This window comes from Ictidomys tridecemlineatus, unplaced genomic scaffold (assembly GCF_052094955.1).
Source record: "Ictidomys tridecemlineatus isolate mIctTri1 unplaced genomic scaffold, mIctTri1.hap1 Scaffold_261, whole genome shotgun sequence".
Taxonomy (NCBI): Eukaryota; Metazoa; Chordata; class Mammalia; order Rodentia; family Sciuridae; genus Ictidomys; species Ictidomys tridecemlineatus.
The window spans coordinates 292,164-436,342 of NW_027522274.1; the positions used below are offsets into that span (position 1 = coordinate 292,164).

Genomic DNA, 144,179 nt, shown 5'->3' on the forward strand with positions numbered 1-144,179 from the left:
GATTCCTGACGGTGCTGGCGCCATGAGTCCTGATGCTCCGGCTGGGGGTCTTCTGGCTGTCCATGGGTCTGTCTCACGTGGGCATGTTCCCTGGAACCACTCTGTTGTGGAACCTATGGGGTCTGTGTCCTTCGCCCTTTGGAGCCGCTCTGTTGCGGAAGATGGGCCCACAGAAGCACAGCAGGCAGCAGCACAGTTGTTGCAGGAAGGTGGCCATCGGTCTGGTGACCTCCCCCCCTTCAGCCCCTGCTTCTCTCACCAGGCTGCTCTGTGGAGCCACCCTGGGAGGCCAGAGGGTCCTTCTGGGAGGCTGGCTTGGAAGGGGGTGTCTTCACGTGGAGAAGGTGGAGAGGACAGATAGGCATGCTGGCACATGTGGTGCCTTTCTACCCGGAGGGCGTGGCTTTGTCAGGCGACTGCTGCTCACAGGGCAAGGCAAGGGCAGGCTCACTGGGGCACTTGTTGGGGTGGATGCTGGAAGGATCCGTCCCAGGGACCTGGCGATGCCCAGCCATCCCATTATGCACAGCCTTGGCCCAGAGCGCACTGGCCGGCCCCTGGATTCTCTGGTGCTGGAGGAGGAGGTAGGTAGCCATGGCCCCATCGAATTGAAGATTTGCCAGGGACAATCAGACTTTGTACGGGTTGTAACCCATGTTGAGCATTAAGGTCATGATGCTGGGGGGTCTGGCCGCTTGGGGAGTGGCTGGCTGGGAGAGCTAGGAAGGTTGGATGAGGAGTCCTCGCCCTGGATCAGCCACGGGGTGCCCCATTACCTGCTCTAGGGTGGGCTTCTCCATGGGGTCCACCACCAGGATTTGCTGGATGAGGCTGCGCTCTCCTTATTGGTGAGCACCCTGAATGGTCTTTTTTTCTGTCAACATAAAATAAAGAGTGACGTCCAGGCTCCAGACATCTGCTGGGGGACCCTCGAATTCCTTCCCCTGGATGGCAGAGTGTCCCTGAACTCATCCATCTTCTGCCCAGGCGTGAAGCTGGTGCTCAGGCCAAAGTCAATGAGCTTGGGGTGGCGCACCCTGGAATCCACCATGAAGTTCTCAGGTTTCAAGTCAAGGTGCACCACGCCCTTCTGGTGGCAATATTGCAGGACGCTCACCATCTCTCTGAACAGCCTGTGGACCTTCACCTCCCTTATGCCACAAGTCAGGGGGATGTGACTCAGGAGCTCTCTTCCATTTGCACGCTCCAGGACAAGGTACATGTTGTCCATGGTCTCCATGACCTGGAAGAGATGGATCACGCTTGGGTGTTCCAGGACCTTCAACGAATCCCTTTCGCATAGCAGGGACTTGTCTTCCTCCTTGTTCCACAGAACGTTCACCGCCACCTCGACCCGAGTCAGGAGATGGCAGGGCCAATTTTCTCTGATGGGCTGCCTCACCTTGGGCTCAGAACAATGGAGCTGGCCATGTGTGCTCTCAGACCTCTGACCCATGATCCCCAGGTACACTTTTCCTCCTCTATGTTGTTCTTGTTGGATGTCTTGGCCACAGCAGTGGAGAAACTCATTAAAACACCACCATATGCCACTGCTCCCAGCTTGACAAAAGTACTTGTGTGTGTGTGTGTGTGTGTGTGTGTGTGTGTGTGTGTGTGTTGGGGATGTGCTTGGAAGTGAACCAGGTCCTTGCACATGCTGGAGAAGCACTCTTAGGGGACACTCCCATCCTATGGGTGGAGCCCATGGCCTAACCGCCTCCTCCAGGCCCACCTCTCAATGCTGTCATGTTGAGGCTGAAGGGTCAACAGGAATTTTGGACAGACACACACATTCCAACCACAGCACCAGACAGACAAGAGCCCAGGGAATTGGTCCCCACCAGATGTCCCCTGTCAGAGAGGGTCTTTCAGGTTGACCCGAAGGACACCAGATTTAAAACTCAGATCTCCAAGAAGACAGAAACATCTCTGGTAAAGCAAATTCATGACAATTAAAACTAGAGCCACTTTTGTTTTCTACAAGATGTAAGAGGTTCGTGTAGCAGAAAACGCCAACTGTGTTCTATGGTACTGAACACACAGTGTCTACACAGGTAACCATTGTGACATCAGCAGCTGAGGCTGTGGGATGGAGAGGTACAGCAGCAGCAGTCTCTACACTACTGAATTTGCCCTGCTGCAGATTCACACCAGGGTCATGTGGTTCTCATGTTAAATGGAACCACAAAGAAAGGGAGCTACAGAGAAATATCTAGAGGACAGACCCCAGTGAGAGGTGCAAATACTAAAGTGTTTCGCCACAAACATCAACTAAACAGGACAGAAGATGATCACAGAACAGCTTAAGTTATACTGAATCAAAACTTGCCCTGCTCTCTTTGTAAGGAAGAGGCCACACCGAATCAAGAGTCTACCCTGCTCTCCTTGTAAGGACACAAGCCGGGCTGAAGCAAGAGTGTACCCTTAGACCCTTATGACCCCATCATAAGTAATTACATCATAATAATGCCACTTCAGAAAAAAAAGAGCTCGTCCTTAGGTGTGGAGTTTTGAACCTACACATGTCTTTGGGGGATATGATTTATTCCATAACATTCTCTGGTCCTACCTGTCAGAGTTCTTATCATTGGGGGTTGAATTTTGCTGCATCATTATTCTAATCAATCCATTCCATCATATGTCTTCCTCAGGTTGTCCACAAAGTGCCTTGTGTAGGGACATGTGTATCTACATTCACGATGGAATTGGGTCTGTAAATTTTGGTTTCTTTCATGGTTTTATCCTGGCACCGTCTTTTCTGGGTTCATGGCCAGGTAATGAAAGGTTAATAATCTTGAGAACTGTTTGCTAATCTTGTTCCCAGAATGTGCTGTCCCCCAACTGCCAAACTGCAGAATGTACTCGCTTACCCGGTTGCAGGCAAACTGCCCACTCACCCTGACCTGTCAATGATCTTCCCTCCCTGCCCTCTCCAAGGAAAGTATATAAGCTCTGCTTCAGCTGTTCTCAGGGCTCTTTGCTCTATTCAAGTGAGCTCTGAGCCCCAGCATCCTGGACCCCCAATAAACCCCTTGCTGTTGCATGAGACAGTCTCTTGGTGGTCTCTTCCTCCGACGCTCGCCCGACCTTTACAGTAATACCAGCTTCATGAAATACACTGTGAATCATCCCCTCTGCTTCTACTTCCTAGAAATGTTCATATACAGCTCGTATTAACCCTTCTTCAAAGGTGTGGTAGAATTCTAAGTGATGTGGTCTACACCTGAAGACCTTTGTGGAGCTTTTCCTTTTAGGAACTTCAGTTCCCTGATGGTCACCCAACCATCTAAATGTTCTTGAGGTAGCTCCTACTTCTCCAGAAATCTTCCACTTCATCCACATTGTACGGGTTTGTACAGTGTCATTGAAGTTATTCTTCGTGTTTATTTTTTTCCTTGTGCTGGTTTTGGGTTTATTTTCATCACTTTTTCTGTTTCTGAAAGTGGTCGTTTAGATTATTGATTTGAGAACTTCTACTTGCCTAATGTAAGTATTTGGTGCTATGAATCTCTAAGCAATGTTTTCATTGCATGCGCAAACTTTGATACGACATATTTTAGTTTTTGTTTGGTTCCAGATATTTTTCTTAATTTTCCCTTTAATAGTGAAAACATATCTTAAAGAGCTTAAAAAGATCTTCTATTTACCTGTATATTTGTTATTTGTTTATTTTTCTCTTTATCCCTGATGCCCAAGTTTCCTTCCAGTATGATTTTCTGTCTGTCTGAAGGACCAATGATTATTTTAGCTAACAAGTCTGCTGGCTCTTAGCTTTACTTTATAGGAAGATATATTTATTTTTCCTTCCTATCTGAAGAACACTTTTGGTATACGGGATTTTGGTTTTCCTTTGTTTTTTTCTTTGGGCACTTTAAAAATGTCACTTCACTGCCTTCTGTCCTACCTAATTTCTGATAAAAATTCCCTAACCACTTAAATGGTTCCCTGTCTGACATTAAGGTATCATTTTCTTCCAGTTGACTTCAAGTGTTTTCCTTTATCCTTGGTTTCTAAGTGTTCTCAATGTGTCTGGGCATGGACTTCTTTGGGTTTATCCTACCAAGGTTTGCTGAGCTGTTTAAGTCTACACAATAATGTCTTTCATCACATTTGGAAAATGGAGCCCTAATTTCTTTCTGGGCCATACTCTACCCTCTCATTTTGGATCCCTGATGACATTAACCATAGACCAAGTCACAGGTCCTGAAGCTCTATTTAGTAAAAGTCACAGCAGCAGCTTCAAACTTTCTTCTCTCCATTCTTTGCTTGGAGCAAACTCTCTTGATCCTTCAAGTTCACCTACATGGGGCTTCCTGGGTGCCCACACAGGGCAGCTCTCAGGGCTATGGTCTTGTTCTCACTGATCACTGAGGCCTGCTTCTGTTCAGAGTCTGTGAAGATGGTTGTTACTTCTGGCTTTTGGGACTGCTAACCCTAAGCTCCTCTGAGTTGTGGACTTGCACTGACCCAAACATCCTTCCCACTCTCCCCATGACAAGGTGCCTTGTTGCTATGTCCTCACATATTGGGAGGGGCTCAGTGTTGAACACATTCACTCAAGCCCTGCTTTTGTTTGTTTCATTTTATGTTTTGTGTTTTTTGGACAAACTGTCCATTGACACCAGGGCCTCTGTGTTTCAGAAAAGTCCTCTACAACTAAGGTACTTTCCCAGCACTTTTAATTTTTATTTTTTAAGCAGGTCTCACTCTGTTACTCGGGTGGGCTTCCATATGTGATTCTGGCCTCCTCTCCACCTCGGCTAACACTGTCCCTGCTCAGAACCTATAACTAACACTACTCCTTCCATCAATCAGCAATGGATCTTGGGGACAGTATAACAGTGGCAGATTGGAAAGACACCTTTGGGGTGAATATCAGGTCTGAGGAAAGCATGAGGCATGCTCTGGAGCCTCTCTTAATTCTGAATTAATAACTTGGTTCAAATTTCTTTTATAACTTTGCCACTGCATTAAGAAATAAGGCCCAACTGTGCACAAAATTTTAAATTAAGGGTCACATCAAATGAGAAAATAGAGGTTGTTAAAATGTGCTTTTTAGGAACTAAAATGTCAACGTAATGAGGAATATTGAATGAGACAAGACTAAATGGGCTATAATTGTCAGCTAAGCAAGTCATTAATTGTCACTTCATGGGCATTTTTAAAAAGCCATAGCACATTTGAGGACAGGCAGAGGAGTCAGCAGAGGGAAAACTCTTTTGTGTGGAAACTGGTTTGTTCTTTCTTTAAAGCTAGTGTCGGTCAATTATCTCACAACCTAACCATCTCAGAGTGAAAAAATCAATATGCACCAAGGCAATTATATACTGTACATCTTGGTACTGAAATGGCAATGAGTTTTCATGGCCCAATTAGCTTTTAACTTAAATCAATAACAGTTTCTATTTTCTTCTGGAATATTTATTTACAACAAAAAATGCAAACTATTTTGAATTGTTTTGGGGAATCCTCAAAGGATGGGCAGAGAGTCAAATATCAGTGACATGATATTAAAATGTTACTCTGATATTTATTCTTGGGACACAGTTTTCAGAAAGAAAAACTATGTACCTGAAGATAACCACAGGCATCAAAAAACAAATTACAGTCCTGTAAAAAGGGGAACAATTATATATCTTCTCCACCCAGGCTCACACTCCTTGCTGTTCCCATGTGCCATGAGCTTCACATTGCTAAATGCAGCCCTTACCTATCACCAGGATTTGACACAGCTGGTAGCTCTCCCTCCAAAATGGTCAACACCACCCTCCATCCCAGACCAGGAGCTCACAGTAAAACAAACTCACTGTTTCTTCTAAGTACTTTGAGTTTCTTTTCTTACATTTAAATCTTTAACCCATTTTGAGTTGAAGTGGGGCCAGTAATAGGTCCTGAAGCTCTGTTCATTAAAATCACAGCAGCAGCAGCAACAACAACAACAACAACAAACATTCTTCTCTCCATTCTTTGCTTGGAGCAAACTCTCTTGATCCTTCAGGTTCACCTACATGGGGCTTCCTGGGTGCCCACACAGGGCAGCTCTCAGGGCTGCAGTCTTGTTCTCACTGATCACTGAGGCCTGCTTCTGTTCAAAGTCTGTGAAGATGATTGTTACTTCTGGCTTTTTGGACTGCTAACCCTAAGCTCCTCTGAGTTGTGCACTTGCACTGATCCAAACATTCATCCCACTCTCCTCATGACTGACATGAGGGTTTCTAACTCTTTATTTGGGTGAACTTTCCTTTACACAATTCAGAGTCCCAGAACCTAAATAAAAGAGTGGTTGCACATGGGTGCCCTTGGCCATTAGGTTAGTTATCGATCCTGAGCCAGTTTAACATCTTCAGTTCCTAAAGCCCATGTGCTCGCTCCCTGGGACCTCTAGCAGCCATCAGGAGGAGATTCTGGATACAGAGGCTTCATGGCAGGTGGTGAAGCACCCAGCCACTGCTGGTAGCAGGCCCGCCCCTGCCCACTGACCCACCTTTCATTTCCCTGCACACAGGATGGGGCACAGGATGGGGATAAGGCTACAGAACACTCTGGAATTTCCAATGCCTTGACACATGTGTCTTCTCTAACAGCTGCCACCCACCCTGACACCTCAGGAGGGGCCTGAAGACTGGGAAAGGGAATTGTTTCTAGCTAAAGCTGTTGGTTCAAATGGAATCAAGTCTTCAGTGGCTCAAGGGGAGAATCTCAGCGTACACTAGGTCAAGGGGAGCAGGTCTCTGTCTACATTGGCTCTAGGACCCATCTACCCTGACTCAAGGTGCATGACTATCAACCCTGAACCGGAGAGGGAGGCATAGTGCTCCAGACCTTGGACTGGGCTCCTTGCCCTTCCTCAGATGCCTTTCTCTCTTTTTTTCCCTTCCTCTTTTTCTAAACCTGACCCACCCTCCCTTCCTTCCTTCCTTCCTTCCTTCCTTCCTTCCTTCCTCCCTCCCTCCCTCCCTCCCTTCCTTCCTTCCTTCCTTCTTTCCTTCCCCTTTGGAACATCAATTTTGTCATACTGTAAAAATTTCTTTAAAAACAGAAATGTATTAAGAACCATCTCTGCTATGGCAGAGAAGAGCAGGGCAGGGGGAAGTGTCTGAGAGAAACAAGCCTGTAATGTCTCTGGCCTGGTGTATCCGGATGTGCTCCTGGCTGGGGTCTGCTTGGAAGAGCCTGAGCCAGTGCAGGACATTTACCATCTGCCTGAATACTCTGTGGATCTTCTGGATGCCACCAGCCTCCGGGACATGCCACTGAAGCTGTCCCCCACCTGCAAGCTCCATGATGAGGTACATGTTGTGGATGGTCTCAATGACCTGGAAGAGCTGGATCATGTTTCAGTGTTCCAGCTATCCTTTTTGGGTTGGACCGGATGTCCAGCAGACCTTCACTGCCACTCATCCCCATTGAGGAGATGGTGAGGAAGATTGTAGAAGGAGGTTGAGGGGTACCTCAAAGGGCACTTTTCTGAATTTTCCATGCTGGGAAAGGCTGGCCTGGCAGGTGCAGAGTTACTGCCCTCTCCGTTTCTTTCTCTCCACCTGGGCATCTCAGAGCCCTCTCTAAGCTTCATATTTCTTGTTTGAAACAGGGCTGCCTGTTTGAGAGGGGGCCCCCAAGGATTCGAGGAGTTGCTGGAGGCTCAGACCTTTTTAAACAGCATTCTGAGCACAGCGAGGCCCCGTGTCTGGACTACCTCCTCCTTCAGAGTGTCACCTTCTTCTCTAATTGTATCAATCAAATGACAAAAGTCTTCCAGACAGAGTCAGTGTGCAGGTGGCAGGTGTCCCCCTCGGCAGGGGTGGCAGGCGTCAGGCCGCCTCTGATGTTCTTTCCTGCTGGGGGTGCTCTGTGCACAGAGGCATGGGGGATGGAGGAGAGAGGCAGAAAGGGGACATCTGATGAGGACTTGGGCCACTTCCACAGAGCCCTGTGTCCATTTGACCACAGACTATCTTTGGCTGGCCCCTCCTTCTGCCAGACTCCTTTTCCTGCATGATGTGGAGAGGAGGGGACTCTGTGTGGCCTCTGATCCCCTTTTGTTCTGATCATCTGGGGTTCTGACCCAGAGGAATGAAGGTTGGCTTCTCTGAGGCCCTAAGCTAGGAGCGGAGAGAGTCATGCCTCCTCCCCCAGCAGCAGGGAAAGAGGCTCTGCCTTGGTCCTACCTTTACTTCTCCACCTGGACAGGTATGCCTGACCATGCCCTGGGCTCCTTCACCTGTGATTCTCTTGGCATTTATCTCCCTGTGCGCACCGCCCATCCTTCCATGTCTTTCTGGGCTTGTTCTTAGGTTCCTGCTTCATCCCACTTGGATGTGATACTTTACCGCAAACCCCCCCTCTTCCCTCAGCATACACTCCTAATAGGACCTCTTTTGGTCTTGAATAGAGATATTTGGGATCTGTTCTGATTTCTGCCTCAGACTGAGACCCTTGAGGTATAGGGGCTATCTCTGGTTTTCTCTCGGTAAGGACCTGGCCCTGAGCAGATGCTCGGTGTGTATATTCCAAAGGAACACTAGTGGAATGGGACAAGTTTTAGGACTTCCAGAGTGTGGATGGATTTAACAGCCTTTGTGGGCCTCCTGGTCAGTCTCTGGCGGCACTCTCTCCAGAGCACAAAGAGACTCCATGCTTTCCCAGGGTACTTCATCTCCTGCAGGTACACCCTTCTGAAGACCAGATGGAGGGAAAAGGCAGTCTCCTTAAATCAAGAAGGGGTGAAGTCCAGAGATGCTGTCTGCAGACAGCCAAAGGCCCACCCTGTTGAGAGCCACAGCAGAAGGGGCCTCAACAAACTTCTAGCTGCCAGCAAACTTCCAGCTGCCGGCTGATGATTGGCTCACAGCGGCCCCAGCAACATCTAGCTGATTGGCTCCTCTGTGGTGATGCTCATTGGGCTGTTTCCCTGCCCTTTCAGACCATGGAGCTGCTCATTGGGGGACTTCTTTGGCTCCGCCCACGCGAACAGGCCAATCGGCCTCAAGAGCAGGAGGATTGTGGGAGTGGGGGAGGTTTTTTTTTTTTGGTGAGAGAGGCTTGTGGGAAGCTGGTGGTGACAGTTGGGCTCTGAGGGTTTTTCCTGAGGAGCTGTTTTGTTTGGCGTGTGTGGTTCTAAAAATAAAGGTAGTTTCTTTTGACAAGTGGCTCCTGAATTGTGCTCAGCCAGACTGCGGCACCACCGCATTAAGCAGCCATGCTTGTTGGTCCCCAACATTTGTGTTCCCCTCTTCCACAGATTAGTTAGGACATTATTGGCTTGAGACAAGCACTCTGAGTTCAGGACAGCCTGGAGTCACACAAGGTCATAGCAACCAGCTGTCTGTAGTAAACTTGGGGTCTGGGCCAGCTGTACCTCCAAGCACCAGGTCTTGGCCAAAGCCTAGCTACTATGGGAAGGACACTTCTGAAGGTGAAAGAAAAGATATGAAGTAGACATGCATCCAGGCCCTTGTCTTTGTCCCTTTTAAACAGAAGGGGCTAAAACCATCTCCCCACTCCATAAAGATCTACCCTGCCAGGAAGGCAGAGAACACTAGAAACCCCCTGTGGCTTGGATGGCAGCTGTGGGTTTCCTGTAACCTAAACACACATCTCTGAACCTTGAAAGTCAATATTACAGCACTTTCCAGATTAGAAATAAAATGATCAATTTTTTGGTCCAATTAAGGAAGGCTCTCTAGGAATGCGGTGAGGATGGCATCCTCTCTGCTTCTCTTTTAAAGGGTGAAGCCAGCTCCTTCCCTTCAATCCTGGCTGGCTCAAGGTTCACCTCACCAGGTATGTCTGCCTAGGGCCTCTGAACCACTCCCTGGCCCACCTGTCCCTGCTCAGCCTCACCAAACTTCCTTTCCCAGATCTGCTGTTGCTAAGAGGCTCTAAAGACTTCACTTCAGGGGAACCAAAGCCTGCTCCCATAGCCTCGTCTCTCATGCTGGCAGGAGACTCAGGGACTCTGCTGAGGACTTTCTCTGTGACTAAAATCCTAGATTTTTCCTAATTCCCTTTTTTTTAACATCTTAACTTTTTATTGAGAATATTTTGATGCCTAAGAAACAGTGAAACACATGTTTAGTTTTGATTGACATCTGCTATATATACAGAATAGTGTAACCAAGCAGGCAGCTGGAAACATCTGCACAAACCAAACACACCCGTGGAACATATGGCCTTTTAAAAAGTCCCAGTGAATCAAAATAAGATACCAGCCTAACTGTGGGTAATAAATTAGAGCCTGCATTGGGCTCAGCTATCCTTTTGTGAGTTGGAAGGTAGCTTTAGCTGGCTCCCTGAAGCAGAAGAGGAAACACAGCTGAGGAAAGTGTGGCTACCTGGCTCCTAGGTCAGAAGTGACTGGACCCAAGCCACCTGCCCCCCTGCCTGTCCTCTAGCACAGCTGACTGTATTGTAGAACCTTCTCTCTGGCCTCCTCAGAGCTGATAAGCCCAGAGTATCATAGCTCTGGGGATAGTGGATGGATGACAGACAGACAAACAGGTGATTAGATGGATGGGTGGGCATGGGGGTAGCAAGCATAGCAAGTCTGTACTTTCCTTCACCTGCAGCTGTCCTTTGAAGGCCTTGCACTGCCCAGTTGAGGACCCTCATTCATGTAGCTTCCTGGGATCAGGCAGCAGACACCACCTCCCTTCCTTGATGAGAACTTCCCCAGTCCACTGGGAGACCAGAGTTCCATCCACCAATTCTCAGGTGATTGGCACACTCACCAGGCTTCTGCTGTCGCTATCCATCACTGGCCTTGAGCTGCTCCATCACTCAGACATCTAACAATGGTAAGGTAAGGACACTAAATCAGAATGACACAAGTTGCTGGGCTGTAGCTGAGTACTAGAGGCCCTGCAATGCCAGGCATTACCCTTATGTGGCTGGACGGTAGGACACCTGGCGGAGATGTTGGGCCCAGCAGGGGGTGGGGGTGGAGGGGGCAGGATCCTCTGGGGCTTAGGCCATAACTGTACAGAGGTACTATTGTCCCTCAGGATCCATGGGGATTGGTTCTAGTATTCCCAAGGATCCCCAAATCTGTAGCTACTCAAGACCTTTACAAAAAATGGTGAAATATTTGGATATAATCCATATAAAATCTCCCATACAGCTTAAATAAACTCTAGGTGACTTATAATACCTAATACAATATAAATGTTATATAAATAGTAGTTGTACTGTGTTGGCCAGGAAAAATAACTAGGAAAAAAATCTATAGATGAGCAGTATACACAATTTTTTTTTCCCCTCAAAGGTATGTGATTCACAGTTGGTTGAAACTATGGATACAGAACCTGCAGATATGGACAGACAACTCTACTTCAAAACTTCAACATCAGCCTGGACACCCCAGAGCATCTTGACTGACTGCCAGAGATTTGGGGAAAAAGGTCTATCTCTTGTCCCAGGGAGCTTACAGCCCAGCAGATGAGACAGGCTAAGTGCTACGTTGGAGAAGAGTCAATGCTTGGTCTTCATAGGTCAGTCCCTTTGTTCATCTGTCCATGCATGTGTACCAATGGCCAGCTGCCTGTCAGGCCCTAGAAGATGGGTGCAGATGGCTGTGCCCTTAGGATCCCAGCCATAGCTCAGCATTCCCTTTCCTATGGGTTGAGGTGCTGGGTTTGAGATGACTTTTGTCGCAATGATAGTCTTACAAGATCATCTTTTCTAATTTTTCATCTTTTCATGTTTCAGATGAGAAGGCCAAAGTTCACACCAAGGGAAGGGCACCCTTCAGGCCAGAGACACATTTTGGATGGTCTTCAGCAGCCTCCATAGTTCTCTGTGGAACTCCTAGCTCCTGATAGGATCTGATAAGGGTTTTTTCAGGACCTTTGCAGGGATCTTCTTAAGAAGTTACATAAGAAATCTTGTGGCCTGTTCTGTTCTAAAGGCCCAGTCACATTGCTGCTAAGTCATGGATTTACCTACCCAAGTTGAAGTGATCTTCTTTCCTTACTACAACCAAGACATTAACTTAAAGGAAAAATGAGATTTTGACATGTCTCTGTGATTGTTCTATGCTTCTGGACACAGAAGACCCTAAGCCTGCTTAAAAGGAGAGGATCAAGAACTTATCAGGTTCTCTGAGCAGCTGTGGGTCCTTCCCATCCTGAGAGGCACTCCACTCTCCCAGTGTCCTGGGGCACTAACATGCCCCTACCCTGGGCCTTTTCTGCCACATTTGTGTCTATAGGGAAATTCCAAGCTTCTCTGGAGACCATTTTAACTGCTTGGAATCCTGCCCTTTAACCTGTCTGGGCTGGCTCCATCCTGGGAGAAAAGTAAAGTAAGAAAATCTAAATTTGTTTGGTCAGAGGCAGAACATTTATCTTTCAACAGGAAACTGTGAGGAAGAACAGCAAAGGGGTTTGGAGTGAGAGTGTGGGTTAGCATTGGTCTGGCCCACCAGATGCAGGATGCCACCTGGCTGTGAGGGGCATGGTGGTCGTGCTGGGCCAGGGCTCTGCTAAGCCCCAGCACTGCATGGGCACCCCTGGGCCCTGTCCTTCTCCCCCAGGACCTCCAAGGCTGTATTGCCCTCTGGACCAGCAAGGGCAACTGATGGCCTTGGCCAGCCTCTCTGGGGCTTGCTAAGTAGAAGAGGAAATGGTCTTCGCCACTGAGGCCAGCAAGCTGGCCACCCTCCAGGAAGCTCAGGTTTTTCTCAGGGCTTCCAAGTGGTGTGGGGGTGGCAGTGTGTGGGGGTTACCAAACTCAGGTGTTCCTATGGTATGTCACCTGACCTTTCACGATCCCAAAAGAGAAAGGATCTGGGCCTTGGACATCCCCTTCCTGGGTCACTTGCTGCACCCTTCAAGTCTTTGTCCTTGTCCTGCTTTGACTTTTTGGATTCTGAAGAGTGGTAAGGGTCAGAGGAATCTTTTCCTAAAGCTCAGAGAAACCAGGGGTTCTGGCAAAACCCACTTGCTCATCAGCTGGTGAAAAGGCATGGGTTTCTCTCTGCAGTTCCACACAGGATGTCCACCCTGGCAGGCCCAAGGGCCTCTGAAGCTCTCCCACAGAAAACTGACTGCAAATGCCGTCTTTCCTCCTCCTGCTTCACCCCTCCCTCTCTGGCTGCCTGAGCACTTGGAGTCATTCCACATCTCGCCTATCTTAGTGTGCTCAGCTGCTATAACAAGATACCCCAGGCTGGGAATGTTTGCTCACAGATGCAGTGTCTGGATGTCCAAGATCAAAGTGTCAGTAGACACACTGTCTGGTGAGCCCAGCCTCTGATTCATAAATGGCACCTTCCTGTGATATCTTCATGTGCTGGGAGGGTGAACACACTCCGGTGGGCCTCTTTTACAAGGGCACAAACCTGTCCTTGTGGCTTAATGGCCTTCCAAGGACTCCACTTGTTTGTATGACAAAAATAGGAATTAGATTTCCACAAAGGAATTTTAGAGCAACGCGATATTCAAACCATGGCCTCCTCTTGACATTAAATTAGAATCCAGGTGTATTCGTTAGCTTTCTGACCCTGTAATAAAATTCCAGGGGCAATTAACTATAAAGAGAACAAAGTTATTTTGGATCATGGTTTGGGAGATTCTAATCCACAGTCAAGTGGCCCCATTGTTCTGCGCCTCCGGTGAGGGCACTGAACGGCAAAGACAGGCTGCGCAAAAGCTCAGGAGCCCAGAAGCAAAGAAGAAGACTAGAAGAGGAAGAGACTGGGGTCCTAATGTCCCCTTCTAGGGCATATCCCCAAAGACCTACCACCTCCCACTGGGCCGTACCTCCTCTAGTTTCCATCACCTCTCAATAGTGCCAAACTGGGGATCAGTCCTTTAACACATGGGTATTTGGGGGCCACTCATTCAAATTACAGCACCAGGCACTAATCTGATGTCCCACAGACTCTCTTTGAGATCAACCTGTTTTACTTGATTTACTTATATTGATTTCTCTTCATTCATTTCAGGTACTTTGGAAGTGCTGGGCTCTGTGTGCAAGTTAGGTCACAGAGGGAGGAAGGACTCAGGTTGTGGCTACAGGCTCAGTTGCTGTGTGACTGGCACTCCTGCCAGTGGGAGGAGGGGCACCGGAAGGGAGCTCTCACTGTCTGGACATCAGGCCCACACCTTGCCTCATGGGTCAGAATGTGGACAGTTGCAACAGGAAACATGGGCCTCAAAATCATTGTCAGTAGAAATAGCATGAAGCTGAGATGTGGGAAAATAGGATACAATGAGCTCTGTGGGCGCCAGATAGTTTTTAGAAAACGAAGTTCATTCAGGAAGCTTGAAGGGTAACTGAATTAGGTCAACTGGGGAGAAATCAAACAGCAGCAGCCCTGTGGCCAGACCCTGTGCTGAATGCACCACATACATCAAATGAAATCCTCAGAAACCCAATTTGCAGATAAGGAAAGAACATCTCAGGCTTTATGTGTTTTGCCCACGTCACAGAGCTCGGAGCCAGGATTCAAACTCGTGTGCATCTGGCTTCCATGTTTCTGCCAATCATTGCATGGGAAGGAGTCCTTGTCTCTGCCAGCTTCCTTTTAATCAAGGAAGATCAGGCCTTGAATCTAGCCTTCAAACACAGTGATATTTATTTAGCACTTACCGAGTAGGATAAGCCATTACATTTTGGTTGGTATTCTGGAAACTGTTGGCTATTCCCAGCCAATCTTATCTCATATACTCGTTGAAATCTCAGCCAATATTTGCCTTGCTCACATAATGGTTCTGGAATTGGAGGGAACTGGAAGTCACATGATCGATGTTGTAATTCTGATCTTGTAGAGGATTAGCAGCATGACCTTGGAGGAGTCATTTTTCTCTGTACGAGAAGAAAAGTACCCAGGCATCAGGAGCATACCCAAGGATGCTCACAGCAGCTCTGAATGAGAGCATGAACAACTGAAGACCACCCAGGATAACAGCAATGAACCATGGTGACCTGTGTGGTAGCCAGCCTCCAAGTTGGTGCTCAGCCACCTCCACCTCTGGTATTCCCCCAGGTGGTAAACCAGGGCCAATCTAAATAATCAATAGCACATGGCAAAAGGAATGGCAGGTCACATTGTCAGGACAATGGCTTCCATCCTGGGATTTTTTTTTCTCCTCCTTTCTCTCTAATCACTTGCTCTGGGGAAGCTGCCTTGTCCTGAGCAGTCCTGGAGAGAGCCCATGTGGACAGAGCAGAGTCCACCTGCCACCAGCTATGGGAGGGAGCTGCACCAGGAGTCAAAGTTCTACACAAGCCTCCCAGTGACTGGAGCCTCTTCAGAGGACTCCAGCCCCAGCCCACAGCTCAGCTGCAACCTCACCCAAGGCCCTGATCTACAACCACTGGGACAAGCTGCTCTAGGATTATGGACTCAGAAATGGTGTGAGATAATACACTTTTGTTGTTTTAAGCTGCCAACTTTTTGAGGGGTGATTGGTTACACAGTAATAGATCACTAATATGCCCCATGCTGTAGAGCATTATGTAAAAGTGAAAACAGTGGGCTAGGTCTGGTGTGCTGATAGGGACAGATTTCTAAGATGTTTGGTTAAGAGACAGTAATAATTGCAGAAAAACACATTTAGCCATCTCTCTAATGTCAAATAGCATCACCACTCGCTATGTTTTCTATTTACTTATATATGCATATATATCTAGTTAATAACTCATTATGATATACTAACTATGAACATTAGTTTATCTCAGTAAGGAAGTTGGAGGAGGAAAGGGCAAAAGGAGATTTTTGTTTTCATTCAACATATATTGTCATACCTATATCATAATCACACATCATTGATCACATATCAATTTAAGTGAAGGAGTATAATAAATATAAAAATAATTTTTATATTCAAAAATTCTATAAACTAAAGGTTTTGACTATATGATTATTGATGTGTCTCAACTCAATGTCTTATAGTCCTTTTGGAAGAGTCATTTGAATACAAATTAAAAGAATGAGGTAACACCTCACCTCTTTGTGGGCAAACATTAAAAGTTTGGTAAGTCAAGTATTGGTAAAGATGTAGCTAAATGAGTACCCTCATATCCTGCTGCTGGGAGAATCAATTAAAAATCAATTGAGAAAACTGGTTTGGATGAGACTAAGGCAATATCAACTACAACTCAAAATATAGACTCTGTACCTTGAGGTCTAGTAGTTCCACTGGCATGTATTTATTTTTCTACATAGACACATGCTCTAAATAAGAAAAGTCATCCTTATTTTGAACTGCTAAATTGTGTGTGTGGGGTAATTTGTAAAGATAGAGATGTGTTTATATAGATGCTATATCATAAGTAACATTCTGTGACATATTCAAGGATGGACATGGCCCTGAGCTTACAAGTACAAAATTAGAAATACTCAAAATGTCCATAAATAAATAAGTCAGCATATTCTCATACCAGAAATACTATTAAGGTATAAAATAAATGAATTAGACTTATATGTCATAATGCAGAGAAGGCTTTTAAGATTTTTAAGGGCAAACTGCACTGCAGACAGAATGTTACATATGGCATGATCCCCACAGCATCTCATTTCCTAATGCTTCTTTGAAAAATGATAGCAAAAAGGCTGCAAGGGTACAGGCCAAAGACAGAAAGGTGAGTTTCTCCAGAGAAGAGGAGAGAATATAATTGAGGGGTTAATTAAAAAGGACTTAACTTTGAGCTGTAATGTTCTAATTTGATTAAATAGAGATAAAGCACCAGTGAGCATTATGTGAGGAATGTTTTGAAGATTCATGTGTCATTAAAAGTTAATTTAGAAATAGCCACTTGTCCACATCAAGAGCTTGGCAGGATGGATATACTCTGGCATTTTGAGATCAGTGTAGCTCAGCTCTCACTGGTTGTGCACCAGAATTACCAGAGCTTTAGGGGGGAAAAATGGTGCTAGTCCTGCCTCCAGCAGGGACTCTGATGTGACTGGTGTTGTGGCCCTGGACTTGGTGCCTTCAAAAGCTCCCCAGGTGATTCCAGCAAACAGCTGGGGCTGAGACCCATGCCGGGACTGGAAAAATGGTTGTGATGGTCAAAATGCAGGTGGCAGAAGGTTGTGCTACCCTGGGCTGGACGCTGGAATAGAAGAGGGCCACAGTGAAATCTGATAAAGTCAACGAGTGGCTAACAGCCCATCTCAGCAGTTGCATCTAGGTTTGGGAAGTGTGTGATCAGGGAAGATGTGAGGGTTGTGACAGCTGGTGAACAACACAGGGACCTCTGACCTGTTGCCACACCTTTCTTGTAGATCTAGTTATTTCCAGATGAGATGCTTCAAAGTTCTACACAGTTGGGGCAATTTTCCAGGTTGTATCTTAACTATTTTTAAACAGACTTTAGAAAATCTTTTGAATTTTGTATTTTAAGATGTGGGGAGTAGGAGGCTGGTCTTTATTGGGCAACCTCCTGTGCCAGAAGGAGCTGGAATTCAGCGGGGTGGGAGGTGCTAGGTGGAGATGAACCCTCTTCAGGGTCTCAGGCTGGGGATAAGTACAATGAACGAAGCTCAAACTCTACAGAAAGCCTTCGCTTCAGGCTCAGGGGTGAGAACTGGCTGAAAAGCTTGCTGTTGGGTCTGGAACCAGAGATCAGGAGAGAGGGCCTGCCCCTGGGGAAAAGTCACTCGCCCTTGGAGCTGAGGAAATCACAGGTCTGGTGCACTCATTGCACAGAGTGGGGGAAAAGAGGCCAGGGAGATGGGAGGCCAGGTTGGCCTTCACGCCCAGCTCTCTTGATCCCCGAATGGAGGACCCTTGCTACTATTTTGCTATATCCCTGTACTCACCGAACAGATGCCTGTGTTGGCGGAAACTTGTCTCTGGACTTCGGAGAGCCCAGAACTGGAATCATGGCTTCTTGGATCTCCCTTTGGTTTTGCTGGGGAAGATTTCTCATTTTCCATTAGTTAAAAGCTCCCTGCGAGGGCTTGCTCCAGTTTGCCAGCTGCTCACACTTCACGATTCCAAATCATTCTGTTAAATGTATGAATTCTGAACTGGCTTCTACCCCTGAGGCTGGTGCCCAGAACTGCCTCATTTATTGGATGTTGGTGGCCATCTCCTGCTCCTTGGGAAGGGAAGGTGGGGGCCGCTCTCACCTGACTAGGGTGTCCAGCTGAGATGAATGGGCTTTATTGCCAGGAAACTTACCGGGAGTTGGTGCCACACCCCCATTCTGATGTCAGACCCTGCTGGGAACTAAGGATTGGCCTGTCCAGCCCTGTACATCTAATCATCTTGGGTTGGTCTTGGGAACAATGGCCTGCAGAAAAATGATCATGTGTAAAATCATTCACAATAAAATGCTCTTGAGTCATCTTGCTCAGGGAGAGAAATAAATGCTGGGGGAGAGAAATAAATGCTGGGGGAGAGAAATAAATGCTCCTGGCCTAAGATTCTGAGCAGGAGTGACAGGGGCAGCTTGGAGAATTGAAATCACCTGTTCTCCCCGCATCTGATTTCATTGAGTTGGGGCTCAGGCATGGGTAATTTTTGAAAGCGCCTCATATGACTTTATTAAATAGTCCAGCTGAGAAACTAGGGACTGGGGAAGGAAACAGGAAGGGATCATTGTGGTCAGTGGATGGAATTAATTATGTTTGCTCAGTTAAGAAGCTCTGTAGAGAGGGAAGTGACTTGCTCACAGTTTTGCATATTGTTGGCCAACTAAATTCAAGTTTCAGTTTAATGAAGACCCACGGACCACCTGCCCTGTGCTGAGTATGGATGGAAACTGGGATGTTCGGGCTGTCACTGCAGCCATTCACTAGGGCTAACTCCAATCAAGAGCCAAAGAGAGAAGCAGAAGTCCCTCCCACAGCTCCTGTGGGCCTAGCTCCTACCAGGGCCTCCTCACCTTGCTTCTCCTGCACAGGGCTGCAGACCTGAAGTGTTGGGTGACTGCCTCCTTTGACCATCCTCTCCTCTGAGAAGCAGGAGAATATGAGAGCAGATTGCATGGGCCTCTGGAAACAGATTGCCAGGTTTGCTCCAGTGCTTCTTGCTGTGTGACCTGGGCATATTACATAATCTCTCTGTGCTTCAACTTCCTCATCTATAAAATTGGGCTAAATATAGATCACAGGGTTGTGAGGGCTAAGCAAGTGTGCAGTGTGTGCAGGAAGTGCTTAATGCAGAGTCTGGCACAAAATATGCACCAGTGAGATTTCAGCTGTTGTCCCTGAGCTTGCGTGCCTTCTGGTTGAAAGGAAGGAAAGTTTCTCTGCAAACTCTCTGTGTCCTAGACTAAGGTAACTAAATCCTGTTATTTGGCACGAACAGTCTGTCCAGCCAGTGGGGCACACGCTGCCTCACTCTTGTCCTTTCCGCCACCTGCTCTCAATGCATCTGGGCTCAGTTCTGCATCTGTGAAGATCTGTGCTCAGCTCTCAGCTACAAACAGATTCCATCTGCGGCCTTTTGTCTGCCTGAGCCCACAGATTCACCTGTCGCCACCTTGAGTTTGTGTTCCAGAAGCATCTTTTTTTTCTTCTTCTTTTTAAAAAATTTGTTCTAATCAGTCAGAAGCATCCTAATCAAGGGCCTCTAAAGAGGTTAAAAAGAGGCTGATAGGATGGGCCCTAATCCAATGTGAAGGGCCCTGATAAGAAGAGGAAACACAACCTAGGGAGAAGGCAGCCCATCTAAAGCTGAGGATAGGCCTCAGGTCCCTTGACCTCAGACTTCCACCCTTCAGAACTGTGAGAAAAGAAAATCCCCTCATTTGTTCAGCCCTGTCTGATTATCTGTTAAGCTTCTGTGGTTTAATAAACCCCTCTGGTGGCATTTTGTTATGGCAACTGGAGCTGGGACACTTCCCCAGATGGATGCTTTCTAAGGCCCTGTCACTTGATGTCCTTCAATTTCTTTTGTGTCCTCTCAGTTAATTATTGAAAATTGTTTCTGGACATTAGGGAACTCTGCAAGGGGGTGGCGGGTGCTGGAGTTGGGGGTCCACCTCTCCCAGGCTCAGGGACTGGGAAGAATGGGGAAGTAGCTGCTTTTCCAGAAGTGGTGTTGAGTTCGCCCCTTCATCTCAGAGCTGCCCTGCTGAGCTGCCTTCCAAGCTAAAAAGAAATGCTTCACAGCCTATAGCAGGCAGAGAGGGGATGCAGCCAGGTCACCCAGGCAGGCCCTGCTTCCCACCCATGGGTAAAGGGTCAGACCAGCCTCTGTGATTACCAACCAGCTTCTCCGTGTAGGTGGTTCTTCAAGTCCACTCAGCAGCACACCAGGGGCATGCTGGGCCCTGTGCTGGCCATGAGCTTGCCCAGAGGCCAGCCCCACCATCCTTCCCCACAGCCCACCTACTTGTTGGCAGGACCCTTGCAATTGCAAGTCATAGAAAAATCAAACTAGCGTGGCCAATGAGGAAGGGGTCTACCAATTCACATAACTAGTGAGTTGATAACTAGCTGACTCCTGTAACTAGAAAGTCTGGAAGGGTGCAACTGGTTGAAGACTTGATTGGATTCAAGGGTCCAAAGGACACCATCAACAACCCATTTGTTTATCCTCGTCTCCTCCTCACCTGCTTTCCCCTTCTGTGATTTTATCCTCCAGTAGCTTTCCCTGTGTGATGGCAAAGGGGCTAACAGGAGCTCTAGGCTGATATCTGAATAAGCTCAATGAGAAGATTTGGTGAAGACAGTTTAGCTCTGCTTGGATCATGTGTCAACTTATAAACATTAGTAATATTTGTAATATTTAGAATTATGCTATTATAAGAATGGCAGGGAAGGTACTCTGGCTGCGCCAGAGTCCAGAGTTGCCATGTGCCTTATAGGAGGAAGGAAGGCGCTAACCATATGGAATGGACTCCCACTTTCAAGGAAGGATTTCTGTAGCAGGAGGACAAAATTAAAAAAAAAAAAGTGTGGTGGTAGGAAGGATTTGGTCTAGCAAAACCTCAGGCTGTTTGTGGTTTTGGTGTTAAGTTCTTTGAGTTCTTTATATATCCTGGAGATTAGTGATATATCTGATGTGTGTGTGGCAAAAATTTGCTCCCAATATGTAGGCTTTCTCTTTACCTCGTTGATTGTTTCTTTTGCTGAGAAGAAGTTTTTAGTTTAAGTCCATTCCATTTATTAATTCTTGATTTTATTTCTTGTACTTTAGGAGTCTTTTTAAGAAAATCAGGGCCTAATCCAACATGATGGAGATTGGGGCCTACATTTTCCTCTATTAGGTGCAGGGTTTCTGGTCTAATTCCCAAGTCCTTGACGCACTTTGATTTTGTGCATGGTGAGAGAGAGGGCTTTATTTTCATTTCGTTGCATATGGATTTCCAGTTCTCCCAGCACCATTTGTTGAAGAGGCTATCTTTTCTCCAATGTATGTTTTTTTGCACCTTTGTCTAGTATGAGGATAACTGTATTTATATGGGTTTGTTTCTGTGTTTTTTATTCTGTACCATTGGTCTACATGTCTATTTTGGTGCCAATACCATGCCATTTTTTTTTACTATAGCTTTGCAGTATAGTTTAATATCTGGTATTGTGATTCCTCCTGTTTCACTCTTCTTGCTAAGGATTGCTATGGCTATTCTGGGTCTCTTATTTTTCCAAATGAATTTCAAGATTGCTTTTTATTTCTATAAGAATGATGATGAGATTTTAATTGGAATCACATTGAATCTGTATAGCACTTTGGGTAGTATGGCAATTTTGACATTAATAATTTTGCCTATCCAAGAGCATGGGAGATCTTTCCATCTTCTAAAGTCTTATTCAGTTTCTTTTTTAGTATTCCATAGTTTGTATTGTAGAGGTCTTTCATCTCTTTTGTTAAATTGATTCCCAAGTATTTTATTTTTTGAGGCTATTGTGAATGGGGTAGTTTTCCTAATTTCTTTTTCAGATGATTCATCATTGAGGTATATAAATGCATTTGATTTATATACATTCGGTCAACAAATATATGAAAAAAAAAGGTCAACATCTCTAGTAATTAGATAAACACAAATTAAAACTACTCTAAGATTCCATCTCACTCTAGTCAGAATGGCAGTTATCAAGAAAACAGACCAAAATAAATGTCGGTGAGGATGTGGGGGAAAAGGTACACTCATACACTGCTGGTAGGACTGCAAGTTGGTGAAAACAATCTGGAAAGTAGTATGGAGATTCTTTAGAAAACTTGAACTAGAACCACCATTTGACTCAGCTATCCCTCTCCTACCTAGGTCTATACCCAAAGGACTTAAAATCAGCATATTACAGAGACACAACCACATCAATGTTTATAGCAGTTCATTTCACAATAGTTAAACTGTGGAAACAACCTGGATGCCCGTCAATAGATGAATGGATAGAGAAACTGTGGTATATATACCTAATAGAATATTACTCAGCATTAAAAGAGAATAAAATTATGTGCAGGTAAATGAATGGAGTTAGAGAATATCATGCTAAGTGAAGTAAGCCAATCCCCAAAAACCAAAGGCTGAATGTTCTCTCTGATAAGGAAAAATGGAGGAACTTTGATGGGGCAAAGGGAGGCAGAGGTGAGGAAGGGGCATGAGGATAGGAAAGATGGTGGAATGAGATGGACATCATTAACCTAGGTACATGTATGAATGCACATATGGTGTGACGCTACATTGAATACAACCATGGAAATGTAAAGTTGTGCTACAGTTGTGTACAATGAAACAAACTGCATTGTGCTGTCATATTTACCTAATTTAAAAAACAAAACAAAAAAAGAAAACCTAAGGCTAGCATGGTCTGCTCCAAACTCAATAGACCCGTTGTTATGATTCTTGTACCACTCGTGACCTTTTTCCATGACCAATGCATGTCATCCCTTCTTCTTGTGCTACAACTGAAATTGACATAAAATTTGATGGTAGACCGTGAGCCAAACATCACTGCATTCTCAGTAGAAACACAACTGCCCAAGAGAAATCTGAAAAAAATTTTCAACATTATTAATCCTTAGAGAAATGCAAATTAGAATCATAATGAGATACCCTCTCACACCTATTAGAATGGCTATTGTCAAAAAGACAAAACAACCAGTGGCACATTCCTTCATCCCAGTAACTCAGGAGGCTGAGGCGGGAGGATTATAAATTCAAGGTAAACCTCAGCAACTTAGTGAGAACTGATCTCAAAATAAAAAGTAAAAGGTCTCCGGATGGATATCAGGGCTAAAGTACCCCTGGGTTCAACCCCCAGTATAAATAAAAGAAAAAGAAAGAAAGACAAAAGATATTAAGTACTGGTCTAGATGTGGACAAACTAGAATTATTGTACAATGTTTTGGGGAATGTAAGCTAGTACAGTCATTATGGAAATAAGTATGGGAAGTTTCTTTTAAAATTAAAAATAGAGCTCAGTTGGTAGAGTGCTTGCCTTGCATGGAAAGGCCCTGGGTTCAATCCCCAGAAACAAGCAAACAAACAAAAAAATTTCCTATGGTCCAACCATCCCACTACTTGGTATATATCCAAAGGAAACGACATCAGTGTGTTTATAGACATCTGCACCCCATGTTCATTGCAGCAATAGTCTCAGAACCTAGAAATGGGAAAAGCTGTGCCTATCAGTGGGTGAGTTGATACAGAAAATGTGGTTTAGAAATATAAGGGGTCACTATTTAGTCTTTAAAAAAAAATTAGGAAGTCCTGTCCTTTGTGACATTGAATGAGGCCAAAGGACATTTTACTGGGGGAAATAAGCCAGGCATAGGACAACATGTGGAATCTATAAAAGTTGAACTCATAGAAACAGCAGAATGGTGACTGCCAGGGGCCCAGGAGTGGCTGGGCAGTGGATGGGGGAGATTCTGGTCCCAGGAGGCCAAATTACACTTTGATGAGAGGGATGAGTTTAAGGGATCTATTGTACAATAAGATGACTACAGTTAATAATAACATATAATAGAATGAGTACAGTTGATAATGTTATATGCACTTGAAAATGACTCAGAAAGTAGATTTTAAGGGTTCTCACCACCAAAAAGAATATGAAATAACGTATATGTATACATGTTTCAAAATATGTTTTATGCCATAAATATGTACAAATTATTATCATTATGTTATCATCATCATCATCATCAGGGATTGTACCAAGGGTTGCTTAACTATTGAGTCACATTCCCAGCCCATTCTATGTTTTATGTTGAGACAGAAGTATGTCATAAAGCCCACCCTGGAAGTGAGGGAAACTGGGAAGATATTTAGTTGGTAGATTGCTACCTCCTCCCCAAACTGGAGCTCTGTTACAACAAAAAGGAAGAAGTGGAGCTAGGAAAAGTGAGGAGCACTGCCTACTTCCATTAGCACTGGGCCTGAAAGGGGGATAACTAACCATCACCAAACTTCTCCCCATAAACCATATGACATGGTCTCTGTATTAGCTGCTTTCTGTTGCTCTAACAAAATACACAAGAATGGGTACTTTATAAGAGATGAGGTTTATTTAGCACAGAATCCAACATTTGGCAGCCCCTGAGACTGATCTTTGGTGAGAGTGATCACAACATGGTGAATGGCATCATGGTAAGAGGACATGCAAGGGGTAGAGACTGAATGGCCAGAAACTGGGGAGGATGAATCTTGTTCTCTTTATGACACCCCCTCTCACAGGAACTAACAGGGACCCATGAGAAGTTTATTACTCCCTTCCAAGGGCCTCATCCCCAGTGGCCAAATTACCTCCCACTAGGCCCCACTTCTTGCAGGTTCTACCCCCTCAACACTGCCGCACCCAGGACCTAGCCTCCAGCCTATGAACCTTTGGGGGATAAACTACATGCATCCTCACAAGCTCCAACAAAGCCACATTGTAAGAGCAAGATGTCCCCGTCCAGAAGTGTGTATGTGAGGCCAGGGGAAGGTTGATATCAGTGGGCACAGGAAGCAGCCAGAGCCCCCATTCCGGAACTCTCTGATGTCACACTTGTAGTCATGGTACTCTGGGTGCCAAGCCAGGAGAAGGAGGGGTTGGCTCTCATTTGTTTGAGAGCAGGCATCGCAGCATGACTGTACCAAACGATTTATTGTCCCCACTCCGACCCCCAGCCAGATCCTGGCTATTCTCAAGCCTCTGGGCTTGTTTCACTGTGGCAGCCCTTGTGTCTCTAAGTGCTGTCTTCTTTACATTTCCATGAGTCTCTGGGCCAGCTGTCGGGTTCTCACCAAGAGACAGAAGGAAAGTGCAGAGGCAGGGAGGTGGAGGGAGGCCAGGAGGGGAAGGAGGATATTTAGTGGGAAGCACAGAGATGTGGGGAGCCTGAAAATTTGGGGGGACTATGGGAGGCTGGTAATGCTGGTGACATTTAGTGGAGGGAATGGGGTCTGTCTCTAGCCTGGATATTCAGATCTGTCCTTAAGGTGTATGGGTCTGACCTCAGGTGAGCCGGTCCTCATGGGGGCTCCGGGTTGCCCCCGACTAGAACTGAGTCTGGCTCTGGTTTCAGAGGCCGAGCACTGGTGCAAGATGGAGAGTGGGCCTACCCAGTGGTCTCCGGACTTCTCTTTCTCCTGAGTTTGTACAGCCTCATTGGCATGAATTTTTCGGACCCAGGAATCTTACACAGAGGTAAGGCCTCAGACTCCTGGGAGAGGGAGGTGGCACCCCAAGGCTGGTGCCTACAGGGGTCATTTGTAAAGGGCTGACCCACCTGTGGCCTCAGGATCCCTTCTTACCCTGTCACTGTTACTTGGGCCCTGGCATTTCATTTCCCAAACCACTGAAGTGTGAAAAACAGAATCCTGGAGGTTTTCCAGTTGCTTTAGAAGGGAGGACAGGGCAAGAGAGGCAGCAGGCTCTTCCAACCACGTAGTTCCCCCTTCCTCCTTCCCATTTCACACTCGACTCCAAGCACTGATCACTATTCCACAGGGAGAGCTCCATGTGAAGCTCCTGTGCTGGACAGCCCTTCTCTCTGACTGCTGCCCATCTGAGTGGTCAGCTTGCTCAACAGGGACCGGGGTTCCCCTGCCCTCCTCCTCCCCACCTTCTTGATGCCCAGTGATGCTATGGGGCTGCCCGAGCATCACAGTGATACAAGGGCCTCCTCCACTGCCCACACCTCTCCTCCTGCCAGGCGCCTTCGAGCAGTACCCTGAGACTATATACAATGCACGAGTGAATGGCAGGTTGTACCACATGCCGTGGTGTCCCACGTGTTATTTTCACCGCCCTCCCCGAACCTTCCACTGCAAAAGGTGTGACATCTGTGTGGAGGTGAGTGCTCCTCCTGCCTGTCCACTCACCAACCTATCTCCGTGCACCTGGCCAGGACCAGGAACCTCACATCATGAGTGGGCCAAGTGGGGGTATCAGACCATGTTCCCAGAGTGCTTCAAGTGGCTATCAGCCACTGTTGGTCACTTATATATGTCATCACCTCTGTGTCTACACCTGTCCAGGGAGGCTGGCCTTGCTTGCACAGGTGCTGACATACAACGGGCATCCCCTCTGTGCGGAGCCTGGTGGAGTCGGGGGAGGAAAGGCAGTGACTGTCCCCTCCCCTGGCTTGCTGATACTAGATCCCCAGCCCTTTAGGCTGACTGCTGCCCTGTCCTGGGGATCTTTGCCCATCTTGGTCTGGTGTCCCAGTTGGAAAGTTTCCTGGGTTCTGAGTGTGTTTCTCTGATGTGCCCACCCTGCTCTGGTTCACAAGTGCAGACAGCCGGTAGTGGAAGGGCATTTTTTCATCCTTTTCTAGTACTTGAGGAAATGGAGGCCCAGAGTTTTCATGTCCTGGTCCACGTGACACCAGGCAGGTCTTGTCTCTAAAGACCTCACTCAGGATAGGTGACTTGATGAGCCATGGGGTCCTAACTGTGCTCTCACCATGGAAATGCCAGGTTCTCGCTGACATGGGAACACTCATGTAAGGTCAAGAGCAGGCGGCCTAGACGGCTGTGTTAGGGGAGGTCTCAGGATTAGGGGGTGATGGAGGCCAATCCAGAAGGACCCTCAGACCTGTCTCCTCTCCCCTAGGAGTTCGACCACCATTGCAGGTGGGTGAATACCTGCGTGGGGCACCGAAACATCCGGCTCTACCTGCTACTCCTCATGTCCCTGTGCCTCTATCTGGGTACCGTCCTGGCCACCTGCGTGGTTTTCATCATACAGAGGAGGAACATGGTGTTTTTGGACAAAATCATGACGTATCCACACAGTCCCAAGGGCCCACACTGGGAAGAGCTGGTGTGGTGGGGAGGGAGGGGCAAACAGCCCAGTAGGGTCAGGGTGGCAGGGGAGGGGCTGACGTGAGCGGGCCTAGAGGGAGAAGTCACTTGGCAAGACCTGTGAAGGACAGGTGGAAGGCCAGTGGTGTTAGGGACATGGGCCGGATAGGATGCCTGTGGAGTTAAGAATCTAGGGGCCCACAGAGTAGGGTAATGAAAGTTGAAAAGGGACAGGTGGGAGGACAGTGTGGTGGAGGGAGGTTTCCCTTGGTTGTACTGGACTAACTGTCCAGTCCAGGGAGGGAGAGCCATGAGGGGTGCTACCTGGGGCGGGAGGGAAGGAGGGAGCAGTGGGGTCCAAAGCGGGGCCAGGGAGGAGCTCTTCCGTGGCTTCCCTTCTTAGCCTGTGCACAGCATCCTAGTGGCTGTACCCGCTGGGGCCCTCCTGGTCCCGCTCATCCTGCAATTGTTCATCAAGGCAGTGGCAGTGAGCACTGCCAGGCGACCCTATGAGGAGAAGGTAAGTGGTGAGTGCGTGTGCCCTTGGCTGTGTGGAGGCATCTTGCACCTCTTCAATTAGACACTTTGTGCACTTTATCCACTGCCCTTGGCCCTGATGGTACCTCATGAGTCCTTCCAGACCCACCTCTGAAGATGTAGCTCAGATATTTCTATACCCTGGAGCTTGGGTCCATTCTGCCTCCTCAGTGCATTGCATTGAAAGCCTACTGTGTGCTGGGTGTGCTAGGTGGCGGTTATTTGAGGGATGGGTGTAGGGGTGAGTAAGTACATCATGCACTTGTATTGGTAAGCAACCTGCCATCAGAATAACACCCGGAGACACCAGGGACACTCTGAGCAAGGGGTCAGTCCTGAGTGATGTAGCCGACTGGAAGAGACTGGGAGTTTGGCGAAGCCCACACTGTAGAGGAGAACATGCCACTATCTGTGTCCTAGGTGTGCTTTTGGAGAGGCAGACACGAGGGCATTGACTGTGCGAGGTACAATTTTGAAAAAAGGCACAGAAATCTGAAAGTAGGGTGTTAACAGAATGATGAAGAAGTGGATCCTAGTTCAAGCATAAGGTGACATGGGCAATGAGGTTGACCCCATGGGAGTCAAGATTAGAAAGGCCCAGAAAGCCAAGCATGGAATTTTGTTTGGAAGAACTGGAAACCTGGGAGCCATGAAAAATTCTGTGAAAATGTCATTCATTGAGGGGTAATTAGAAACAGTAAATTCACCCTTTTTCATCTATAGTTAGGGATTTTGACAAATGACATTGTGTACTCTCCATCAAGATCAAGGTTAACCAGTTTCACTATCCCAGAAAATCCTTTCATTTCTTGTTGTCATTTTCTCTCCCTGAGTCCTTGTGGTTTTTCTCTTTCCGGAATCATGCATCAATGGTGCTTTGGGCTTTCTAGTCTGGCTTCATTCACTGAGCAGGATGCATTTGAGATTCATCTATGTAGTTGCTCACATCAGTAGTTTATTGTCTTTTGTTTATGTGTAGTATTGTATTTCCCTACAGACTATTTGTACATTCACCAATTGAAGGATTTTTACTTTGCATCTAGGTTTCGGCAGAATTTTTGTTTTGTTTTTGTACCAGGGATTGAACCCAGAGGTGATTAACCACTGAGAGACAATCCCAGCCTCACCCACCCCCACCCCCAGCACCCTTATGTTTTCTTTTTGAAAAATTTTTAAAATTTTGAGAAAGGGTCTTACTAAGTTGCTTAAGGCCTTCCTAAGTTACTGAGGCTTTGAACTTGTCACCCACTTGCCTTAGCCTCCCAAGCCATTAAAGTCATGGGGAACTGTGCCCAGCCAGTTTCAGGCAGTTATAAATAAAGCTGCTACAACAACCATTGATGCATAGACATGTGGACATAAGTTTTCATTTCTGTTGGGTAAATTGTTAAGGGTGGCATTGCTGAGTCATAAGATAAACATATGGGATGCTTTAGAAAACAACTCTACTGTTTCTATTTTGTACCAGCAATGAATGAGAATTCCAGTTGCTTCACATCCTCACTAGCATTTGACACTGTCATTGGTCACTATTCTTTTTTGTTTTCAAATTTTAGCCTGTCTAATAAATGAGTAGTGGTATATCACTAGGGCTCCACTCTGTATTTTCCTAATGACTAATGATGTTGAGCATATTTTCGTGTCTTATAAGCCATGGGTATATTGATGGTGAAGTGTTTGCTCCAAACTTTTCCCCATTTTTAAAAAAAACTGTGTCATTTTTTATTGAGTTTTAGGAGTTCTGTATACTGGATTCAGATCTATGTGTTGCAAATCTTTTCTTGCAATTCATGGCTTGATATTTCATTTTCTTCATCACATCTTCCAAAGAGCAGGAGTCCTTAGTGTTGATGTTTTTCCAGCTCTGAAGATCGAACCAGGGGTGCTCGACCACTGAGCTTCTTCCCCAGCATTTGTTGTTGTTCACTCTGAATGGAACTTCATGTCCTGTGGAGCAGTTTCATTGCTTTCTTCCCCATCTATCTTTATTGCTTTTTCTTTGAGCATCCACTAGGAATCATAGGAGTGGGCATCTTTGCTCTGGGATTCCTTTAGTGTGGCAATCACTTGACTAAAGGCTCTTTCAGGAAGATTGGTGGGCAGCATCAGTGGGGGAGGGGAAGCTGAAGAACCAGATAGCAGAACAGACAGAGGAGCCTGTCTGCTCATCACCTCTCATCCTTTTAGTCACCACCCCACCACTGCCATATTTGGTTCCCTCCCAGCTGTGACTCCTGTGCTTGGCCCTTATTCCTCAGCCCTGTGGTCTGCCTGTCTTCTCCTCTCTCCAGCTTCTGGTATCATCATTGAGTTTGCCTGGCAGCCTGTTCCCTTCCTCTATCCTGTAGTTTTTCCATCCCTAGGTCAGGCCATAGTCCATTGCTCTTCCTCCTCTGCTCAGAGTGAGGCCTTCCAAGTCCAGGATCCCCAAGTCTCAAGGGACCTAAATGTGGTTTGCATTCTAAGATTCACCAGACAGCGCTCCTTTCTATTAATGGCAGCACTAATTTCAGGCACTGATCCCATGTTCCAACTTTCACTCCCACCATTCTCCATTCCTTGTCTGCAACTCCTTCTAGACTCACTTGCTTGGTGGTTGGTGGCAAAGACTCTGGTGAAGACCACATAAGTTCAAATCGCAGCTCTAGAACTGAGCAGCAGGGAGACCTGGGGTATGCTACTCAGCCCCTGGTCACTCAATTTCCCTATCTGTAAAACAGGGAATTGTGGGTTAATTCATGTAAACCTCATAGAACAGTGGCTGGTACCAGAGAGTGCCATGTGTGCTGCTGTTACATCACTACCATTCCTTCCCATGGTCATCTTCACATGTTTGTGCTCAGCTTAAATGTCACACAAGTCCCAGCCTTATCATCCCAGGCCTCCACTCCACCTGTTGTACCTTCTGGGCCTTATTTCCTGAAAGAGTTGACCTTGTTCACTAGCTCCCCCTTCACTTCCTGGCCCAAGTCAGCCCAGCCCCTGCTGTCAGGATGATGCTCTCATTAATGGCCAAATTCAGCAGACATCTTCAGACTACTCTTTCTGGTCTAGACACAGCCTCTGAAACCAGAAGTCGCTGTCTCAGCACTTAACTCTCTGGGCTTCTCCTCTGCATGTACCTGGGTGGTGTGAGCTGGGTTGCCTACATGGTTCCCATGATACTCTCTCTCTGCTCTTCCCTTTCCACTCCCCTTGGTGCACAGGGGCTCAGGTTGCAGCAGCTGCCCTCACCCACTGAAAGTAGGTTGGCCATGCTGTTTGCAGGGTGCTTTCCATCCCCAGTGCAGTGACGGGGCTTTGTTTCTTTGCTACTCGGTATTAAACCCAGGGGCACTTTACCACTGAGCTACATTCCCAGTCCCTGCTACTTTTTATTATGAATCAGGATCTCACTAAGTTGCTGAGGCTGGTCTCAAACCTGCCTTAGTTTCCCAAGTCACTGGGATTACAGGTGTGTGCCACCATGCCTGATTGGACAGAAGCATTTTTGATGCCCTGAAATATTTCTGATGGGGGTGCATCTCAGTGGTAGAGTGTGTGCTTAGCATGTGCAAGGCCCTGAATTCTTCAATCCCCAGCACACAGAGAAAAGACAACTGAATCAATGAGTGAACCATCAATCAGAAGAACCAAAATTTGGGGATAGAAGGAAAGAGGAAAGGAACTGAGAGAAGCCTGGTGCCCTGACCCCCCAGGATAAGGGGAAGAAGGAGAGGCAGCAGGAAGTTGGGCAGAAAATGGGGCAAGAAGAAGATGCCGCTGGATTTTGGTCCTGTGGAGTGTGAGGGTTTTTGAGACACAGAATTGGAGCAGAAGCCCTAAGAGTGGAGCCAGTGAGAGAGGCTGGTCTGGGTGCCTCAGAGCTGTTGGATTCCAGTTGTGTGTGATAGGGTTGCATGTGGGGGGAGGATGGTATTCACATTTACTGCTCAGTTCTTAGAAATTTACTATCATTCCTTAAACATTTTCTATACTTTGTGTACAATCAATATTTTCTACACATGATATATATCTAATCAAATATTCTTTCTCAAAGTTTAAAGATTCTGTAATTTTTTAATGCTCTGCTATTAATTAATTTATTTCTTCTGGTACTAGGGATTGAACCCACAGGTGCTTTACCACCAAAGCTGCATCCCTAATCCTTGCTCTATTTTGTTTTGAGATAGGGTGTCACTAAATTGTTGAGGGCCTTGCTAAGTTGTTGAGACTGGCCTTGAACTTGTGATCCTCCAGCCTCAAAATCCCAATTCCCTGGGGTTACAGGTGTGTGCCACTGTACCTGGTGGTATACTCATTTCTTAAGTACTGTGAACACCTTAAAGGAGGCAGAACCCCATAGAGGACATTGATTTGAGTTGCGTTTTGGACATATTCCAGAGCTGTTCTGATGTGGAATCGTATTTCCTTGGGGGGAGAAGAGTGTTGAAGATGAAAGTCTTCTTGTGTAGGCCATTGGAGACTTGGGGTGGATGGAGGTGCTGCTGGGCCACTTTCCATTATAACAGAGTATTTGCTACTTAAAGCTCATGAAGTTGGGGTGAAACTCAACCTGTTCTGAAAGGAGGAGTGGTCAAGACTGATGGATGGACTCAGGGGAAAGAGAAAGTAGATTAAGGGCGAGGAGAAGCCAGTCAGAGTCCTGGGAAGGACATGACCTTTGAGCTTGACCTTTCCTGCTTTGTGTACTGAAGGTCTTCAGCTCAGATTTTTTGGAAAATCTGATTTTTGACTAGGGAAATATGTCTGGGCATCCCCTGCTGCCACTGGTCTCCCAGATAGTGAAACTCAATGAAGGTAGATTTTTAGAAAAATTGAGAGGTAAGAGAGTCAAGTGGGAGTGGGGTGGTGACACGATCTTTGGATCAGTTGAGCAGAACAGCACGAGACAGACCTTAAAAGGTACCTGGAAGGATGAGGTTAGAGGACAGGTGAGGCCAATGGAGACAGAGCAAGGATCCTGCAAAGGGAAGCGCTAGGGGATGAGGAGCCCTGAGAAGGCAGGAGAGGTGGGTGCTGGGTCAGCACTGTCTGGGGACAGCTGCTCACAAGTGAGTCCAGGGAGGTCACGCTTCCTGGGAGCCTGGGAAGGCAGGAGGCCCTGGGTCACTCTTGGGCACCCCTGTACCTAGAGCCTGGCCACAGGCCCAGGTTGAGCCCTGGATTGACTGACCAACTTAGCCAGGGTCCCTGGGAGATGGCCGTGCCCAGTACTGCTGATTCTGAGCTCCTCTTCCCCTCCTCATCTCCCTCCAGTATGACAAGGCATTCAATGTGGGCTGCCCAAGAAATTGTTACATCGCACTCTGTGCACCCTTGGGACCTAAGTAAGTTGGTAAAACAAGGGCTCAAGTGGTGGACCCTGGGGCTGGTGGTGGGTGGGTAAAGCTGGGTCTATTTCCCTGGTCCCTGTCCCCAGCTCCCAGCCTTAACACTCCTGTTCCTTTCTTTTGGGGTTTTCCCCAGGGAACTCTGGAAGTTTCTGGGAATTTCACTCTTCCTTGGTGTTGTAGGTTCTTGCCCCAAGAAATGTGCTCGAGGGGAATGGCAGCCTAGATAAGGCTCCTGGACGAGAGCCCTGGGCTCTGTGCTTTCCCAGCTGAGGGTGAGAGTGGTCAGGGAGACCAGGCCAAGGTGGGTGGTGACTCCTTGCATTTGGCCTGTTGCTTCCCAGGTACATGTCCGAGGTGGTCTGCATTCAGGTGGAACAGGGGACCAACTGGGGGCCAAAAGAACTCCTTAAAGACCTCCTTTGGCCCAGGTGTGCCACTCAGGCCCCCCCAAGGAGTGGCAAGGCTGCACCTGTACAGAAGGTAAGGAGTATCGGGTGTGCTTTGAACCATGAGGGTCTGTGGTTGCACATGTGTTGGGAGAAGCCCCGGATGTATGGCTAGCCCTAAAGCTGAAGCACTTGGAGCATAAGGAGTGGGATTATGGACCTGGAGGGTGCAGGGTCCAGGTCACAGGGCTTCAGAGCACACCCAGGTGTCCCTGGATAGAGAAAGAGAAAAGACTAAAACACACTTTCTGGTTGGCTTTGTGCCAGTCCTTACTTTTTTGGTCCCCAGTTTCCTCATCTATTAATGAGGACTGAGACTAGTCCAGTAGTTTATGTTTTAAAGAAAATTCTGTTTCTTTTATATGTGTGTGTGTATGTGTGTTGTTTGTGTGTATGTGTGTATGTATGTACATGTATAAATAACAGTTGTAGATGGACACATATATTTATTTTATTTGTTTATTTTTATGTGGTGCCATGGATTGAACCTAGTTCCTCATGCATGCTAGGCAAGCACTCTACCCCAGAGCCACAACCCCAGCACTCCAGATTCTTTATTTATGGAAATTTTTGACATACAATGTGAAACATTTGTGTGGAGCATTAGGTGTACAGTGGGGTGGGTAACCCACAGTGCCCCCCATGGTCCCTTGCTGTGATGTGGTGCCAGCTCTCTCCCTTGTCCTGCCTCTAGGCATCCAGGGACTTGACTGTGAGCTGTGGGGTGGAGGATAGGGAGATCCCTCATGTACTGACTCTGATTTTAGCTTTTCATCAGCCCGGTGGTGCATTGGGAGGCTTCCAAGGGAGGATTGGCCTTTTATTCTCCCTTCACACCCAGCAATGCCAGGACAAGCAGCAGAAGTTCATCCCCTGACCCCCATGTGGGGGTCTCTTGTTCCTGAGTCCTCACTCCCCTGTTGAGAGTGCCAAGACCCCCATGTCTGTTGTATACACATATTTTGTGCTGCTTCCTATGGCAGCTGTGCCTATGTGTCCTAGGTTCAGGGAAGTGTGGGTGGAGGCTCTGAGGGGCTGGGACAGAGCCCTGCTGGAAGGGGAAGATCCTTGCTCTCTGGAGACTCAAGCTCATGAGCCAACACTGCCTGACTCTTTCCCTTGGGCAAGACATTCAGCATGTCTCTCATCCTTAAATAAGGCAACAGTAATAATCACAGTGACTGACCTGGCTGGCTTCCTGGCAAGGGCTGCAGATGGACAATACCCACCAGCATGGGTAATACCAAGTGCACCAGAAAGGATTCCATATAATAGGAAGGGAACTTGTTTATTATGAGTCCTAATAGGGTAGTAGATTACTCAGAAATTACAAAGTTTCAGTTAAACATGAGTAAGTTTTGGAGATATAATGGTCAATAAGGTTGTTCCAGTTAATTTACTGCACACTTGAAAAGTGATAAAACAGTTGGGTACAGGGGTGCCCATCTATAAGCTCAGCTACTCAAGAAACTGAGGCAGGAGGATCACAAGTCAAGGATCAGTAACTTAAAGAGAATTATTTTCTCTATCAAAAAAAGTTTTGGGGATGTATGTCAATGGTAACACACCCCTGAATTCAATCCTAAAATGTGGAAAAGGAAAGAAAAATTGACCATCAGTTTTGTGGGTTTTCTGTTTGTTTGAGGTGGAGTTCCCCATATGTTGGCCAGGCCAGTCTTGAACTTCTGAGGTCAAGCAAACCTCCTATGTCAGTGTGCTGAGTCCTGGAAGGCAGGTGTGCACCACTGGACTGGCTAGAAAAGGGATTGTAAACTGGATTTGGTGGCACATGACTAATTCCAGCAACTCAGGAACTGAGGCACCTTTAGGCCAGCCTCTACAATTAGCAAGACTGTATCTCAAAATAAGAAGAGCTAGGGAAAAAGCCAAGTGGTAGGTTGTCCTTAGGCTCAACCCCCCAGTGCTGGGGGAAAATGTGTGTATACACACATACACACACACACACACACACACACACACATACACTCTCTGTCTCTCTCTCTCACACACACACACACACACATAGATATAAAGATATATATATATATATATATATATATATATATATATATATATATATTTCATTATATAGGAGGATTAGGAGATTTTAGATTTCTGCTTTGGGGCTAGTATGAATAAGCATGAAAACTCATGTCCTTGAGCATTCTAGGCAAGAGCTCTACCATTGAGCCACACCAGAGACCTTACATTTAAATTTGGGTTATTTTCTCACTGTTAGTTATTAGAGTACCCCACTTTTATCTCTTTTTTTTTTTCATTTTTTTTGGGCGTGAGGGGGCTTCCTCTGATGCTCAGACTGGTCTCAAATTTATGGGCTGCAGTGACTCTCCTGCTCCTGATTTCTGAGCAGGGGGGATTACAGGTGCATGCCACCACACTTGGCTGTACAATCTCTTATTGATAAGACATTTTACATGTGATAGGAATCCTAGAATAAAAAAGAGCAATTTAAGAGGACTGGGCATAGTGACGTCTGCCTATCATCCCAGTAGCTCAGGAGGCTGAGGCAGAAGGATCATAAGTTTGAGACCAGCCTGGGCAGTTTTAGCAAGACCCTATCTCAAAGTAAAAAGGGCTGGGAATGTAGCTCAGTGGTATAATGCTCCTGGCTTCAATACCTAGTGCTTCCAAAAAACAATTTAAAGAATAAAAACATTAGGGCTAGGGATGTGGCTCACTGTTACAGTGCTTTCCCAGCAGGCATGAAGCCCTGGGTTAGAGCCTTAGCACTATATAAAAATAAATAAAATAAAGGTATTGTGTCCATCTACAACTAATATATATTTTTTAAATAAACATGAAAGCTGGGCTTTGTGGCACATACCTGTATTTCCAGCTACTCTGCAGACTGATACATAAAGATCACTTGAGTCCATGAGTTTGAGATAAGCCTGGGGAAAATGGTGAGACTGTAAATCCCAAATAATAATAGTATTAATGATCATAATAATAATGATAATAACTTGTGTAGCCAAGCACCTTGGTTCACCCCTGTAATCCCAGAGGCTCCACGTAGTGGTAGGATGATCACAGGTTTGATGCACGTGTTGGGGTCTTAACAAGACTCTTGTCCCAAATTTGCAAAAGGGTAGAGGACTGGGGATGAAGCTCAGTGTTAAAGCATCCTTGGATTCAGTCCCCAGTCCAGCAGATGGGGGAGGAAAAAAGCCAATTTGACTCCATAACATTAAGACCTTGGAACTAAAGGTAACTTGTGGTAATGTTTAGCAGGTGCTTACCAGCTTGATGCCCTGGGTTTAATCCCAAATACCAAACAGCAAAAAATAAAAAATAAAAATAAAATAAAATAAAAATAAATAAAATAAAAACCCTTTATGTGTATATCCCAAATCACAAATGAATATCTTACTTTTTCAAATACATACATTTTGACTCAGAAATGTAATATTTAGCATGTGTGTCCTTGGGGAACCAGAGAACAGCACATATTATGGGTTTTGTCCCATTATTTAGCTAGCAAAATGTTTTAAAAAATCAACTCAAATATCATTAGTAGTAAATTGGTTAAAAATATGGCATGACCATGTAATGTACTACAAGATTATTTGAAATGAATTTAGGGGAAAAAACTGTAATGTTTTCCTGGGTTCAGTGGAGCATGATTGTAATCCCAGCAGCTTGTGAGACTGATTTAGGAGGTTTGCAAGTCCAAAGCCAGACTCAGCAACTAATCAAGGAACTAAGCAATTTAGTGAGACCCTGTCTCAAAAAATAAAAAGGCTGAGGGTATGGCTGAGTGGTTGAGTGCCCCTGAATTTAATCCCTGGTACTCCTCCTCCTCCCCACCAAAAAAGATCTTAAACAGTAATCACTGTATAAAGTGGGTTCTTGGTTTCAAAACCCTACATTAGTATTCCCTGAATTGCTGAGGTTGGAATGAGCCTGCCATCCTGTGTTCTCTGTCTAAAGCCTAGAGAAGAACCAGACATAAGAAAGGATCCTTCTTTCTTTCTGCTGTCCCTGACTATTGCTCTTGGCTTAAGCCTTTTCCATTAGGAGCTACTCTGATAGGTGAAGAACAACGGGAAATACAGGTTTGCCACTTCTGTCCCTTTCCTGTTCATTTGCAAGATAAATATGGAAAAGTAGAGTATTAGAAAACGAGACCATTTAGATTTTAGTCAAATCTAAAATTATGTGTATGGGTTTGTTTTATGTATGTTGATGTTTATGTCTGAAAATGGATAGTATTAAGAGCAATTCAAACCACAACTCATGTCTGAATTCCTCTTTGTTAGGGCATGCCAGAGCAGGGGGCTCAGTTGCCACAAACCTTCGGGGTCCTCAAAGGAAGGCCAACGGAGCATCCTCTAGCTGTGCGGGGTGTCAACAAGTATTATAACGCCAGCACCTTGAAGAAGAAAATTCTCAGATTTCCTTCTCCTGATGAGACCTCAGACAGTGGTAAAAGACTGAATCCCATGGAAACTTGTGAAGCACTGAGAGATAAAAAGATCATTTCTGGAAAAATAAAAGGATAAACTTTATTGTTCCTATTTCTCCTACATAGATACTGCTTTTTGTCAACTGTCTGGATGTCTCTTGAACATCATCTGGAGATTGAGGATTTCATTGATCTCATAATTTTGTTAGAAATGGAATTGGATCTGTTACATTTTCCCCCATATTTCTTATACATTATAATTCAACATGTTAGTGGGATTCACACTTGTTCCATGTTGTTACATTTACTTGGGTTTTTTTTTTTCCTCCTCACGGGTTTAAATGTTTTTTAGTTGAGAAGGAAAAATTGTTGATTTCTAGACATGTTTATGCTAGAGATATGTTTATTGTCAGTGGCCTAGAAGGAATTTCTGCTTTATAATTGCATAGACCTTGAAATAAAAAGTATTTTCTATTCAAAAATTATAAAATTAAACATCTTACCTCAAAAAATTTATTCTTCAGAATTAGAATCTAAGTGGGTAAGAAGTAAAATATACTGGATTTTTAACAACAGTTTGTGTAAGGCAGCATTGGAATGAAGTCCACAAGGTGCAGTTGGTTGACTGATCCCTGGTATGTCTTTGGAGATTTAGTTAGACTCCCCTTCTCCTCCCTGGTTCTACTGCTTTCTCTTCTTTGCACTGAACTTTAAAAGATGCAACATCATTTCTCTCATTTCTCTCTGTGCAGATTTTGCCCATTACAACCCCAAGATACATAATTTTTATTTAATATGCTTTCCATCTCTAAAGTCATTATATAGTTTTAAAAATAATCTAAGTATGCAAAAATTATATGTGGTTGGATTAATTATATTTAATATGTTTACATCATCACAGAAAGAAAAGCTATGTTCAAAAAAGAAATAGACTTCTTTGCAAGTAATAATGATCTTGACGTTTTCTATAAATAACTTATCTGGTATCCTTAGGAAAAGCTCGTACTTTTACCTAGAACTTCTGAGTCAACTAGTAGGTTGCATTTTACAAAGAAACAAACCATGTGAAAAAGAATTCTTTTCCCAGTTGCCATGTTTGGTGGCTTTATATCCCCTTGCTCCTTGATACTCAAGAATATTTATCATATCACCTTTACTGCTTAAGAAAGTATCTTAAACAAGGAATGTATTATTTTAATACAGCTTGGGTGGGTATGGGTTTCATTACACTTTGGTGGGGGCAGGGTACCGGGGGTTGAACCCAGGGGCACTCAACCCCTAAACCACATCCCCAGCTCTGTTTTGTGTGTTATGTAGAGGCAGGGTCGCATTGAATTTCTAAGCACCTAGCTAAATTGCTGAGGCTGGCTTTGAACTCAAGATCCTCCTGTCTTTGCCACTTAGGCCGATTGGATTGCAGGCATGGAAATACCAGGCCAGGGCTCCATTACATTTAAATAACTTCATTGAAGTATAAATTACATACCATGAAATCCAATCATTTGAAAGATCAATTCAGGTTTTACAAAATGTATTTTTAAGGTTTCCTTAAGATTATAGAGTTAGTAGCTGAGTCTTATTAAATTATTATTTTTGTTACTATTACTGTCATATTTCTAGAGAAGTAATTCTACTTAAAATGAAATCGGTTTTAACACATTTCAGATGCTCCTCATTTATATTATTTATTATATAATAGAAAAGTTTTCTGTGGTACATTGTTAACTTTCCTTTCCCTTTCACTTTCAGAGAAGGATTGCTTCCCTTCTGGAACACCAGCAGTAAGTTGATGATGAATTTCTTATAGTTCTTGCTCTAATTAATGTTATGAAAACAAATCTGTTTTTCATTTTTTTTTAATTTCTAAAATAAGAGGTAGGGCTGGGGTTGTGGCTCAGTGGTAGTGTACTTGCCTGACATGCATGAGGCACTGGGTTCCATTCACAGCACCACATACAAATAAATAAAATAAGGGTTCATCAACAACTTAAAAAATGTTTAAAAATATAAAATAAGAGGTAAAGAAATGATTAATGTTTCTAAATAGCACTCCAGAATATTTATCATAATGTTTATTTACTTTTCCATATTTCAGAAAATCATCTTTAATTTTAATTGAATATATTGGAACCAGTGAGGATTAATCATTTTAAAATTAGCTATGGAAAAAATAACTTCTTAAAGTTTGTTTAAAAAAAAGAGACCTGGTCACCTTTTAATCTTTGACTTTTCCTGGCTTGTCTTCCTTTGCTCCTGAACACAGCTGAACACCAATGTACCGGAAACATCAGCAATAGTAATAGAGGCAGATGATGGTGATGGAGAGGTGCAGCCTTTCACTGCCCCACAACATGGCCATACAAGACCAGTGAGTGACTAATGACCTGGTGTGCACATCTGTACATGTGTGTTTGAAAAGCAGCTGTTTGCATTTCACTTTCAGAGATAATTTCAAAAAGCCTTCAACTTTAACATATTTTTCTATGAGAAGATTAATTTAAGATTAGAGTTTTTACCTAAAGAGTACTCATCAAAAACCACTTTTTTAAAAAATAAAATCAATGGCTTCTTTAAAAGTTAGAATACTTAACTCACTGAATTTTTTCTTTCCATGTTTTATCCCCTTTTCCAGAGAGATCATCTATTGCTGTGTTTTTTCTCTGTTTCATAATGTGGGTAACTCTTCTACCTAAAACTTAAATGTTTCTTCTTCCCCATCTTATGTACTTTATTTCTCCTTTTGACATTTCTCTCAAAGCATTGATGGCATTCTAAAGACAGTTGAGAGTGGAATTCCTCACCTGCTGAGGGAGAATTTCAGCAGTAATGAGCTCAGGTGGAGCCAGGGAGAGAAGTACTAAGGGGGCTGGACTGTGATGTGGTGGCTCTGAGGACCAACATTGATTCCCATCTAATGACAGAAGGCTGTGTTTTCTATATTCCTTACAACTGGCTCTTTGAAGTGAAAGGGAGAGTATGCAATATATTTGTGTAAAATGTTATGAGACTGGATTAATGATAAGTTATTGTAGTGGAAACTACCACAGTGAAACATAAAGATAGAAATGAAAACAACTTTTAAATGCATAGCATCAGTGAGCTGTGAGACAGTTTCAAGGGTTTTCATGATGTGTAATGAAGTTCTGATAGAAAAAATCAACCCAAAAAATCTATCTCCCAAAAGCTATTAACCTCTTCTTCAAATAAAGTAAAGTCAAAAGCACCTCTACCAACCTGAATAAATAAATGTCTTGTCTCTTATAAAAGTATCTTTAAAAGATAAAACCATTTAACTAAAAATAATAACAGTAAAGGCAGGAGATATGCATATAAAATGACAATAAGAGCTTCCAGGCCAAGAACAACAACCCTAAGATTATTGTCCTGTGTGACATGGGGTGTCACATGATGGTGGAGGGTGATCATTCAAAGATGCAAACATTCAATAATAAGAGGGAGTCTTACCTAATCACTAAGCGGCTTAAGGCCCTGGGTTTAATCCAAAACAGCAAACACCAAAAAAAAAAAAAAAAAAAAAAAAACAAGAAGAAAAAAAAAATTGTTCAAAAATCCCATCATGTATGTATCCCAAATCACAAATGAATATGTTACTTTCACCTACATACCTTTTGACCCAAAAATGTAATTTTTAGCATGTGTGTCATAGGGAAACCATAGAACAGCATAGATTATGGATTGTGTCCCATTATTTTGATAGCAAAATGTAGCAAAAAGTCAACTCAAATATCATTAGTAGTAAATTAATTAAAAATATGGCATGACCATTTAATGTACTACTAGATTATTTCAAATGTATTTAAGGGGGAAAAAAAGCTGTAATGTATTGCTGGGTTCAGTGGAGCATGAATGTAATCGCAGAAGCTAGTGAGGCTGACTTAGGAGGTTTGCAAGTTCAAAGGCAGACTCAGCAATAAGCAAGGAACTAAGCAATTTAGTGAGACCCCTGTCTTAAAAAATAAAAAGGCAGAGGGTATGGCTGAGTGGTTGAGTGCCCCCTGAATTCAATCCCTGGTTCTCCTCCTCCCCGCCTAAAAAGATCTGAAACAGTAAACACTGTATAAAGTGGGTTCTTGGTTTCAAATCCCTACATTTGTATTCCCTGAAGTGCTGAAGTTGGAATGGGCCTGCCACCCTGTGTTCTCTATCTGTGTAAAGCCTAGAGCAGAACCAGATATAACCAAGCATCCTTCTTCCTGTTTGCTGTCCCCTGACTTATGCTCTTGGCTTAAGCCTTTTCCATTAGGAGCTACTCTGGTGGGTGATGAACAAGAGGAAATACAGGTTTGACACTTCTGTCCCTCTCCCCAAACAAACCCAGCACTCCCTTCCCATTCCGCTGTTTGGATCTTTCCTGTTCATTTGCAAGATAAATATGGAAAAGTAGAGTATTAGAAAAAGAGACCATTTAGAATTTAGTCAAATCTAAGATTATGTGTATGGGTTTGTTTTATGTATGTTGATGTTTATGTCTGAAAATGGATAGTATTAGAGCAATTCAAACCACAACTCATGTCTGAATTTCTCTTTGTTAGGGCATGCCAGAGCAGGGGGCTCAGATGCCACAAACCTTCAGGGTCCTCAAAGGAAAGCCAATGGAGCATCCTCTAGCTGTACGGGGTGTCAACAAGTATTATAATGCCAGCACCTTGAAGAAGAAAAATCTCAGATTTCCTCCTACTGGTGAGACCTCAGACAGTGGTAAAAGACTGAATCCCATGGAAACTTGTGAAGCACTGATAGATAAAAAGATCATTTCTGGAAAAATAAAAGGATAAACTGTATTGTTCCTACTTTCTCCTACATAGATACTGCTTTTTGTCAACTGTCCGGATGGCTCTTGAACATCATCTGGAGATTGAGGATTTCATTGATCTCATAATTTTGTTAGAAATGGAATTGGATCTGTTACATTTTCCCCCATATTTCTTATACATTATAATTCAACATGCTAATGGGATTCACACTTGTTCCATGTTGTTACATTTACTTGGGTATTTTTTTTCCTCCTCAAGGGTTTAAATGATTTTTAGTTGAGAAGGATAAATTGTGGATTTCTAGACATGTTTATGCTAGAGATATGTTTATTGTCAGTGGCCTAGAAGGAATTTTTGCTTTATACATGCATAGACCTTGAAATAAAAAGTATTTTCTATTCAAAAATTACATGCAAATACATAAAAATAAATACCTTACCTCAAAGGATTTATTCCTCAGAATTAGAATCTCAGTGGGTAAGAGTTGAAGTATACTGGATTTTTAAAAACAGTTTGTGTAAGGCAGCATCGGAATGAAGTCCACGTGGTGCAGTTGGTTGAGCGCTCCCTAGAATATCTTTGGAGATTTAGTTAGACTCTCCTTCCCCAAGCTGGTTCTCCTGCTTTCCCTTCATTGCACTGTACATTAAAAGATGCAACATCATTTCTCCCGTTTCTCTCTGGGTAGATTTTCCCCATTACAACCCCAAGATATATAATTTTTATTTAATATGTTTTCTGTCTCTAAGTCATATATATAGTTTTAAAAAATAATCTAAGTATGCAAAAATCATCTGTGGTTGGATTAATTGTATTTAATATGTTTACATCATCACAGAGAGAAAGGCTATGTTCAAAAAAGAAGTAGACTTCTTTGCAAGTAATAATGATTTTGACTTTTTCTATAAATAACTTACCTGGTATCCTTAGGAAAAGCTTGTACTTTCACCTAGAATGTCTGAGTCAACTAGTAAGTTGCATTTTACAAAGAAACAAACCATGTGAAAAGAATTCTTTTCCCAGTTGCCATGTTTGGTGGCTTTATATCCCCTTGCTCCTTGATACTCAAGAATATTTGTCATATCACCTTTAGTGCTTAAGAAAGTATCTTAAACAAGGAATGTTTTATTTTAATACAGCTTGGGTGGGTATGGTTTTCATTACACTTTGGTGGGGGCAGGGTACTGGGGATTGAACCCAGGGTCACTCAACCCCTGAAGCACATCCCCAGCTCTATTTTGTATCTTATGTAGAGGCAGGGTTGCATTGATTTTCTAAGCACATAGCTAAATTGCTTAGGCTGGCTTTGAACACAATATTCTCCTGTCTCTGCCTCTTGAGCCCTTTGGATTATAGGCATGGAATTACCAGGCTAGGACTCCATTATATTTTAATAACTTGATTGAAGTATACTTTACATACCATGAAATCCAGTCATTTGAATGATCAATTCAGGTTTTTCAAAATGTATTTTAAGGTTTCATTAAGATTAAAGAGTTAGTAGCTGAGTCTTATATAAATTTTATTTTTAAGTTACTATTACTATCATATATCTAGAGAAGTAATTCTACTTAAAATGAAATGGGTTTTAACACATTTCACTTGCTCTTCTTTTATATTATTTTTCTTTTTGTCATAGAAAAGTTTTCTGTGGTAAATTGTTAACATTCCTTTCCCTTTCATTTACAGAGAAGGATTGCTTCCCTTCTGGAACACCAGCAGTAAGTTGATGATGTATTTCTTATAGTTCTTGTTCTAATTAAGGTTATGAAAACAAATTTTTTTTTAATTTCTAAAATAAGAGGTAGGGCTGGGGTTGTGGCTCAGTGGTATTGTGCTTGCCTGGCATGCATGAGGCACTGGGTTCCAGTCTCAGCACCACATACAAATAAATAAAATAAGGGTTCATCAACAACTTTTAAAAAAATGTTTAAAAAATAAAATAAGAGGTAAAGAAATATTTAATGTTTCTAAATAGCACTCCAGAATATTTATCATATGTTTATTTACTTTTCCATATTTCAGAAAATCATCTTTATTTTTCAATTGAATATATTGTAACCAGTGAGGTTTAATCATTTAAAAATTAGCTATGAAAAAAATAACTTTTTAAAGTTTGTTGAATATAAGGAGACCTGGTCACATTTTAATCTTTGAATTTTCCTGGCTTTGTCTTCCTTTGCTCCTGAACACAGCTGAACACCAAGTGGCCGGAAAAATTAGCAATTGTAATGGAGGAAGAGGATGGTGATGGAGAGGAACAACCTTCCACTGCCCCACAACTTGGCCATACAAGACCAGTGAGTGACTAATGAGCTGGTGTGCACATCTGTGCATGTGTGTTTGAAAAACAGCTGTTTGCATTTGACTTTCAGAGATAATTTCAAAAAGCTTCAAGTTTAAAATATTTTACTATGAGAAGATTAATTTAAGATTAAATTAAAGTTTTTACCTAAAGAGTACTCATCAAAAACCACTTTTTTGAAAAATAAAAATCAATGGCTTCTTTAAAAGTTAGAATACTTAACTCACTGGGTTTTTTCTTTCCATGTTTTATCCCCTTTTCCAGAGAGATCATCTATTGCTGTGTTTTTTCTCTGTTTCATAATGTGGGTAACTCTTCTACCTAAAACTTAGATGTTTCTTCTTCCCCAGATTATGTACTTTATTTCTCCTTTTGACATTTCTCTCAAAGCCTTGATGACATTCTAAAGACAGTTGACGGGCTGGAGATGTGGCTCAAGTGGTAGCGGGCTCGCCTGGCATGCGTGTGACCTGGGTTAGATCCTCAGAACCACATACCAACAAAGATGTTGTGTCCGCCGAGAACTAAAAAATAAATATTAAAAATTCTCTCTCTCTATTCTCTCTCACTCTCTCTTTAAAAAAAAAAAAAGGACAGTTGAGAGTGAAATTCCTCACCAGCTGAGGGAGAATTTCAGCAGTAATGAGCTCAGGTGGAGCCAGGGAGAGAAGTACTAAGGGGGCTGGACTGTGATGTGGTGGCTCTGAGGACCAACATTGATTCCCATCTAATGACAGAAGGCTGTGTTTTCTATATTCCTTACAACTGGCTCTTTGAAGTGAAAGGGAGGATAGGCATTATATTTGTATAAAATGTTATGAGACTGGATTAATGATAGATTATTGTAGTGGAAACTACCACAGTGAAATATAAAGATCCCCAGCTCTTGCCACTCAAAATCCGGTGCCGGGTTGACCTGATCAGATTGCCCATCAGAATGTCGGAGCCCCTTCAGAGTGTGGTGAATCACATGGCCACCCGTCTCAGGGTGTCCCCAAGCAGAATTCTTTTGCTCTTTGGAGAGACAGAACTGTCCCCTACGGCCACCCCCAGGACTCTGAAGCTTGGAGTGGCTGACATCATTGACTGTGTGGTACTAGCAAGTTCTTCAGAGGCCACAGAGACATCCCAGCAGCTCCGTCTCAAGGTGCAGGGCAAAGAGAAACACCAGATGCTGGAGATCTCGTTGTCTCAGGATTCTCCTCTCAAGACCCTCATGTCACATTATGAGGAGGCCATGGGACTCTGGACACAAGCTGTCTTTCTTCTTCGATGGGACAAAGCTTTCAGGCAAGGAGCTGCCAGCTGATCTGGGCATGGAATCCAGGGACCTCATTGAGGTCTGGGGCTGAAACCCTGTTTGGAGGGCCCTCCAGGACTTGGGGACAAAGCTTTTTTGCCCTCTCAGGGTTAGCAGAAGCTGAGTTAGAACCTATCTTTAAGCTGAGGCAAAATCAAGGAATGAACTTTGACTCTATCTCCTATTGACTCTGGTCTCCAGCCTAGCTGCTTGGTTAGTTGTGTAGTGGTCGTGGCTGCCCTGGGGGGCCTGTGGCTGCATGACAAGTCCTGCTGAATTGTGCAGCCCCCAGGACACGGAGAAGATGTCTCCCCCCTCATCTCTCACCTTCATCTCCCGTCTCTTCCTCCAAATGTCTATTCTATGAACTGTTGCTCTTATTCAAAGAGTGACTTGAAGTAAATGAGGGTTGGGTTATGGGCTTCCAGGCCTGGGACACAGGGCCTTAGATCACATCAAGGACCAACAGTGGCCTTATCCTCATTTGGGGGCTGGGAATGCAGTTTGCTGGGGGCACGTTCTCCAGAGTGGTGTCTGGGCTGCAGCTTAAGCCCTGGAACACTCTCGAAGAACAAAGGTACTAGGGTCTCAGCCATGGCATCTCCTCTCCCAAGGACCCTTTAGAGCCCCCTTTCTGGCACACACTTCCTGGTGCACACATTTGAGGCAGAACTGAGCACAGCCATTTGGTTTTGGACTTTGGGATCACAGTCCCGTGCAAGGATCCTGGTTTTGTGGTGTTTCTGCCTTTCTTCCCACCATCCTTTCCCATCGGCACCCTGTTTGTTTATTCTATATCTTTGAATATCACTGTGTCCTTATAGGATAAGGTGTTCAGGAGTGAATATGCTTTTACTGTTGTGTGAGATTGTGGTGCAATAGGTTTCACTCAGTATGTGTGGAGCTGTAGCCTCTGCTCATTCTAGATCTGTCACGTGGTACCCCATAGGGGCATCGACGCATTTCACTCACACGTTGCCTTACGTATTGGACACCGGGGTGCCACCACCTCCTGGCACCACATTCCAGGCCACAATCAACATCCTTTTTGGTGTCCCTTCTGAGCTCGTGTGAAACTTCTCTGGCATACACACTCAGGATGGGGTTACGGGTCACACAGGCTAATCTCTCTGGCCTTCCACTGGAGGCTTCCTTCCTCCTCATCCTCCCTAGCACTTGGTACTGCCCAACTGTCTGGTTTTTGCCAGCCTGGTGGGCCCAAGGGGCACAGCATTTAATGTATTCCCATTGGATCACCAGTAATTTGGGGGATCTTGTCGCTTGCCCCTCGGCCCCGCTGGCTGCTCTAGGAATGAATGGCTCCTTTTCCCACAGGACTTCCTTTTTGTGTGTTGTATGTGTTTATTCTGAGGAGTTCCCTATATATTTCTGGGTAATTGCAAATAACTCAGAATGGCACTTTGTGAATCTAGGGATCCTTCACTGAATAGACATTCTTAATTTTAAGGTAGACACATTGTTTTGTTTTGAAGTTTGTTGCTTTTTGATTTATTTCAAGTTAGTTAAGATATTTTCATTTTCTTATGTTAGCTCATTTCTTTTCCTTTCACATTGAGTCTGCAGAGTTCGGCTTGGTCCAGCTAGGACACCCTGGGCAGTGCCCTGGTTGGCCACTGTTCTGAGCGATCCAGCACTGGTTCTCACTTGTTAATGCCAGGCTCTGCTGGTTGGAAAAGATTAAACATCACCTTTAAACTATTTGATATGTACCTTTGTGTGTGAGACCAAGTTTTATTTTTTATCATAGAATGAGCCATTTTTCTCAGTTTTGTCTACTAAAAAAAAGCTATTAATCTTTCACTGATATGTGGTATAATTTTTTCAAAATTATGTCAACTCCTTAAAAATGTTTTTGTTGGACTTCAGCATTCCTTTGAATTTTATAGCATGTAAATAATCCATGTATAGTCTAGCTCTCCATCTTTTTTTGCAGAATTTTTGTATCCATTAGTAAGTTGAGCACATAAAAATTATGTATTCAATCTCAACAGAATAAATAGGAGTAAACTTGTATATACTTAAGGATTTCCATCTTTCTGGTCCTCATGTGACCCCTCCACTAAGATACTTGTGACAGAATCCATTATTTATTCCCTCACATCCATTCTTCTCCCTTCCAAAGTAACAGAACTCATGGCTTTTAGTGAAATACAGAGAACCTCAATAAAGAGTCATCAGCTCTCAAAAAAAAAAAAAGAAATGAAAACAACTTTTAAATGCAATAGCATCAGTGAGCTGTGAGACAGTTTCAAGGGTTTTCATGATGTGTAATGAAGTTCTGATAGAAAAAAAAAAACAACCCAAAAATCTATCTCCCAAAAGCTATTAACCACTTCCTCAAATAAAGTAAAGTCAAAAGCACCTCTACCAACCTGAATAAATAAATGTCTTGTCTCTTATAAAAGTATCTTTAAAAGATAAAACCATTTAACTAAAAACAATAACAGTGAAGGCAGGAGATATGCTTACAAAATGACAATAAGAGCTTCCAGGCCAAGAACAAGAACCCTAAGATTATTGTCCTGTGTGACATGGGGTGTCACATGATGGTGGAGGGTGATCATTCAAAGATGCAAACATTCAATAATAAGAGGGAGTCTTACCTAATCACTAAGCAGCTTAAGGCCCTGGGTTTAATCCCAAACACCAAACACACACACACACACACACACACACACACACACACACACACACACAAAATTTGTTTAAAAATCCCTTCATGTATCTATCCCAAATCACAAATGAATATGTTACTTTCACCTACACACCTTTTGACCCAGAAATGCAATTTTTAGCATGTGTGTCCTAGGGAAACCATTGAACAGCATAGATTATGGATTGTGTCCCATTATTTTGATAGCAAAATGTAGCAAAAAGTCAACTCAAATATCATTAGTAGTAAATTAATTAAAAATATGGCATGACCATTTAATGTACTACTAGATTATTTCAAATGTATTTAAGGGGAAAAAAAGCTGTAATGTATTGCTGGGTTCAGTGGAGCATGAATGTAATCGCAGAAGCTAGTGAGGCTGACTTAGGAGGTTTGCAAGTTCAAAGGCAGACTCAGCAATAAGCGAGGAACTAAGCAATTTAGTGAGACCCCTGTCTCAAAAATTAAAAAGGGTGAGGGTATGGCTGAGTGGTTGAGTGCCCCTGAATTCAATCCCTGGTTCTCCTCCTCCTCCCCGCCTAAAAAGATCTGAAACAGTAAACACTGTATAAAGTGGGTTCTTGGTTTCAAATCCCTACATTTGTATTCCCTGAAGTGCTGAAGTTGGAATGGGCCAGCCGCCCTGTGTTCTCTATCTGTGTAAAGCCTAGAGCAGAACCAGACATAACCAAGCATTCTTCTTCCTGTTTGCTTTCCCTGACTTATGCTCTTGGCTTAAGCCTTTTCATTAGGAGCTACTCTGGTGGGTGATGAACAAGAGAAAATACAGGTTTGACACCTCTGTCCCTCTCCCCAAACAAACCCAGCACTCCCTTCCCATTCCGCTGTTTGGATCTTTCCTGTTCATTTGCAAAATAAATATGGAAAAGTAGAGTATTAGAAAATAAGACCATTTAGATTTTAGTCAAATCTAAAATTATGTCTATGGGTTTGTTTTATGAATGTTGATGTTTATCTCTGAAAATGGATAGTATTAGAGCAATTCAAACCACAACTCATGTCTGAATTTCTCTTTGTTAGGGCATGCCAGAGCAGGGGGCTCAGTTGCCACAAACCTTCAGGGTCCTCAAAGGAAAGCCAATGGAGCATCCTCTAGCTGTACGGGGTGTCAACAAGTATTATAACGCCAGCACCTTAAAGAAGAAAAATCTCAGATTTCCTCCTACTGGTGAGACCTCAGACAGTGGTAAAAGACTGAATCCCATGGAAACTTGTGAAGCACTGATAGATAAAAAGATCATTTCTGGAGAAATAAAAGGTAAACTGTATTGTTCCTACTTTCTCCTACATAGATACTGCTTTTTGTCAACTGTCCGGATGGCTCTTGAACATCATCTGGAGATTGAGGATTTCATTGATTTCATAATTTTGTTAGAAATGGAATTGGATCTGTTACATTTTCCCCCATATTTCTTATACATTATAATTCAACATGCTAGTGGGATTCACACTTGTTCCATGTTGTTACATTTACTTGGGTATTTTTCTTCCTCCTTATGGTTTTAAATAATTTTTAGTTGAGAAGGATAAATTCTGGATTTCTAGACATATTTATGCTAGAGATATGTTTATTGTTAGTGGCCTAGAAGGAATTCTTGCTTTATAAATGCATAGACCTTGAAATAAAAAGTATTTTCTATTCAAAAATTACATGCAAATACATAAAAATAAATACCTTACCTCAAAGGATTTATTCCTCAGAATTAGAATCTCAGTGGGTAAGAGTTGAAGTATACTGGATTTTTAAAAACAGTTTGTGTAAGGCAGCATCGGAATGAAATCCACGTGGTGCAGTTGGTTGAGCGATCCCTGGAATATCTTTGGAGATTTAGTTAGACTCTCCTTCCCCAAGATGGTTCTCCTGCTTTCTCTTCTTTGCACTGTACATTAAAAGATGCAAGATCATTTCTCTCATTTCTCTCTGGGTAGATTTTCCCTATTACAACCTCAAGATATATAATTTTTATTTAATATGTTTTTTGTCTCTAAAGTCATATATATATTTTTAAAAAATAATCTAAGTATGCAAAAATCATATGCGGTTGGATTAATTATATTTAATATGTTTACATCATCACAGAGAGAAAGGCTATGTTCAAAAAAGAAGTAGAGTTCTTTGCAAGTAATACTGATCTTGACTTTTTCTATAAATAACTTACCTGGTATCTTTAGGAAAAGCCCTTACTTTTACCTAGAACTTCTGTGTCAACTTGTAAGTTGCATTTTACAAAGAAACAAACATGTCAAAAAGAATTTTTTTCCCAGTTGCCATGTTCTGTGGCTTTATATCCTCTTGCTCCTTGGTACTCAAGAATATTTGTCATATCACCTTTAGTGCTTAAGAAAGTATCTTAAACAAGGAATGTTTTATTTTAATACAGCTTGGGTGGGTATGCTTTTCATTACACTTTGTTGGGGGCAGGGTACCGGGGATTGAACCCAGGGGCACTCAACCTCTGAACCACATCCCCAGCTCTATTTTGTATGTTATGTAGAGGCAGGGTTGCATTGAGTTTCTAAGCACCTAGCTAAATTGCTGAGGCTGGCTTGGAACACAAGATCCTTCTGTCTCTGCCTCTTGAGCCCCTTGGATTATAGGCATGGAATTACCAGGCTAGGACTCCATTATATTTTAATAACTTGATTGAAGTATAATTTACATACCATGAAATCCTGTCATTTGAATGATTAATTAAGGTTTTTCAAAATGTTTTTTTTAGGTTTCATTAAGATTAAAGAGTTAGTAGCTGAGTCTTATTTAAATTTTATTTAAGTTACTATTACTATCATATTTCTAGAGAAGTAATTCTACTTAAAATGAAATGGGTTTTAACACATTTCACTTGCTCTTCTTTTATATTATTTTTCTTTCTGTCATAGAAAAGTTTTCTGTGGTAAATTGTTAACATTCCTTTCCCTTTCATTTTTAGAGAAGGATTGCTTCCCTTCTGGAACACCAGCAGTAAGTTGATGATGTATTTCTCATAGTTCTTGTTCTAATTAATGTTATGAAAACAAATCATTTTTTAAAGTTGTTCATCAACAACTTTAAAAAATGTTTAAAAAAATAAAATAAGAGGTAAAGAAATATTTAATGTTTCTAAATAGCACTCCAGAATATTTATCATATATGTTTATTTACTTTTCTATATTTCAGAAATCATCTTTATATTTTAATTAAATATATTGTAACCAGTGAGGTTTAATCATTTAAAAATTAGCTATGGAAAAAATAACTTCTTAAAGTTTGTTTAGTAAAAGGAGACCTGGTCACATTTTAATCTGGCTTGTCTTCCTTTGCTCCTGAACACAGCTGAACACCAAGGGGCCGGAAACATCAGCAATTGTAATGGAGGAAGGTGATGGTGATGGAGACATGAAGCCTTTCACTGCCCCATGACATGGCCATACAAAACCAGTGAGTGACTAATGAGCTGGTGTGCACATCTGTGCATGTGTGTTTGAAAAACAGCTGTTTGCATTTGACTTTCAGAGATAATTTCAAAAAGCCTTCAAGTTTAAAATGTTTTACTATGAGAAGATTAATTTAAGATTAAATTAAAGTTTTTACCTAAAGAGTACTTATCAAAAACCACTTTTTTGAAAAATAAAAATCAATGGCTTCTTTAAAAGTTAGAATACTTAACTCACTGTTTTTTTCTTTCCATGTTTTGTCCCCTTTTCCAGAGAGATCATCCATTACTCTGTTTTTTCTCTGTTTCATAATGTGGGTAACTCTGCTACCTAAAATTTAGATCTTTCTTCTTCCCCAGATTATGTACTTTATTTCTCCTTTTGACATTTCTCTCAAAGCATTGATGGCATTCTAAAGACAGTTGAGAGTGAAATTCCTCCCCAGCTGAGGAGAATTTCAACAGTATTGAGCTCAGATGGAGCCAGGGAGAGAAGTACTAAGGGGGCTGGACTGTGATGTGGTGGCTCTGAGGACCGCCACTGGATTCCCATCTCATGACAGAAGGCTGTGTTTTCTATATTCCTTACACCTGGCTCTTTGAAGTGAAAGGGAGGGTAGGAATTATATTTGTGTAAAATGTTTTGAGACTGGATTAGTGATAGATTATTGTAGTGAAAACTATCACAGTGAAATATAAAGATAGAAATGAAAACAACTTTTAAATGCAATAGCATCAGTGAGTTGTGAGACAGTTTCAAGGGTTTTCATGATGTGTAATGAGGTTCTGATATAAAAAATCAACCCAGAAATCTATCTTCCAAACGCTAAATAACAGCTTCCTCAAATATAGTAAAGTCAAAAATAATTCTAGATGCCTGAATAAATAAATGTCTGTCCCTTATAAAAGTATCTTTCAAAGATAAAACCATTTAACTAAAATAATCACAGTGGAGGCAGGAGATATGCATATACAAAATGACAATGAGAGCATCGGGGCCAAGAACAACCACCCTAAGAATCTTGTCCTGTGTGACATGGTGTATCACGTGATGGTCAAGTGTGATCATTGAAAGATACAAACATTCAATAATAAGATGGAGTCTTACCTAATCACTAAGGAAAGAAAGAATAAAAAAGTGAAAAATGAGAGATGGAGCAACAGGAATGCTCCTGCATTGCTAGTGGGAGGCTCCACTCCAGATTAGGGTTTTTTCAGTTTCCCACAAAATAAAACATGACCTTACCACCTATCCCAGCAATGTGTTTCCAGGTATTTGCCCCCATGCATTGAGATGTGTCCACACAAAAACCTGTGCAAAATTTTTATAGCATCTTTATTCATATTTGCTAAATCTATAACAAGATGTGTTTCAAAAAGTGAATGTGAGGACTGTGTGAAGCTCAGTGGTAGAGCACATGCCTAGCTTGCTGAGGCCCTGGATTTTATCCCCAGCACCACAATATAAACAAAAGAAATCCAATATATGTGCTACATCCATACAATAGAAATAGGATTCATGGATAAAAACTGAGATATAATAACACCAAAAGGCATGAAAGAATTTTGTCTTATCTATTTATTTATGACAGGAAAATAACTTGTATAATTGACTACATGCCTATGGCATGGGCATATTAATCTCTGAAAGATCTTTTAGAGCATAGTGCTTAGTGGTGCCCTTCCATCTAAAGGGGCTAGATGCTCTTCAATTGCAAGTGTAGCATGTGGGCTAGAAGTGTTCATCCATGCTAGGGCAGTGTCTAGCATGAATGTTTAGGACATCTCAAGTTTGAGGAGTTTTATAAAATCATTGATTGCAGGGATTCAGAGGTGTGAAGAGGATGAGTAGTAGGTTTTTAGGGCAGTGAATTTATTCAGTATGATATTATAATGGTAGATACACAGGACAATATTCATTTTTCAAATCCCATAGAATTATATAATCCAATACAAAGAGTGAACTCTAATGTCTAAAGTGTCAGCTTTGGATTTTTTTTTATTGATTGTTCAAAGCATTACAGAGCTCATGATATATCATCTTTCATACATTTGACTCAATTGGGTTTTGAGCTCCCATTTTTACCCCAAATACAGATTGCAGAATCACATCTGTTACATACTCACATTTTTACATAATGGCATATTAGTGACTGTTGTATTCTGCTACCTTTCCTATCCCCTACTATCCCCCCTCTCCTCCCCTCCCCTCCCATCTTCCCTCTCTTCCTCCTCTGCTGTTGTTCAATTCTTTCCCTTTTTTTCCCTCCCCCTTGCCCCTCATAACCTCTTATAATTTTGTGTATCATTGAAGGTCTCCTACCATTTCCATATGCTTTCTCTTCTCTCTCCCTTTCTCTCCCCCCATTCGTCTTTGTTTACTGTTAGTCTTTTCCTCATGCTCTTTCTTCCTGTTCTGTTCTTAGTTGCTCTCTTTATATCAAAGAAGACATTTGGCATTTGTTTTTAAGGGCTTGGCTAGCTTCACTTAGCATAATCTGCTCTAAAGCCATCCATTTCCCTGCAAATTCTATGATTTTGTCATTTTAGTGCTGCATAATACTCCATTGTGTATAGATGCCACATTTTTTTTTATCCATTCATCTATTGAAGGGCATCTAGGTTGGTTCCACAGTCTAGCTATTGTGAATTGTGCTGCTATAATCATTGATGTGGCCGTATCCAAATAGTGCGCTCTTTTAAGGTCCTCAGGGAATAGTCCGAGAAGGGCGATAGCTGGGTCAAATGGTGGATCCATTCCCAGCTTTCCCAGGAATCTCCATACTGCTTTCCCAATTGGCCTCACCATTTTGCAATCCCACCAGCAGTGTACAAGTGTACCCTTTTCCCCACATCCTCGCCAACATTTATTGTTGTTTGACTTCATAATGGCTGTCAATCTTACTGGAGTGAGATGGTATCTTAGGGTGGTTTTGATTTGCATTTCTCTGATTGCTAGAAATGGTGAGCATTTTTTCATGTAGTTTTTGATTGATTGTATGTCCTCCTCTGAGAAGTGTCTGTTCAGGTCCTTGGCCCATTTGTTGATTGGGTTGTTTTTTATCTTATTGTTTAATTTTTTGAGTTCTTTGTACATTCTGGATATTAGGGCTCTATCTGAGGTGTGAGGGGTAAAAATTTGTTCCCAGGATGTAGGCTCTCTATTTACCTCTTTTATTGTTTCTCTTGCTGAGAAAAAACTTTTTAGTTTAAGTAAGTCCCATTTGTTTATTCTTGTTATTAACTCTTGGGCTATGGGTGTCCTATTAAGGAATTTGGAGCCCGACCCCACAATATGTAGATCGTAGCCAACTTTTTCTACTATCCGACGCAGTGTCTCTGATTTGATATCTAGCTCCTTGATCCATTTTGAGTTAAATTTTGTGGCTGGCGAGAGAAAGTGATTCAATTTCATTTTGTTGCATATGGATTTCCAATTTTCCCAGCACCATTTGTTGAAGATGCTATCCTTCCTCCATTGCATGTTTTTAGCCCCTTTATCAAATATAAGATTGTTGTAACTTTGTGGATTAGTCTCTCTGTCCTCTATTCTGTATCATTGGTCCACCTGCCTGTTTTGGTACTTGTACCATGCTGTTTTTGTTACTATTGCTTTGTAGTACAGTTTGAACTCTGGTATTGCTATACATCCAGATTCACACTTCCTGCTTAGAATTGCTTTTGCTATCCTGGGTCTTTTGTTTTTCCATATGAATTTCAAGATTGCTTTATCTATTTCTACAAAAAATGCTGTTGGGATTTTGATTGGCATCGCATTAAACCTGTAGAGAACTTTGGGTAATATCGCCATTTTGATGATGTTAGTTCTACCTATCCATGAACAGGGTAAATTTTCCATCTTCTGAGATCTTCTTCTATCTCTCTCTTTAGGGTTCTGTAGTTTTCATTGTATACATCTTTCACCTCTTTTGTTAGGTTGATTCCCAAGTATCTTATTTTCTTTGAGGATATTGTGAATGGAGTGGTTTTCCTTATTTCCATTTCAGAGGTTTTGTTGCTGATATACAGGAATGCCTTTGATTTATGCGTGTTGATTTTATAACCTGCCACTTTGCTGAATTCATTTATTAACTCTAGCAGCTTCTTTGTAGGCCCTTTTGGGTCTGTTAAGTATATTATCATGTCATCCACAAATACGATAATTTAATTTCTTCTTTTCCTATTTTTATGCCTTTAATTTCTTTTGTCTGTCTAATTGCTCTGGCTAGTACTTCAAGAACTAAATTGAATAGAAGTGGTGATAGAGGGCATCCCTGTCTTGTTCCAGATTTTAGAGGGAATGCCTTCAGTTTTTCTCCTTTAAGGATGATGCTAGCCTGAGGTTTAGCATATATAGCTTTTACAATGTTGAGGTAAGTTCCTGTTATCCCTACTTTTTCTAGTGTTTTGAACATAAAGGGATGCTGTACTTTGTCGAATGCTTTTTCTGCATCTATCGAGATGATCATATGGTTCTTGTCTTTAAGTCTATTGATGTGGTGAATAGCATTTATTGATTTCCGTATATTGAACCAGCCTTGCATCCCAGGGATGAATCCTACTTGATCATGGTGCACAAGTTTTCTGATATGATTTTGTATTCGATTTGCCAGAATTTTATTGAGAATTTTTGCATCCAAGTTCATTAGAGATATTGGTGGTCTGTAGTTTTCTTTCTTTGAAGTGTCTTTGTCTGGTTTTGGGATCAGAGTGATGTTGGCCTCATAGAATGAATTTGGAAGAGCTCCTTCTTTTTCTATTTCTTGAAATAGCTTGAAAAGTATTGGTATTAATTCTTCTTTGAAGGTTTTTTAGAATTCCGCTGTATACCCATCCAGTCCAGGACTTTTCTTGGTTGGTAATCTTTTTATGGCTTCTTCTATTTCTTCCTTTATTATTCGTCTGTTTAAATTGTGTCTTCCTTTCTCAATCTGGGCAAATCCTATGCCTTAAGAAATTTATCGATATCTTCACTATCTTCTATTTTATTGGAATATAGGGTTTCAAAATACTTTCTAATTATCTTCTGTATTTCTGTAGTGTCTTTGTGATATTGCCTTTTTCATCCTGTATGTTAGTAATTTGAGTTCTCTCTCTTCTTCTTTTCATTAGCATGGCTAAGGTCTTGTCTATCTTATTTATTTTTTCAAAGAACCAACTTTTAGTTTTATCAATTTTTTCAATGGTTTTTTGTTTCAATTTTGTTGATTTCTGTTCTAATTTTAATTATTTCTTGTCTTCTACTACATTTGCTGTTGTTTTGCTCTTCCTTTTCTAGGTTTTTGAGGTGTAGTGTGAGTTCATTTATTTATTGGTTTTTTCTTTTTTTGAGGAAAGAACTCCAAGAAATGAATTTCCCTCTTAAAACTGCTTTCATTGTGTCCCATAGATTCCGGTATATTGTGTCTGTATTATCATTTGACTCTAAGAATTTTTTCACCTCCTCCTTTATGTCTTCTGTAACCCATTGATCATTCAATAACATATTGTTCATTTTCCATGTGATGTAGGATTTTTCCTTCCTTCTTTTATCATTGATTTCCAATTTCATTCCATTATGATCAGATATGGTGCATTGTATTATCTCCATGCCTTTATATTTACTACAAGTTGCCTTATGGCATAATATATGGTCTATCTTTGAGTAGGATCCATGTGCTGCTGAGAAGAACGTGTATCCACTTGATGATGGTTGATATATTCTAAATATGTCGGTTAACTCTAGGATATTGATTGTGCTGTTGAGTTCTATAGTTTCTTTATTCAGTTTTTGTCTAGAGGATCTGTCTAATGGCGAGAGAGGTGTTTTGAAGTCACCCATAATTATTGTGTTGTGGTCTATTTGACTCTTGAACTTGAGGAGAGTTTGTTTTATGAACGTTGCAGCTCCATTGTTTGGTGCATACAAATTGATAATTGTTATGTCTTGTTGGTGGATGGATCCTTTTAACAGTATATAGTGTCCTTCTTTATCCTTCTTGATTAACTTAGGTTTGAAGTTGATTTTATTCAATATGAGTATGGCCACTCCTGCTTGCTTCCGAGGGCCATGTGAGTGGTATGATTTTTCCCAACCTTTTACCTTCAGCCTGTGTATGTCTTTTCCTATCATATGAGTCTCCTGAAGGCAGCATATTTTTGGATTTGTTTTTTTTTTTTTTTTTTGATCCAGGTTACTAGCCTATGTCTCTCGATTGGTGAGTTTAGGCCATTAACATTTAAGGTTACAATTGAGATATGATTTGTACTTCCAGTCATGCTTCTTTATTTATTTATTTTAGTTTGGCTAGTTTTAATTTTTGGTTATTTTCCTCCCCCTTTACTGAGATACCTCCTGCTGTTAGTTTTGGGCACTATTTTTCAATTCCTCTTCTTGTAGTATTTTGCTCAAAATGCTTTGCAGTGCTGGTTTTCTTGCTGCGAATTCTTTTAGCTTTTGTTTATCATGAAAGATTTTAATTTCATTGTCAAATCTGAAGCTCCATTTTGCTGGATACAGTATTCGTGGTTGGAATCCATTATTTTTCAGCGTTTGAAATACATTGTTCCAGGATCTTCTCGCTTTCAAATTCTGTGATGAGAAATCAGTCTTTAACCCAATTTGTTTACCCCTGAATGTAATCTGCCTCTTTTCTCTCATAGCTTTTAATATTCTCTCCTTGTTCTGTACATTGGCTATCTTCATAATTATATGTCTTGGAGTTGGTCTATTATGGTTTTGAATGTTTGGGGTCCTGTAGGCTTCCAGGATTTGGCAATCCAATCCATCCTTCATCTCTGGGAAGTTTTCTAGAATTATTTTATTTAATATGCTGTCCATTCCTTTGGTTTGAATCTCTGTGCCTTCTTCTATCCTGATGACTCTCAAATTTGGTTTTTTTATGACATCCCATATCTCTTGAATAGATTGCTCGTGGGATTTAAGCATCTCTTCTGTGTTGACTATATTCTTTTCAAGTTGATAAACCTTGTCCTCATTATCTGATGTTCTGACTTCTACTTGATCAAGTCTATTTGTCATATTCTCATTTGAGTTTTTAATTTGGTTTATAGTTTCCTGCAATTCTAGGATTATTGTTTGATTTGTTTTTTAAGATCTCTATCTCCTGGTAGAGCTCGTTCTTTGCCATTTGAATTTGTTTGTTTAATTCATTTTCAAAATATAATTTTATTGCTTGGACTTGCTGTCTCATGTCTTCTCTAATATTCCTTTCCATTCGAGTTAGGTATGCCAAGTTCTTTCCCTATTCCTGCTTCTGATGTTTCTATGTCCTCCTGTAGAATTAAGTTGTTTTGCATTGTTTGTACACCTTTTTTCCCTTGTTTTCTTATGTTGTCCACGTTACTTTCCAGCTCTATTTGATTGTCGTGTTTCTGCTCTCTTTATAGATTTGTTTTGGTTCTGTATTACTCTGATGTCTCTCCTTTGTGTTGTTAAACTATGCCTGCTAACGTGGATTCCGACGTCCGAGCTCCACTGACGACACTACTCTGCTATGACGGGCCCCAGGCTCCTTGCCGGGGTGTCCTAATGGGGGTGTGTGACTGGACTGTCTGTTTGGTTTCAGCTCCCGGTTGCAGCAGGCAGGTTGTCTCCAGCCGCCCAGTATCACAGGCCGGGGGCGGGTGATCGGTGGCCAGCGGGCGGGCTTTCTTCTACCGCCCAGTTACGCGGGTAGTGGGTGAACTGTTGCCAGTGGGCCTATGGTTTCCAGCCGCCCAGTCGCCAGGGCCTTGTCTCTAGTCTCCTGGTTTCTCCTGCTAGTCGTGGTTTCTCCTGCTAGACCAGATTTCCCCTGAGTGATGGTTCTCGGCAGTTCAAACTGTACTGTGGGCCTGCTGTTTGTTGGGTGTGGAGGGTGGCTATTGGGAACCCCGGCACTCTATTGTTTTGTTTCTGTTGTGGGGAATAGAACTGTACCAATTCCTTCCCCCTCTGAAATCCCGTACTCAGCCCGGGGGTCAGTGCGGGCTTGGCAGGCGGGATTCCACCTAATCGCAGCCACTTTTCTCCCTGCTTGCTAATTAATTGCTTCTCTGCAGCTCCATGCCTTCTGTAGCCACGGGGCAGGCCGAGCGAATCAGTCAGCCCAGATCTCCGAGGTCACACAGTTGGCTATTGGGATCCCCTGCACTGTATCCTTTTGATTTTTTCTGCTTGCCCCTCCCCCAGCGCTGGCTAGACAGGTTTCATTTTGGCTGCTAATGGGAGGGGGAGTTGAAGGTCAGGTGTCTCTCGTTTTCCCCTAGTCTTTTTGCAGGCTCACTCTGATACTCCCTCCCCCGGAAAGCCTAGGAGAGATTTTATGCGAATATCCCGATGTATGGGGGATGAGCTGAGTGACACACACCTGTTTTATTGTTGTAATCTGTTGGAGAGTGGTGGTGGATACTTCAGCTCTCCAAGATGGTGGCCGCTGATTGCCTTGGCGGAGTGTACCCTGTGGGGGATAGGACTGTACCGCTTCCTTCCCCATCTGAAATCCCGTACTCAGCCAGGGAGTCAGTGCAGGCTTGGCTGGCGGGATTCCACGGAGTTGCAGCCACTTATCTCCCTGATTGCTAATTAATCGCTTCTCTGCAGCGCCACACTTTCTGTAGCCACGGGGCAGGCCGTGAGAATCAGTCAGCCTGGATCTCTTGGGTCACACAGTTGGCTATTCTCAGCTTTGGATTAATAGAATTACATCGGTATTTGTTCATTTGAGGTAGAGTGCTTGCCCGGCATGCACGAGCGCCATGGTTCAAGCCCCAGCACCTCCAAAAAAACAACAAAAGTGTATTAATATATAGATTTGTATCCACAATAGGTATCATTGTAGTAAGTATACTGTACTGTAATGCAAGATAACAATAAGAAAATGAGGAGCCAACATGGGAACATTTCATGTCACAGGCAACTCAGCGAGGATCTCTATTGTTTGCTCACTTTTTATACCTAAAATTTATACTAAAGAATCCATTAATTAGAAGTAATTTCACTTCTAGAAACTTAAACAATTAAAAAAACTGTTTTCCAAACAGCTTATAAAAGTTATGGTTGTGACTAAGAGAGGTTTGTGGCAGGTATTAAAATACTTGTTGCTTAAGTCAATTGTATTCATAAGTAGTCTTCAGGCCTTAGTTGAAAGAACATAAAACGTTTTGCTTCTAAATTATGCACTTTTTGTTTCCTCTCTTTGGCAGCACCCACTCCCGAACATGGCGAAAGGGCTCACAAGTTAACTCCTCACATCTTGGCAGCCAAGGAGGTTCTCCAGAAAAACTATGAATGGCATCCTACTCTTTTAATATTCTGGAAAGGAAAATGTTAAAAATTTTAATAATTAAAGTGTTCTTTGTTTTAAAGGACTAGTACCATTAAATTTGCCATTTTAGCCCTGTTAAGTAGACAACTCAGAGGCATTAATTACACTCACAATATTGTACAAACTTCTGTTTCCAGCACACTTTTGTCCCTCCAAACAGAAACTCTGCCACCATGTATGTAAGAACTCCCATTCCTCCTCCTCCACCCCTGGCTGCCACCATGCTTTTTTCTTTTCTTTTATTTGTTCTAATTAGTTATACATGGCAGTAGAAGGCACTTTCACACATCATACACAAATGGAGTATAGCTTCTCATGTTTCTCGTTGTATGTGATGTAGCATCTCATCAGTCATGTGGTCACACATGCACCTAGGGCAATAATGCCTACTCTTCTTCCTACCCCATACCTGGCTCCCCTCCTTTCCCTCCCCTCTGCCTAATCCAACGTAACTTCATTCTTCCATAGCCACACTCTTTATTGTGAATTAGTGTCGAAATATCAGAGAAAACATTTAAACTGTGGTTTTTGGAATTGGCCTATTTTGCTTACTCTGATATTCTTAACTTCTACTAATTTACTGGCATATGCCATCACTTTGTTCTTCTTTAAAACTTAGTAATATTCCATTGTGCATATTGACCACATTTTCTTTATCTGTTCATCTATTGAAGTACACGTAGGTTGGTTGCATAGTAAAACTCTTGTGAGTTGAGCTACTTTATAGCATTGATGTGGCTGCATCACTGTAGTATGCTGATTTTAAGTCTATTGGAAATAGATTGAGAAGTGGGATAGCTGGGTCAAATGGTGGTTTCATTCCAAGTTTTCTGAGGAATCTCCATACTGCTTTCCATGATGATTACATCAATTTGCAGTCCCACCAGCAATCTATGAGTGTGTCTTTTCCCTCACATCCTCGCCAACATTTATTTTTGCATATGCAGTAAGTCAGGAGAAACCTGAATGACAACATTTTAACTTCTCAATCAAACAGCATCATGCTAACTGAATGATCAACATTACCTGTACTGGACAACAGATGTTAAGTTTCCCACCCCCTACTCCATGAAATAAGTATCATCTGTCCAATTCTTGTAGAAAATGTTTTGCCTAAAACAGATCATGAGGAGGCAATCAGAAACATTCAAATTCTGCAAAACAACTGTTCAGGACACTTCCACAATGTCAGTGATGTATAAAAAACAAATGTCAGAAAACCATTATAGATTACAAGATTCTAAAGAAAAATGACAACAAAATGTAACATGTGATCCTTGATCATATCCTGTATATTTAAAAAATCCAGCTATAATGGATTTAGGAAAATTTGAATATGGACTATATACCTTGATAGTAGTTTCATATCAATATCAAATTTCCTCAAAGTGATATTAGTATGGTGGTACAAGAGAATTTTCCTATACATAGCAAAATATTAAAATTGATGAATTTAGCTGAATTCATATGGGTGTCATGCTAATCTTCATTTTTGCTTGACATCATATACATATAGAAAAGTATACAGATTATGGTGTACATCATTTTACTGTTCTTGAAACTTTCCTATAGGATTGAACATTTTAAAATAGCATTTAGTGAACAAAAAAGCAGTGTTCAGAGACAAAGTTCTACATAGTCTGAGTTAGTTGCACATACCTAAGCACACAGACTCTAAAACTAACTTTGCTTCTACCAGATGGCTCTTCTCCTTGGGGCAGTGCTCTGAGGACAAGGTAAATTGCTTTGCCTCTTACTAGCCCTTGCCTCAAGCCTCAAAAATCTCTGGAAAGTAAAACAGTGAAACATCACAGGTCCACTATGTCTTGTGGAAGCTTTCTACCATAGACAGAATTCTCCATAGCCAAGGAGAAGAGTTACACCTAGGATTGTTTACCACATGGAGATTTTCTTAGCCAGGTGTGTGTCCCTCCTGCACCCCACTGTCCTACCTGAGGCTGGCAAATTTGCAGAAGTCAGAGAGCTCAAAAGCAATCCTGATTTCTTCCTTTTGAAAATTCACATGTTGGAAGTTCTCTGGTGGCTGAGATGACCAAGTGTGGGGTCAGCTGGCAGGAAAGCACTTCAAGTAGCTTCTTCCACCTCCCTACAAGCTCCCCTGGAGAGGCCAGGAGAAGCAGCATATGCAGTCAGAAAACAAAAGGACCCCAGTCTTCCCTAAGTGTGGGCTCCCTGCACTGGTTGGTGTGAAAGACTGAGGGGAAGCAGGGAGTCTCCTCAGGCAGGACCCTGTGGGTTTCTTCCTTCCCCTCTTTTGCCAGCACCAAGCTCCTAAAGGCAAAGAGAGCTGGAGAGAATTCTTGGGCAAACCCAGTGGGAAGTCCTGAAGAAAACAGCATTTCCCCTGAACTTGCCTGTGGGGTGGCACAGTGATTAGTTAGAACTTTACAAACAGATGCGGGCATATTTATCTTCCAAGCTGGTAAAGCAAGTTTTAGTGTAGCAGGGGTCAAAGTCATTTCAAAGTCAAATGTTATCAGTCTATTTCCCATCTGCCAATCATACACCCATGAACTCAGAGCAAGCACATATGTTCAAATGCTCAGTTGCCTGTCTCCCCCCTCTGCCATCTCTCCATACTTTGCCTTCCTCCCAGGTGGACAGGCTGTGGAAGTACTGACTGTGCCTAGTGAAAGACAGGAAGACAAGTCTCAAAGAACCTGGAGCTTGCTCTAATAACTTGGCTTCTCCTTCAAAGAGCCTTCTAAACTCCCTCCACTCCTTTCCTCCCACTCAATGAAGAACAGTAGAGTTCAGATTTTGCATAAAATTCTTGTTCTATTAAAAAAAATCTGTCCTCTCTTATTCGTAAAGCAATCCAAAAGATGGATTATGCATTTGATTGAATTGGTTGGTTTTGTATCAGGTCTCTGAGACAGGACAAACATTTTAAGTAAAATCACACATTCAAATTTTGTTTGTATAGGCCAGTTTTACCTGGAAAAGTCAGTATGTTACTAAGAATATTTTCTTCCATCTTCAAAGTGCTGAAGTATTTGGAGGCCAGTACCCAGGGTTGTGAATTCTTCCCTCAATTTCATTATTTTATTTGAGCTTCTTTATAGCAATGTAAATATATGTATTTCAACAGTCCATCCCAGACAACATCATATTGTATAATTTTACTCTTGACAACATCTCTATGGCACTGACTAGAAAGGGTTTATGTTTACCCTGGGAAGAATATCAATTAAAAGTCAAATGTTCTCAAAACTCTTTACACTTATGTTGGAGCTAAATAGCACAAGAGCTACCAGAATTCTTCCTGCTACTAATATCATGGTTTCATTGAAAGACCAGGCACAGTATGTAGAAATAAATTTCACTAGCAAAGGTAGGTCCCTCTCTAACAATATATATATATATATATTTCAACATAGAAGATAATCCTAGAAGAAAATAATGCCTCCATTCCAGCTATGGGGCTGCCCTGAGCATCAGAGTGATAGAAGGGGATCTTGTCACTGCCCCAAACTTTTCCCATGCCAGGTTCCATCAAACAGAACCCTGAGGGCAGCATATGTGGCCTGGATGTATCCAAGGACCTTTCAAATGCCCTAGTGCCCACATTGCTCCTCCCACTGCCCACCCAAGACCTTCCACTGTCCCTATTGTAACATCTTTGTGGACATGAGTGTTCCACCTCCCTGTCCACTCACCAACCCATCCCTGGACACCTGGTCAGGACCAGGAAACTCACAGCATAAGTGGGCCACAGGTGGGTATGAGACCATCTTCCCAGTCTGCTAAAAGTGGCTCCCAGCCACTCTTGCTCACTTCCATCTGTTATGCCTCCAGTTCTGCACCTGTCCTGGGAGGCTGGCCTTGCTTGCACAGGTGCTGACATGCAAAGGGCATCCCCTCTGTGCTGAGCCTGGTGGAGTCAGGGGGAGGAAAGGCAGTGACTGTGCCCTCCCCTGGCTTGCTGATACTAGATTTCCAGCCCTTTTAGGTGACTGCTGCCTGGTCCTGGGGATCATTGCATGTCTTGGTCTGGGTGTCCCAGTTGTAGGGTTTCCTGGTTCTGAGTGTGTTTGTCTGATGTGCCCACCCTGCTCGGGTTCACAAGTGCAGGCAGCTGGTTGGGCAAGGGTGTTTTTTTCATCCTCACCCAGTATCTGAGAAAACAGAGGCCCAGAGTTTTTATGTCCTGCTCCAAGTGACACCAGGCAGGTCTTGTCTCTAAAAACCTCGCTCAGAACAGATGACCTGATGTGCTATGGGGCTAACTGTGCCCTAACCATGGAAACGCCAGGTTGTCCCTGAGATGAGAAGATGTGTGTAGGGCCAAGAGCAGGCAGCCTAGAGGGCTGAGTTGGGGAAGACCTGAGCATTTGGGGGTGATGGAAATCAGGTCAGATAGACCCTCGAGGTCTGCCTCCTCTCCCCTAGGAGTTGGACAACCGCTGTGGGCAGGTGAGCAACAGCTTGGGGTATCTGAACATCTGGCTGTTCCTGCTGCTACTTGTGTCCCTTTGCCTGTACCTGGGTGCCCTGCTGATGATGTGCATCATCTTCCTTGTGGCCACCACAGTGATGTCATTATCCTTGGACAAACCATGGCTAGCAACACAGTCCCAAGGGCCCACACTGGGAATAGCATTCCTACAGAGTATTTATACATTCACCAATTGAAGGATTGTTCATTGTATCTAGTTTTTCCACAGTGTTTTAGTTTTGTTTTGTTTGTACCAGGGATTGAACCCAGGGGTGCTTAACCACTGAGCTGCATCTCTGATCCATCTGCCCCCTTTATTTTTCTTAAAGGTTTTTTTTTTCTTTTGACTCAGGGCCCCATTGAATTGCTTAGAACCTTGTTAATTTGCTGAGGCTGGCTTTGAACTTGCAATCCTCCAGTCTTAGCCTCCCAAGTGGCTAGAACTTAGGCACGGGCCACTGTGCCTAGCTAGTTTTTCACAGCTATAAAGAAAGCTGCTACAAACATTGATGTACAGGCATGAGAACCTAAGTTTTCATTTCTGTTGGGTCAATTCTTAGGGGTGGCATTGCTGAGTCATAAGGTAACTGTAGGTGGAACTCTGTAGAAAATTGCCAAATTTTTCTTTCAAAATCACTGTACCATTCCTAATTTCTACCAGCAAAGTATGAAAATTCCAGTTGCTCCACATCCTCACCAACATTTCACACTGTCATTTGTTCTTGTTTTGTTTTCTCTTTTTATTGAAGCCTTTCTAATAAATGAGTAGTGGCATCTCATTTAAGCTCCACGTTATGTTTTCCTAATGAGCAATGATGTTGAGCTTATTTTTATGTCTTCTTGCCCATTGGTAGGTCTTTGGCAAAGTGTTGTCTCCAATCTACTTCTCTTTTAAAAAATATTGTTTTCTTTCCTTACTAAGTTATAAGAGTTGTGTACACTGGGTTGAGATCTATGTTTTCCAATATTTCCTTGCAGTCTGTGGCTTTTCATTCAATTTTCTTCATAGCATCTTCCGAAGAACAGAAGTTCTTAGTGGTGTTGTTTTTCTAGTTCTGGAGATTGAATCGAGGTGCTCTGCCACAGAGTGTTATTTATTCTACTTGGAAAATCATGTCCTCTGAGGAACAGTTTTATTTCCTTCTTTCGAACATGTGTGTTTTTATTTCTTTTTCTTCTTAGTGTTGACTAGGAATGATAGGAGTGGGCATCTCTGCCGTGAGATTCCTTTAGTATGGCATCCACTTGATTAAAGGCTCTTTCAGGAAGACTGGTGGGCAGCATCAGTGGGGGAGGGGAAGCTGCAGACCCTGAGTCAACTGAAAAGACAGAGGAGCCCGTCTGCTAATCACCTCCCATCCTTTTAGTCACCACCCCACCACTGCCATATGTGGTTCCCTCCCACCTGTGACTCTTGAGCTTGGCCCTTATTCCTCAGCCCTGTGGTCTGCCTGTCTTCTCCTCTCTCCAGCTTCACTCCATCATTGAGTTTGCCTGGCAGCCATTTCCCTTCCTCCATCCTGTGGTTCTTCCAGCCCCCGGTCAGGCCATAGGCCCTTTCTCCTCTGCTCAGAATGAGGCCCTCCATGTCCAGGATCACTATTCTCAAGGGACCTAAGTGTGGTCTGCCCTCTGGGGTTTCCCAGTCAGGGCTCCTTTCCATTATTGGCAGCACGATCTCAGAACACTGATCCCATGCTCCACCTTCACTCACTTTCTACTCTGCCCCCTGACTGCAACTCCTCCTGGAGTCCCTTGCTTGGTGGTTGGTGGCAAGTACTCTGGAGCCAGACCTCATAAGTCCAAATCACAGCTCTAGAACTAAGCAGCAGGGAGACCTTGGGTAGCTACTTAGCCCCTGGTCACTCAACTTCCCTATCTGTAAAACAGGAATTGTGGGATAATTCATGTAAACCACATAGAACAGTGGCTGTACCAGAAAGTGCCCTGTGCGTTGAATACAGACCACAATAAATGTTGATGAGGATGTGGGGGGAAAGGTACACTCATACACTGCTGGTGGGACTGCAAATTGGTGTAACCAATCTGGAAAGCAGTATGGAGATTCCTTAGAAAACTTTGAATGGAACCACCATCTGACCCAACTATCCCTCTCCTAGGTCTATACCCAAATGACTTAAAATCAGCATATTACAGAGACACAGCCACATCCATGTATATAGAAGCTCAATTCACAATAACTAAACTGTGGAAACAGCCTGGATGCCCGTGAATAGACGATTGGATAGAGAAACTGTGGTATATATACCTAATGGAATATTACTACTCAGCATTAAAGAAAATGAAATTATGTGCAGGTAAATGAATGGAGTTAGAGAATATCATGCTACGTGAAGTAAGCCAATCCTCAAAAACCAAAGGCTGAATGTTCTCTCTGATAAGAAAAAATGAAGGAACTTTGATGAGGCAAAGGGGAGGCAGAGGTGAGGAGGGTGCATGGGGATAGGAAAGATGGTGGAATGAGATGGACATCATTACCCTAAGTACATGTAGGAATGCACATATGGTGTGATGCTACATCGGGTACTTTACATAGAAATGTAAAGTTGTGCTACAGTTGTGTACAATGAATTAAAATGCATTGTGCTTTCATATATACCTAATTAAAAAAAAACAAAACAAAAAAAGAAAACCTAAGGCTAGCATGGTCTGCTCCAAAGCTCAATAGACCCCGTATTTGTGATTCTAGTACCACTCGTGACCTTTTTCCATGACCCAATGCATGTCATCCCTTCTTCTTCTGCTAAAACAGAAATCGACATAAAATTTGAAGGTAGACTGTGATTCAAACATCATTGCATTCTCAGTAGAAACACAATTGACTAAGAGAAATCTGAAAAAAATGTTTAACATTACTAATCCTTAGAGAAATGCAAATTAGAATTATAATGAGATACTCTCCCACACCTATTAGAATGGCTATTATCAAAAAGACCAAAGAACCAGTGGCATATGCCTTCATCCCAGTAACTCAGGAGTCTGAGGTGGGAGGATTATAAATTCAAGGTAAACCTCAGCAACTTAGTGAGACCAGATCTCAGAATAAAACTTAAAAAGGTACATTACCCCAATACAATAATAATAAATAAAATAAAAAGAAATACAATGATATTAAGTACTGGTCTGGATGTGGAGAAACTAGAATTCTTGTACAATGTTTGGTGGAATTAAAATTAGTCTAGTCATTAGGGAAATCAATATGGGAAGTTTCTTTAAAAATTGAAAATAGAGCTCAGTTGGTAGAGTGCTTGCCATGCATGGACAAAGCCCTGGGTTCAATCCCCAGCACCAAAAAAAAAAAAAATTACCCTACAGTCCAGACATCCAACTACTTGGTATATATCCAAAGGAAATGGCATCAGTGTATTAATAGATATCTGCACCCCATGTTCATTGCAGTAATATCCTCAGAACCTAGAAATGGAAAAAGCTGTGTCTAGGCAGGATAAATAAAACAAGGTCCACACTTAGAGACATCAAAGGAAACCTCAGGACAGCAAGAACAAAGATAAAGTTTTAAAAACAACTTGTGAGAAAGACAGATTGCCTACAAGGGAGAAAAAGAAGGTGGAAGACTTCTGGACATTATCCTAATCATCCAATGGAATAGTAGTTCAAGGATGAAGGCAAAATAAAGACATATACAAGGTCTAATAGAAACTTCCACCCAAACCTTAAATATTTCAGAAAGAAGGAAAATCAAATGGGAAAAAGGAGAGTAATGCAGGAAACAATGATGAGCAGGAAAAAAATGGTGACCAACAACAGGAAATCTAAACAATGAGTATAAAATAATAGCAAGGATAGAATATTTGGAAAATCAAATGAAGTCAAACTAAAATAGTGGAAAAACTAACCTACAACATGGAAACAGAGGTAAAGTTCTAAGGAGGGCTAGAAATAAATGGTGCTTACCTTGGGCCCAAAATGTAAAGGAACATCCAAAAAGTCAAAATTAAGATAAAGGACATTTTAAGGTGATATTTTTAAACCAAAAACTAATACAAAATTCTATGATGCACAAATATAAAAATTTCAATAAACACAAGATCAATGTGACTGATTGTTTTTCCTTTTGTCTCATATTCCAATATGGCCTGACATGGTTCTGATTCTAAGGTCCTTATTTTTTCTGGGAAAGGCTAGAGTAATTAATGATCTTTGCACATTGTATATCAAGTATGAGTCTTAAAAAGTTTTAAGTGAAACAAATAGACTAATAGAAACATAATGTAGAAACATTAAGCTGTTAAATAGGTAAATAAAGAAAAATTCACTCCGTTCAATGAAAGCTAGAAAAGGAGGTGGAGAAAAATCTGACAAAAAATAACACCAACAACATGATAGAAAAAAGTAAAATTACCTCAATTAATAGAGTAAACATAAGTGAAATGATCCTAACCAGTAAAAGTCAGAAGCTCTCAAATTGGATTTAAAAATAATTAAAAACCTAAAGGCAGCTATATGCTATTGATCAAAGGCAAACCTAAAACACAATGGCACAGAGAGATTAAAGCAAACAAATGAAAAATAATGCATCAGGTAATTATTACTAAAAAAAATAGTGAGCTAATAAAACTGATAGCAGATGAAACAGACTTTAAGACATAAAGCATTTTTAGGAATTGTGAGTCAGAATATAAAGAGAAATGGACAATTTACTGGAAAAGAAATAACATTTTTGAACTTGCATGAACCTAATAATAAACCTCCAAACTGTATAACTCAAACTTGACAGAATTACAATGAAAAGTTGGCAAAGACACAACCAAAGTTTTTATTTTAAAACATGACCTGAAAATTAATGAGCCAGATTATCATTTAAGAAATCAGCATAAGCATAAAAGAGTACCTAAAGAAAGTAGAAAAAAAGAAATGAATAAAGGTGAGGACATAAATAATAAAACTAAATAAACATAAGAGCGATCTTTGCAAAAATTAATAAAATAGACACGCCTAAGGCGAGACTGTTGAAAAATACATGAGAGAAGGCCCAAATAACTCACATCAGGAATGAAAAAGGGGCTGTCACCAAGATGCTGAGATATTGCAAAGATAGCTCAAGGATATTATGAGAACATTTGTGCCAATAAGTTAGACAATTGAAAATAAATAGGAATTCACCCCAAACTTCTGAGGTCTGAGAGATAACAGGCCTGTCAGGCTTTTGAACATGGAGCAGTTTAAGTTACGGGGAGGAGAATGCTTATTCTGGAAACAGAATAAACTTGGATGTGGGAAGAGGCAGGGAAGAGCAGTGGGTAGGGCAGGTCTGGGTAGAGCACCTTGGAGGGAGGGATGTGGCACTGGGGACACCACTAGGCACTGGGGCCTGGAGAGAGCTCCATGAGAGGATGAAGGATTTCGGTAGCCATTTTCTCGGGGTCTGGGTCACTTTTGCAGTACTTGCCTCCTCTACCCTGAATTGTTGTCCTGCACTGCTGTCACCTGGCCTGCAATCTTAGGAAGCTCCTTCTCCTCTTGGGGTTTATGGTTTCCTTCTTTTGTCAAGTGAGAGAATTGGGCCAGATTACGTCTGTGGTTCTTTCCAACCCTAGATTCTATGAGTCTGAGTTGTCCTATTTTCTAGTAAGAGATATGAAATATAAAGTGTTTGGTGACATTGCAGGTCCTCCACAAGTCCAAGTAGGACTAGAAGTTGGAAGGGACATTGTGCAACTCTCCTGCTTCTAGTTAGGGGCTCCATCTTATGTGCAGAGCCGCCCAGACTATCAGAGGGCTTCATCTGGCAGTCATCTCTGAAGACACATGTCCAGCTGCTGTGCTCCGGGTGGCCTCTTCTGGAGCCTGAGAAACACAACAAGGAAACGACGGTACGGAAAACTGCACTGTGACCCCTGGGACCCTGGATGTGAGATAGCATCAGGAGATGAGCTGGACATTGAGGCCTAGTGGGCTCAATAATTGGAGCCATCACACAGGCCCAGTTAACTTGGCTCTGCACTGTCCAAGCAGTGCTCTGGGCCAAAGGCACATTTATGAAATGCCCCCATTCATTTCCTGCCAGAAATCCTATCTGAATCCAGGGTTCTGGCCTCCTAGAGATTTAGCTGTTCTTATAACACACTCCCTCCCACTAAGATGCTGAGGGAGTCTTGGGGAGGAAAAATCCCCATTTGGCAAAGCCAACTCCATTGCGGTATGTTTCCCATATATTTTCTTAAGTATACCTCTTTGCTTGCCTAAACATCTGGAATAAAGTATTGGCCCAATTTAATCCTGCATCATTTCCTATCACATATTTAGGTTGATCTGAGAGATTGGACTTAAAAGTGCTGGAAACGATCTGAGTCACTGTGAATGCTGCTGCCACCAGTGGTAAAAAAAGCAGCTGGATTCTGAAATTGCGGATGTAAAGCTGTCTGAGACGTTTTGCCTCTCTGCTAGGTGCTCTCACTGAGACTGCTAATATTCCTGGAGGTGGAGGCAGGGTAGCGAGTAACGTCTCAGTTTTTGCAAAGCAACCTTGCAGCTAACCACTCATGTCGACCAGCTCACAGAATTGGTTAATAGCGTGTAGTATTGCTCTTGGCCATCTATCCTATAATGACAGAAGGATCAATAAAATCCAGTCATTAAATGGGGTTGGCTAACTAGTCCCTGGCCTGAGCCTGTGGGAAATCCTTCATTGTGTAAATCTGGTAGAAATTCTCCGGATTTAAAGTCGAGAACCAAGGTTCAGAAGTCAGAGCTTTGATTGACAATCCTGCATGACCCCTGAGTTTGATTGCTGGAATGATCATGTGCTTCCCAGCCTCAGCCTGGGTTGGGCAAGAGCTGGGGGAGACAGATATTCCCCTATTCTGCCCATGGCTTCTCTGAGGCAGCACAAGCAGCAGAGGGACCAGGATTGCAAAGCCAGGGCAATGCCCTGTGGGACTGCCAGGGAGGCTTGGTATCGGAATGGAGGGACAATGAGTGTTTCTGAAATTGCAATACTATGTATGGGAAAATAGACAAAATTAGACAGCCTTTCCCCAAAACAGTACCTCCAAGAAAAGTGAGGTCACCTGCCCAATTCTGCCCTGATCACCCTGTAGCCTGCAGCTCTTCCCTTTGCTCTATCTCCCCTTCCTAGGGACTCTATCCGATTCTCTCTGCCTCCACTAGCTGCTCTCACTGTTTACCTTGTGTTAAAGGCCAGGGCCTGGATCTGAGGTTAGAGACAGTTCACCTTCGTGCTGCTCTAGATAAGTACAGAGGGTGAGCTCTCAGTGCCTGAGCTCAGGAGTTGTGCCTGTGCCACCTCTCCTCCATGTCCTCGGCACACAGTAGGGCTCAGTAAAGGGTTGTTAAATCGAGGTTCCAGAAAGTAAGCTCTGAGAACCCTCTGCAATGGCCATTTGAGTTTGCCCCTGGATCCCTTGCATGCAGAGAGGATACTTTGTCACTTAGCCTGTGAAGTGGGTGACTCACTTTCCTAAAATCCGGGAGTTTGGCTCTGCACCTGACTGGATTGCTCTTGTGCCACCTCCTGTTTCAATGCCCTCGCTTCCCCTCCTAGGCTGATGGAAGGAGGCTCACAGCCACAGCCCCCAGTGGCTAGACCTCAGGCTCCATTCTCTAGGACTCACCCTGAATTCTCACTGAGGTCCCCAGGGAGTGCAGTGGGAAGGAATGGGGGTATGAACAGCAGGCCTTCTCCTGTAAGACCAGGACTCCTTCAACAGGTGACTTTGGCTCTAAGACCCTCTGTTGGGGGTGTGAGCCTCATCCTCCCTCACCAACCCCCTTCACAGGAGATCAGCATGGTGGTCTACAGCCTCCCTTTCCTTTACCCTGCGTAGGCCTCTTTCCCGTTAGTCTCTTGTGCCTCTAAACTCGTCATGGTGTCTGCTTATTGGAGGCCCTGAACTAACATCTGTACATTATGGCTTCCTGTGTCTGGTTCTGTGGGGCATCACCTATTGATGAGACCCACACAAGAGGAGGCAGGAAGCAGGAAGTCACTTGCTCCAGATACAGCTGATGCCCTCTTCCATTTGCTGAGAGAATTGTGGCTTCAGAATCTTCCAGGTCCTCTAGTCCCAAATCTCAGCTGGGGCACAAGTCCCGACAGCATCTCTGACAGATGATTGTTCAGACTTAGACTGAACGTTTTCAGCGAGGGGCCACTGTCTCCTCTGTTAGTCCACTGGAGTTCACTGAACTAGAACATTCTTTCCTATGTTAGTCCACAAGATGCCTGACCCTCCTCCAGTGGCGTATTTGACAGAAACCATTTGTTCTCTTATATGTGAGAGGGCCTTACCTGTGTTGCCATCTAGAGGACTTGTGTGCTACCTCACTTCAGGGAGGGGAGGAGCAGACAGGAGATTGACAGTGTCCCAGCCCAGCGCTTTTTTTCTGAACAGCAGGGACTGGCAGAGGTGAGCCTTTGGAGATGGCAAGAGGAAATGAGGAAGGAAGCCAAGTGCCTCCATGAAGACTTCTGCAATGGCTGCCTGAGTGTCCTCCCCGACTCCTTGAAAATAGAACACCCCCCTTCTCTAGAGGGAGAAAAAGGTCTTGTTGATCCCTTGTTCAATGGGCCCAGGTTGATGTCCTAGCCCTAATTCCCAGAAGCACTGTGACCCTGAGTACATCATTCTAACACTCTGCCCCTTGGTTTCCTCTTGTTTGAAATAGGATAATAGGAGCTGCCTCCCAGATCTCTTTGAAGATTCAAAATTTGATGTTTGTGGAACATATTTTGTGGAAGGCAACTGTTGGTTACCATGGCACCCAGGCAGCAGCCTGTTCACAGTTAGGAGGTCTCAGCTGGTTCTGGGTGTGAGTTTGGTGTGTGCACTCTAAAAAATTATGTTCGTGTCTTCGTTCCTGGAACCTGTGAATGTGACTTTATTTGGAGAGAGGGTCTTTAACGATGTAATTAAATTCAGGATCTGGAAATGAGATCATCCTGGATTATCCAGATGGGCTGTAATTCAATGAGTGCCATATAATAGACAGAGGGAGAAGATTCTGAGAAGAGAATAAGGTCATGAAAAGACAGAGGCAGGGAGAGAAGAGATGTGGACAAAAGCCAAGGAGTGTCTGCAGCCACCATAAATTGAAAGGTGCAAGGAAGGATTCTCCTTAGAGCATTCAGAGGGATCATGGCCTTGCAACACTGTGATTTCAACTTCCAGCTTCAAAAGTCTTGTTGCTCCCTTGTTCAATGGGCCCAGGTTTATGTGAGAGCCACTGTCTTTGTAAGACACTTAGCCTGTGGTAATTTGTTATGATAGCTCTGAGAAACCAAAATAAAAGAAGGGACATGCCTTCTTTTATTAGACTCTAAGGACAGCCTTCTTTTAATATTTAGTATGTTTCTTGTCTTTGCTTGCCAGTTTATTAACTTTTTAACATATAATCATATGGCTCTCTTAGAGATAAGAAGTGACTTGTCTTATCTCTAGGGGAGCCATAAAACGGTCACTTTATAAGTGTTATAGGTGAGGTGTTCAGAACTCAGGGAGCTGAGGAAACGAAGTTGGCACAGCAAGCTGCTACCAGAGGCACAGGACTGGCACAGTGGGGCCTGTCTCAGGCTCTGCTTGGATCTTCTCTCCGGAGGATGTGGGGAGGATGTGGGGAGGATGTGGGGAGGATGTGGGGAGGATGATGCTTTCAGAACAATTGGAAGTTCCAGTTGTGCTTTTATGATAATGAGAAAACAGGCAAGGCAGGACCAAGTCAACCCTGAAAAATGAAGAATGGGGCATTCCTGGAGCTGGCTTTGTCACCTGTGAGAGGAGCTGCTCTTCACCCGGAAATGGAAAACAATCCAGGACTTGGTCCAGGATATTGAATCTATTGTTAATGCAGAAATTTTCACTAAAAGAAAAGTGAGCAAATTATCTCACATCCAAATTCAACAAGAAAAGCTGTTTCTCAGAAGCAGATTTTCATGTTCTGGTCAACTAAAAATGTCTTAGTGAAAATCGATTTCAGTAATTTCATTCTCTATCCTTCCACCCACAGCATTTTCTCTGCAAAGACCATGGGAGAGGGGTCACCTCTTCTTACATTTGCATCCTCATCTACAATTTGAGCCCCCACTGGACCACAATCAGGTGACCCTGCAGGAGGGAAATATTGGGGACAAGCAGAAGGAACTGTGTAAGAGTCCATCTAGGTTCGGGGCTATTCTTAGCCATTCCATCTTCCTGCCTGCCAGAGCAGATGGCATGAAAGGCCTGCTTGCTTTGGATATTCATGTCTTTGTAACTGGTAAAACCTCATTCTGGAAGCAGAGAGTTGTAAAATGAATGGAATATTATATAACATCTTGTATGTGTAAAGAACCAAAGAATAGGCTCCACCGAGGTTGTTAGAAGTCTAAGTTTGAAGAAAGATCCCATTCATAATGGAAATATCAACAGCCCTTTTCCTTCCTCCAAAAAATATTTGTTGAGCTTCCAGTTTGTGCCAGGCACTGTAGTAAATGTTAGGGACAAAACTTCGAACAAAGCAGGTCCATTTTTCTTCTCCCAGGGCATTTAACAGATACTCAGATGAATAATTTTAAATTGTGATAATGATGTGTTATGAATTGCCTTGGTGCCTTTGTCAAAATCAATGCCCACATCATGCAGGCGGGGCTCTGCTTCTGGGCTCTCTATTCTGTCCCCGTTGACCTGAGGCTGTCCACAAAACCATCCCATCAGCTGCTGGGTGTAGTCCTCTAAGTTTACTCTTCTTGTCCAAAATTGTTTTGGCTATTCCGATGCCTTTCTTTCCTAAACACATTTTAAAATCAGCATTCTTGAATCACTCACATAAGTCAAAAGTTATGAAGGTGCAATTTAGGGAGCGAACAATTTTTCTTAAGTGGAGCTTTTCCCAATTGTCAAGTGGACAATTAAAAGTCAAAGGACACGATAAGGTCAAAGTCACTCCCTTTTTCTTTTTGAACTTTGTTACATGAGACTTTGAGATTCTGTGATCCTTCCACAAATGATATGGAGTAGCAGATGATTGAACTATTTAGAGACACCCAAAGCATCCTTTGTATATTTTTGTTTCTTTCATTTCTTAATAAAACACCTATATGAGGCTGGAGATAGGATACTAAAACAGAATGTTGAGGAGAGTGGGAAAGATTTGCTGGACCATAGCCTGAACCTCACCTTGCAGGATGATGGGCTCACCTATCCAATCCATCCCATGTGGGCCAATAGTCCAGTTCCAGAAGATACTCTGTTCAGGGCACTGCGGTCATATCTGGCAAATTCAGAAATTAGAGAAATGGCCTCGAATGTGGCCAAACAGGAAGGCTGCCTCTTGCTCAGGAAGCCCTAGTGACCCTTGCAATGCTGGGAACTGCAGGTTCAATTTGCATCAGCAGCTTCCTGGCCCTGGCTCCTCCCAGATCCCACCCCTCCAGTTCCTGCTGGGAGTGCACAGGGAAGAGAACTACGCCTTGAGCTGGGCACTGGGCTGGGAGCTGGTGCTCACTCACCACTTGCACCCAGGTTCTGTACCACACCTTATTTATTGCAAGAAAGACCTGGAAATGTACTCTGGTTGTGCACCTCTGGACGAAGAGGTAATCAGCAGTTTCTGCTGCACTGGGAACCTTTTTCCTCCTTGTAAAATTAAATGGAGTCACAGCCTCACCATCAGAGAGGGTCTGTGGAGGAGGAGGTGGCATGGCCTGGATACTGGAAAATTGGTAGCTTCTGTAGCTTCTGCCAGAGATGAGTTGGGCGGATGCTGTGGGCCCAGGGTTTCATATACTTGGAACTCTCTTCAGCATCCCACAACCCTAGGGCACATGGTGCAGAGGGATCCTACCAGCGACCTAGGATGGAGCAGGCTCATTAGGGAGGACAAGGAGGACAGCTTACACCAAATCTTGCGTGTTTCCTGAGCTGCACAAGTAAGCACAAACTTCCCTTCTTCTCACAGGGACAAAAAAAAATGGTCATTCTGAGTCAATAAGGTGCTTTTATAACCCATAATTACATATTCATTGGGGAAATGTAATAAAAATCATTCCTCTCATTTACTTCGATGTGATTTTTCTGTCGTCATTATGTGATTACTGGTATATTTCAGTAACATTATTAAGAATGAATGAGCTACTACTTCTTAACTGTGACACAAATGTAAAATGCTGATTAGAGAGGGAGGGTGGGGAAGAAAAGGGACCACTTTTTAGTTCCCGGTGGTGCTCAGGGCACTTTGTCAGGCTATTTGGTGTGAATGACCTTAGGTGCTTTCTGGTGTAGGGCTGCTTCTCGTCCCTGTCCTCCCAACCCACTCCAAGAGCAGCTCAGGGGGTTGTTCTCCGTGCTTGGTTGATGGAGGCTTGCCTATGGTCTGAAGCCCCAGAGTCAGGGCCCCAGAAAAGGACAAGCTGAGTGTATATGATAGAACTTCTCCTGCTGTGTCCTTTTCCCCAGCTATTCCTTCTCTTTGATGGCTGGGATGGAGATCGATATTCTTTTTCTGAGAATATTGTTTTAAACAGCAGGGCCTGTTTCAAAAGAGCACATCTGTGGCCACTTTGAACCATATGTGCCCCAGGGCTGCACAGCTGTTCTAAAGGCCCTTAATTATTCACAAGAAACATGAGGTGAATTGCGGTGGGGTTTGGGGACAGGTACCTTGCACTGCACAATTCCAGAGGGAACCACTCACACGGACTTCAGTGTGTACCACCTGCATGGCTCTAGGCAGGTGGACCAACTGCAGAATCCTGGACACAGCCCAGAGTACAAGAAGGCCCCCAGGAGCCCCCAGGCTGCTGTGGACAGGCTTTCTCTAATTCAGTGATGTAAACATGAGCCACACCTCTGTCAGGGGCTGGCATGTAGGCAACACTGTGTAGGTGGTAGAGCTTGGGAGCCATCAACTGACTTTCTGCCTGAGCAAAGCCATGCCACTGACCTAGAGACAAGGTAAAGCTATGCCGAGAAATACGAATTTGGGGGGCTCAGGGTGATGAGGGTTTGTGAGAGGGCCTGGAGGGCTGATGGGTGGAAAAGCTGAAGAATTTGGTGCATGAATCTAGATTTAAAGCTTGCCACAGCTTGATGCCAGACTCAGGTAGGACAGTCGGAAGCCAGTGAGTGATCAGATTATATTCTTTTACATGAGATTGTTTCCTATTCACCGAACCCTCTGCGCCAGGGACTGTGCCAATGCATTATCTTATTCCATTTAATCCTTCCAGGCCTTTGAGGAAGGAACTTCTGGAATCCCCATTTTAGAGATGAGGAAACTGGATGCATGGAGAGGGTCAGTAACTTGCCCAAGAATGCACAGCAATACACAGAGGAACTGGGATTTGCACCCAGTCTCTCTGCTCCAGAGATTCATTTCCAACCCTTCTTCTCTTCTCCTGTGTTCAAGGTTTACTGAGCAATAGTTAGTATTTGCTTTAGGAAAGTGAGATCAGAGGAGGTGAGATGGACAGCCACACCTGTCTCCAGACACCCTGATCTAGCGGCTCTCAATTCCTCAACATCCTCTCCTCCCTTTCTCATTTCCTTTCTACCCTCTTTAGGCTCCTTCATGCCATACCACCAACCCTGCTTCCAGACAGGCTAGCCTTAAGCCCCCTGCTTTTATTGGGGGACAGGAGGGTTTTTTCTCAGCCTCGTCATTTTTTCTGTCCTCCAACAAGATGTCTTCCCCTTCAGATTTGGTGTCAAATCCGCTGCCTTCAAGCAGCCTGCACAGGTTCCCTTCCTCACCCCTTCATTCAATACTCACTGAGCACCTATTTTTCACTGGGGACTCTTTCAATCCCTGGGATACAAAAATGAATGAACGGTGAGATTTACTCTTCAAGCACTCACTGTCTAGCTGGGAGGCAGATCCGTGAATAGAGCAGATGTAGAATTGACTAGGAGCAAATGAGTCTCCTGGGGATTAGGGTGACAGGTCTGGGTGGACTCCCGTGATCTACTGTTCCAGAAGCTCCCAGGGGCTGCTCTGCCACTGCAAAGAATCATCTTTCATGTGCTTCTTGGACGCTGGGACAAGAACAAGCACCCTGTGCCTGGAGGAGCAGGCACGTGCTCCCACAGGGAATGGAGTTGACCGAAGATGTCCTGTTCAAGGCCAAGGGAAGTGGGCTCTGTGGCCTCCTGGAGGTAGAATGCACTCAGAACTGCCCCAGAAGCTGGGACGGCTCTGTTTCTACCCCAGAGCGCAGAGTCCATCTGTTCTGTCTTGACTTGCTCTGGAACAGTCCGTGCTTATGGGAAGCCTGGAGGTTTGGGGTAGGAGTCGGGCTATGATCCCTTCCAGCCCCAACCCCTTTAGGAGTCTGTGATTCCCACCCAAACCAGCAGAACAGTGCCATGTTTTTTGGAGTACTCCTAGAGTCTGGTAGACAGAAGGGATCCAAGAAATGATACAATTCCATTCCTTCCTTTCACAAATGAGGACGCAGATCCTAAGACTGATGTGGGAGTAAAGGGTGGGTGGATAATTTTGCAAGATCACATGTTGTGTCGGGGGTAGACCCCAGGCCCTGGGGCTCACAACTGCCTCATGGGGTCTGTGCACTATGCAACCGCAGAGGGCTCCATTCCAGTGCCTTCCTTCAGACCGCTCCATGGAGCCGAGCCACAGCAAACTGCTTCTCATGGTCCCTAACTGACGATCTGAATGAGACAACTCGCCTCGGGGAGAGTGGGTAACAGAACCCTTCCAGGAGGAACTGGCAACAATCAAAGTAAAGTATTTGCAAGTCTGCCAAATTCTCAGACAGGGAAATGATCAAATCCTAGTAATTATCATCACATGGAGTTCAGAGTAAACACAAAGTCTCTCTCTTTTTTAATTTCAAGTGATTGATGTGAGCAGTGTGGTATCCCTGGTGCTTCCAGTACAACAAAATGCAAATGGAACTCAGTCCTCCATGTGGGTTCGCTGAGGGCATGCCATCTGGCGTACACATGCAAATGACTCCTTGCACCCACCCACAAGATCAAGCACTCACCCGCGCGAGTCCCCTGTATAGGCATGCACAATTGCACATACCTTTGCACATCCTTCAGTACTTGAGAATGCTGAGGAATAATACTGTACCTGGTAGAAGGTGCTGGGCATGATGGGTGCCCAATAAATGCCCACATGGGTCCCTGAAAAGCAAACCAGTGCATGCTGTCAACTGAGACCAGCCCTTTGAAAACTCAGCCTTGCCTCTCCCCTGAGGATTAACTGCGTTGACCTCATCAGTTGTTTAATTAATCCACAGCACAGCTGGCAGATGGAGAGCTAAAGCTGGAGTGGCATGAATGGAGATTCCAAATATGTCAACAGGCTTTCATGGTCATTGCCATCAGGAGGCCTTGGTTAAATAAACAGGTTTAGCAAGAAATGCCCATCCGCACAGAACGTTTCAGGTGCTCACCTGCAGGGAGGCACCCACCTTCCCCTGCCATCCTTGGCCACTGTCCAGGCCAGCCCTTCTGTTACAAAGGGATTAGGAGTCCCTGCCCTGCCCAGCTCATTCAGCCAGCAGACCCCACTCCTGCCAGCCTTTGAGGGTCCCCTTCTGGAATCTTCTAAGCAGCTCCTCCACGCCCCTCTCTCCAGGTGAGTTCTTCAGACACTTTCTGAATTTCTGCAGAGGGGAGTACTGAGACCCAGGAAGCCTCCAGTCAAACTGGGAAGACAGATCTAAGCCCAGGAAACTCCAATTCTTCTTGTGGGCTGAGGGTTTCTCTTCACTTCATCCCACAGTGTCAGCCAGGACCCAGCAGGACTCAGTGAAAAATCTGTGTCATGAATGTGACACTGACCAAGTGCTCTGGGAGATTGCAGGGCCTGATGAAGTGGGGAAGGCTTAGCTTTGCTGGTTTAGGGTCCTACCCAAGGGTGGTAGGTGGGGTCTGCACAAAGGGCTGGCTGGAGTGTTGGGAGTCTGGGTTGGGGGAATGGGGGAGGATGGAGAAGAAGGTAGGTGGGCCACACAGAATCTTGCCCAGCCTGTGGAAGAGTTTGAACTTTACTGTGTAGGGGCAGCTGGGAGCCAAGAAAGGGAGCTTCATCAGATCAGTGGCTACTGTTGCCACTGACGAGCAGGGACATGGTGGCATGAAGGTACAGGTGGAGCAGTGACATGACCAAGGAACAACTATGACATATGATCTTAATATTAGAGTGGCACTGTGGGCGTTGTCATCTTGGGTAGGGGGCCCCTAGGGCACATGTATTTCTTTTCTTCTGCCTGTTGGAATTTACATGAACGCCACTAAGAATCACTGGAGTTAGGGAGTTAGGGTTGGTCAAACTCAAGAACACGCCTGGGAACTCCCAGGAGTCCTTGGTCCCTCAGTTGAGACATACTGTTGTAGCTACTCTGCTGCTTCCCTCCCAGCTAACAAAGACCACCAGAGATCTGCAGAGATGAACTGCAGGGTTTTAGTCCAGGACAAATGGATTTCACCACATTGTGCTTTGCTTAGTGCCACTGACCACTGTTGGGGCTAACGTGTTAACTGAAAAAAGTTAAAAATTTGCTCATAAAGTACTAGAGTACCCTCCCTTGAAGACCCACGTGATAAATTCCCTTGGGCCTTTGAGCCAGGAGGAGTGACTTTTTCCTAAAGAACTGGTTTATCTTTACTAGCTCCATGCTCTTCATAATAAAACGGATTGCGTTTTGCTCCTGGTATTGCTTGCAAGAAAGCTCACAGGCAAAATTTTGGCCCACTTTCTGTCAGAGTGAACAGGGCTTGATCATGCAGCTTAGACTCTAATTTTATTTTAGTGTCCCAATTGGCTCTTCTTTTCCCTGCAATTTCCTCACTTAACTTTTTAAAATCTTGTGCCAAATTTAATTTTGTAACCCACCAAGAATCACAGAAATTCTGAAGTCGAGCATAATAAAATGAAAACTAATGAAAAGTCATGGACAGGAAACTGGAGGAAACTTTAGAGAAAAGATGGTTCAGTTACAGAGAACACAATTAAGACTTGGAGAGGAGTATGGTGTCCAGTAACTTAGTGAACCCAGGGGCCTTGGGGAATGGCTGGGACTTCTCCAGAAAAGGATTTTTCTCACTGTTTTCACGGAGTCTCATGAAACCATCTGTGTTTCAAATAATCAGCTCAGCTTGCTGATCTGCTTCCCCTGGGGGATTCTCTTTGCATCACCAGCCAAATCAACATCCCCCAAACACTCTCTGTCCAAACCCAAGGGAAGGTGAAATTTTCTGCATCACAGGGAGGCAGGAAATGGGCATTTAAAAAATGACCTGTTTTAAATAAGATCATTCTGATGTGTACTCTAGAGCCCAGAGAGAGCTGGCTGCCTGTGCCAATTAAGAATCCAAGCAGGGAATGCTCATTTCTCTCAGTTCTCTCTCTGAAACCGAGTAGGGGAAGGGTGATCCATGAGGATCCTGAGAGAGAGATGGAGAGAGAGTTGAGAATAACAGCTTCTGTCCCCGCTTGACACCAGCAGCAGTGCATCATCCTCTCAGCCTGGAAACTGTAAACAGCAGCATTAGCATAAATTCACCAGGGAAGAGATCCCCAGCCTGAGAAGCAGGAGGCCCAGCATTGGAGGAAAGAAATGGTTCTTCCTTCCTTTCTTCCCAGTGCCATTAAAACTAAATGAGACTGCATCTGCCTCCGAAGCTAGCTAACTGCCAGCCTTTGGTCGGGTGCTCTGGGACCCTCTGTTTCCGAGGCCTCCAGTCCCTGAACAATGGAGTATTTCTGGGCTTTATGATTTTGAGGGCTGAGTGATGTAGCTCTTTGTCCTGTTGTTGAAGCAGATAGAAAACCACATGGGCCTCTTGGACTGGGAAGTGGGCGTCTTGGCTGGTGAGTAGGCTTGGGCTTGTGTCATGGGTGCCAACTCTGGGTAGCTTTCTTTTTTATGTTTGCATGTTTTGGAGAGTTTTCTTTTTTAATTTGTTCTTTTTAGTTATACATGACAGTAGGATGTATTTTGGCAAATTAGACTACCTAGAGTATAACTTATTCTAATTAGGATCCTATTCTTGTGATTGTACATGATTTGGAGTTACCTTGATCATGTATTCAAATACAAGGCTAGGAAAGTTAAGTCTCATGAATTCTTCTGTCTATCCTATCCCCCTCTCCCCCCCTTCCCTTCATTCTCCTTTGTCTAATCCAAAGGTCTTCTATTCTTCCCCTCCCCATCCTCTCTTGTTTGGGGTTAGCATCCACATATCAGAGAGTACATTCTGCCTTGGGGTTTTGGAAATTGGTATATTTCACTTAGCAAGATATTCTCCATTTCCACCCATTTACTGGCAAATACCATAATTTCATTCTTCTTTATGGCTGAGCAATATCCCATTGTGTATATATATCACATTTTCTTTATCTATTCATCTGTTAAAGGACACCTAGGTTGGTTCCAGAGCCTAGCTATTGTGAGTTCCACGCTTCCTGTAGCTCTCTCCAGAATTCCATCCTGACCAAGTCTCACCATACCATCTACTTCTTATTTTGAGAGTTGCAGATTTACATTAATTTGTGGAATGGTCCATTTAATGTCCTCCAAGGGAAACGTGAACTCTGCCAGGGTCCAGAATGCGATGGGCCCTAATGCCTTGCACTCAGGGGCCTGCACATCCAGGCTGCTCAATCGATATATTTGGTTGAATGAAAAGTGATTGAATGAGCTAGTTCCTACACATTGTTAAGCCTCTACTCTCCTTGATCCCTTGAGTTAGGCCTGATAACCATTGAGACTAGGATTGGGAAGGGAATTTTCCCTGTCATTAACCTTGGGTAGGGGTTATTCTCAGGTAGATGGGCTCAGGCTGTGATGTCTGTGGTTATGGGAGAAAAATGGGAACCCCAGCCCAGGTCATCCAGGAGAGGCCTGGAGACAGAGCAGACCCAGGGGCGGGCACTGAGCAGGGGGTGTCTGAGCAGTTGACTGCTCTGGACCACTGGTCTAGGTTTTTATTTCATATATTCTACAAAGAGGTGAGGGACTATAACCTGAAGTTTGTATGTATACTTTTAATCTGTTTATTTTTATTTTTATTTTTAATTTTTTAAATTTATATATGTCAGCAGAATGTATTACAATTCTTATTACACATACAGAGCACAATTTTTTATATCTCTGGTTGTATACAAAGTATATTCACACCAATTCGTGTCTTCATACATATACTTTGGATAATAATGATCATTACATCCCACCATCATTTATATCCCATGCCCCCTCCCTTCCCCTCCAACCCCTCTGCCCTATCTGGAGTTCATTTATTCCTCCATACTCCCTCTCCCTATCCCACTATGGTTTAATCTGTTTTTTTTATGATTAAAAAAGTTAATAAAAACCTGAATGTCCAAAATGTCTATGAAACCTCTTTGATTATTATAGCAATGCAAATTGAAATGAAAATGAGACACTATCTCCCTCCATTAGCTTGAGAAAAAGTAGATAGCCTGACAGTGCCAGTACTGGTGAAGTGTGGGGACATCCTCATATGCCACTGGTGGGAAGCAAACCATAAACTGCTTAAAGAGCCACTTGAAGTATATGGTGGACATGAACATTGCATTTTCAAGAACAGAGTGATTTCATTTCTAGCTAGGTGCTCTAGTCCAGGACCCTAGCTCTCAAGCTTGCATCTGGAAGCTTGATTAAACAGCAACTGGCCCCAGTGAAATTCTGGGACAGGGCCTGAGTATTGCATTTCTACCAAGTTTTCAGCATCTACTGAGAACTTGGTAGAAATGCAATACTCAATACTGGTGCTAGGGCTAGACCTTGAGGACGACTGTTCAGTTAAACTCTTGTTTATATGCACAGAAAAACATGGGCTAGTAATGTTCATTGTATCATTTCTCAGAGCAAAAATTAGAAGCAACCCAAAAGCCTATTGGTAGAGGGATAATCATGGTGGCTCATTACATAATAGAAAAATCGGTATGGTATTTCACCACATAATTGTTGCAGATTTTATGCCAATTTTTTTTTTGCAAAAAAATGTGGTATATATACGCAATGGAATATTATTCAGCATTTAAAGAGAATAAAATCATGACATTTGCAGGTATATGGATGGAGTTGAAGAATATAATCTAAGTGAAGTAAACCAATCCCCCAAAACCAAATGCCAAATGTTTTCTCTGATATAAAGAGGATGATTCATAGTGGGGTTGGGCGGGCATGGGAGGAATAGACAAACTTTAGATAGGGCAAAGGGGAGGAAGAGGAAGAGAGGGTACATGGGGTTAGGAAAGATGGTGGAATGAGATGGACATCATTACCCTAGGTACATGGCTCTTTTTGTGTACAACCAGAGATGAAAACTATGTGTATTATGAACTGTAACACATTTTTATGTCATATATAACCCAAAAAAGGTGTGGTGTGACCATTCTGTGAAGCTTTTGTTAAAAAAGAAAAAAGATTGCTCCTATATAACTTAAAAATAATTTTTTTACTAAACTATCTTTGGTTCAAGATTAGAATGCATGGAATACTCATGAATATATGTTAAAATTGAATAGTCCAAATTTAAATGCATCATTGCTTCAGGACAGTTTAGAGAATATTTTTCTGGTCTGGAAACAAAAAGTTAACACATTAGTTGTTATTGATTTGTGCATTATAGTTGAAATATTATACTAGAAAAAATTTACTACTGTGTTGCAAAGTATGGATTTACAAAACTTAATCTTCTGTGTCTGGAGATTCTGGGCCGCTATTATCGGATGTGTTGTCCTCAGCACCATTGGTAAGATGTGTTAACCACTAGCACTGCAGTGTGCTACACCAGCCATGCACTTGGCCTTTGGAAATCTAAGGAATTGCATGTATACCAAGCATTCTAGGATCACACATACAATGTGCGAGTCAAAAGCGCATCCATATGCCATTGATGAATACATTGGTGCTCTGTTTACCTTTTAAGTGGTGTGATGATTATGCCATGAAAGTTTATGACCTAACTTTTTAAACTGAAAAAATAGGGTGCCATGATTATTCAGTAACATGCTGTAGTTAAATAAATGAAAGGAATATGTATATTTCTATATCAAGAGCTCTAGAAAGATGTAAGTTACGGGGTGTTAGAATAATATGGTATCATTTTTTGTAAATGTTTTTAAAGTTTAAAAACAACTTAAAATCCAATTCTATTTTCACTGCATAATCCAAGTATAAAAACATAGACCAGACATCTAATCTAGAAAATGTTTCCTCTGGAGAGGGAAGGGAGATCCTGGTGCTGGGCAAAAGAACATGGAGATGTTAATCTAATCTAATCTGCTGCTGTACGCATTAAAAATAAAGTCTAAATATGATTTTTCTTCATTTTCAGGAGGAATGATATGGCTTTTGTTGTATTATCCTTCGTGCTTTTCTATACTTTTTAAAGAATTTTTTAAAAGAATTTCTTTTTTAGTGGCAGATGGACACAATGCCTTTATTTTGTTTATTTTTTAATGTGGTACTGAGGATTGAACGCAGTGCCTCTCACATGCTAGGCAAGTGCTCAGCACTGAGCCCCAGCCCCAGCCTCTTTAAAGAATTTTAAAACACAGTAACATATGCTTATTGTAGAAAATGAAGAAAAGAGTAAAGACAGAAGTTAAAAGCATCCACAAATCTACTGTAAATGTTTTGGTGTTTTTCCAGTTTGGTTCACCTATACAAAAAGAAGGTAGGGATTGTACATACTATGTACACTTTTTTTTCCATGCTGCTTTTGGGGTTTAATATGATATTATAACCATTCCTCCACTCATTAAGTTGTTTTGAGTGATTTTCTTTTAATTGGCTACATAGCAATCCATCCTACCGTGATCCTTGGATTTAACCCAGCCCCCATTGGTCTTTCAGGTTTCCCGTTGTTTACTGTTATAAATAACAAGGTGGTGAATATCTTCATTCAGCTTTATTTAGGTCAATTCTTCTCTGTCAGCAGCAATTTCCTTGAGCTTGGGTTCACACAGCAGGTGACCTGGTCTGTGCCACTGGGCCTGGGATGCGGTATTTCGGGGTATTAGTGAAATAGGTCTGTGTAGGAGTGGGACTTAGGAACCAGGTACGTTCCTGGAGCCCTGGGAGGTCTGAGCCGATGAGACCTGTAGAGTGAGGCTGCTTCCTCCACTCCTCTCTCTTTTCATGCAGGGCACACAGGATTCCAGGATCCTGTAAGACCCTGGTATAGGAACATGGGGCAGTCAGAGATGCCAGGCCCTAGATGAGAGACACAAGCAGAGTCACAGGCATCACAGGCATCACAGGTTGCTATGGTCTAGATAAGTTCATGTTCCCAAGAGACCCACGTGTTAAAGTAGCAGTGCCATGGGGAGGTGGTGTAACCTTTAAGAGGTGGGGTCTGGTCAGAGGAAGTGAGGTCCGTGGAGGCTTTCCCTTGAATGGGACGTTGGGACCCCAGCCTCTTCCTCTTTTTCTCTTTGCTTCCCACCAGCCATGAGGGAAACAGGCCTCCTCTGCCTCATGCTCCTGCCATGATGTACTGTGCCGCCACAGACCCAAAGTGAAGGAGTCCAGAGATCAGGAAAGCTGTGAAGCATGGAGCCAGAATAAACCTTTCTCCTTGTAAGTTGTTTATCTTAAATAGCTTGTCAGTGATGGAAAACTAACTGACATATAGGTTAAAGTACAGAGTGGGGGAAATCAAGGCAGGGCTGCAGGGAGGGAGCTTGGGGCTCCAGGGAGGGAGCTTGGGGCTCCAGGGAGGGTGCTCAGCTCAGAGCCATGGAGGCAGCTGGGAATAGTTGGGAAGGAGGTCATGTGAGCTTGGGGGAGGTTTTGTTGTTGTCTTTGTTTTGTTTCATTTTATCTCTATTACCAGCTTTGTTGAGATCTACTTTACAGATCATAAAGTTTAGCCACTTTAAGTATATGATTCGGTGATTTTTTAGTAACTTTACTGGGTGGCACAACCATCACCATAAAGCTGTTTAAGAGCATTTTCATCCCCTCAGTGAGATTCCTCATGGTCATTTATAGTAACCGCCCTCCCGGCCCATCTCCAGGCACCTGCTAACCTACTCACTGGATCTAAATTCACAGGGTTAGAGCACATTTTAAGGATGAAAGCAGGATTTTAGATTAAAGTAATAGCAGGGAAATGGCAAGACCTGGGGACAAGAGGGCCGTCTATTTGTAACAGAGAAGCAGCTCCACAGCCTTTAACTTGAATGAAACTCCACCTTGAAAGCTTTAACAGTTACTAGCTTGGCATCTGCTGGAAGCAGCCTCTGCCTTTAGTGGGGTAAAGTTTTTCTTTCCTTTAACCTTTCGGATGGCTGGATTCCTGTTCTTCCCACAGTTTCTAAGCTCATTCAGGTGGATCAGCTGGGCTGGGGGTCCTGGTAGAATCATGCTGAGAGGCTGGAAGGCCTGCTAGGAGCTGCAGCTGAGCCATCTCTATAGTACAATGGGGTCTCTACTCACTTGATATTATCTGACCTGGTCCTGCTGTGGTGGTCCTCATGATCTCGGCCCACCTTAGATCCAAATAGTTTCACCCTGAAAATGAATAGAATATGGTGTAGCTCAGTGGTAGAGACTGTGCTCAGCACATTTGAGGTCTTGGGTTCTAGGCCCAGCACCAAAAATGAAGAGAGATCACCTGTGTTGAGTCTACCTTCCTTTACATAACCAGGTAGGCTTTCAGATGCTAGATACAAGCGACTTTAAAATAATGTTTACAATATTCTTTTTAAAAAGTTTGCAAGCCTGATGCAGGAAAAGAGCACAGCACAATAAAAATCCAAGGTTAAGTGTATGATTTCATCCAGTGACAGCCACTGCTGCATTTAGGGGCATATACTTTCTATCTCTTTATTTATTTATGTTTTAACTTTCTTGAGACTTTATCCGCTTCCATTAAACCCCTGTGGTGGTGAAAGAGGTGTTTAAGACCATCAGGGCCCCAGCCTGGCTCTCACTGGTCTGGGCTCTTGTTCTGGCTGAGATAGGGCTGCTTCTGGTACTTTGAACCCATTGCTCAACCTGCTCTCAGTTCCCCTCTGCCTTTGAGCAAGGGGCTGAGCTCTGGGAGAGGCCCTCTGCTGGGGCATCATCTGCTGTGTAAAGGAAGAGGCAACCTGACACCATTAGCAGCTAGAAACTCTCCAAAGAGTGTTTAGGCAGCAGACTGCAACATATCCCAGGATAATTCAATTTTTACGGAAGCTATTCCCATTAATCATCTCCTAATGACTTTCCAACTGAGGCAATTAAGAAGACCTAGGATTTAAAAAAAAAAAGCCCTATATTCATTTTACATCTGTCTAATTACCCCGTTAAGTTTATGGAGCCCAGAAGAATGTGAAAAATGGACTCCATTCTTCTCCTTTGTACTTGGCATTTTTCTCTGGGTTTGGCTTCAGCCCCAAAGGGAGGCAGCCTCAGGGATATGTGTGTGTTTGTGTGTGTGTGAGTGTGTGTATGTGTGAGATAGAGATAGATAGATAGATAGATAGATAGATAGATAGATAGAGAGAGAGAGAGAGAGAGAGAGAGAGAGAGAGAGAGAGTCACCCAGGGGCCAGGCTCAGAAGATCAGGGGTTCTTGGGTTCTGCTAAGTGAGGAAGGCTTTGAGGCTGAGACAGGAGCTGGGGCAGGAGCAGTATAAAGACAGGGAGCCCAGAGAGCCGACCTGCTGAGATCCCTGTGTGGATCCCAACACTGAGCTGAAGAGCAGGTCACAGTGGGATGAAATGAGTGCCCCAGGCATCTTGTGTCCCAGGCACTGCCTCAGGCACCTTGACGCACACTCCTATTTACTCCTCCCCCAACTCTGGACTCAGACTTCTGCAACCACAGTTTGAACCTGAGGAAAAGAGGTGAAGTGACTTGCTGGAAGTCACATTATTGATGGAGGGATGCAGGGCAGGGATCTGACTTCAGGGTCCTGCCCTGGCACTTCCCCTGGTTCACACAGTTGGGGACTCCAAGACTCAGCCTCAGAGGAACCCAACAGTTTTGCTTTTCCACTGCTCTGGGAATAAAGCTCGCCTGCCTTTTAGGAAATAAAGGGTAACTTAGAATTTTGAGAGGTATTGGAGATGGGAAAGAGACCCTCCAGGGCTTCCCCTGGGCTTTCATTTCCCGCAGGTGGGAACTGAGCTGGCCTCTCCAGCAGCCCCTCCCACCACAGTCCTTGGTTTCCCAGAGGATGAGTTCAGCCTCCTCCAGGAGAGGCTGGACTAGGAAAAGGAAGCCCAGCAAGAAAGTGCAGGGCAGAGAGGACAGGTGGACCTGGATGCGGAGGACCCTAGATTGATAAGTTGAGATCATATTCAGGATGCCAGTGCCTTGGGGCAGTCATGTTCAAAGTGAATGGGGCCACACGGGAGTCTGGAGGTGGATCCATTTGAATCAGAGCAGGATCCACAGCTTCTTGCTGTATTTTCGCTAAAGTGGATCTTCCCGAATCACACCTGATCCTCTGAGCCTTTTTTACCTAAGGAAAGCAAGGTGCCCTCATTCTTCCAAGGTTGGGAAAACCTCCCAGGCCACTAAAAAAGGGGGAGCTGTCCTTTAAAACTACCCAAGTCACCCAAACCCCCAGCCCCAGGCATGAACCTTTTCAGGTCTCATACACATTTCTGTTACAGGGTGAAGTCTGGTTTTGGAAATGGGGAATCCGGACATAGTGGTGATATTCTGAATCTAGATATAAAGTAGGGGGATTGGGGGGTGCAGTAGCAATTCTTGTTTAAGAACTATAATTCTCCCATCCCTTGATATAACTCTAATTTTTCCTAGGACTATCCTGTTTTTCAAGATAGACTGAAAAAAAATACATATAAAACTTTAATGTGATGTCTTTCATATTTGTGCACATTATTTAATAAAGCAGTTAAGAGTTATTTTATCAAGGCATGCCATAAATTATTTATTCCAGAGATAATCAATCCTCAGTTTGTTTCATCTTATAAAATGTTTCATATTTTCTACCTCCCATTTAAAATATGCTGTTAACCAATTTCATGTAAATACATAGAAATTTTTATCATAAAGCCCATTAAAATTAATAGGATACTTAATTAATTCCCAAAGCAGCCAAAGTTCAAATAATTATGTTGGATCAAAATGTGAACCTTGATCTGATTATTTTTAGGATATGATCAGATTTATTCCAAATTTTATTTTCTAGTTTTATAGTATTTTTAATATTCTTCTTATTAGTATTTTTCTAAGTTTTACAGTATTCTTTGAAATGCCTATTATCACATTTCTAAAGTTGGACTTTTTTTGAAAAAGTATCCTAATTTGATTGACAGGTTTAACAGTAAGGATGGGTTTGATATTTAAATTACATGACATTTTTGATAAATAAACTAAATTTGCTGTTTCTAAGTTTGGTGAAAATGTATAGTTTTATGATTGGAAATTCCTATAATAATTTTTTCATGTTCTTATTGATACATGATAATTATACTTAATGGTGGGATTCATTGTTATGTACACGTATGTGCACACCAAATGTTGTCGTAATTTGGTCAATTTCATTTCCCAGTATGAAAATATACTTTTAACAAGCAATCATACAAAAATATTTTATTAAAAATACTTTGTTCAGGGCTGGGATTGTGGCTCAGTAGCAGAGGGCTTGCCTAGGCACTGGGTTAGGCACTGGGTTCGATCCTCAGCATCACATACAAATAAGTAAAAAAAATCAAGGTACATCAACAACTAAAAAATATCTTTAAAAAATACTTTTGTTGGCAAAATTTAGTTAAATTAATAGTTTGCTTTCTCAAACTTCTCTGAAAACAAAGGATTAAATTAAGTGCCTCTAAGGGAGAGAATAAGAGGTTTCATAAATAATAATCATTTCGTAAATCTTGTAGAACTTTTTACTGTTCTTCCCAACAAGTGACCAAAAAAAAAAACTTTATAGAGACTGGGAAAAAATTTCAAATCAAACAATTTTTCAGTTTTTTGTTTTCATCAAAATCAAAGAGTAGTTTACTATATAATTTTTAGGCCTATAATTCAGTAACTGAGAGAATGAAATGATGGTATTGCTAAAACAAAACTTCCCCTCCCATCTACTGACATGAGTCAAGTTTCCCAGCACGTCTATTTAAACAATCAGAAAAATAAGTACAGAACTAGTACGCCTCATTAGAGCAGTAAGTCACATTCATCAATGGATACATGACCTAGTTGGAAAAAAGCCAACCCCATTTATCTCATTAAGATATGCACTTGTGGGGCTGAGGCTGTAGCTCAATGGCAGAGTGCTTGCCTAGCATGTTTTAGGCATTGGGTTCGATCCTTAGCACCACATAAAAATAAAATAAAGGAATGGTGTCCATCTACAATTACATAAATAAATAAATAAATAAAGATAAAGAAATGAACTTGTAATAAAGTTTGTTTTTATAGTTTCATAATTGTTAACTTTTATGTATTTGCTTTGATCAATCACATACTAGCAATTTTAATAACTAAATCCAGAATAAAATATTTTAATACTTAGAACTATAGCCATAAGAATTTAAAAATTAAAATTAGATGACTTAATATATACTTGTGATTTGTTACAGAGGGGGACAATCCAAAACACATCTTTGAGAATGAAATTATGTTGTGTAAGGATAAAATTCTGAGGGAGAATGGAATGAAAATCAGTTCAAAGAGGAAAGTGAACATGTAAAATTTGAATTTTACAGGGCTTGTCCACGTATTTTTAAATAGAAATTCATCTTCATAGAGACATGAAGTGGAATGGTGGCTGCAGGAGCTCAAGTGGGTGCCTCTGGGAGAATGCAGAGTCATTGTTTAAATGGGTAAAATTTCTGTTTTGTGAGATGCAAAGAGTTCTGGAGATGGATGGTGGCGTCGGTCGCAAACTTAACGATCAGAATGGTAATATGTTTTGTGCATTTCACCACAATTAGAAAATTAGATGGGAACAGGATCAAAGTGTTAGGCTATTTAGATGCTATTAGATACAGTCAACAGAACGATGTAACGATTTCATTTTTAAATGTCAATATTTGCCCTGTGCCAGAAATCACATGCTTTGCAAGTATTTCACTTACAATGGAGAAAGTTTTGGTATCAACCTAAAAGGTGTAGAGCATCCATAGATTTTTTGAAGTTATTTTAGGGCATTCTCCAGCAGAAACATATGAAGGTTTTTGCTCCAGGAAACTCGGGTTCCCTGAGGTATTCCTACAGTTCCACCAAACTGAAGAGTTTTCCACTAAAAGTGAAGATTTAAAATGCCTGAGGGAGTGTCACCTTTTTTATAAATTTATGTTGGAGTTCCCCATGACATTTTATGAGAGGAGTAAGGGAGGCAAGAGGAGGGAGAGAGGGAGAAAGGGAAGGAGAGAGAGGGGGGTAGGGGAGAGAGAGGGGGAGAAGATGAATTATGTTTTCAAAATAAAAATGATTTTAATTTGAAATCACTGCTCTGCAGTAGGCTTCTGGACAGGGCACCAAGACCAAGACAGGGCACAACATGACCAAGAGTGTCTGACCCTGTCCCCTGTGCAAAGACTGGTGTTGCCCTCCTCTTCTCAAATATGCCATCTCCACCTTCCCAGTGACCTGGCCTTCAGCCTCCTCTGTCACCTCTGTGCTGGTCCTTTCGCTTTAGATTCTTTCTGGTCTGTCACCACTTGCTCCCCAGTACCAGGACAGGAAAGGAAGGTCATCATAGTGGAACCAGGACCCCTACTATGAGGTCAGCTCCTTCCAGTGAGTGGGCACGGGCACCAGGCATAAATGTATCCAAGGGAGCCATATCTAACATGACGCCTTGGGTTCAAGGCTTCGTACATGAGGGTAGAACCTGTAGAGTTGAGTCATTATTTTCTTGGTGAAAATTCAGGTTGTTTAAAAAATGTTTTCATTCCTACAACAAAGTCAAGGTGTCTCTTTCCCCTTGTAGAAGAGTTTCTTTTGGGTTGCTACCTTGGGAATTTTCTAGAACATAAAATACATGCATTTAAAATTTTTAATAATGCCTGCAAATCTGTTGACTGTCTTTTTTTGTACTGAGTTATAGAAGGCTTTTATATATTCTTGAAGCACTTCTTTGCTATTTTATGTTGCAAATAACTTCGAATCTGTCATTTTTTTGACATCTTCCTGTGACTATTTCAAGTATGAGTGTTTTGGACTTATAATTGGGTTCATTCTGACAAACCTACTATAAGTTGAAAATTTTCTATGTTGAAAATGCATTGAACACACTTCCTGGGCATCCTCATTTAGCCACACAAAGCCCCAGGAATGCGGGTGGTTTTCCTCGTGATCTCAGGGATGATTGGGAGCTGCTGGTGCCCAGTATGGTGCGAGAGCATGGTGACATAGATCACTAGCCCAGGAGAAGATCAAAATTCAGAATTTGAAGTACAGTTTCTGCTGAATGTTATGGATTTTGCACCATCTGAAAGGTGAAGAGAAAATTCAACCATTGGAAGTCAGGGACTGTCTGTAGAATAATGCCCTGTGTTTTTAAACTCCTCAAATTGATGATGATGATGATTAAATCTTTAATTAGATCCTACTGATTTCTCTGCTAATAACTTATTGTTATGGACTGAATCATGTTTCCTTAAAATTCAAGTTGAACCTCCAGTACCTCAGAATGGAACTGTATTTGGAGATAAGATCTTGAGAGAGGTAATTAATTTATGTGGTCTTTAGGTTGGGCCCTAATTCAATGACAAATGTCCTCACAAGAAGAGGAAATTTGGACACAGACATATGTATGCACAGAGGACACTGAGAGGTGGCCGTCTGCCAGCTCAGGAGAGGGCCTCAGCTGAAGCAGACCTACTGACACCTGGACCAGACTTCTAGCCTCCCAAACTAGGAGAACATAAGTTTCTGTAGTTCAAGCCACCCACTGTGGCACTTTGTCAGGAGAGCCCTAGCAAACAAGGACACATGACTTTTCTTCTTTCTTTCTTTTTTTCTTTCCTTCTCCCTCTCTTTTTCTCTATCTCCCCTCTCTTTCTCTCTCTCTTCCGTCCCTGTGCATTGCTTACTAGTTCTACTTCTTTCAGGGAGGATCTTAGTGTTTATTTCTAACTAATACACCTGGTTTGTCTCAAAAGGTAGTTTCAATGGATGCAGAAGTTAGGCGCGGTGCACACAGTTCTAAATCAGTCTAGATGCAGCAAGCCCCACCCACCAAATTGCACTTCCCCTCCCCATGATTCTCTTTGGTCACTTCCTCAAAGGGACCTGCCAAAATACACAAGGGCTTGTTTACAGTAACGTTGGCCCTTTCAGTCTGGATATATTGAAAGAGGGGGAGGGAGGAAAATGACCTACCTTGCAATCTCTCTGAGGGTATTTTTCCTCAGCACTTGAAGATGTGAGTCCCCTTCTCACAGGGTCCATGTGGATGGAGCTCTCCTGTTATCTGATGGTCATTCTCTTGTGGGTAATTTATAACTAGCTTTTATCATTTATTTTTCTTTGTAGATGTGGATGCCTATTTCTCCTGCTTCAGGCTTTGTATGCTTATTCAATGTAAGGCCACATGTCCTTCTGAATCTCTGAAAAAAATCTTAGCCATTATCTCTTGGGGAGAAGAACTTCCCTTAGGCACAATGAGTGACTCTCAGCCTCCCTCAATGTATCTTACTCCCTCATATTTCATATCTCTTTATATCTTTATATCTCTGTGATTTCCTTCAGTGACTAGTGATTGTTTAACCTGACCATACTTTTAAAGAATCAATTATTATATTGTTCATTTCTGTAACTTTCTCTTTGACACCTTCTATTATTCTGTTGATCTCTTCCAATATTCTGCTTTTGCCTTATTTTATACATTCTCTAATTTCTTTGAACACTTTTGAGTGTGGCTGTTTTAAAGTCCCTTTCCAACTTCTGTATTTTCAGTGTCTGGCTTGTGTTTATTGGTTGAATCTGCTGACTTTTGCTCCTGGCTTTGGATTTCTTCACACGGTTGGCCGTTTTGTGGGGTCCTGTGTGTACCTTGACTGTGGAGATGCTTCTCTGGAGTAGCATTGTGATGACATCGACTGTCCCCAGTGGATAACTGGTCCCTGGGCTAGCATTCAGGTGAGTTCCTAGTCTCAGAACACCACAGCCTGCTGCCAGCACAGCATCTGTCCTCATGTCACGCAGACTAGATGTTCAGCTTATGTGTGATTATTCCCATTTTAGTGTAAGGTAAGTGGTTCATTTTGTGCCTATTATCCAGGCCAGGAAGCAGAGTTTTATAAATCCCAGTTCCTGGCTGGGAGAGCCCTTTCCTGACTGCTGACTTTATTCAAGGTATTCATCTTCAGTTGCCTTGCTATTTGCAAGACAGTGCTCCTATCTGGGCTCAGTGAGCGTGCCTGTCATCACAGCTGCTTGGGAGACTCAGGCAGGAGGATCCCAACTTCAATGCCAGCCTCAGCAACTTAGTGAGGACCTGTCTCAAAATAAAAAATAAAAAGGACCAGGGGTGTATCTCATTGGTAAAGCACTCCTGGGTTCAATCCCCAGTACCCCCCCCCAAAAAAAATGAATGTGCTTCTAGGTAAGAACTAAACCTGCAGGCTCTTATACACTCTAAGGTTCCTTTCATATGGAATTCTGGAAAAGCCCAAACTGTATGGACAGAAATAGATCAGTGGTTTCCAGGGACAAGGGGTGGGGAAAGGGAGAGACTACAATGAGCAGAGGGGAGTTTGGGGTGACAGAACTATTCTCTATCTTGACTAGGATAGTAATTATATGGCTGTATTCGTCAGAACTCACAGACTATACACTAAAAAGGTTGAATTCTATTGTGTGTGAATTACGCCTTCATCTCATTTTCTAAAATAGTTTTGTAGTAGTCGATGGACCTTTATTTTATTTATATGTGGTGCTGAGAATCAAACCCAGTGCCTCACACATGCTAGGCAAGTGCTCTACCACTGAGCCCCAGCCCCTTCATCTCATTTTTTAAAAAAAGACATAAAATAATAAACTGTATATACAGGTAAATATAAATTACACAAAGACTATTTGTAAACATGATAATTTGTAAAAATCCTAGCCTCTGAAGCATATGGTAGTTCAACCTCTGATCATAACCAAGAGTCTCCTCCTTTTTTTTATTGTTGGTTGTTCAAAATATTACATAGTTCTTGATATATCATATTTCACACTTTGATTCAAGTGGGTTATGAACTCCCATTTTTACCCCGTATACAAATTGCAGAGTCACATCAGTTACACTTCCATTGATTTACATATTGGCATACTCATGTCTGTTGTATTCTGCTGCCTTTCCTATCCTCTACTATCCCCCCTCCCCTCCCCTCCCCTCTTCTCTCTCTACCCCTTCTACTGTAATTCATTTCTCCCCCTTGTATTATTTTTCCCTTTCCCCCCACTTCCTCTTGTATGTAATTTTGTATAACCCTGAGGGTCTCCTCCCATTTCCATGCAATTTCCCTTCTCTCTCCCTTTCCCTCCCACCTCTCATCCCTGGTTAATGTTAGTCTTCTTCTCATGCTCTTCTTCCCTACTCTGTTCTTACTCTCCTTATATCAAAGAAGACAGTTGGCGTTTGTTTTTTAGGGATTGGCTGGCTTCACTTAGCATAATCTGCTCTAATGCCATCCATTTCCCTCCAAATTCTATGATTTTGTCATTTCTTAATGCAGAGTAATACTCCATTGTGTATAAATGCCACATTTTTTTATCCATTCGTCTATTGAAGGGCATCTAGGTTGCTTCCACAGTCTTGCTATTGTGAATTGTGCTGCTATGAACATCGATGTAGCAGTGTCCCTGTAGCATGCTCTTTTTAGGTCTTTAGGGAATAGACCCAGAAGGGGAATAGCTGGGTCAAATGGTGGTTCCATTCCCTTTAATACCAGCTCTGGGAGGGCTTCTCCTAGCTCCCACCACCAGCCACCAAATGCAGTAACGAGGTTTACTGAAGAGGCTAGCAAGAGGGAACATGCCAGGGAGTGGACTTTCATTGAGAAACAAAAAATTCCAGGGAAAATCCCATCCAATGAAGGTTAAGGGGGGCAGCAGCCCAAGGTCAGGGGCAAGGATTGGGTCTTCGGGGCAGTGACCAGACACGCCTCTGCACTGACAAGCCCTCGGACCTGGAGAAGGATGGGGAAATCTCTGACACAGCTGTGTCTAAACGCCTCTCACCCAGCCATGGAGGTAACTCAAATCACGTGTGAGGATGGCCTCCCACAAAAATTGTTTTGTTTTACTTGACTGTCATTTACTTAGTTGGAAGCTGATTTAGTAAGTGGTGTTTTGTTTAGAACAGCCTTTCACCTTTTTTCTCTTGAAGCAAAATGTTGTTAGAGGACTGTATCATGGTATTTCACTATTTCCGTTCGGATAAAACCTGAAATTAGATTCTTTCAAGTTGACTGGTATAAGACATTAACTATATGAGAAAATATTCACCAATAGTAGTTAGGGCAAAAGTAGTTCTGGATAACAATCAGTGAGTGATCATCAGTTCATTTTATACAGACCATAACTTCGGAACTTTCATCCACTCGCTTAGAGAAAGTAATATTTTATGCTGGCAAGTAAGGACTGATTTGACAACCAGTGTGACTCTTGAGGGAAAACAGAATTATTAGATTTATTAAAAGTGTAGACTTTGTTTTGCAAGACCCGAAATTTTTTTATTTCTATTAATTTTGGGCTCAAGTATCAGGCAGATTCTTCACTGTGCTTCAAATGTTTTAATAGAGCTGCTTCTTATTTTTAAGAAGGAGGTTATACTACTACTTTCATTTCAGGTTTAAATGTATACTTTAAACACATGCACACACATTTAGAGAGCATATTTAACATTTGAATAAAGCTTTAACTATAGTTAGGGCATTTTTAATACATGTTCGTTCTTGGTCTCTTTTGGGTAAAACTGTTCAAAGTGTTCTCTGTGTATTGGTGCAGGTTGGCCAATTGTCACTTGTTGGCAATGATATAGAAGTTGAAAGTGAGCAGTTCAAAAAACTTAAAGTTGTTTAGCAGAGTCATTTTATGAGTATCAAATCTAAGAATACCAAAAGCTGAGAATTATGTGTCTGATTCTTTTTTCAGTGTCCTAATAATTCATGTGTATTTTACAAATATCTCCCCAAAAACCAAAGACTAGGTAAACCTTTATCAGTGAACCACAGCAGAATGCAATTCTAAATTTCAGGAAAATGGGCATCAAATATAAAAGACAGGAACTGGGGTTGTGGGTCAGTGGAATAGCCCTCACTTAGCACATGCAAGGTACTGAGTAGGATTCTTAGAACCACATAAAAATTAATTAATTGATTGATTGAGTGATTAATTAATTAAAGGTAGAAGAAGAACTCAAAGATGAAGAACACAAAGAAAAATAGGAAGAAGAAGAAGGAGGAGGAGGAGGAGGGAGGAAGAAGAAGAAGAAGTCATCAAGATGACTCAGGGAAAATGGAAACAGAGTAAGTTTAAATTGTGGTTTCCAATTCCAAAATGTTTCCTGAGAACTGCAACTTTCTTTGTCTTTGAGATCTCCTACTTCCATGACATGTTTAGTAGTGTTTTCTGGTTTACTCTTAATGTGCTCTAGTTATTGTTTTATGGGAAAACTAGTTGACATGCCCCACAAGACTGAAAATCAATGAAAATCTTTCATTAAGCATAAAGTTCCTTTCACATTTGCTACAATCATAGTAAATACACTTTTTTTCTATAAAGGGACTGCCTTTGTTGGGCATTTAAAATATCCCCAAAGGCTAGATGACATACATGAAAATCCCATTGTTGTTTATAGAATAGTGGATTAATCAAATTCAATACTGTAATATTTAGAGTAAAACAGAATGGAAATAATTTACTCATAGTATCATATTTAAACCATCTTTATTTCCAAAATACTATCCTAAGAATTATAGTTTTATTTAGCTTCAATCGGAGCAAAAGTATAATCACTTATTTAAGTAAAAGCAATTACTTAAAAACTAAAAATGAGAGGTACGTCAAATTACTTTTGAAGAGAGATCAAAAACATCAGGTTTCTTGTTGATGTTCAGTAGCAGGCTCACTTGAAGGCGGAATGAAGCCTGAAGGGCACTCACTTCTACTTTCAGAATGCAGGGGTCGGGGGAGGAAATCCAGCTCTTGGAAGAAGGTCATGAGGAAAATACCTCCATTCATAGACATCTGGCATTGGAAAAAATGGAGGGGGTGGTGGGACCGGTGGAAAATAATCTCGAGGTGCCCCATACCTGTTTCCTGGAGGAGGCGGAGGGAAAAATGGTCCTCTTCTCATGAACTGACTCCTTGGGTCCACAGGAAACAATTCACCTCTGACTGGAGGAAAAGGTGCCAAAAATGAGCCGGAGCCAGTTGCTTGGTTTTCAGCAGGGAGAGATGAATCGGGCACATTGGAATCATCAAGATTGATTTTGGTCTCCTTTCGACTGAATTGACTTTCTGAAGACATAGGCCCATCCTTTTTATCCAAAGAAGGCAGCTTAGAACCTCTGAGTTCTGCTGGTCGCGATGGTCTACCATAATTCGAATAACATCCACCTTGCCAAGGAGGACCCAGTGGTGAGGGACCATTGGGGGAATGCTTTCTGCCCAATGCTACATTTGAAACACCAAGTGCACAGGGATCTTCCTCTACAAGTTCAAATTGAAGCTCCCTTTCAGTTAACTTTTGTCTATTGCGAGCGTTTTGTTTCATGAAATAATGGAGGTTTCTTTCAGCAATCCAAACCGCCAACTCACTCTCATGTGCTTTTTTCTCAGAGTAAATAATCTTCCCCTGACAGGACTGAATGGTTCTCTCCAATTCTTCTTTAAGATATTTGGCTCGCTTTCTGTAGGTCTCCAGCTCTTCTCTTGTATGGCCCATCTCTTCTTTGACCTTGGAAAGTTTCTCCTCTTGCTCCACCTGGTAATTTTCCTCTACTCTGAGTTTCCTATGGAGTTTCATCATATTTTCTTGATAGCATTCCATCATGACTTTAAATTTCTGCTGAAGGTTCTCATTCTCACCTTCAAGCTGTGTATTTTCTGACAGCAAGGTTGCCTGTTCGGCCTTCAGACTTCTAATCTGTTCTCTAAGGTCTTCCTTTGTTTTCTCTGCTTCAGATAAGGAAGCACAAGTTTGATATCTTTGTCCTTCTAAGGTTTCTAAGGAGGCCTTTAGCTTAGCGCCATCAACCAGTTTCTTCAAAGCTCCTTTGGGCTCATCATCCAAGTGAGCACCAATTCCTGATTCACTCGTCATTCCCCATTCCAAGTTCCCAATGTCTGTTTGGGCTCCCTTGGTTGGAGAAGACCTATCTTTCATCTTCAGCAAGCCTTCAGTCAGAGACTCCATGTGATTGTCTTTATCAGTTTGAGCTTGTTTTGCATGGAATTGAAAGTCTTCCAATGTGGTGCTCTCTTTACATTGGACACGTCCTTGTTCCCTCCATGCTTCAGCGTCTCCTTGTAAGATCGGTTCCTGACTTTGCTGAAGCTGGGAACATTCATCCAAGGCTTCCTTCATTGCCAGCTGAAGTCCTTCCTCACTCATTTGAAGCAGTCTCAAGTTTGTTTTAGTTTCAGCTATTTGTGAGCTGATTGATTCTGATTCACCTTCAAGGGACTTTATCCTTCTCGATATATCTGCCATGATTTCATCCTGTTTACAATGTTTGGCCTTTTGTTCTTCTAGCTCTTTTTCTAGAAAGAGTCTTTCATCCCCATGGCTAGGTTTGGACCTATGCAGCTTTTCATAGGTCTCCAAATCTGGGACGTCTTTTGGATCCTTCTCAGAACTGCTGCCCTTTAAAGTGGACTCTAAGCCTTCAAGCTCTTTTTGAACAAGGCTGACTTTTTCAAGTAGTTCACATTTTTCTTCAATTCTTCTAGAAAGTTTTAAAGCCAGCTTTTTTTCTCTTCCCACATAAAGCCTCCTTCTAACACAATGAAAACTTCTCCACAAAAACAAGAGAAGAGCAAAACATCCAATAGCTCTACACATCACCAACTCCCAAGGAACACCATAAGGATTAGGGCCTGGCTTCATGTCTTCAGACAATGCTGCCATAACCCTGCATACTTCTTCCAGGACCAACCACTAATATGGCTGTAGGGCAGTCCTTGGTGCCTCCATCAAGCTAAGTTGGCTTTGGCTCTTGCCACCACAACCACAGCCTGCCCAGGCAGGCCAACGTAGGCTGTGAACACTCAGGTGTTTGGTGAGGAACTCAAACCTGCACCAGGCAACGGAACAGACCACTGAGAACCCCTGCAAGGGGGGGGTTGTGATGGTGGGGAGCTGGGGTGAAGGACTCCCAGGAGCCTTGTGGTGCTCAAGTGCCCATCAGGGGAGTCTTGGCCCCTTCCTTCCCTAACCAGTGCATCCTGAGGTGTCACGGGTTCAAGTCCCTTCCACTCCAGCCAGACAGGAGTCCTCTCTATGCCTCCTACCCCTGAGTTTGGTTTAGGCCAGGCCAAGGAAGGTGGAGCCTATACAGTCATAATGCCACTCAGTTTGATGTCATACAAATTCTAAAGCTTTCTAAACTGTCTCAACAGATTTTATGTCATATATTTATATTTGTACTGCTTGCCCTTTTGCTTTAATGACCCATTGCTTTCCCTGCTTTTGTTCTCTCCCTTTTTTCTTCCTTCCTCCCTTCCTCCCTCCCTTTCTTCATTTTTTCCTTTTTTTCTTCCTTCTTTACTTTCTCCCTCCCTTCCTTCTTTTTTCTCCCTTCCCTCCGTTTTCTTTTCTTGCAGTATTGGGCTTTAAACTCCAAGGCCTTCTGCATGCTAGGCCAGCCCACTACCACTCAGCTATATCCCCAGACCTGCTGACTCTTTCTAGGAAGGTCATTTGAATTATTTCTAAAGGAGAAAACTCTCTTGATACACTACTTTCCTTCTTTCTTTCTTTCTTTCTTTCTTTCTTTCTTTCTTTCTTTCTTTCTTTTTAAAGCTGGGTGAATGACTTATTTTTCTTTTTTTTAAGTTTACCCATACGTTGTTTTTATTAAATTTTATTTTTTATAGAGCAAGCAACCATAAAAATTAAACAACTGGTTAAATAAGAACTGTTATTTTTGATCATTGTACTGTCTTTTTTTTTTACTTTATTTTAAAATTTTTTTTAGTCACACATGACGGCAGAATGTATTTTTACACATAATACATACATGGATTGTACATACATCAATCATATTGTCTATGCTATTCTGCTGCCCTTCCTATCCTCCTTACTCCTCCCCTCCTCTCCCATCCTTTCTATCTATCCAATCTAATGTGACACACTTTTTTTCTTTTTCTGATTAGAAAATCATATATGTATTCTGTATAACAATGTGCTTCTCCTTCCATCTTCTGTGCAACTTTCCTTCTCCCTCTTTTTCCCTCCCACCTTTTTTCCCTATTTAGTGGTAGTCTTCTTCTCATGCTCTTCCTCCCTATCCCATTTTGAGTCACTCCCCTTATATCAGAGAAGACATTTGGCATTTGTTTTTCAGGGATTGGCTCACTTCATTTAGCATAGTCTGCTCTAATGCCATCCATTTGCCTGCAAATGCCATGATCTTGTTATTTTTTAGTGCTGAGTAATATTCCATTGTGTATAAATGCCATATTTTTTTAATCCATTCATCTATTGAAGGGCATCTAGGTTGGTTCCACATTCTAGCTATTGTGAATTGTGCTGCTATAAACATTGATGTGGCTGTGTCCTGTAGTATGCTCTTTTTAGGTCTTTTTGCTCTAGCCCGAGAAGGGGAATAGCTGGGTCAAATGGTGGTTCCATTCCCAGCTTTCTAAGGAATCTCCATACTGCTTTTCAAATTGGCTGCACCAATTTTCAGTCCCACCAGCAAAGTATCAGTGTACTTTTTCCCCCGAAACCTCACCAGCACTTATTGTTGTTTGACTTCATAATGGCTGCCATTCTTATTGGAGTGAGATGGTATCTTAGAGTAGTTTTAATTTTAATTTCTCTGATTGCTAGAGATGGTGAGCATTTTTTCATGTATTTGTTGATTGATTGTATATTCTCTTCTGAGAAGTTTCTGCCCAAGTCCTTGGCCCATTTGTTGATTGGGTTATTTTGTTGTTGTTGTTTAACTTTTTGAGTTCTTTGTATACTCTAGAGACTGAGCTCTATCTGATGTTTGAGGGGTAAAAAATTGTTCCCAGGATGTAGGCTCCCTCTTCACCTCAGATATTATTTCTCTTGCTGAGAAAAAACTTTTTAGTTTGAATTTGTCCCATTTGTTAATTCTTGGTTTTAACTCTTGTGCTATAGGTGTCTTATTAAGAAGTTTGGGGCCTACCCCCACATGATGAAGATTAGGGCCAACTTTATCTTCTTTTACATGCAGAGTTTCTGGTCTGATTCCTAGCTCCTTGATCCATTTTGAGTTGACTTTTGTGCATGGTGAGAGAAATGGATTCAATTTCATTTTGTTGTATATGGATTTCCAGTTCTCCCAGCACCATTGTTGAAAATGCTATTCTTTCTCCATTGCATGGTTTTAGAACCTTTGTCTAATATAAGGTAGTTGTAATTTTGTGGATTTGTCTCTGTGTCCTCTATTTTGTACCCTCGGTCTACCAGCCTGGTTTGGTGCCAGTACCATGCAGTTTTTGTTACTATTGCTCTATAGTATAGTTTAAAATCTGGAATTGTGATACCACCAATTTCACTCTTCCTGCTTAGAATTACTTTAGCTAATCTGGGTCTCTTGTTTTTCCAGATGAATTTCATGATTGCTTTTCCCATTTCTGCAAGAATGTCATTGGGATTTTGATGGGAATTGCATTGAATCTGTAAAGTGCTTTTGGTAATATGGCCATCTTAATAATATTAATTCTACCAATCCATGAGCAAGGTAAATCCTTCCATCTTCTAAGGTCTTCTTCTATTTCTTTCTTCAGGGTTCTGTAGTTTTCATTGTATAGCTCTTTCACCTCTTTTGTTAAGTTGATTCCCAGGTTTTTGTTTTTTTTTTTTTTTTTTTTGAGGATATTGTGATTGCAATAGTTGTCCGCATTTCCATTTCAGAGAATTTGTCACTGATATACAGGAATGCCTTTGATTTATTGGTATTGATTTTATATCCTGCACTTTGCTGGATTCATTTACTAGTTCTAGAAGTTTCTTGGTTGAATTTTTTGGGTCTGCTAGGTATAGGATCATGTCATCGGCAAATTTGCATCCACACACCACACCAGCCTGCAGGGATCCTGATGTTGTATCATCAAACACTGATCCCAGTTTCCCAGAACATGTGTTGGTAAATGTGTTACTTATTTTTTCACACAACACCCCACTCTTCAAAGGGAATTGTAGCAGCAGGAAGGGGTGAATCCTAGGTTGATCTGCAGATTGCGGGTTTGGGGCTGGTGTCTGGAATCTTACTGGCAAGCAAAGCCTCTGGGTTCTGCGTTGTGCTTCCCACTCTGGTAGAATCTGTGAGAGGTTCACTGTATGGTGTCCTGTCACATGCTCTGAAATGTAGTTTTTCCATCATGGCAGGACCTGGTGGAGAAGCATTTTGACTGTTTTCTCGGGTCCATGTGCAGAGCCCCCAGACACAGTATCTCCTCTACTCTGACATCTTATTTCTCTCCCTGAAAATCTCATCTGGTTTTCACTTTCCAAGAGGAATACCATTGATAGCCATTGATTTTGATGGTAACTGCATTAAATCTGTTTAGTGTTTTTGGTAGTATGGCCAATTTGATAAAATTAATTCTGCCTAGCAAAGAGCAAGGTAGACATTTCTACCTTCAAAGGTCTTCTTCTATGACTCTTATTAGGGTTTTGTAGGTTTTGTTTTATAGATCTGTCACCTCTTTCTTTAAATTCATTTCCAAGTGTCTTATTTTTTTCAGGTTATTGTGAATGGGGCAGTTTCATATAGTCATTGATTTTGATGGTAACTGCATTAAATCTGTTTAGTGTTTTTGGTAGTATGGCCAATTTGATAAAATTAATTCTGCCTAGCAAAGAGCAAGGTAGACATTTCTACCTTCTAAGGTCTTCTTCTATGACTCTTATTAGGGTTTTGTAGGTTTTGTTTTATAGATCTGTCACCTCTTTCTTTAATTCATTTCCAAGTGTCTTATTTTTTTCAGGTTATTGTGAATGGGGCAGTTTCATACATTTCGGTCTCAGAGGCTTATATGCACAAATTCCTTTTATATATTGGTGTTGATTTTATATCCTGCTACTTTGCTGAACTCATTTACTAGTTTTAGAAGTTTTCTGATGGACTTTTTAGTTCTTCTAGATATAGAATCGTATGATCAGCAAATAGTACTAATTTACGTTCTTCTTTTCCTATACACAGCCCTTTGATTTACTTTGTCTCTCTAATTGTTCTGGCCAATGTTTCAAAAACTATGTTTAATAGAAGTGGAGAAACAGGGCATTCCTGTCTTGTTGCAATTTTTAGATGGAATGCCTTCCTTTTTTCTGTATTTAGAATAATGTTGGCCTGAGGCTTCGCAGAGATAGCCTTTATAATGTTGACATGAGTTCCTGTTATCCCTAGTTTTTCCAGTGTTTTGAACATAAAGCAGTGCTGTATTTTGTCAAATGCTTTTTCTGCATCTATTGAGATGGTCATATGGTTCTTATCTTGAAGTCTATTGATGTGATGAATTATATTGATTGATTTCCATATGTTGAACAAACCTTGCATACCTGGGATGAATCCCACCTGATCATGGTGCATGATATTTTTTATATGTTTTTGTATTCAATTTGCCAGAATTTAATTGAGGATTTTTGCATATATATTCATTAGAGATACTGGTCTGAGGTTTTCTTTCTTTGAGGTTTCTTTCTCTGGTTTGGGAATCAGGGTGATATTGGCCTTATAGAATGAAGTTGGAAGTACTCCTTCTTTTTCTGTTTCCTGAAATAGGTTGAAGAGTATTGGTATTAGTTCTTCCTGAGAAGTCTTTTAAAACTTGGCTCTATATCCATCTGGTCCTGGGCTTTTCTTGGTTGCTGATCTTTTGATGACTTCTTCTAGGTCCTCACTTGATATTGGTCTCTTTAAGTGACGTATGTTGGGGATGCAAATCAAGTCAAGATGGAGCCTGGCAGTTTGACAGGAAGAGTGGTTTGTTAAGCAATGCAAGCGAGCCATTAAAATGATGAGGATTCCTTATTGGCTGACTGCTGTATCTAGATGATGTTAATTGAGTCAAGCTGTGTGTAATTAGTTAGGTATATATACCTCTGTTGTCCTGCAGAAAAGCGGTTCCGCTACCTTAGGAGCCCACTACTTTGAGTTCTTGCTCAGTTCCGCTGAGTTCACTTGCAATAAAGTAGTTCCCACTTCAACCTTCAAGTTGCTTGTCACCTCCTGGTTATTTGCCAAGCTGGACTGTAGCATGTATATCTTCCTGGCTCAATCAGGGCAGGTCATATGACTTTAGGAATTTACTGATGCCTTCACTATCATCTATTTTATTAGAGTTATGGTTTCAATATAATTTCTAATTATCTTCTGTTTTTCTGTAGTGTCTGTTTTGATATTTATTTTTTCAAAATGTATGTTAATAATTCGGGTTCTCACTCTTCTTCTCTTTGTTAGCATGACTAGCATGAATTCCAGTGAAGACTATTTGTAAACATGTTAAAGACCCAAGTCTGGGAAAGACAAAGCTGAGTATCAGAAAGGTCAGAGCATGACAGGGTGAGCGAGGCGGCTGCACCCATTGGCTGAGCTGGTCTTTGGGGGATGGTGTGAAGCTGTACCAACTATGACTTTGCTAAGTGCAATCCTGGGAGCACTTGAGCTCGGTCTGAGGTGGGGAGGGGGTCCTGGAGCAGAAACCCTGTGCAAAATCCACCATCACAAATATTTCCAAAGGACCTGTCACATCCAGTCCTTGTTAGCATGAAAGACTCTCAATAACGTTTGCAAAAAAATTGTGTCATGTTTAATTCGCAAATAATTACAAAGGGCTAGGTGTGTATGTGAGAGCAGGGTAGCTGGATTGTGGTGTTGAGTAAAAGAAGACATTCTGCCAGTTTTAGAGCATTGCCAAACTGGTCCATTTCTAAATACAAAATACATATTTGTTGATTGACTTGATTGTTAATTATAGTTCTGCCTGCTGTTCACACAGCTACTCCGTAAGACACAATTAATCATTGTTGATGTTTTTCTAAGTGTAGTATTGGCAGAGTTTAGAGTCTTTGAATTTCTTTTTTCTAGGCAAAGAGGCTTTTTCATGCTGGGGATGATGAAAAGTGTCCAGTGCAAAGGTCTAAGTACTTCATGTGACACAAGCTTTATTAAGATACACTGTGATAGGCTAAAAATGATTTTATTAAATTGCCAGGTCTTAGGAATGGGAGCAGATTGGGGAGCCTTGAAAGAGAGACTCACAGTGCTCTCTGGATGTCTGAGGCTACTTGAGTTGTGGCCAGGCCTAAGATCCTGTCCCTAAGGCTGGGGTTTTACACTTGGCATGTGCTCCTTGCTCCTGGTAGCATCTGATTTTATAGCATTCCTCAGTTTCAGCACTGCTGGGATGTACTCTATGTACCCCTGACCTCTCTTAAAAAGAGAAAATTCTCCACCACTAGCAACACATATATGGGTCAAATGTTATTTTAAAAATTTCACATTGAGCAGGAACCTGCTCTGCAGTGGAGCATACCACACTGGAAAAAGGATATTCTTAAGTATGCAAGTTGCTGAATGAGTGGTTTATTGGTGTCCCCATTGCTCATCTAGTGAAATTTATTGTTTGTTGTTTTTTTTAAATAGAGGGCAAGTGTTATTTGACTATTGTTGCACAACAAATCACCCAACACTCAGAGGCTTAATAGCTCTCATGGTTTCTCTGGGCCAGAGAGCCAGGAGTGGCTTGGTGGGGCAGTTCTGGCTTGAGATCTCCCCTGAGGCTGCAGTCATCTGGAAGCTTGTCCAGGGTAATTCACTGTCAGACTGTAAAGTGGGTGCTGACTGTTAGTGGGCACCTCAGCTCTGTTCCAGCCCATGGAGATGCTTGAGTGCCTTCCGATCATAGTGGCTGGCTTCCCCAGAGTGATCCGGAAGGTCTTTTATGACCCAGCCTTGGATGTCACATACCACCTCTTCTGCCATATTCTTTGACACCCAGATTAGCTATGATTCAATATGAAAAGAAACCACATGAGGCTTGGCTGACCAGGAGGTGAGGATCAATGGGGACCATCTTGCAAGCTGGCTGCCATGGTCAGTGTAGAAAGCAGATGCACTCCTAGGAGCCACCAATTCTGCCTGAATGCCCTCAGTCAGTACCAACATTAGTTCCACAGGGCCATGGAGTTGGATTACTTCCCAGTGTTATAAAGCCATGTTTTTTCTAAATCCAGGCTCTGTACTCCCTTAAACGAGACCTTCTTTGCTTCTCTGTGTTTGTGGTGTTGCTCTGAAGAACAGCAAACATTTCTCACCCGCAGGGATTGCTTTCAACTAGAGAACTTTGACAGACATCAGTCAAAGCCCAGCATCTGTTTAACCTTCTCATCCTTAGCACTTGGTGTTATCACATTAAAGTCTAAATGTTGCTATTGCATGTGAGTCAATTATAAAGGAGACATTTCTTAGGAAAAGAAACATCATCTTTGGCTAGTCAAGGTACTTAATTGCAACAGTAGAAAGCAGTTATGCTAATTTAAGCGCAAAAGGAACTTCCTGATATTGGATCCTTTTCCACATCATTGGGAAAGTCAGAGATCTGAGCTTAGAAAATGGACCAGAACAGAAAGGTGGACAGCACTTTCCAGACAAACCATTGCCCAGAACCAGACTGGGGAGGATGTTATTGCTACATCTGCTGGGAACCACAGAGCCTCAACTGGCATTTCTGCTACCCCACAGCTGCCAGGGACACAGTGCACTCATTATTGCTACCCCTGCTGCTACCCTTCGACGCAGTACCATAGCCAGGTTCCTTCATCTCTAGAGTGTTTTCCTGTTGACTCTCGTGTTCTTCATCCTCAGATCCTGGCTCAAGTCTGGGGCAGGTGGGATTCTGATTGGCTGAGTCTAAACCATGTGCTCATCTCCTAGTTATGAGGGAGACAGGAAAGACATCATCTGGACTTCTCAGCTTCCATGGTGGGAAGAGGATTCAGCTTCCTGTGAAGACTCATAAGTGGTAGATGCACAAACAGAAGAGCTATTCTAGTTACTGGTCCATCAAAACAACATGATAAAGCAATAATTGCATAACACAGAAATGTCCAGTACGATTAGTTCCTGATTTTGTTTTTCACCTGGAAAACATGTGAGAAATCGATCTGGGCTAACTGATTTGTCAAAAGACCAAAGAATGTCTTAAAAAATGTCCAGTGAGAAATAACATCAGGGCTGGCTGTGTAGCTTAGTGGTACAGCATTTGTCTAGCATATGCAAGGCCCTGGGTTAAATCTCTAGCACAACAGGGGGAAAAAAAAGGAAATGACAGCAACATCAAAGTGAGAAGGTGTACAATTGGGGCTGGTGATGCAGAGTGCTTGCCTACCATGTATGAGGACCCATCCCCAGCACAAGGAAAGGAAATGGAAAAAAGAAATACAGCTCAAATAGAAGGACAAGTAGCCCAACTTAAAAACTGGTCAAAGTATCTAAATAGACATTTCTTCAAAGAAGTTATACAAATTGCCAATGAAAGTTGCTCAATGTCATTAGCCATCAGGGAAATACAAACCAAAATCACAGTGAGATACCATTTCACATTCAGAAAAAGGGCTATAATAAAATGACAGATAATAATAAGAGTTGGTGAAGATGAGGAGGAATTAGATTCTTCACATATTATTGGGAGGGAATATAAAATGGTGCAGCCATATTGGAAAACAGTCTAGCTATTCTTCAATAGAGTAAACATAGGCTTATCGTATGACCTAGCAATTCTATTCCTAGAAAATAACCAAGAGAAATAAAAATGTTTATCAAATTGGGCAAAAACATGTACATAAATGTTTATAGAAACATTATTCATAATAGCCAAAAGGTAAAAACAACCCAAACTTCTATCAACTGATGAGTCAATAAATAAAATATGGTATGTCTATACAATGGTATATTATTTGACCATAAAAGGGAATAGTATACAGATATTTGCTACATTACAGGTGAATCTTGAAAAATAGTAAAATATGCCAGATGCAAAAAGCTAGGTGTGGTATGATTCCATTTAATGACAGTTCAGAAGAAGCAAATACATAAAGAGATAGTAGATCAATGTTTCTTAGGTCTGCGAAGGGATGGGGAACTGGGAAAGATAGCTAAAATGTATAGGGTTTCCTTTTAAGATACAGAAAGTGTTCTAAAATTGAGTTGCCATTGTTGTATGTAACTGTGGATATATTAAACCCCATCAAATTGTGTACTTTTAAAGGGTGAATTATATAATGTAAATTATATCTCAATAGTACTGTTATTCAAAAAGAAGAAATACTTGCTTATGATAGAAAAGTAAAAAGGAAGAGAAAAATAAAACTTTATAAATATTAACATTTGGAGTATGCCTTTTGTTTTTTTCTAGGCAAAGCTTTCTTAAAAATTTATTTTATGTATTTTAAGCATAGTACATATTTAATTTTGTCCAGTTTTTTTCTAACATAAATATTTCTCTTGTTTGTATTGCAATCTGTGATGCAAACATTGTTTTTAGCGATTGCACAACATATTTCACCAAGTGACTGTTATTAAGCCCCTCAAGCATTTGCTCCTGTTGGCCATTTAAATTATTTCTTTTTTTTTTTTTTTTTTGGCTATCATGCCTATACTTTGATGAGCATCTTTGTTCATGAAGTTTATTTGAGATTTAAAATCATTCCTTGGGGCAGATTGAAATAGAAGGATTTTTGGGTTAAAGAGCTTGCATATATTAAGGCTCTTGATACATAGGGCCAGCTTGCTTTGTAAAGGAGATTTTCCCTCTTAAAAAAATGCCCTTTAAGGGAAAGAAAATCTCATGCTTCACTTCCCCTCAACCCCCATGGCCTAAACTCAGCTCTTTCCTTTGATCCTCTGCGTTTTCCTTCTCCCTCCTCATTTGTATTGGAAATGGATCTGTGCTGTGACATATGCGGTCAATACTGGAGGTTTTTCCACCTGGGCCTCTGAGTTGATGGCTGTCCAATAACATCTAAGTCATCGTATTGGATTTTTTCAAGGCATAAATGCACAAGGGCAAATGGCACAGGAGAAGAGCCAGCCAATGACATTTGGAAGCTGAGGAGCTACTGCCAAGTGGTACCTGACCTAGCAGACCCAGTGAAGCTGAGCTTGAAGTCAGTGGGGGGCTGGGGAGACACAGCCCAAGGGGGGCAGTCTATGGGTGGGACACTCAGGAATAGGGCCACCTTGAAAGTGACTTCTAAAAGTGACTGCACCGGCAAGACTCAAAAGAGAGACCACTTGTGATCTGATGTGCAAGATCACCTTGCCCACTCCATGTCTGCTCCACACCTCTGCTGAAGAGTGTGGATTTATTCTCTGGAAAATATAAAACAGAGGGTGCTGGACTGGGGAAATGGGGCCCAGATGACGGCAGCAGCACTGTATTGACAACAGGAGGATTATGTGAAAGTCTAGATGGTCAGCAATGAGGTACCACACACTTCTGTCCCTCCTTAGTTTCCAGAACTCGACTGCCGGGTATATGTACTGCATGCAGGAGATGCATAAATCTTTTCCAGTCTCTGGGCTGAGAAAATCCCCCCCAAATACTGCCATCGAGATTCTGAAATGGCCTGGTTAGCTCAGCTTACTGTGAAGCCCACAGTCGACAAGCCCTGGACACACATGTGGTGCTTTCCATCAGCACGTTCCTGCAGCACCCTGAAATATGATAAGCCCAGGACTATTTAATCTCCCATTAAGATGCACAGTATGTCTCCCTTGCATCCAAGTCATTTAGGGCTCTTTAAAAAGTTTTATGTTTTATTGATGCCTTGCACATTAATTTTTAATTTCATTTCTACATTTTGTTATCAGTTGTAAAAGTAACTTTCCTCCACGTATTTTCAAACTAATTGTTGGCTACATTTGTATGACAGTTATTGCTTTTTGTGTTTCTTTTATATCTCACTACTTCACCCAGCTTTCTTATTAATTCTTAAAATTTTCAAATGAATCTTGGGTTTTATGTGAAGACGATTCCACCATCTGCACATTATGACAAGGTGTCTCCTCTTTCTTTTCTGTAGTTATACTTCTTTCTCCTGGTTTCTGTGCCTTGGTTCCAACTTTCAGAAGAGTGTTAATTGGTGCTTAGTAGCCATCACTCTTGCCTGTCCTTGACTTTGATAAGATGGCTTCTAAGTGCCTTGCCATCAGTTACTATGTTTAAATTTGGTTTAAGAAAGATATTCTTTGTTATATATAGGGAACATTTTCTTTTCTTTCCTCTATCCATTCTAGAAATATATGTGAATTTTATCAAAAGTCTGAGTACTTACTAAGTTGTGCATATCATTTTCCTTTGACTTTCTGATATGTTCTGATGAATAAATTAGTGTCCCCTCAGGAACCATGCCCTGAATGGGTTGATTAGACATAGTGACAGAATCATGAGAGGACAAGGCTTCCTGGGTCCATCCCCATGAGCAACATCCCTGTGGTCCTCCCTCCCTGGCTATTTCTGCCACCTCCAAAGTCCCTGAAGGACCTCTCAGGAGAGGGAGGTCATTCTAATCTCTTACCACCCAAAATGTGGTTCACAGACCCTCCACTTCAGGATCACCAGGAGATTATTAGAAATGTAGAATCTCAGACCCCACTTCAGACCTACCAAATCAGAATGACATTTACTGAGTGAGATACCACCCACCTCCCAAAGAGATTGATGTGCACAAGGAAGTCTCAGAAACACTGTTCTCACATAGGGAGGGATACAATGGCTTCGTTTAATTTCTCTTATGCCAACAGAACAGCCCTCAGTCCCACACAGCAGATATTGAGAGAAGTTCTAGGGTGCTCATACCAAATGTGTACACATGAGGACAGAGGTGGAGCCCGAGAGAGGGAGCAGGCCCTGGGATGTACAAACATGTGCACAAATCTTTTTAGGATACTTGGGCAAGTGTCATGAGAGATTGGTACTCAAAGGTAAGATGAACTGTTCACATCTGTGGCATGGGAAAGGGGTGCCTGAGTTAAGGCAGGCAGGAGAGCAGAGAGAGAGAGAAAGGGCAATAGAATTTTCTAAAAAGGGGCACCTGATGATTTGCTGTAACTCACTGTATATGGTGACTCCTAAAGTGCCTGAGCTGTGGAGGAGGGGATGCTGGTGGTTAACCGTCTCCAGACCTGATGGTTAGCAGCCCCTGAGAGGTAGGATTTCTTCTGGTTCTCTCAGAACATTGATCTGGTTAAGACGATGTACCCATCAAGATCCTGCATCTGTCTTCTTTGGAAAGCATCCGGCCTCTGTATGTGCTCCCTCCTTTGTAAAAGAGACAGACATCCCCACCTCCAAGCCAAGCTCCAAGAGGACTTGGGGATGGTGAGGACCAATTAGAATGCACAGAGGAAGTACACTGTGAGCTCCAAGTGGGGAGGTTGGTGGCGAATCAAAGCCATCTTCAGCAGGAGTGGCAACCGCAGGGCAATGCCATCACCACCAGACACAAAGGATTCCTCGTGCTTCTACAGGGAGGTCAGAGGAAACCAGCACAGTGCAGAGATGTCTTTTCAGCTGATCCCCAGGTTCACGTGAGAAAGAGCCATCTTGCACAGTATCATTTTAACCCTGAAAAGTAGACTGGGTCGACTTCAAAGAGGCTTGAATGTCAAAAGCATTTTGATATTAAGTTTTACAAGTGAGATCAGAAGTCATCATTTAAGACAGCACTACAGAGAGTGACTTGGTGACACAGCTCTTATAAAACTGGGGGAGAGACCAAAGAGTGAGGTTAACCCTCTACTATTCAGATGGAATTGTATAGCAGGCACAGGGGAAATAATCCTGCTGAGGAACTGCAGTTTTTCAAATTGCCAGTCATCTTTGGGCAAGGACATGGAGAAGGGACTAACATGACAGAGCCTCTGCCACTGGCCAGCGCTGTGCTAAGCAGCCTATGGCCATGTGTGCTGGTTCAGACATGTCATGTGTCCCAAAGGCTCATGTGCTGGATACTCGGTCTTCAGTGTGGCAATGTTAGAGGTGGTGAAACTTTTAAGAGGTGTGGCATAGTAGAAGGTGATTCAGGGACTTGAGACACCACCCTCAGAAGGAATTAATGTAATTATAATGGGACTCCAGTTAGTTTCTGTAAGAGTAGGTTGTTTTAACAAGAGCAAGCCTAGCCCTTAACTCTCTGGCTTCCTGGCTCACCATGTGACCTCTTCTGAATAATGCTCCTACCATGATTCTATTCACCATGAGGCCCTTTCCAGAGATCAAAAGATGAGAACACTTGAACTTGGGCTTTCAGCCCCCAAAACTGTGATATAAATAAACCTCTTTTCTTTATAAAGTACTCAGCCTTTGGTATTTTAGTATAGAAACAAAACAGACTAAACACTATGCTTCCCCAACTTTAACATGCACTTGCATTAATTAAACAACACATTTGGGATTCAAGGTCAGCTCTGGAGGCCACACTCAAATATACCAGACTGTCTTATAATCTCCCATAAAATAGTGCCCTCAGACTTCAGTGTGCTTTTTAATCACTGAGGATCTTGTTTAAATGCAGGTTCTGACATGGGATGTTTGGGATGAGGCCTAAGATTCTGCATTTTTTACAAGTTCCCAGCAACTGACACAGCTAGTACTTGGTCCATAATCACAAAAGCCTGGCTTCCAAGAGAGTCTGCTCCAGGGTTTCACAGCTTTGCATGATACCAGATTTATTTTTATTTAATTTTAATCTTGTATTGAAATCTCCCAAACCATGAGCCAAAATGAGCTTTTATCCTTGTATATTAAGTTCATTATCTCAGGTATTTTATTAGAGTAATGGGAAGCTGACTAACACAGACACTAGAGTCATAAATAAAGACAGTTAGTCTTAAAAAATTAATGAAAAAAAACCCAAACCAGTAAAAAGTTGTGATTTGTACCCTCAGAAAGATCAAAAACGTATTGCTTCCATAAAACAAGTGTACGATATTGTGTAGAAGTTGTCTGCGGAGAAGAAACAGAGCTTCTAGAAATTCAAAGCATAACTGGTAAAAATAAATGTTGGATCAGATAAGCTGAATAATGTAACAGATGAGGCTAAGAATCAATCTAACATTCTAAAACAGACATCTCTAGAAACAAAAGCAAAATACAAAAATGAAAATCAGAGAAAAACCAAGAGAAATAGAAAAATAGATCAGAGGTTTCAATACCTATCTAATAGTAGTCTCAATAGGATATGGACATTGAAAGAAGTAGAAGAAAAATTTCGTGAACTAAAGAAAGCAGGAGTCTTCAGATTGAAACAGTCCAGCATGTCAGGAAGGGTTTATGTAGACACACTCTGGTCCAGTGACAGGACTCTAAGGATAAGGAGAAAAGTGTACAGAGCTTTTGCACAGGACATCTTGAAAAATAGGATGCAGGCTGGTGTGAGAGTTCTTCTCATCAGCTGAACTAAATGCCAGAAGCCCGGGCTGTGATGTTCTCTCACCATTTTGGAGAATGGAGTGTGAAATCAGTATCACTGACCAAAATCAAGGGACTTGCAGGGCCCCCTTCCTGCTGAGGTGGGCTGGGGGAGCCTTCCTTGCTTCTTCCAGCTTCTGGAAGCTGCTGGCAGCCCTTGGCTTGTGGCTCCACTGCTCTCATCTTGGAGGCCAGTGTCTTCAAATCTCCTCCCACCCATCCTCACGTCACCTTCTCCTCTGGGTCTGTGTGAGGAGTCTCCATTACAGGGACACCTGTGATTGCATTGAAGACCCACTTGAATATTGCAGGAGAATCTCTTCATCTCAAACCCTTTCCTTTAATCACACATTCAAGGACCCTTCTCTCTCTCTCCCTCTGTCTCTCTCCATGAATTAACAGTCACAGGTTCCAGGGATGAGGATGGATGACTTTGGGGAGACTAGCCCACATAATCACCAGCCATATACCTTACACTAAAACAGATTTTGAGGACCCACTGCAGCAAAACTAAAAACAAATTTTAAAAGTGGAGAACATGGGAGAGGAGAAAAAGTGCAGCTGTAGGCCGAGAAGCAGAAACCTGAAAGGAAGCACCGTCTCTATGTATCAGGGTTCTCCAGGGAAACAGCACCACAGGATGTGGATGGGTACATAAGAGGAGATTCCTTATGGGAATTGGCTCCTGTGATTAGGGAGGCTGAAAAGTTGCATGAAGTGCCATCTGTAAGTGGCAGGCCCAGGAGAGCCGATGGTGAGACTCAATCCAAGTGTGGAGGGGCAGCCAGTGGTGTGACTTCCAGTCTAAGGTCACAGGTCGAAGGGGGTGATGGTTCTGAGGATGCAAATCCTGGACTCCAAGGCTGGAGATCCAGGAACCCCAGTATCTGCAGCAGGGGAAGATGAATGTCCCAGCTCAGGAGGAACAGAGAGCCAGTTTGCCATTCCTCTGCCTTTTTGTTCCCTCTGGGCCCTCCACACATCCACAATGCCTTGGTGAAGATGATCTTTGCTCTGTCCACCAATTCAAATGCTCATCTCTTCCAGAAACAGGCATTTTCAGCCACAGGCGTCATGGCAGGGCCTTGATGGATTCTGCAGCCCAGACATTCAGGCAGACACTGCTCTCCCAGGGCCATGACCATGAGCCATTTATAAAGGCAGCTTCCACATAATCACACCACCATGCTTGCAGGGATGTGACCAGCCACAGGCCAGAAACCTGCACCCCATGCCCTTCGCCCACAGCGAGCATCACGCTGGAAGAGGAGGTGTGATCTGGTTTTCTTCCAAAGCATTTAACTGCAACTGGCCTTGCGTCTTCCTCCATTAGGCACTGCAGTTAAAAGAATACCTAAAACTGAGTGATTTTAAATTAACATAAATTTATTTCTTATGATTCTAGAGACTGGGAAATACGAGATTGAGGGGCTGGTGTGGCTTTCTTGCTATGTCATCCTGGGGCAAACGGTGAACAGTGGAAGGGCAAGACAAAGTGTGTGTGCGTATTGTGTGCATGTTGTGTGTGAGTGTCAGCGAAAGCACAGGAGCTGAACTCCTCATGATAATCCCGTTCTCCCACTCGTGGAACAACCGATCTGCTCTTGTGATAAAGACAGGAACCACTATGAGGGCAGAGCCCTGGAGACCTCTTACCTCCCCAAACTGTTCCAGCACATGAAGTTTGGGGGCCACATTCAAATCAGCACCTGAGGTCTCAACAGAGCCCTGTGTTCAAACAGTAAAGCGGTAGCATCCTCATCAGGGCAAGGTCCTTGGTGCTAGGACCTGAGGGGCTCGGCAAGAGGCTCAGGGGGACCCTGGGAGCTCCAGTGCCCTCCTCTGTCTGGCCCAACTCACCAACAAGAGTGTTTCTTTAAAAAAGACACCACTAGAGGGGCTGGGATTGTGGCTCAGTGGTAGAGCGCTTGCCTCACATGCATGAGGCACTGGGTTCGATTCTCAGCACCACACATATAAATGTATGAATAAAACAAAGATCCATCAAAAACTAAAAAAAAAAAAAAGGAACGAAAAGAAAGACACCACTGGAAAACTTCGCTCACCTCCCTGTGAGCCCCAGGTGGCTCAGCATCCCTGGGTGACCCTGACCACTTCACAGAAGAGTAAGAAGGTGGGTAACAAGATTTTAGGAAGCTGGGAGGCTTTATGGTGGCTCTTTCTTCATTGTTTTTCTTGAATGCTACGGATTTACTGAAGGTCAGTCTCACTATGTACCCACATAGGCGCCAAGCAAGACCAAGGAAGTGGAATTTAGGAATGCAAGAATTTAGGAATTTGCCACCCTAGGTTTCTTCTCATTTAGGAAAGGGTGAGCATGCTTGCTTCTCACATTCAGTGGCATGCCCCTCCCAAGGTCACACCCATGGCTTTGGCTTGGTGGAGATGGTGAGTGTGTATGTCTTATGGCTCCTGCCAGACTGGGCAGGGATGGGGGCAGGAATGGTCATGGAGGATAGGGATCTTATCCCTCCTCCACCTCTTCAAGAACTAACCCAGAAGTTGACACATGATTCACTAAGTTAAGCTTAAGACTGAACAAATGCATAAACATCTCCTTTCTACCGCCTCCCAGGGCACAGGGACCAAAAAGCAGCCCCTGGAGGTGCTGGGGACCTGTATCTATTCCTGCCCAGTGGCTATGCCTGTCTTCTTACCACCTCCTTTTTTGGTCATTCTCTCGTCCTCTCTACCCACTTGGATTTCCTTGCTCTTGCTGATAGGATTCAGGACTGGCCTGGAGGCTGGTCCTGGGTCCCTCATAGTCATTTCTCTCAATTGGGCAAGAGAATCCTCTTCTTAGACTGTCACTACCTCCGTCTTACCCTCTCCCAGGGGTCCTCATGCTCACTTGCTCTTGCCTGAAGATAAGTTGTCCAGGGACTGTGGCCCCTGGAAGGGAAGTATGTTGAGAAGAAAGTGCCAAGTCTCCTGAGTCAGATGGATCAATTCCCAGTTCTGCCACTTTTTAGCTTTGGCAAGTCAACCAATCTCTCAGGACCTCAGTTTCTCATCAGAAATGAGTTATTGCGAGGACACAGTGCTATAATGTACTAGAAGAACATTCAGCATGAGGCCTGGAAAGTCAAAGGGGCTCCATCATGAGAGCCGAGAACAGACTGTGGCACCCTGGTCTGGATTTAATATAACCCCCCAGGATTCTGCATCTGGTGACTCATTTATTTAGTAAGGACATCAATCATCATCTAAGCTTTTCCTTAGCTTGCTGAGGTCCCCTATATTATATGCTCTTTAGAGCTAAAATACTTAACAGAGTTATGGGTAGATGAAAGCATATGATCACAAGTTAGAATATTTGTTTTTTCCAAAAACATTTCTCATTTCTGATATTTCCATTAGAGATTGAATAAATAAGCTTTTACATTAGAAAAAATACAAATTTATGGGGCTGGGGTTGAAGCTCAGTGGTAGAGCACTCGCCTAGCTTATGCAAGGCCCTGGGTTCCATCCTCAGCACCACATAAAAATAAACAAATAAAATAAAGGCATGCTGTCCATCTACAACTAGAAAATTTTTTTAAAAAAAGAAAAAAACACAAAGTTTATGACTTCTAACTATTACAGACTTGCTGAACAGAGTGCTTGTTCTGAAAGTCCAAGTACAGAGCAGTGGTGAACAACACAATCTTCAGGGCCAGACTACACAGGTTAAATCCTGATTCTACACTTGATGACCATGTGACCTTGGCCATGTGGAGTAGCCTGGGACCTTTGTTGACTTCTCGGCTGGGTGGGTCTCCTAATAGCACAGTGCTTGGAGTCTCTGCAAGGCTTGGGCAAGAGTGAGATCTGAGCATGGTACACCCAGACAGAGGTAATCAGCACCTTCAGGCTGGCTGGGAACTGTGAGGTGGGATTTGGAGAGATTTTTATAAATGACTTTTCATGTCTCTATTCACTCAATCATAAAAGATACGGTTTTCAAAATGCCTCAGTAGAGATGTTAGGGGAAAAAACGCTTCTGAAGGATGCATTTAACTAATATAAGTTTTCTAGTGTCATTCTAGCCACTGGCCCCTCAAGAGTTGGGGTGGGGTACTGAGAGTGAGTGGTAGCCGCTGGGAACCTTCAAGTGCTGAAAGCAGCTCTCAAATACCAAGACGGACATGGAGCTCAAGGCTGGCCTCTGAATGAACAGGAGCACCGTTGACTTCAGTACAGGGAGGTGGACGGCTAGTTTTTCTAGATGCCTCTATTTCATGAAGGATTCTACTAGAAAAAAGAGAAAAGGAATGAAAATGCTAACACAGGTCAAATGTCCCCATGCTGTGTCCTCCACCCTCAATTCACCCTCTCCTTGCACACTGATTATCTGCCCACACAAAAGCTAAATGACACATTGAGGCTCCAGTAAAGACAGGGAAGGCAGTGCCCTGTGCCGGCTCCTGTGTGAATGTAGCCCAGGCCGTACACTTGGACGAACCATCTCACCGCAGACTCAGCCAAACTTGAGCTGACCCCCGTCTGTGAGAAGGAGCAGACTGTTCAAGCTCTTGATTTTTCTGTCTGCTGGTCACGGAGCCTTGGCAAGCTGCAGTCTTCCTTCTACTTATTCTTTTGAGGCCAGATAGCTACTGAGTACAGTTATGGACTAGGTGCTGTGACAGACCCTGGGGCCACAGAAATGAAAAATCCCCACGACTCTCATCAGCAGTGTGCCTGGTCTGACATGCCAGGCCAGCTGTGCTAGTGGAGCGTCCTCTATGCACAGGAACAACTAGAGGTGCTGACCAACTGGGGGGGAAGTTCAGGGTCAGTGACCAAGAGGAGGTGAGCAAGGCTTGCCAGATGACAGCCCTGATGTCCTGAGTTCCTGTTAAATATCGTTTCACTGCTTTATAGCTCTGCCTTTCTGTGGCTCTGTAGGCGGGTCTGGTGGCTCTCCACTACTTTTGTTCCCTTTCAATGTTGAATATTGCCATGGGCAGACTAAGATGACTGGGCTTTTCTCTCCACTCTGGCTGGAAGATGCCTGCCAGACAGGGCACTGGAGTTAAGGTCAGCATAGCTGAGGAAGGCTTGTAGTCTTGGTTGATCAGACGTGGGCCAGCTGAGGAAGAAGCTTCTTGGAACATGCAGGTGAGGCAGTAAGCATCACCCAGTACCAGGGACAATGGCATGCTGGTGGCTTCCAGATGGTGAGAGGCAGATCATGCAGAAGGTTGAGGATCCATGGGGGTGGAGGTGAGGGAGAAACAGTATGGGCTAGATTTGGGGACCAGAAGATAATCCTGGGGAAGAGCAGAATGCTGGGTGCCCTGGGTCTCTGTAGCTCTGAGCTAGAGTGGACATCACCAGTGTTATACATTTCCAGAATTCTACAAAATGGGCCACTAATGTCCAAATTTCTGGAGCAGCTTTATGAATGACCCAAGAAGATGATGAGCACTGTTGAGAGATGCACGTGCAAATTAGACCCTTTTATTAGTCACAAACATCACAAGAGGCTTCAAAAATGTGTTGCTAAAATAGTGGGGTCCCCAGAAAGAGGTCTGCAAGTTATTGGTGGGAATTGGAGTTAATAACTAAAAGGGGTGAGGACTTAGCAAAAGGTGGTATGTGCCAGCCATGTATAGAGTCCAGAATCATCACTGAAGGAAGAAGAGTAACTGGGAAAGGTAAGTCAGGTTTCTAGAACTAGGGCTGAAAACCATGGATTTGGCTCTTTTGGCCCATGGCACATCCCCAGCCACACAGACCACTTTGCTACCACCTTGTTCTAGGCCCTCACCTTTTCTCCCCTGGACTTGCAATACCTTACTAACTGGGCTCCTTGCCCCAGAGTAGGCCCACATCCCTCTCTGGGACCCCTCTCACTCCCCAGTCCACCATCCACAGTGATCTGCTCTGAGTGTTCTCAGTATTCTGGGCTTTCAATGCATTCCACATTCCATGAAGGGGCTCAGAAGATGACCTTTGCCTGGGTGAATGAATGATGTGACAAACGAACTAATGAGAAAAGAGGTCAGGTGCACGCCCATCAAAGCACACTGCACTGAGGTAAGCACAGCAGTTGAGGACCAGGCTAAAGCTCTCTGAAGGCTTGGCTTGGAGGAGAGGCTGCACTGGGAGCTGGGACCTGGGTTCTGTCTCTCCATCTAGGAGAGGTCAGAACATAGCTTGGGACTCTCCTGGGTCTGGTGTGCTGGAGTTCCCAAGCTTCTTCCCTGGGCAGCTCTTTGAGCTGCACTGAGAATCACTTGGGATGTGAGTTGTAACAATGTTGTGAGAAGCTAAGCCAAGCTTTGAGAGAGAGAGAGAGAGAGAGAGAGAGAGAGAGAGAGAGAGAGAGAGGCTGCAGAGACCCCAACCAATCCTCCACAAAGACACATTGGCACAGAGGCACCACACACCCATCAGGTCTGAGTAGCCCCTTCTCCTGTGCCAGCAGAAAGGTCTTTCTCAGGCACACACCTGCTCAGGTCCTTGGGGTTGCTGATAAAAAAGTGAGGGGGTAGGGGCTACTTCCTCCTCTTTAAAAAATACTTCCGGATTCCTTGTCTGGAGTCTTTGGTAGGAACTGGGCGGAGGTTTGGCATCTAAACCTTTGCCAAGTCTAGACTCAGTAGAGGATAGCAACATCAGGAGGGAGACAAGAGAGGGAAGGCAGGGCCATCTCCTGCATCCAGGGGTCTGCCTGGGTCCTTCCCCAGATCTCACTGCATTGAGGCCTGCCGGACTATTGCTGCTTCATCACCTACAATTGTCAGGAGTTAAGTCTGAGAGCCCCAGAACCACTACAGGAGGGCAGGGACTTCTCATGGAGCTTGCAGCTATTTCCATGGGCCCTATTTCCATATCATTCACATATTAGGTCAAACAGAATAATTCGTTCTTTAGATTCCCAAGGACTAATAATTGTAGAACCTATTAAAAACTAGCACTCCAGTACCTACCTGAATATACCTCAGTGAATCCCACCATTGCTTACATCCACAAGAAATCAATTTAAAAAATAACTGTGGTTAAGTTGCAGAAAGATCAATAGGTGGAAGAGGGCAGGGAGTCGGGGAAGGAAGGGAAAGGGAAATACTGGGGATGGAATTAGAACAAGATCTATTCCTTTCTTTCATAACTTTGTCAAAATGGATTCTGTTCTAGAAAGAACCAATTAAAAAAATATATAACCAGTACTCCAAAGTACATTGATTAGTTATATATACAGTTCATGCAAAGCCAGTGAACATTACATAGGGAAGTTAAGGGATGATTTAGAATAATAATTAGTCTAGCAATGCAAAATTGATTACATGTGTACTAAATTTTTTTTTTAAACAAATAGCATGCCTCGTAAATGTTTTTAGTGGACTGAAATGAAAGCTAAGGAAGGAGAGGAAATTCACAGAATGGAAACTGGTTGGTATAGGCACACAACACAGTCACTGGAGTTGGCACGTCAGTTGGTGGCATGTGGGCAACAGAGACAAGAACACAGGCAGGAATGCCTGGTCTTATGGGGACACAGGGTGCTCAAACCAGCTCACTGAGGCTTCAACAATGGGGAGTTGGAAGCTCTTGAGGTGAAGGAAAGGAAGTGAAATTTATAGGAAGAGGTGATAATAACTAAAAACATTAATTGAGTATTTACTAAGTGCTAGGCACACTGCTGTGCCTTATCTTGTTTTGTCTTCTACAACCCTTTCAGGGGTGATGTGATTGATATCCCCTCTTCTATTTATAAATGAGAGGCTAATGCTCAGAAAGCTGAAATAACTCACCCAGGTCACGTATAGCTGCCCAGCCCTAGGCAGGTTTTGGAACGTGATGGCTGACTCTAAAGTCCAGGGGATTTATCACCACATGATACTGCTTCTGTAAGGTTCTAGTTCCACATTGAAGCACCCAAATTTTCTTCCTTCTGGCCCTATGTTATGTCTTTCATTAAGTGGAGGGTTTTTTAGGGGGAAGGGAGAAAATATTTGAAATATGTGTTTATTTAGATCCAGGTACTAAACTAATAATGATTTCCATTTATAGAAAACATACCTGACTAGAATTGCTGGAGAAAGGCTTGCCCTTGACTTCTGCAGCCAAAACCGGACATCTCAGTTCCAGATAGAGGACCAAGGAGGGCTGGTTTGGAAGCCAAACTAGTCACCTGTAGCAAATGTCCTCATCATTACATAAGCATTTAAAAACTTCTATAAATTATATTTTACAATTTTAAGAGATTTTTCTCTTAACAAATGATGGTACCTCTGACTGGAACAGAGGGCCATGCGCAGACTCACGTACTCCTCCACAACCAGCAGGAAGGAGGATGCTTATTTTGTTTTTTTAATTGCTGCTTGGAGTGTGCAGTTGGAGAGGGTGGCTACCAGATTTGCTCACTCAGTGTTTGGAAATTTTTGCTTAAGCCCATACGACTCCAGTCATAACTTACTCAGAAGCGTGTCAGGTGTCGATACGCTCATTCCTCTGCTCTGCCTCGTGCGGGCCTGGTGGGCCTCAAATGAATCTCTGTTGATATTAGTGGGGATCTGCCACCTGCTGGAAGAGCCCCCCCACCCCCGCAAAGTTCAGGGATTTAACTCAGTGACAGCTTCTTTCTCAGACACAGTCCAGAGCAGGTGAGAGTTGGAGGGCTCTGCCAGGCATCTCCTTTCAGAACTTGGGTGACTTCCCCATCTGCCTGGCCTTGGGGTCATCCGGTGGCTTCATCAGTCTGGCAAGCAAGGGAGCAGGGGTTAAGTCACAGATTACTTAGAGGCAGGCAGAAGGGGGACTATGTTACATGTGCCCACATCCTTTGGTAGGAACTAATCATGTAGCCATGTAGATGTGAGAAGGCTGGAAAATAGGACTATTATGGGATGAATTTTATCCCCCCCCAAATTCACCTATTAAAGTTCTAACCCCCCAGTACCTCAGAAGATGACTACTCGAGGAGATATGGCCTCTAAAGGGTTGATTGAGTCTAAATGACTTTTTTCTGGGTAGGCCCTATTACGATCTGATTAGTGTTCTTTCTTTGTTTATTTTATTTTTCTGAGGTATGGGGGATTGAACCCAAGACCTCATGCTTGCTAGGCAAGCACCTTCCCACTGAGCTACAGCCTCAGTCCCTGAGAATGGGACAGTTGGACACAGAGAGACTCCAAGGACTGGCACCCACAGAGGAAGGGCTATGTGAGGACACAGTGAGAAGGTGGCCATCAGCAAGTTAAGGAGGGAGGTCTCAGGAGACACCTAACTTGATGACATGTTGACCCTGCACTTCCGGCCTGCAGAACTATGAGGGTGTAAGTGTCTGTTGTTTAAGGGGCCAGGGCCTGGGGCTGGGGATGTGGCTCAAGTGGTAGCATGCTCGCCTGGCATGCGTGTGGCCCGGGTTCGATCCTCAGCACCACATACAAACAAAGATGTTGGGTCCACCGAAAACTAACTAACTAACTGAATAAATAAATAGATATTTAAAAAAAGGGGGCCACGGCCTGAGGCGTTTTGTTAGAGCAGCCTGATTGATAAACTATTGATACACTACTCTAGCAGCGAGCCCCAGGTGGGAGAGCTCAGCTATCTCTGCAGCAGTCCACCCCCTTGCTCCCTTCCTCTCCATCCTCTGCCTAGGAAGGACAAGCAAAGTCCCAGTCAGCCCCTGCATCTAGCTCAACATGTAGGACTTTCAGGTATGTTGGAAGAGTCAATGGCCTTTAAACCCAGGCTCCTGGCTTCTTCAACTATATAATTCTCTCAAAAACTTAGGAGGCTTCCAGTCACTTTGCTTCCAGTCAATTATGCTAGTGTCATGAGGGGGCAAAATTGCAACGTATGTAGTTGAGGGAGACAAATAAAGAATGTCCACATGCTTCTGCCCCTGTTCAATGCTTTATTTACTCAAATTACTCAATACAATTTCACTCTATAGGTTCTTTATCAAGGAAACAATCCTTAATGCTAGGCACTGCAATAGACAAAAATCAATTCACAGCAAACAATTCTAGATTAATTGATTCACAGCAAACAATTCTAGATTAATTTTAAGCAGTGCAAACACACTTCATCATGACAGGCTAATGACAGACATTCCCTCTGCATGCTACGTTCAAAAGTCTTAAGCGATGCACACTCACTCAGACCGCGGTGATCAGGTCGGGAACCAAGGTAGGCTTTTCCTGGTGTGGAGTGGGCGACCAGTTTAGGAGAGGGTCTTATGGAGAAGTTGTGGCTCTCATCAGGGTCCAGACAAGGTGGTAGAGTTTGAGAGTGGTGAGGATCACACAGAGGATCAGGAAAAGGATGATAAGTGATGGGATGTCAGGTCCTCATCAGGCTCTCTAGCTCGAGTGCATCCTTGTTTTGGCTGCCTGAATCTCTGACCATTTGCTAAATTTATATTAAATTTGGGGGCTTTTGACTCCCCTTTCAATCCTTATCAGCTATCATGGGATTTCTCCATGACATCATTTACCATGGGGTCAGAAACATCTGGTCTGTTGGTCTCTACCCTGATCTTCTCGACTTTTCCTCTGATCAGGAGAGGACAGCCTGCCAGGGGCTTCACTCTGTATATCAGGGTGAGGAGAAGTGACTTGTCTGAGGGCCATATTGGAGGCTCTGTGAGACGTGCCTAATGAGGCTGCAGTTTTCAAAGAGTTTTTTATATGGAGTTGCTTAGGCTCAGGCCTAAGGCCATCCTCACAGCTAGTAACTGCCCCTACCTGGTGTTTTTTGTTTTCCCCAGAATCAGAATTCTGGACCCTGCCTTATTTTGGTTTGCTTCCTCAGGCCTTCTTTCTCAACTTCATGGTGGCTAGCTTGAGGCTATTAGGCTTGATAGAAAGGTAGAATCCAAGAATTGATTTTTGCCACAGGCCTAATTCTCTGTGTTTACTAGAGAAGGAAAAATTCATTGGGTCTTCATTGCTCAAAATCTGTTAAAATTCAGACATTGAACAGTATCTGAGAAAGAAACCTTTATTGAATGAAACCCCTGAGATTTGGGGATTGTTACAGAAGTTAGCAGATCCCCACTAATACAGGGATTAATTTTATCTGGGGAGGTAGAAAGAGCCCAAACAGGAGAGTTTCATAGGAGTTACCTTTTTTTCCCCATTGCTGCAGACCCTTGGTTTCTGATTCTTTCTTTTTCATTTGCTTTCTTCTTGGGAACTGATCAGTTCTTTATTGAGCTCATCTTTTTCTTGCAATATCTTGCTGATTGCAGTCAACAGACACGGCACGGCACTGGTTTTCATCCTCTTCCTCCAGAGACTGTATGACTTCCAGGATATCCCAGGCAACAGTTTTTACCAAATGTGTTATCTGAGGCTACCAGAGATCTCTGGTTATCTATTTGCTACATCTCTTTTCTTTGTCTAGCTTCATATTTTCATTTTTTAAAAATGGAAGTACCTCTCTTCAAGAAGAAAATTTTTGTTATCAGTCAGAGAATGCTAACTGCTGAAACAAATAGCTACCAAATCTCGGTGAATATAACAACTGATACAAATACAAGTTTGTTCTTCCTCATGTCAACTGCACAATGTTGACTGACTCAGGGTGGAAGTGGGAGAAGCAAGAGCTCTGCTCCATGCTGTCACTCAGGGATTCAGGCTCTTCCCATTGCTCCACTTGAGTATCTCTTAGAACACTGGATCCCTTTGTGAATTCTGATATCTGGTTGCAGGTGAGGAAAGAGCGATCACAAAGAAGCTCATTAGAGGGGCTGGGGCTGGGGCTCAGTGGTAGGGCACTTGCCTTACACCTAGGAGGCACTGGGTTGGATCCTTAGCACCACATAAAAAATAAATGAATAAGTAAAGATATTGTGTCCATCTGTAGCTTTAAAAAGAAGCTCATTAAATTTAGGGCAAGCCTGAAATGGCCTATCCATTGGCAAGAGTTATTTTCCTGGCCCCACTTGGAAATTCAGTTTACTCATCTCCCAGGAAGGAAATGAGACACACATAGCAGTGTGTGGATGCATTCCCTGTGTACTCCTGGGTACCCCTGTGGTCTCCCATGCTACAAGTGTTGTGGACACAGAAGTAGGTCACTCAATACTCCCTTTAATGAAGCAATTGTTGCCCCAGCTGTAAGAAGGGCTGTATACTGACAGCTTTCAACTCTTAGCCTTTTCAAGAATCATCTCAGCTGCAAAGAGCCACCTCGCCCAAGGTCAAGTCCCTCCTGGGGTAGTCCACACTCAATGACTTATTACAACTGTCCCCCTCTTTCCCACAGGTGTTAATCCCTGAGACACTTCCCAAGAGACATCCTGCACACTAAACTCCATCTCAGAGGCAGCTTCCTGGGAGAACCTATCCTTCAGCAATGGCTACATTCATATGTACTTCTGTTAAGTTTCTTTTCTAGTATTGTACTTGTTTGCTGTTCTCTGCTGTGGTCCCAGCATCTGCAAATGGTGCTTGATGCATAGTATGTGTTCCCTAACATACATTTTAAATGAATGTCTATTTAAGTATAGTTGCATACTTGCCATTCTCCTTTGCCAGGTTATAACTTCCTCAAGGACAAAGCCTATATGGTCATCCTGCCTTGTCACTAACTCCTAGCTGAATGCCTGACAATCATTTTCTCTCTCTCTCTCTCTCTCTCTCTCTCTCTCTCTCTCTCTCTCTCTCTCTCTCTCTCCTCTCCTCCCTTATTGGTTAATATATAAATAGTTTGAGAATAGTAGGAAAGAGCTTTTGAGACTAGGGGTCAGTCCTGAATTTATATGTAGGAAAGAAAGACTTGAAAAGAAAACTGGTGGTGGGTATTTATTGATTTATCTTGAGCTGATAGTTGCTAGATGGGTGTTCTTTTTACCTACAGTGTTCTTATTTGGGGCTGATACTGGAGATTACTAGGGAGTAAAACCTGTTCCAGGAGCCCTTGATTGTGTCACTACCTCCAGTTGGAGGACTTCCACGAGGCAGGGAAGGATGGATGCCTGGGTGGTGGGTAAGAGGAAAAGCCAACTCAACACATCCATTTCCTGAGCACTGCCTTCTGGCCCATCAGGAAGGACTAAAGATGAGGTGTCCTTGAGGAGAATAGCTTCTGGGGCCCATTCCTTAAGACACTCACAGGGAAACTGGGAATATAAGATAAATTTGTCATGAAAAATTGAACACCACTGGGAGAGTAAGGGAGACAATATACATAGATATAATACAGGTACTCTTGGAGGTGGCCTCTGAGGCCAAGAAGGAACTCAGCAGAATGCCTCTGCTCTGAAATAGAGCCTTTTGTTATCCATTGGTTTTCAGCACCATGGACATACAGAGATGGATGTCAAGAGAAAAAATGGGATAAATAAAGGTTTTAGATGGAGTTGAAATAAGTAGAATAGGTGATGGATGAGGGAAGGAGTAGAAAACCAAATTGTGAGAAAATCAATCAGTGAGAATTTCTAGAAAGTGGGAGAGAGGAAAGAGAGTGCATGGGAGACCTTCCTCAGGCCTCAGAACAGATCCTCCTCATGCTGTCAGACCAGGACTGTTCCTCACATACCCTCCCCAGCCTTGTTTGGGGCTAAAGAAGTGAAAGTATGTTCCCTGTGCCAGTCCTAGGGCCCAGGAGACTTCCCCCTCCTCCTCACAGCCCTGACAGTCTCCAGGGAGATCTGGATCCTGTCCTACATTTACTGCGCCATAATCTGGAGATAAAACCAACAATCTCTTATTCTGGGCAGGATTAAAGAAAACCAATGTGGGATGGAAAAGACCCCTGGGCCCCTATGGACAAGTAAGGAAGGGAGTATCAAGAACTCAAGCTGGCTGTGGCTACTGAGTAGGAGCTGCATCTTTGTGGGAGATTCAGTTAGCCTGCAGTGACCCTGCAGGAGGAAGCTGAGGGTGTTAGTACCCTGAACTCTCTCCTCTTCTGCCACCTGTCTAATGCTGATCCTTCCAGTAGCTTGTATGGTTTTCCACATCAATTCTGCCATTCTCTGATTCTCCAACATCAACTGGGCAATTCAATTCTGATACCAACTCCGAAGTTAGCCCAGATCACGCCCCACACCCCCCCACCCTTCCCCGTTAAAGTCTTAATCCTACAAGACTGCCCCTATTTCAGATGTCAGTATGAGGGCTTCTACTCTTCTGTCCAACTTGGCAACCAATCCAGGAGGTCCCCTAAACCTTGCTTAGGTTCAATAATCCACTAAAATGATTTATAGAACTCAGAAAAATACTTTGTTTATCAGTTTATGATAAAGGATTAAAACCCAGGAACAATCAAATGGAAGAAATGGGCTGGGGAGGCACTGTGGGCTATAGGAGCTATGGGGGCCTGGTACAGAAACTTCCATGGCTTCCATGCTTCCCCTGGACAGGTCATCTTCCCAGCTCCTAGATCTCATTTATAACTCAGACTCCAGCTCCACTCCCCTTGGTGGAGGTCAGAACAGGGCTGAAGGTTCCCACCTTTTAATGACATGTTTGGTCTGTTCTGATGATCAATCTTTATCCAAAAGCCACATGGAGGCCCCAGCGTGAGTCACCTCAATAGCATAAACTCCAGTGAGGTAAAATGGACTCATTATGAATAACAAAACATTTCTTATCACTCAGGAAATTCCAAGGGCCACAGGAGATTCTTGCCAGCAACCTGGGGACAAAGACCCAATTTAGTTTTTTATTATCCACACAGAGGGAACCCAGTAGGACCAAAAGGTGAATCAACCAGGCTGACTGTCCAAGGATTCTCCTCCCAAGGCACAGGGCAGGGTGGAGAAGGGCTGAGAGTAGGTCAGGAGTGGCAGAGTAGAGGACACCCAGTACATTCTGTACCACATACATCTGCTGTCCCAGGGATCTGACACCTCAGTCTTCCCACAGCCAGGGTAGAGAGGAGAAAATTCACAGACCTGGTACATTAGTGGGGGCAGTGGACCCCTTGCCTGGTCCAAACTTTGCAGGGTCACAAAATAGGTTGAGGCAGGGGCCTGAGTCACCTCCTTCCCCCTACAGCCCCTCTTATCCTGGCTGAGAGATGGAGCAGAGCCTTTTCCTTGGCTGGATGCCCATGGCCTCTTTCCCTCTTGGTTCTCACCCCCAACATTGCAGCCCCCATCCCCTCAGTTCCTGGCTGGGCTGCGGCCACTGCCTTATAACTGTTCCTCCTAAGGCCAGCCTCTCAGGCCAGCAGGGGTACCCCACAGCCCCGGCCTAGACTGTCATCTAAAGCCTGTCCTCCCATCTTCTCATTTCCCATTGTGCTCAATTCTGGTGCTCCAGATAAATCCAGCTTCCACCACATCCACATTCTGTGATGCTTCCTTCCCACTGAGACTTTGCTGACTACTTACCCTCCTCAGGAACACTTCCCCCATCTCACCTGCCTGCTCCTCCAGGAAACCCTTTCTACCTCTCAACCTCTACTAGGCCCCAGCCCTTTAGATGCTCTCAGCTTTCCATCTGTGAAGCTTTAACAATGAACTTACCTTTGTTTCCATTTCTTTTAATGTATTCTCCCAGCATTTGTGGGGTCCTCACTATGCCAGGCACTCAACAGAGAGCAGAGAGGCCCTTGTCCTCCCCTCGTGGGGCTTCCCACCAGCCTTGCTGGGTGTTGTAGTCAGCTTTTCTTTGCTGTGACTAAAAGAACAGTTGTAGAGGAAGGAAAGCTTATTAGGGGCTCATGGTTTCAGAGATCTCAATCCATAGATAGCAGGCTCCATTCCATGAAGCTCAAGGTGAGGCAGAACATCATGGCAGAAGAGTGTGGAGGAGGGAAGCAGCTCACATGATGATCAGAAAGCAGAGAGAGAGACTCCACTTGCCAGATACAAAATATAGACCCTATAGGCATGACTCTGATGCCTGCCTCCTCCAGCCTCAGCCTATCTGTCTTCAGTTACCACTTAGTTAATTCACTGATTGGGTTGAGGCTCTCATAAGCTAATCATTTTTCCTCTAAACCCTCTTGCACTGTTTTACACGTGAGCTTTTGGGGAACATCTCACGTTTGAACTGTAACATTGCACAACACACAATAATAAAGTAATCAAGCAGATGACTGTACATTTTCACCAGTGGCAGGAGCTGCTAGAGTGGAACATGGGGCCAAGAGGGCATATAACAGGAGAATTGCCTGAGTCACCAAAGGCAGGGAACACTTCTCCAAGGAAATGACATTGAGGTGAAAGCTGACGGAGGAGCAGGGAAAGTGAATTAGGTGAAGGGGCAAGGGAAGGGTGTTCTAGACAGAGGGTGTGGGGTGTACAGAAGCCTCATGTCATCGTCACCTCTGTTCCTGTCTTATCCTTGAACTGTTCACTGTGACCCTTTGAGGACAGATCCACTTCTGGTTATGACTAAACCCGGCCCAGAGCCTAGTTCTTATGGGCACTCAGTAAACCTTAAATTGAGTTTCAGTCAATTAAACTGAATACCTACCCCTAAATCAGAGCACTGCCCTCCCTAGAGCCGCCTCCCCTGCCTTCCTGGGCTTAGGCACAGGGCATTATGCCACCATCCTGAATGCCACTATCATGCCACATATGACCCTCAAGTGGGGTCTTCAGCCTCAGGCATCAGCTGTGGGCTGACATCTGTAATTGCTAGGGGTGCTACAAGTGGAATCAAGGGCAGGGACTGGAGCAGACAGCATTATCCTGATGCTGCTCTTGACCAAAAGATGACATCGGGAGAAAAAGCTTTGCTTACCCAGGCATTAGAGCAGTTTCTACTTTGAGCAGCTCTCCTGACCTTGACTGGCTAATGCTTCTCCTCACCACTGCAGGATCAGACCCAGGACCAGAGTTCCAGAGAGGCCAGGGAGGCCCCTGAGGCCCTGCTGCAAATCAGAGCCATCAGGGAATAGGCATTGTGATCAGAGAGCTGACAAGGCTACTGTCTGCCAGAGAGAGCTGCTTAAACCAATGATCAAAAACAGAGCTCACAGCTCCGTTGAATGTAGAAGGAAAGAGGCAGTTTAGGGCCCATTCTAGGGACATCACCAGGCACAGCTGTCCTAATCCTTGGGCCAGGTCTGGGGTAGGCAGGGCTGCTCACACTAGAAGGAAGATTTGGGGATGGGATGGAGGAGAGTATAAATACCCTGGGGGTCCTGCAGGCCTGTTGTCCCCTTCATAATCAATGTGCTCTGCTCATATCACCTGTTAAGCAGCCAATGACCCAGGCCTGTCACTGAGACATGAGGAAGAGTACTGGAATTCAGGATGCAACAGATGGCCTATACTCTCTCAATCCAGGGCAGCCCCAAACATTACAGGCTCTCCTCATCAGCTCATAAAGAACCCTAGCAATGGAAAATTCCATTCACAAGTACCATTTCCCACAAGCTCCCTCAGGCACCTGTGCTCCAGCTACACTGACCCACGCCCTCCTCCCCAGCACACCCCTGCTCCTGCTCCTGCAATTTGGAGAGTGCCTGTTTCATCTCAGCACATCTCAATTCTGCCCAGCCCAAATCCTGTATCTATATGAGACCTTCTGGGATCTCTCCAATTAGAAGCGATGGGTCACTTCATATTCCTCAGCCTGGCTCATGGCTACTTGTGTCCTTGTCTGCTCAGCCCTTCAGGCAGACATGTCCCTCCCTGCTTTGTTACCTTCCTCCCTGTACCCTGCAGTACAGAATAGTGCTTTGGCCTCACTGAGCACCAGTGAATGCTGGTGTAAGCTTTGGGGGCTCCACCCTGGAGGCACCCAGACAGTGGGTCATCAGCATTTGGGAGGGCTCATGGGTCCCTGAGCCCTCACAGTCCTCTCATCCCCTAGAGGGGGTTGAGTCTTCTTCCCCACTGGAGGGCATAACTAGGAGGAGGCAGTGCCTTCTGGGCTGTCAGTTCTCCCAGTGGTCACTCTGAATCCCTAGAAAGGCTGTCCTTAGGTAATTTTTCAGGGGGAAATGTATAACCCAGAGCAAGGCTGGTTTTGGCAGAGGCAATGGCCAAAGAAGCCAAGGCCATTTATCAAGAGGGGAGGCAGCATAGAAGGCTTTTCCACAGCTGCTCCTCCCAGGGGACGAGTAGATCTAGCTCCTGCCTTTAGCCTCTCTTGCTTTCCTGGTTGTCTTGAAATGTTCCCATTCTGGACATGCTGATCCTTAAACCTCCTCTTAATCTGATAGGGAGCAGGGGATGGCTCTGAGCTGGGAGAAGAAGACAGTCTGGATGTAGATGGCCCAGGAGAGTGGGTCTTTGAGCCATAGCTCCTTTGGAGAACAGGGATCTTCTTCCTATTTACTTATAAAGTTGTTCTTCTCTGTCACAACTGGGGTCATGTGAGTGATGTCAGCACCTGTGACAGTATTATCTGCTGGCTCCAGATGTTAATAACACCTCTATTTCTTTGGTAGTACTGAGGATTGAACCCAGGTAAACCCAAATCCCAGCCCCCTTCCCTTGTGCCCTTTCCGGCTTCTCCTGACCAGATTTTAATTGAATCCTGTCTCTCCCTTGAAGCCACTGGAAGCAACTCTCTTCATTGGGTGGGGGTGGGAGGGTTGCTGCAAGCTGGGCAGCAGCACGAATCCTGCCCTCCTGGAATACCCATCAACACCACTTCCTGCCAGGCAGCAGTGTCCACGTTGTCACCCAAGGAAAGACTCATGTCCCTGCAGGGCCATGAGTCCCAGAGAGGAGCAGGGCCCCTGTGAAGCTCTTTAAACATAATCCTTGCTCAATTTATCTTAACCCTGTATTAATGAATTGATTTATTTCCTGAAAAAAGAGAAAAATCTCTTGCTGTCATATTGGGACCTATGAGACTGTTGGCTCAGTGTGGCCTGCACTGCACAGAATCCTCCCCAGGATGTCACTAGAGGCATAGGATGGAAGTAAAGTTTTCTAAGGCCAGAACAAACTCTAACATATATTTCTTAAGTAACAAAGTGCTAAAGTTGCTTTTCCAGAATCCACTTAAAGATTATTTAAAACCAGCTTTTCAAAAATGGACTAATGCAGAAATGCCAGCCCAACAGGTCAATGATATTTTTTTAAAAAATATTTTTTAATTGTCAATGGATTATTTTTACTTTATTTATTTATTTATATATGGTGCTGAGGATAGAACCACAGATGCCAGGCAAGTGCTGTAACACTGAGCTACAACCCCAGCCCCTCAATAACTTTTTTGACATTTAAAGTTTAACCTTTCTGCCACCCCACGGAACTTGATCACTACCTGGAAAAAAAAAATGTATGACTCAGAGGCAGATCTGAGCTTAGTGCTCTGAATTCTTGCTAGCTGGCTTTACAATAAACCTCACTCATTTTGCAAAAACCTATGCCATAGTATTGACTTCTATGTGCCTAGGTAGTGAACTTTTACCAGTATCATTAGAAGCACCCTCCAATGCCCCATGGATAATATTATCTCTTTGCTCCCAAGATTTCAATGGTTGGGTGTGTTGGATTCAGGACAAAGAAGATTAAGTGCTCAGGAGATTGTCCCAGCTCTTTGGCCCTCCTCAGAGCCCCACCTTCTCCCAATCCACCAGGGTCTAGTCTGGTTCTGAATTTTCCAGGCAGTGGGAGAATGGGAGAAGAGGAAAATGTCTTCCATCGTGTCTGTAGCTTCCAGAGCTTTTCTCTCCAGCCCGGGAATCTGGATGTATTAGCTGTGTGTACAACAGTAGCTTTCACTGAAACTCCTGGCTGTGAGGGCCTGAGGAACAACTGGGGCAGAGAGGATTAGGAAGCTTGGCAAGGGATTTGGGACAGATGATTTACCTGCATGGCCTAGAATTGGCCAAAAAGAACCAGGATCCAGAGCTAGGCATTTTCAGGGGAGTCCAAGACAGGAGATGTCCAAAATTCTGCTTAGGGAAGTCCTGAGGCCAGGGGTTGTTCTGTCAGGACTCATGACCTAAGTCCTCACAGGTTCCTTGTAGCTGTGGGCTCTTGGATTCCTGCAGGAGCATTGGACACTGTGATGTGTACTTTAATTGTAGGAGTCAGAGAAGACAACTGAACTCAACTTCTGAGAAAAGGAAATGGATGAGTCCCCAGATATAGCCATATTCAAAGATACTCTGGAGTGGCAGGACAAGCAGGTGTCTTTGACCAGTCCACTCCTGGGGAATTCCCACCCAAATACCAATCCTGCACTCAGTTCTGAGGACCCTCATATTTCCGTCCTTTCTCCTAAGATCACCCACAGGCACAGCCTAATTTTTTCCCAAACCTAAGAGTACTCCTCCTAATTCAGAGACATGAAGGCTTTCAGTACATAGGACTGGCTGTGGACACGGCTGCAAGGTCAGTGTGAGGACACGGAGTTGTCACTCCAAGTACAAGCAGAGCTGTGCTCCACGTAATGATGCATACACCCTTGGCTTGGAACTTTAGACTGCCCTCAGTGACAGCTTGGAACACACAGAAAGCACCATGGCTAACCCCCTCTGCCCTGTGTGCTCCAACATACCTGAACTAGACCTCCTGCAGTTTGGTCCCCCGTTGGTTGACCCATGACTGTTTGAAAAGCAGTTCTTCTCTCTATTATAGGTGTGGGAAATTATTTCAGATAATGCAGCAGCTGCTGGTCTGCAGGCCTCAATGTGAGGAAAAAGGGTCTAGAACAGTTCCTTTCCCCTAAAAATGGTTGGATCCCAAATCTAACGACTCAGAATCTGCATCGCAACAAGATCTCTCAGGGGACTGATAATGCACTCTTGAGAACGGCTGGCTAGGTCCAAATGGTGTCACTTGTGTCAATTCTTACAACAAAACCAAAAAAGTAAATGCAGCTGGGAGATTTCAAAGGAAGTGTTCTTATGCAGGTTTGCCTGGTTGTAACCATCACAAAAGACTCTGCCAGAACCTGAGACCTGCAAGAGGCCACCACAACCTCATACAAAAGGTACTCCTGCCAGGACATCTGCTCAGCAATCATGTGTTCATCTTCAGACTGGAGCTGTTCTTCTTATTAATCATTTGTAATCAAGAATTATTTTCTTTAAATACTTGATGTCATCCTCGTTTTGTTTTTAAAAACTTCCTCTTCCTTCAACCTCTTTGAATATGCTTATAGTTTACCATGGCACACATATCCCCATTACTATGCTTTTCTATTCCCAAATAAATATCATTATTCTTTCATGGGTGGGTACCAGGGATTGAACTCAGGGATACTGACCACTGAGCCACATCCCCAGCCCTATTTTGTATTTTCCTTAGACAAGGTTTCACTGAGTTTCTTAGTGCCTTGCTTTTGTTGAGGCTGGCATTAAATTTGTGATCCACTTGTCTCAGCCTCCCGAGCTGCTGGGATTACAGGCATACACCACTGTGCCAGGAATTTCTTCCCCAAAATCATTATTCTTTGCAGAATCTTTCTTCCTCTAATTTTTAAAAGATTGATACCTGTTTTGAATGAAACTCTTCAATGTTCTCCATTAATTTAGGTGGTAGTTCCTTTCTCAGCAACCATCAGAGGCCCAGACAGAAGGGCACCATCTGGGGACTAACCTGCAGGGGTCCTTTTAGGGCAGCCCCACCATCAGGGGTTGGCTTGCAGGCACAGTTTCAATGACAAAATCACAATGTGAAATATCAAAAGAGTTTTTTTGTTTATTTTTTTGTTTTCTTTTCTTTTTTAACTTGCAGATCCTCAAGCTAGGCAGGGTGACCAGAGGGAGGTAAAGAGTAGTTTTCCCTCCAGGTCTCATGTAGCAACAGTGAGGATGCACACAGAAAAGGATTTCCCATATTTTAGGTTCTTTCAGATGGGGTTACTTACTTTTGGGAACTCCAATCGACTCTGGTGGCAAAGAAAGATGAGCAGTGTAGCATGAAGCTGGGATTAAAACAGGGCTCTGCAGAGGCACTTCTTATGGATCTTCATAATCCTAGGCAGCAGTCAATTATGAACTTTCCATTACTCCTAAGATGATTGCCCCTTAGAAACCTAGGCCTAATCACTTGGACCAAGGAGGTAACAGAACCCACCAGGAAAGCCCAACCTACATGTGGTAGTATACATTTTAAGGTAACTAGGATAAAAATGCCAATGAGCATGCAGAGGAAACTTAGAATCTGGCTCTCACTACCCTCCCCAGCCCAGCTAGTGGCCTCCTCACCAATACATACCTTAATTCTTCAGGAGTAGGTGCATTCCCTGGGATAGCTCAGGGGTCGTGGTTAGTGGGTACTCTCGAAACAAGTAGCACATAGGAGCCCCATTTCAGCATTCTCACTGAGTTTTTGAGTTCCTTCTTGTGAAATAATGCTTTTCAAATTCTAATGTGCAATGTGCACATGAATTGTATTGCAATCTTGCTAAAATTCTGATTCAGAAGGTCTGGGTTGTTGGGCTGAAGTTGTGGCTTAGTGGAAGAGAGCTTGCCCGGCATGTGTGAAGTCCTGGGTTTTATCCTCAGCACTGAGTAGAAATAAATAAATATTTAAACAAACAAACAGATAAAAGATCCATTGACAACTAAAAAAATAAAATAAAATAAAAGATCTGTGTTTGGCCTTGAAATTCTGCAATTTATTCTATCTCCCAGTGATGAAGATGCTTCTGGTCCACAGGTTACATTTTGAGTAGTGAGACTCTACCAAGTGCCAAGGAAGTTAGGGCTTTCAAATATATTAATTATGCAGTCCAAGCCTGAGTCCAGGCCTCAGTTAGCCAAACCTAGAAAGATGTTAACACTCCCAAGACAACACACTGTATCCCAGCTGAGCATCATTGATTATGGCCAGGTCAAGCCGTGGTTTAATCCTCCTTCATTTAAGGTATTGTGCACAATATGCCTTGCTTGTTCCCCAGGGCCTGTCAATGCACTGTGGGGAGCCATTCTCACAGGTGACTGGGCGACTCCCGGTTTGGGTCTGAGGTGTTCTGGCTGTGTGGGAACTTTCCCAGCCCTCTCCTGATGAGAGAACCCGTCTGTGTGGGGGTGTGACTGACCACCGACCCCGGGGGCCCAATCACTGACCCTGACCTTGGAGTGCAGCCCCCCCTCAACCTTCGTTGGATGGAATTCTCCCTGAATTTCTTGTTCCCCAATAAAAGGCTACTCCCTGGCGTGCTCGCTCTCTCTCTCCTGCTAGCCCCGAGTAATTCTTGGTGCTCTGCCTGGCGGTTAGAGGTGGCAACCAGAAAAGGGGAGCCATCTCTGACCTGGTCATAGGAAAAGGTAACTGAGTCTGTGTGTTTTATTTCGATCTCTGCTAGCTAACTTTTATGCCAAGAACCTCATTAATGAAACCATTGGGCTGGCTGCATGGTCAAATGCACACAGATGATGTGTGTGACTTTTCAATGTATAGACTACCTCCTTGCAGAATGACTTTTGCTTCTGCATCTGGGCTGTGTTTTGGTCTGGTGGAGCTGCTGATGGCCTGTCTTGGTCATAGTGGTTGTTCACAGCTCTAAAAATGTGTGGAAATAACACAACTGTGCACTTAAGTGGGTGAGGTTACCAGATCTAAACTATACATTTCAACTCTTTTCTTTTTTTTCTTTTTTTTTCCCCAGAGTGTCTGTGAAAGAAATGTTGAATGTTGTCATAATCAAAACAGAATCACTTATGTCAAACCTAACAAAAAAAAAAAAGAGTAAACAAAGCCAGGAGGTTACAAGAAAGACTCTTACACATGATTCACTTGATTGCCTGATAGTTACCATCATAAACCACTCGTCCAGGGCTGGGGATGTGGCTCAAGTGGTAGCGCGCTCGCCTGGCATGCGTGCGGCCCGGGTTTGATCCTCAGCACTACATACAAACAAAGATGTTGTGTTTGCCAATAACTAAAAAATAAATATTAAAATTCTCTCTCTTTCCCTCTCTCACTCTCTCTTTAAAAAATAAAAAAATAAAAAATAAAATAAAACACTCTGCCCGAATCATTAGCTTGAATAGGGGCTGCCACAACCTCATACAAAAAGTACTGGTTTAAGGATATCTGCCCAGAATCTGTTCAGCCTTGGACAGATACCATGCTTATTGTTAATCACTGTGGCCAAGGATTATTTGCTTCAAAATATCAGACATAATTCTCATTAAAATCTTCCTCTTGACTCAATCTTCCTCTTGTAGGAGAGACAGACAGGCAGAGCCCAAAGGTACTCAACCAATGAGCTACATTTTATTTTATTTAAGACAGGGTTGCTAAGTTGACCAGGATGGTGTCAAATTTGTAATCCTCCTGCCTCAGCCTCCCACATAGCTGGATTACAGAGGTGCACCACGGTGCCCACAGTTTACTATGACATGCATGTTCCCCTTGCAAAGCTCTGTTATCCCCAAATAAATGTCAATATTCTTTGGAGAATGTGATTTTTAAAAAATTATATAGGTTGATACATCTAACCCCAAATGCTCTTGGACTTCCCAACTGCTCAGAAATTTTCCTCCTCCCACTTCTTTTTTTTACTGTTTTTTAAAAAATACTTATTTTATTTTTTCTAATAAGTTATACATGGCAGTAGAATGTATTTTGACATATCGTACATGAATGGAGTGTAACTTCTCAATCATATGGTTGTACAGGATATAGAGTTACACAGGTCATGTAATCATTTGTGCACATAAGGAAATATGTCTGATCCATTCTACTATGGTTCCTACTCCATAACCCCTACTATCTTTTCAATACCCTGTATCTAGTCAAAAGTTACCTCTATTCTTCCCAACCCCACCCCTTGTTCTGAATTAGCACCTGCATATCAGAGAAAATATTCGGCCTTTTTTCTTTGGAGTCAGCTTCTTTCACTTAGCATAATATACTCCAGTTCCATTCATTTACCAGAAAATGCCATAACTTCATTCTTTTTTAAGGCTGAGTAATATTCTATTGTGTGTATATACCACAGTTTCTTTATCCATTCATCTGTTGAAGGGCAACTAGGTTGGTTCCATAGTTTAGCTATTGTGATCATTGATGTGGCTGCATCAGAGTAATATGCTGATTTTAAATACTTTCGGTATAAACCTGGGAGTAGGATGACTGGATCAAATGATGATTCCATTTTAAATTTTCTCAGGAATCTCAATACTGCTTTCAAGGGTGGTTGCACCAATTTTCAGTCCCACCAGCGATGTATGAGTGTACCTTTCTCCCCACATCCTTGCCAACATTTATTCTTGTATTCTTCATGATTGCCATTCTGAGTGGAGTGAGATAGAATCTCAGTGTAGTTTTGCATTTCTCTAATTGCTTGAGATATTGAACATTTTTTCATATATTTATTGATCAATTGTATTTCTTCTGTGAGATGTCTGTTTAGTTCCTTTGACCATTTAGTGATTGGGTTATTTGTGGTTTGGATGTCAAATATATATATTAGTTGTAGGTAGACAAATACTTTTATTTTACTTTTGTGTGGTGCTGAAGATGGAATCCAGTGCCTCACATGTGCCAGGCAAGTGCTCTACCACTGAACCATAGCCCTAGCCCCTCAAGTTTTTTTTTAATTTTTTTTGTATATTCTAGAGATTAATGCTTTATCTGAGTTTATTGTGGTAAAGATTTTTTCCCATTCTGTAGGCTTCCTCTTTATGCAATTATTTCTATTGCTGTGAAGAAGCTTTTTAGTTTGATTCCATCTCTTTTATTTATTCTTGACTTTACTTCTTACACTTTAAGAGTATTGTTAAGGGCTGGGGATGTGGTTCAAGTGGTATAGTGCTCGCCTGGCATGAATGTGGCCTGGGTTTGATCCTCAGCACCACATACAAACAAAGATGTTGTGTCCACCGAAAACTAAAAAATAAATATTAAAAATAATTTTAAAAAGAGTCATGTTAAGGAAGACAATCCCTAAGCCAACATGGTGAAGATTTAGGCCTACTTCCATTAGGCTCAGGATTTTTGTTCTAGTGTCTAAGTCTGTGATCCATTTTGAGTTGATTTTTGTGCAGAGTGAGATATAATCCCTATTTCCTGCATATGAATTTCCAGTTTTCTCAGCATCTTTTGTTGAAAAGCCTATCTTTTCTTCAATGAATGTATTTGGTCCCTTTATCTAGTATAAGAAAACTGTATTTATATGGGTTTGTCTCTGTGTCTTCTAGTCTATTGGTCTATATCTCTATTTTGATGCCAATACCATGGCATTTTTGTTACTATGGCTCTGTGTTATAATTTAAGTTCTGGTATTGTGATGCCTCCTGCTTCATTTTTCTTGCTAAGGAGCGGTTTAACTATTCTTGATCTCTTATTTTTCCAGATAAATTTTATGACAACCTTTTCTGTTTCTATGTGGAATGTCATTGAGATTTTAGTAGAAATTGCATTAAATCTGAACAACACTTTTGGTAGTAGGGCCATTGTGGCAATGTTAATACTGCCTATGAGGAACATGGGAGATCTTCCCTCTTCTCAGGTCTTCTTCAATTGCTTTCTTTAGTGTTCTGTAGTTTTCATTGTAGGGGTCTTTCACTTTTTTTGTTATATTGATTTCCAAAAAAATTTTAGGCTATTGTGAATGGGTTAGTTTTCCTAATTTCTCTTTCAGAAGATTCATCATTGATGTAGAGGAAGATATTTGATTTATA

At 43.0% G+C, this 144,179-nt stretch overlaps 2 protein-coding genes, 1 long non-coding RNA gene and 1 pseudogene across 3 annotated transcripts; 3 read left to right on the forward strand and 1 right to left on the reverse strand.

The window, feature by feature from the left end:
* The first annotated feature begins 24,971 nt into the window (after positions 1–24,971).
* Positions 24,972–33,006, forward strand: LOC144373150 (palmitoyltransferase ZDHHC19-like). Its single transcript, XM_078036269.1, has 6 exons — positions 24,972–25,101; positions 25,415–25,534; positions 26,043–26,182; positions 26,945–27,114; positions 27,550–27,655; positions 32,932–33,006. Exons 1-6 carry the CDS (start codon positions 24,972–24,974, stop codon positions 33,004–33,006), a joined length of 741 nt encoding a protein of 246 aa, XP_077892395.1.
* Positions 33,007–39,578: 6,572 nt separating this feature from the next.
* Positions 39,579–61,716, forward strand: LOC144373152 (serine/threonine-protein kinase PAK 2-like). The gene is made up of 7 exons (XM_078036270.1): positions 39,579–39,661; positions 40,144–40,248; positions 42,434–42,581; positions 44,345–44,376; positions 44,851–44,955; positions 52,269–52,373; positions 61,555–61,716. Exons 3-6 carry the CDS (start codon positions 42,437–42,439, stop codon positions 52,353–52,355), a joined length of 369 nt encoding a protein of 122 aa, XP_077892396.1. The 5' UTR covers positions 39,579–39,661; positions 40,144–40,248; positions 42,434–42,436; the 3' UTR covers positions 52,356–52,373; positions 61,555–61,716.
* A 15,611-nt stretch (positions 61,717–77,327) lies between these two features.
* LOC144373145 (uncharacterized) lies at positions 77,328–78,172 on the forward strand. The gene is made up of 2 exons (XR_013432901.1): positions 77,328–77,710; positions 77,918–78,172. It is a non-coding gene; the product is annotated as an uncharacterized LOC144373145 (long non-coding RNA).
* A 22,954-nt stretch (positions 78,173–101,126) lies between these two features.
* Positions 101,127–103,200, reverse strand: LOC144373151 (melanoma inhibitory activity protein 2 pseudogene; annotated as a pseudogene).
* Positions 103,201–144,179: the final 40,979 nt, after the last annotated feature.

Coding starts and splice junctions, on each gene's coding strand:
- LOC144373152 (XM_078036270.1), top strand. CDS start 42,437: ATGCCAGAGCAGGGGGCTCAGATGCCACAAACCTTCAGGGTCCTCAAA. Junction 42,582..44,344: donor TCTCAGATTTCCTCCTACTG/GTGAGACCTCAG, acceptor TTTCATTTACAG/AGAAGGATTGCTTCCCTTCT. Junction 44,956..52,268: donor AACTTGGCCATACAAGACCA/GTGAGTGACTAA, acceptor TCCTGAACACAG/CTGAACACCAAGGGGCCGGA.
- LOC144373150 (XM_078036269.1), top strand. CDS start 24,972: ATGACTGTACCAAACGATTTATTGTCCCCACTCCGACCCCCAGCCAGA. Junction 25,102..25,414: donor TGTCTTCTTTACATTTCCAT/GAGTCTCTGGGC, acceptor CTGGTTTCAGAG/GCCGAGCACTGGTGCAAGAT. Junction 27,115..27,549: donor TTTTTGGACAAAATCATGAC/GTATCCACACAG, acceptor GCCTGTGCACAG/CATCCTAGTGGCTGTACCCG.